The sequence below is a fragment of the Ctenopharyngodon idella genome, chromosome 8 (genome assembly GCF_019924925.1).
Source record: "Ctenopharyngodon idella isolate HZGC_01 chromosome 8, HZGC01, whole genome shotgun sequence".
Lineage (NCBI taxonomy): Eukaryota > Metazoa > Chordata > Actinopteri > Cypriniformes > Xenocyprididae > Ctenopharyngodon > Ctenopharyngodon idella.
The window spans coordinates 17,475,941-17,582,477 of record NC_067227.1 but is presented as its reverse complement, the minus strand read 5'-3'; the positions used below and the strand labels follow the sequence as shown (position 1 = coordinate 17,582,477).

At 36.8% G+C, this 106,537-nt stretch overlaps 6 protein-coding genes and 1 long non-coding RNA gene across 20 annotated transcripts; 1 reads left to right on the top strand and 6 right to left on the bottom strand.

The window, feature by feature from the left end:
- Nucleotides 1–2,234: 2,234 nt before the first annotated feature.
- Nucleotides 2,235–26,342, bottom strand: dalrd3 (DALR anticodon binding domain containing 3). 4 transcript variants are annotated; one of them, XR_007931360.1, is made up of 14 exons: nucleotides 23,657–26,342; nucleotides 21,951–22,255; nucleotides 21,553–21,863; nucleotides 19,644–19,702; nucleotides 19,467–19,568; nucleotides 18,260–18,324; nucleotides 18,081–18,139; nucleotides 17,879–17,961; nucleotides 17,680–17,806; nucleotides 17,134–17,192; nucleotides 16,816–16,932; nucleotides 15,380–16,478; nucleotides 14,945–15,013; nucleotides 2,235–5,740 (listed from the first exon to the last, which is right to left on the bottom strand). XR_007931360.1 is itself a non-coding variant. In XM_051903788.1 (13 exons), exons 1-13 carry the CDS (start codon nucleotides 23,855–23,857, stop codon nucleotides 5,735–5,737), a joined length of 1,563 nt encoding a protein of 520 aa, XP_051759748.1. In that variant the 5' UTR covers nucleotides 23,858–26,342; the 3' UTR covers nucleotides 2,235–5,734. The 4 variants fall into 4 exon arrangements, 2 of the variants coding, with proteins under 2 accessions (XP_051759748.1, XP_051759747.1); XR_007931361.1 differs by lacking the exon at nucleotides 2,235–5,740 and adding an exon at nucleotides 13,729–13,805; XM_051903788.1 differs by lacking the exon at nucleotides 15,380–16,478.
- Nucleotides 26,343–27,517: 1,175 nt separating this feature from the next.
- Nucleotides 27,518–40,216, bottom strand: impdh2 (IMP (inosine 5'-monophosphate) dehydrogenase 2). 7 transcript variants are annotated; one of them, XM_051903780.1, is made up of 17 exons: nucleotides 39,851–40,212; nucleotides 38,095–38,143; nucleotides 37,863–37,964; nucleotides 37,198–37,272; nucleotides 36,944–37,015; nucleotides 35,721–35,927; nucleotides 35,555–35,642; nucleotides 34,401–34,600; nucleotides 34,217–34,307; nucleotides 34,044–34,139; nucleotides 33,468–33,503; nucleotides 32,339–32,410; nucleotides 29,988–30,131; nucleotides 29,287–29,431; nucleotides 28,830–28,973; nucleotides 28,448–28,531; nucleotides 27,518–27,869 (listed from the first exon to the last, which is right to left on the bottom strand). In XM_051903780.1, exons 1-17 carry the CDS (start codon nucleotides 39,946–39,948, stop codon nucleotides 27,848–27,850), a joined length of 1,725 nt encoding a protein of 574 aa, XP_051759740.1. In that variant the 5' UTR covers nucleotides 39,949–40,212; the 3' UTR covers nucleotides 27,518–27,847. The 7 variants fall into 7 exon arrangements, with proteins under 7 accessions (XP_051759740.1, XP_051759745.1, XP_051759741.1 ...); XM_051903785.1 differs by lacking the exon at nucleotides 28,830–28,973 and having other exon boundaries at nucleotides 39,851–40,216; XM_051903781.1 differs by lacking the exon at nucleotides 33,468–33,503 and having other exon boundaries at nucleotides 39,851–40,211.
- A 1,713-nt stretch (nucleotides 40,217–41,929) lies between these two features.
- Nucleotides 41,930–55,294, bottom strand: arih2 (ariadne homolog 2 (Drosophila)). Its single transcript, XM_051903791.1, has 15 exons — nucleotides 55,128–55,294; nucleotides 51,123–51,547; nucleotides 50,923–50,990; nucleotides 49,998–50,070; nucleotides 49,378–49,519; nucleotides 49,150–49,271; nucleotides 48,246–48,355; nucleotides 48,018–48,135; nucleotides 47,840–47,890; nucleotides 46,327–46,348; nucleotides 46,082–46,233; nucleotides 45,366–45,509; nucleotides 42,892–42,960; nucleotides 42,684–42,791; nucleotides 41,930–42,586 (listed from the first exon to the last, which is right to left on the bottom strand). The coding sequence occupies exons 2-15, from the start codon at nucleotides 51,345–51,347 to the stop codon at nucleotides 42,515–42,517; spliced, it is 1,476 nt and encodes a 491-aa protein (XP_051759751.1). The 5' UTR covers nucleotides 51,348–51,547; nucleotides 55,128–55,294; the 3' UTR covers nucleotides 41,930–42,514.
- Nucleotides 55,295–56,775: 1,481 nt separating this feature from the next.
- xpc (xeroderma pigmentosum, complementation group C) lies at nucleotides 56,776–68,608 on the bottom strand. Of its 4 annotated transcripts, none has more exons than XM_051903755.1 (16): nucleotides 68,499–68,608; nucleotides 68,273–68,389; nucleotides 67,453–67,719; nucleotides 67,204–67,312; nucleotides 66,955–67,039; nucleotides 64,911–65,068; nucleotides 63,940–64,060; nucleotides 62,749–62,841; nucleotides 61,880–62,656; nucleotides 61,187–61,347; nucleotides 59,676–59,757; nucleotides 59,474–59,605; nucleotides 59,202–59,371; nucleotides 57,698–57,788; nucleotides 57,482–57,575; nucleotides 57,266–57,375 (listed from the first exon to the last, which is right to left on the bottom strand). In XM_051903755.1, exons 1-15 carry the CDS (start codon nucleotides 68,503–68,505, stop codon nucleotides 57,573–57,575), a joined length of 2,373 nt encoding a protein of 790 aa, XP_051759715.1. In that variant the 5' UTR covers nucleotides 68,506–68,608; the 3' UTR covers nucleotides 57,266–57,375; nucleotides 57,482–57,572. The 4 variants fall into 4 exon arrangements, with proteins under 4 accessions (XP_051759713.1, XP_051759714.1, XP_051759715.1 ...); XM_051903756.1 differs by having other exon boundaries at nucleotides 57,698–57,785; XM_051903753.1 differs by lacking the exon at nucleotides 57,698–57,788 and having other exon boundaries at nucleotides 56,776–57,375; nucleotides 68,499–68,603.
- A 13,447-nt stretch (nucleotides 68,609–82,055) lies between these two features.
- LOC127517748 (uncharacterized) lies at nucleotides 82,056–85,211 on the bottom strand. The gene is made up of 3 exons (XR_007931368.1): nucleotides 85,092–85,211; nucleotides 84,879–84,933; nucleotides 82,056–83,139 (listed from the first exon to the last, which is right to left on the bottom strand). It is a non-coding gene; the product is annotated as an uncharacterized LOC127517748 (long non-coding RNA).
- A 6,503-nt stretch (nucleotides 85,212–91,714) lies between these two features.
- si:dkey-72l14.3 (Glyco_hydro_56 domain-containing protein) lies at nucleotides 91,715–99,376 on the top strand. Its single transcript, XM_051903790.1, has 5 exons — nucleotides 91,715–92,549; nucleotides 94,192–94,777; nucleotides 94,870–95,265; nucleotides 96,426–96,515; nucleotides 96,987–99,376. Exons 2-5 carry the CDS (start codon nucleotides 94,265–94,267, stop codon nucleotides 97,515–97,517), a joined length of 1,530 nt encoding a protein of 509 aa, XP_051759750.1. The 5' UTR covers nucleotides 91,715–92,549; nucleotides 94,192–94,264; the 3' UTR covers nucleotides 97,518–99,376.
- On the bottom strand, nucleotides 99,167–104,931 carry borcs6 (BLOC-1 related complex subunit 6). Of its 2 annotated transcripts, none has more exons than XM_051903792.1 (6): nucleotides 104,774–104,931; nucleotides 103,160–103,659; nucleotides 102,228–102,708; nucleotides 101,981–102,144; nucleotides 100,840–100,923; nucleotides 99,167–100,746 (listed from the first exon to the last, which is right to left on the bottom strand). In XM_051903792.1, exons 1-6 carry the CDS (start codon nucleotides 104,862–104,864, stop codon nucleotides 100,621–100,623), a joined length of 1,446 nt encoding a protein of 481 aa, XP_051759752.1. In that variant the 5' UTR covers nucleotides 104,865–104,931; the 3' UTR covers nucleotides 99,167–100,620. The 2 variants fall into 2 exon arrangements, with proteins under 2 accessions (XP_051759752.1, XP_051759753.1); XM_051903793.1 differs by having other exon boundaries at nucleotides 101,981–102,141.
- Between the last annotated feature and the right edge of the window lie 1,606 nt (nucleotides 104,932–106,537).

Sequence of the window (106,537 nt, the reverse complement as noted above, 5' to 3'; positions counted from 1 at the left end):
ACACGAGCGCAGCATCTCTCATTCACATCCAACATGGCTCACAGCGAACCCGGTGCTACCCTCACTCCTCCCCCTCTCGCTTCTTTCTTTCTCTCCTCCTCTCTCTCTCTCTTGCTCTCTCTCTCGTTCTCTCATACGGGAATGGTTCGTTCCAGTGTGCGCAAGGCTGTTTCCTCACTCAGATGACGCCATGTCCACCGCTGGAGAGGTACTACAAACATGACAACCTATCAATAACAAAATGAAAACAATATCATTAATTAGTAGCGTTAACACGTGAAAATGGAACAGAATGTATATTCCATAAATCCATACATTTAATTTAAATTATATAGGCTAATGTTCCAACATTTGTATTCTAAAATATAGGCTACTGATATCTTCCATAACAACACCTGTAACAGAAATCCACATGTCTCAAAGTGGATAAAAGACTTTTTCCTGATCAATGGCTAAAGACAAAAATAGATAAAACACCATATAATGCAAAAAAGAACTAAAAAACATAAAATGTAATATGAATATAATACAATTTTACCATATACCAATATATAAAAGTTTTTTCATTTTTAAGTCTTTTACAGTAAAATTACATACCGTGCAGCTAAATCTGTTAGGCTTATCTGTTTTTGTTTTTTCTTTGCCGCGTATTTTATTGTGTTCTAAATGTATATGATGAACTAGCCTACATAACAAAATGTTTAATCAAATGTCAAGCATATTCTTTGTATTTAGTATATTAACGTCAGTGGGGGGTTTGGAGCGGATGGTGGTTTTGTGTTTGTAACAGTCAGTTGGTGTCCACCTGTGACGTCATGTCTTATTCACTCTTCGATTTCCCGAGGCGTATTTTTTCAGTGTATTGCATTAATATCACATTTTCTTTCTTTTTTTCCTGACAGCTCTACCTCCTACTCAGTAGACACGGTCTCATTTTAAATGTATTGTTTGACATGGAGACATTTTTTATATATTTTTATTTTCTTTCCTGTTTTTAAAATCACACTGCATGTGGGTGAATTCGGAGGCGCGTGTCACAGCCCTGCATGGCGGATGTGAAATCCACGCTTAGTCAGAAATAGACTTGCGCGTTACAAAAACCAATCTGTGTCTCGCAGTCTGGCTGCCACTGACACGGTTGGAACGAATCCACGAACGTTGAAAAATTCATACGGCTCAATTATACTGTGCGCGCGCGCACGCCCTCTCTCTCCCTCGATAAGCTGCCCTCGCTCGTTCCCCACTGTTCTCATGCTGTAGTCTGAGCTGAGCAGAGATGACTGTGGTAAAGGACTTGTGCTTTATGTGTGCAGTTATCAGTGATGTCTAAGCAGAAATAAATGATTTGCGAATTTTCCTCGTTGACTGTGGAGGATGAGATTCATGTCTAGTCTTTCTGCGGGTGCGCCTGTGTGTATGTCTAGACGCTTGATGGTATTATATCACACAGTCACGGCAGCCCTAAATCACATTAAGTGAGGAGGAGAGGGATTCCCATAACTGAGAGCTTCCTCTGTGAAACCTGACTGATAGACTGATGGGTAACACGCCTGCAATTCAGCGGATTGCCAAACACCCTCTGGGATGTGTGCAATCATATTTAGTGTTACTCATCATTCCCCCATAATTCAAATTCTTGCACGTCATGAAAATACATACATCGTTTAAGCTCATTTCTCAATGTCCACACTGGTGGATGATGATGAAGACTTTTTATTCACTAATTTTATAATGATTTATGTTAGAGAGCATTCATGGTGCTAGTAAGGTCATGGGTTTGATTTCCAGGAAATGCATGAAAGTCACTTGAAACGAACGGACTGTAAGTCACTTTTAAGCATCTGCCAAATGCATAAATGTAAATGGATCAAATGTGAGTGCAACAAAGATACTAAAACTACTCCAGGAAAACATTTAAAAACAATCTCTAAACCAGTCATATGTTGGATCAAATGTGAAGTCAATGTTCATAAAATTACCCCAAGGTAAACATTAAAAAATTACAAATTAGTGTATTACACCTGATCTCATGTATATGTTGGATCTAATGATGCAAAAATCCATTATATTACCCAGGCTAAAAATCTTCAAAACCAGTGATCTGATTTATATCTTGGACCAAATGTGAACACAAAACAAAAAACAATGAAATTACTCCAGGTAAAACAAGTAACATCAGTAACAAATTAATGTAGGCTACTAAACCTATGAATATCTTGGATCAAATGTGAATGCAATGTGAAGACTGAAAAAAAAAAAAAACTAATTTAAAATGCTTTTTAAAAAAAAAAAAAAAAAAAAAAAAAAAAATCCTTGAACCATTCAAAGAAGAGTGTACAACACCTGATCTTTTCAGAACCAGACAGCACTCCTGTCCTGGGCTCAGTTGGTGTCCTGCTGACTGCTGAGATCCATAGCTTATGTCTCACAGGCATTAGTTTCTGAAGCTGGAATTCAAAGTGAGTAAAAAAGAAAAAGACAGTCTCGTGTATTTCTGTGGGTCCAAAACCACAAGAAGCATGTTCAATTTTAAAGGGCTTCAATATCAAGCACAATCTTGTTATATTCATGCCTGCATAAACTTTGCACTAAACATAGCGTTGCACAAAATTATTAATAAGACTCCTAGCTGCATGAGACTAAAACAGACACTCTATTCTATACGGCTTTTGTGTGTGCGGGTTATGAGATAAGAAGAGAGAAGAGAGAGTGAGAGCTCTAATAGGCTGATTTGTAATCCCCAAAAATCCAGCCTGCGGATTACAGGGGTGCACACTTCACAGAGCACACCTGGGGTCCTTTAACACACATGCACACACATACACCAACACACATTCAGGTAAGCTGTCAGCTGCAAGGCCGTACCTATTCCATGAGTTACCATGGGAACGGCAAGAGTAGGGGGTACGTTCCATCAAGAAGAGGGGTTTGTGTTTGTGTCTCACCAGCACTGTTGATCTGTAATTGTTCGCATCCGGCAGAACCCCCCACACACACAACCCTGTCCTCTCTGCTCACCCCGCAAACCCCTCCCCTGTGGCCAGAGCAGCAGGTGGCCTCGGTCCAGTGAGCATCTGTCACGGCTGGGCCTGAACGGGCAGGCGGCTATAATACATATTCACAAGAGAGAGAGAGACTGGCAGATAATAGCAGACATACTGTGATGGCCATTTTTTATTCGCTAGCCTATATACAGTTATATAAGCATGGCTGCATGTAGGCAAAATGCAGAAAGTGAGGTTTAAATAATGCACTTTGTATTTACAAATCTCAAGCATTGTTTTTCTGACACCTACACACACACCCTAATCTGTCTCTCAAAATACAACCGCCTCTTCAAGACACACAGAGCCCTTGAGATACGGCTGAAGGCATATGGTGTCAATTGGGTGGAGTGTGCTGAGCATTGCGAGACTGTTACCACACCAAATCTGTGCCTGGTGAGCGCGAATTAATTAAAATGATGCGCACGTGAGCTGAACCTGAATATTCAATGTGGCTCCACTCACACCCAGAATTCATTAAGGCCAAGTAAACTCAGCACACGCCCCCACCACAGGACCCGTCCCCGGCTCGTGCATAAGCGCTTCGCGCCGCTGTTGCCCGGGAGCATATAGTGATGTCATTAGCAATTTTAGAGGATTATGGGATTACGAACACTGTATGTTCGTTATCTGCCGCATGGTTATTGGATTTCGACATGGAGCTCTCGTAATTTAACTTCTGAATGACTCTTAAAGCAGACCGTGTGCTCTCTCCCTCGTTCGTTTAGGTGAAAAGTTGGAATTAGTCCATCCGTGCCCACACGCGCAGTCGCGCACCCTTCAAAACGTGTTATCATCGCATTACTGACGCATCACTCCCATTTCATAAACAAACACAGCAGTCTGCTGTTCGCAGTCTATTTCGACATAATGGTGAAAGAAATATAAGTGCAGAGGGCTGAAAAATGAACACACAAACACAGCTGGATGATAAAAACTAGTTATCATAGTATTGATAACAACTGAATTACCGCATAATGATAAAGTAAAACATTTTCTTATATTTTTAAAAATGCAAGAGAGGGTCATAAAAGGAACTGGATGAATTTATATTTATCAAATAATCTAAAGAATTTCTGACTCAAATGTTTTAATTATTTTATTTCAAAATAAAACACGAAATAAAATAAATAATTTTAACTATTATAAACCTAAAACAGAAAAAAAAAGAAAACAAAATTGTATGCACATTTTAAATATATAGCCGGAGAATGTAAGCTGTTAAACACTTTTCCTTGACTGGATGATCATTGATATTTACTGACTTACTGAGCTTTCAAATCAAATCAAATTTTAATGGGTTAAGGTGTCTGTGGCAGAGCGGTTGTGATTCTTTCAGGTTCTTGTTAATACTCTGACATAATTTTGCTATATAATTCTTTATACAATACTTCTAAGTCAAAACAGCAGAGAAAAGGTCAAATATTTCTTGATATAAACATACAAAGGATCAGAGAGTGGTCCAAAAATCTCATTTTAAAAGACCTAGTAAACAAATGATGCCAAGTGAGAATGTGTGAGAGATTTGTGCTGCTGAGTGCTGAAGTGAGAGATTGTGTGTGTGTGTGTGTGTGTGTTTGAGCTAATGCTGCTGAAAGGGGGAAGGTTGTTTATAGGCCAGCTGTGAGTTGTCTCTTAGTCAGCCAGTGACCCAAATCATCAAATAAAAAAAATAAAGGGAATGAGAGAGAAAAAAAAAAAAAAGATGGAATGAGAGAGGGAAAGAGAAAAAGGCCAGGGAACGGGGAATGAGAAAGCAAGTTACATTGTGAAAGTAAGAGGAAAATCGAGAGAGAGAGAGAGAGAGAGAGAGAGAGAGAGAGAGGTGACATTTAAAAAAAGCCAGAAAAAAAAATAGTTATTATAATGCAGCTATAAATATTTTCTTGCTTATCACCTTCCTCCAACATTCAAAGTCACAACTGTCACAGCACCGACACAGCAGATTCTGTGTAGATAGATACCGATATATATGAAATAGCATTTCCTATGCTAAACTAACACAGAGAACCAAAATGGAAAAATCCATTTGATTAAAAGACATAAAGCATAAAAGTGAAGCATAAATCTGTGTCTAAATCAAAGAAAAATGCCAAAACATATTAATATTCATACATAAATATATAATTCAAAATTTAAATATTCATACCAATAACACCAGTAAGATTTAAAAACATTAATAAGAGTATACATATATTAAAACATCTGAAAACAGAAAAAGAGCCTCATTTATGACGAAAAGGAGAGCATATTTAATGAAAAGGAATTGACTATGTGCCTTTAATAGGACCCTAAAGATTATGCCATATTATATTAATGAGAACAAATCTTACTGGATCCTATTACATCTAAAGAGGGGGAGCACATTAATTTGCTCCAGCATGGGATATAATTGCCTTTATAGAGCAGCTAGTTTTAAACACACTTCAGTCATGGGCATCTGTCAGCGACTGAGTCTTCCCCGATATGAATCAGAACTAATCCTGTTTGAGTGTGAACAGAATGTTTGGACTGAATTCAGATCGACTGGAAGGCGCTCTAGTTGTGCTCAGAGTGAAAGTGAACTGGGATTAAAGTGGATTAGCAACAGATGAGAGGGGTATCTAGCTGTCTTACTCAGGATTTAGACCTGCTTAAACTCCAATCCAGCTAGTTTCTCACCCAGCTGCTGGATCTGAAGCCTGACAGACTCAGACCTAGATAAGACACAGAGAGAGAGAGAGAGAGAGAGAGAGAGAGAGAGAGAGAGAGAAAGAAAGAAAGAAAATTGTATAGCATTATTGATATATTACAATGAAGCTAAAAATATATACATATATTAAAATAAAATAGTTTCACAACACTAAGGTTTTACTGTATTTTTGATCAAATAAATGCCTTGATGAGCATAAGAGGCTTCTTTCAAAAACATTAAAAAAAAAATTTACAGACCCAAAACTTTTAAACATTAGTGTAAAATAAAATAAAATGTAATACATTTTCTTTAAATTTTCCATAAATGAACCATAAATTCCCAAGTCCAAAAACAAATGACCATCAACAAGCATATCTCGGTAGTCAGAAGAACACCTGTTGCTCATTATTTTTCACATAGCTGGCAAACTCTTTTACATTTTCTGAGTCTTGTAGGGACAGAACTCACATTTTAAGACTTATCTTCAGAAGACCATGGAGATCTTCCTCTCTGAAGGAAGATCTATGAACTTGACATATCTAACTAAGCGACAGGAAATGGTTAGTAGGTAATTCTGAAATCTTTTTATCAGCAGAGAAGCAGAAAAAGTTAGAGACAGAAGAAGGAGAAGGAGAGAGAGGAAGCTGTTGCACAAGGTTTCTTATCTGTTAACGCACACATACACACGCCTGGATGGGTGTGAAATACACTACTGACTGTGCTGGCATCTGTATTTCCTCAGCAGAACTTGCTCTCAATCCAAAAGTAATTTTAAGCAACTCTGTTCGTAATACTATGCCAAAGTAACACATTCAAAGTATGACACAGATTCATAAAGTAGACAATTTTTCTATAAACAACCTACTACTTTTATATAAAAAAAAATAAAAATAAAAAAAAGAAATTTTTTGGTGGTTAAAGAAAGACCACATGAGGTTGTTCTGACACAGTTTTAAATGACAGATTTGTGCAGTCTCAAAGATCTCAACACATCAAGAATGATTTCAGCTCTAGTCTAAATTTGTCAAACTATCAAAAGTTTCAGCTGAGAGATCTACATCAAATACGTTGCCGCGATCTCAAAGCTTCAGTGTTTGATAGAGGGAACCCAAAGGCTTTGAGAAAGATTCTTTTTCAGCATGTTGTCGGAAAACACACACACACACACACACACACACACACACACACACACACACACACACACACACACACACACACAGAAGGCTTCACTTGGAACCACTAGAAGCTTGACACACTCCAGTTTTGTTTTAATTAGATGATGCAGTGAGGCACACTGTTCTGGCACTGCAGTCTTGGCTGATATTTGATGGGATTAAAGAAGGGATATATAAAAATGAAGTGTGAAATTGGTGATGTAATTTGTCACCATTAGATTGAACTGTGGGCCAAGGCAATAAGTGTCAGAAACCATATACTAAGAATAATAATAAAAGTATTTTGAAAATTTAATAGCCATAACACATTGTAACCTATAGTGCATTATAAATGATCCACATGACACAGGTTACTGTTAACGATTGTATTTAAGCACACAGCAGAACAGAATAGCACAGCATATTATATATATATATATATATATATATATATATATATATATATATATATACACACACACACACACACACACACAGGTGCTGGTCATATAATTAGAATATCATCAAAAAGTTGATTTATTTCACTAATTCCATTCAAAAAGTGAAACTTGTATATTATATTCATTCATTACACACAGACTGATATATTTCAAATGTTTATTTCTTTTAATTTTGATGATTATAACTGACAACTAAGGAAAATCCCAAATTCAGTATCTCAGAAAATTAGAATATTGTGAAAAGGTTCAATATTGAAGACACCTGGTGCCACACTCTAATCAGCTAATTAACTCAAAACACCTGCAAAGGCCTTTAAATGGTCTCTCAGTCTAGTTCTGTAGGCTACACAATCATGGGGAAGACTGCTGACTTGACAGTTGTCCAAAAGATGACCATTGACACCTTGCACAAGGAGGGCAAGACACAAAAGGTCATTGCAAAAGTGGCTGGCTGTTCACAGAGCTCTGTGTCGAAGCACATTAATAGAGAAGCAAAGGGAAGGAAAAGATGTGGTAGAAAAAAAGTGTACAAGCAATAGGGATAACCGCACCCTGGAGAGGATTGTGAAACAAAACTCATTCAAAAATGTGGGGGAGATTCACAAAGAGTGGACTGCAGCTGGAGTCAGTGCTTCAAGAACCACTACGCACAGACGTATGCAAGACATGGGTTTCAGCTGTCACATTCCTTGTGTCAAGCCCCTCTTGAACAACAAACTGCGTCAGAAGCGTCTCGCCTGGGCTAAAGACAAAAAGGACTGGACTGCTGCTGAGTGGTCCAAAGGTATGTTCTCTGATGAAAGTAAATTTTGCATTTCCTTTGGAAATCAGGGTCCCAGAGTCTGGAGGAAGAGAGGTGAGGCACACAATCCACGTTGCTTGAGGTCCAGTGTAAAGTTTCCACAGTCAGTGATGGTTTGGGGTGCCATGTCATCTGCTGGTGTTGGTCCACTGTGTTTTCTGAGGTCCAAGGTCAATGCAGCCGTATACCAGGAAGTTTTAGAGCACTTAATGCTTCCTGCTGCTGACCAACTTTATGGAGATGCAGATTTCATTTTCCAACAGGACTTGGCACCTGCACACAGTGCCAAAGCTACCAGTACCTGGTTTAAGGACCATGGTATCCCTGTTCTTAATTGGCCAGCAAACTCGCCTGACCTTAATCCCATAGAAAATCTATGGGGTATTGTGAAGAGGAAGATGCGATATGCCAGACCCAACAATGCAGAAGAGCTGAAGGCCACTATCAGAGCAACCTGGGCTCTTATAATACCTGAGCAGTGCCACGCCGCATTGCTGCAGTAATTCAAGCAAAAGGAGCCCCAACTAAGTATTGAGTGCTGTACATGCTCATACTTTCATGTTCATACTTTTCAGTTGGCCAAGATTTCTAAAAATCCTTTCTTTGTATTGGTCTTAAGTAATATTCTAATTTTCTGAGATAGTGAATTTGGGATTTTCCTTAGTTGTCAGTTATAATCATCAAAATTAAAAGAAATAAACATTTGAAATATATCAGTCTGTGTGTAATGAATGAATATAATATACAAGTTTCACTTTTTGAACTTTTTGAAGATATTCTAATTATATGACCAGCACCTGTATATGCTGTGCTATTCTGTTCTATATATATATATATATATATATATAATTAGCCTTGAGTACCTTATTGCTTTTATAAAACGGTTACCACACAATACAAATATTAAAGCCAAAAATATGTATCAATGCAACTTTCATGAAGTAAACTTTCACCAAAAGTCTTCTTTCCACCGGAAAAAATAGTCCCTGACTATGAACAGCAACAGAAGTTACATTATTACGCCATTAGATGGCGCCAAAAACTGTCTTTATGAGTGTGTCAGTCTGTAGTGTAGACTTTTACACTGAAAAGACTGCATTGTTGTGAACATGGAGCAAGACGCAACTGACAAATGCTTTGACTAGCGACTGTCAGTCACGGGAAAACCCCTTAACTGTTAAAAGGACAAGATAATACATCGGACATTTAAACAGATTTTTTCATTATGAATATAGGACTGACCTGAAGAAAAATGCTAAATCTGAATGCAGGTAATAAACTCATTCAATCAATCTCTTTCTCACAATACTCTTCTACGTAATACAGTAAGCTTCAATAAACAATACAAATTGAAAACATACAGTTACGTTGCTAAGAGTGCTTGCTAAGGGTGTTGTGTAGTGATATTGACCAATCAGAATCAAGGACAGGAACTAACTGTTTTATATATATATTTTGATTTGATGCTCAAGATACATTTCTTAATATTTTCAATGTTGAAAACAGTTTTGCTTTTTTTGTGGAAATTGTGATGCTTTTTTCAGGATAATTTGATGAAAAGAAAGTTAAAAAAACAGCATTTATTTGAAATGGAATTTCTTTTATTACTTACTCCAAACATTGAATGGTAGTGCATACTGGACTGTATTACAATGGAATTATTTAGCGCAGGTCATTGCGTCACTTGCTGCATCATATACTAGATAAGAGGGTCATTGTCTGAAGACGTGTGGGTCTTCGATTTGAATTTACATCAGCAAGGTTCAGAGTATAATTAGTAGAATTCAATGTAAGCCGTTTTGAACACGCTTCAGTCAACAGCTGAAGGGCATGAGTCAACTCGACCCTGATATGAATCAGACCTAATCCTGTTCGAGTGTGAACAGAATGTTTGAACTGAATTCAGATTTCCTGGAAGCCTGTTAGTTGTGCTTAGATTGAAAGAGAACAGGGCTTAAAATGGATTAGCATCTCCTAATAAAGTTACTGGCCATCTGGCAAGATCCTCTATTTTAGATACTCACAAAAGCCAATTTGTACTTCTGTTTGGTGCTTGTTGAGTGTTAATTTTGGACCCTGCATTTGCTCTAAGTAAAAAACAAAACCCAGTCTAGCTAAAACTGCAAATAAGGGGCCACTGTTACAAAGGACATTTTCTCTGCTAGCGACACTTACAGATATAGTAACAATCCATCTCCATGTGTCATTTCCCAGCACTCCACAAACCACACCCACTTCACACTGTTATTTCCTGTCTAGGGCTCCACGCCAGTCAACAAGAACAACATACATCAATATCACTCTCCTCTATCATCTCCACCCCTCCTCCACCCACCTTTTTCTCCCTCTCTCTCCTCCTATCCTTGACAACTACAAAAATCATTCAATTCCCATGGGCACTTCTGACCTCATTCATTCATCTCGCTCTCACACACACACCTCTTGAAAAAAACAGCAGTTTTGCTTGTAGCGATTACACAGCGTACTCTCCTTCATCCTTTGAACTCCTTTCACGCACTAGTCTCCTTTTCTTCTCTCTCTGCCCTTTTTCATCTCTCCTCCCTCTTTTGTCTTCAAGGAAGAGATGCCCAGCAGTGATGACTGACAGCCTAACAAGCCCTTAGCCACATAAGAGTGAGAGACAGCGAGCAAGATATAGCAGAAAGATTTAGCTTAGAATCGAGATTGCTCTCTTGTGGTTGAACTATGTTATTACACCTTCCTAACCCTGTAATGCACACATACATATGCATTGTCAGTATGCAGACATCTGTGGTTACTACAGATGGCCAGCATGGCTGGCAGTATTTTAGAGTTTGAACCAACAAATGTCATATACTCACAGCACTGAAGACTAGAGCCATTTTCTGGCAATGTGGCTGTTATTAATGTTCAGTCCTCAAGCTACATATTTAACACACTCCATTACAAAGATGAGCTACTGTCACCCCGCTCAAAGTTATTATTGGATGTTTAGTAATGAGTCATAATTCTGGCTTCACCTCAGATTTCATTAATATTTAAATCACACAATGCACTGATGTTCAGTATTAGTCAGTATCAGAAATCAACCAAATATTAACCCGGGGGGAGAAAAAAGATGTTTAAATTTTAAATGTTTAAATATTTTTTTCATACGCTACCATTCAAAGGTATGTGGTTGGTAATTTTTTTTTTGTCTTATTTATTTGATCAAAAATATAGTAAAAACAATAATATTGTGAAATAGTATTACACTTTAAAGGATTAGTTCACCCAAAAATGAAAATAATGTAATTTATTACTCACCCTCGTGCCGTTCCACACCCGTAAGACCTTCGTTAATCTTTGGAACACAAATTAAGATATTTTTGTTGAAATCCGATGGCTCAGTGAGGCCTGCATAGCCAGCAATGACGTTTCCTCTCTCAAGATCCATTAATGTACTAAAAACATATTTAAATCAGTTCATGTGAGTACAGTGGTTCAATATTAATATTATAAAGCGACGAGAATATTTTTGGTGCGCCAAAAAAACGACTTGGCCGATTTCAAAACACTGCTTCATAAGGCTTCGGAGCGTTATGAATCAGCGTGTCGAATCATGATTCGGATCGCGTGTCAAACCGCCAAACTGCTGAAATCATGTGACTTTGGCACTCCGAACCGTTGATTCGACATGCTGATTCATAACGCACCAAAAATATTCTTGTCGCTTTATAATATTAATATTGAAAATGTTTTTAGTACATTAATGGATCTTGAGAGAGGAAAAATATCTTAATTGGTGTTCCAAAGATGAATGAAGGTCTTACAGGTGTGGAACGGCATGAGAGTGAGTAATAAATGACATTATTTTCATTTTTGGGTGAATTAACCCTTTAAAATAACTTTTCGATTTTAATATATTTTAATAATCTAATTTATTCCTGTGATGGCAAAGCTGAATCTGAACTCATTCTAATATGCTGATTTGGTGCTTTAAAAAAAAAAAAAAAAAAAAAAAAAACTATTTCTTATTATTATTATCAATGATGAAAACAGTTATGCTGCTTAATATTTTTGTGGAAACCATGATAGATACTTTTTTCAGAATTTGGTGAAAAGTTTAAAACATCAAAGAGTAATGTTTTGTAACATTATAAAAAAGTCTTTACTGTCACTTTTGATCAATTTAATGCATCCCTGCTGAATAAAAGTATTAATATCTTTTGAACAGTAATTGGTTTAATTAAAATATGCATATGTATAATAATATTTTTACATAAATGTAAAATTGATTTAAAATAAATTCCATAGGGCAAATATTATCTGCTAACATAAAGTTAATTTCTTACACTGGTATAAACATGACTATGAAATGGCAATACTTTACAATAAGGTCCTATACATTAATACTAGTTCATGCAATTGTGTGAAATACCAATGAACAATACTTTTACAGCATTTACTAATCTAGGTAAATGTTCATTACTACATACACCCAAAAAAACAAAAATAAATGATAAATAAATAAACAACAAATGATAATCCAGATTAATAAATGATGTCAAAAAACATTGTTCATTGTTAGTCACCTAATTAAACCAATTAAACCTCATTGTAAAGTCATACCATTAAAATAATTACAAGACTTGTGTACAGGTATAGTCAAACATTTGCACACTTGAAAGACAATCAGTTCAGAAGTTGAGGCAGACACTCATTTAATTATTAAGTCTTTGTTAATAGACTTACATTGAGTGAGATCACCACTAACAAAAACTTTGAAGTGTGAGAAAGTTACACAGTCACTCTAAATGTGTTTAGTACTCTCAGGGTTTTGAATACTGTGTGACGTATGGCACAGATCTTTGAAAACTCCAGACACAGTGAGAGTACAGACGCATCTGAACTCTGTATGGCACACAAGGATTCTCAGTAGTACATCTGTACACTTACAGTGGCACAAACAGTGAGGGACACTTTATATTTGGTACAGACAAGACTATATTTAAATTAAAGGAAGTAGTAGCCCAGATCATGACATTTCAAGAATACCAAAATGACTGCATGAAAGAGCCAACCCTGTTGACATGATTCCTAATCAGAAACAGTGGCAACAGATACTTTATTGTGTGTGTCAGACTGTGAGAACATCTGTGCTACACTGTCAACATGTGTTCAAAGTTGATCAAATAGAGCTTACACTCATTAAAGACTATTACATAGAATACATTGTCATGCAGGAGTCTATGAATATGGTACAGGAGAATTTATATTCACTCTGAATGAAAGCATCTTCCTTGTTGACATTTGTAGGGGCGATTTTTCAAACTGGGTAAAATAATTTTTCCATAAAAGGATGAAGAGTAACAGATTTTGTGGGGTCTATCCTGCCTTGTGTTTAGGGCATTTAAAACAGTCTTTTTGGAGGGCAGGAGGAATATTAAACTATTTGGACAAGATGGCCAGGCAATTATGGGTATGATGAAGGTATCTAAAGTGTAATAACCAAGAAAAATGGAAGAGTGCTGGCTGTTAAGGGAGAGAGTTTATGACTATTCGAGTATAATGTCTGCAGTGGAGATGCTATAGTTGGGGGATTGGGGGCAAGTTAAGGGAGTCCAGAGCGCTGTGGTAAAGTTCTCTTAATGCTCTCAGCAACAATAAACGACAAAACATCTGATTAAAAAGATGAGGCAGAGGCTCCTAAAGAGAAAGAGATAGAGGAGTGGAAAGTTAATGGCCCTGAACTTTATGTCAACTTGTTTATTCACATTAATCACTGTAAATGATGATACACACAAAAATATGCAAAATACACACTAAAGGCCAGTTCACACCAAGAACTAAAACTATAAAGACAACTTTATTAGCATCCACACCAAGGCCGTAACCATGTCTTAAACAATGGGGGGGAGGGGTATTTAAGGGAATAACGAAAAAGAAAAACGGTAAAAAAGTTCCAGGTCTGCTATAGTTTTTAAGGTAATCAATTTAAACTATTTGCAAATAATATTTAAAAAAAAAAAAAAAAAGTATATTCATTCTTATTTGCATGTCTAATATGTCAAAAACGCAAAACGTCTATTGTCTTGTCACATTCAGTTATGAATTACATTAATCATATTAACCACATAATAGCATGTTTTCAATCCAAAATGGCAAAATTTCATAAAAATATTGAGTAGTTTGCATCACTGAATATTTCAATCATAAAACCATCGTCAAATATTAAATGTTTAGCTACTTACTCGCCACATACTCTTTCACTGCTAAAACGAAAGTGTTGCATTGGAATTCGCACTCGTCTTCTGAACAGTAAGCCCTGCCCTCTTTGATTTGATTGGCCAGCTCACTCATTCTGACAGTGATGAGCGCTGTTAGACCGCTGAGGCAGACCAGCCTAAAAAGTAACTTTTAAAACTTTTTTTTGTCATCCTAATAACAAACAGAGTGGTGCATAATGGAGTACAGCAGAGCAGCATCAGTAATATCAAATATTAGGTGGGACAATATGGCCATTTCTAATTATTTGTGGGACTTGACCCCCTCAATGTCTATGGTGGTTACGGCCCTGGTTGTTTTTTTATCATTTATTAGCTGGATAAAATAATTCTGAAAGTGATTTCAACAATATCGTTCTGTGTCGTTATCGCTATAGGAACAATAGGACTCTGCTATTCTTTTACATTTAGAATGATTTTTAAATTATAACTTTATTGTTAGTTATTGTCCTTGGTGTGAAAAGGACTTAAAAAGTGTGTAACAGAATCTGAATTATCCTTATATAAACAGATACTGATTGAAATTGATAAACTGATTCACAAACAACCAGAATGTCTTACCCCAAGGACATGAACTCTGTTGTAGTAGGAACTAAAATCTTTACTGAGAGACACCAAGAATCTGCACACCTGACAGACAAACAAAACCATTATAAAAGGCTGTATTAATGAAGACAAGACAGCAGATAGAATAAGAAATACAGTGGGTACGGAAAGTATTCAGACCCCCTTAAATTTTTCACTCTTTTTATATTGCAGCCATTTGCTAAAATCATTTAAGTTCATTTTTTTTCCTCATTAATGTACACACAGCATCCCATATTGACAGAAAAACACAGAATTGTTGACATTTTTGCAGATTTATTAAAAAAGAAAAAATGAAATATCACATGGTCCTAAGTATTCAGACCCTTTGCTCAGTATTTAGTAGAAGCACCCTTTTGATCTAATACAGCCATGAGTCTTTTTGGAAAAGATGCAACAAGTTTTTCACACCTGGATTTGGGGATCCTCTGCCATTCCTCCTTGCAGATCCTCTCCAGTTCTGTCAGGTTGGATGGTAAACGTTGGTGGACAGCCATTTTTAGGTCTCTCCAGAGATGCTCAATTGGGTTTAAGTCAGGGCTCTGGCTGGGCCATTCAAGAACAGTCACGGAGTTGTTGTGAAGCCACTCCTTCGTTATTTTAGCTGTGTGCTTAGGGTCATTGTCTTGTTGGAAGGTAAACCTTCGGCCCAGTCTGAGGTCCTGAGCACTCTGGAGAAGGTTTTCGTCCAGGATATCCCTGTACTTGGCCGCATTCATCTTTCCCTCGATTGCAACCAGTCGTCCTGTCCCTGCAGCTGAAAAACACCCCCACAGCATGATGCTGCCACCACCATGCTTCACTGTTGGGACTGTATTGGACAGGTGATGAGCAGTGCCTGGTTTTTTCCACACATACCGCTTAGAATTAAGGCCAAAAAGTTCTATCTTGGTCTCATCAGACCAGAGAATCTTATTTCTCACCATCTTGGAGTCCTTCAGGTGTTTTTTAGCAAACTCCAGGCGGGCTTTCATGTGTCTTGCACTGAGGAGAGGCTTCCGTCGGGCCATTCTGCCATAAAGCCCTGACTGGTGGAGGGCTGCAGTGATGGTTGACTTTCTACAACTTTCTCCCATCTCCCAACTGCATCTCTGGAGCTCAGCCACAGTGATCTTTGGGTTCTTCTTTACCTCTCTCACCAAGGCTCTTCTTTCCCGATAGCTCAGTTCGGCCGGACGGCCAGCTCTAGGAAGGGTTCTGGTCATCCCAAACGTCTTCCATTTAAGGATTATGGAGGCCACTGTGCTCTTAGGAACCTTAAGTGCAGCAGAAATTTTTTTGTAACCTTGGCCAGATCTGTGCCTTGCCACAATTCTGTCTCTGAGCTCTTCAGGCAGTTCCTTTGACCTCATGATTCTCATTTGCTCTGACATGCACTGTGAGCTGTAAGGTCTTATATAGACAGGTGTGTGGCTTTCCTAATCAAGTCCAATCAGTATAATCAAACACAGCTGGACTCAAATGAAGGTGTAGAACCATCTCAAGGACGATCAGAAGAAATGGACAGCACCTGAGTTAAATATATGAGTGTCACAGCAAAGGGTCTGAATACTTAGGACCATGTGATATTTCAGTTTTTCTTTTTTAATAAATCTGCAAAAATGTCAACAATTCTGTGTTTTTCTGTCAATATGGGGTGCTGTGTGTACATTAATGAGGAAAATAAATGAACTTAAATGATTTTAGCAAATGGCTGCAATATAACAAAGAGTGAAAAATTTAAGGGGGTCTGAATACTTTCCGTACCCACTGTATGACTGGTTGAGATTAGATTAAATTATTACTAACAAATTACATAAATTTACATTACAAATCGATCCGAGCAATGAAACAATTATAAAAAGTACCTGTTCTGTTCTTAAATTAACTCTTGCTCCACCCCCTTCATGCTCCAGGATCTGTCCTGACTGGTCAAGCAGCTCAGAGAATGGAATGAGGTAATTGAAGAGAAGAAGCCACTCCCCCTAATGATGAAATGACAACATTACCATCAAATAAACAACGTTCTATGCCACCAGATCATAGAAACACAAAAACAGAGCTTGTTCGAATCCATTTGGCATATGCCTTTATACAGAGCAACTTGAATACATAAAAAGAATGCAAAAAAAATAGGACAATGTTTGAGTGTGCTTGTACAGAATGTTAGTTACATATTGCTTTACCTCCTCTTTCAGGGCAGTAAAGTCCAGCTCTGTGCCTCCAGGGATTTCTGGATAAAGACCTACATATTTCAAAAGAGACATGGATATTATTTCACAATATTATCCATCACATTACTACTTAATGTGCAATTAATCAAAAGGCCCAATGGAGAAAGATGGGAATGGATTCTCTACTTCAGCCAATCGCAAAGTTTACACTGCCTCAAACATCACAACCAATCAGAATACTGCATCTCTGTTCCATAGACTATATTGGCTATTGTTGTTAAATTCTGTATATTTTCTCTACATTTTTTCTATTGTTATAGAGCACATGTATTGTCTTTCACAGATTTTCTCTTACCTTAGTTTTAAAATAGTAACTAGCAATGAAAAACAGCATCTGCCTAATAAAGTTTGGACTTTAAACATGTATACAACAGGAAATTGTTAAGACTTGGGTGTAGCCATACTGCATATGCTCTCAACAACCTCTCTAAGTTCACTATCTTGACATTATTACTTGATCGTAAATCATGTCAAAACACTACAGTGTGTGTGTGTTACCTTGCTCCACCCCTTTCTCATAGCTGCTGAAGAGTGTATGAAGACGAGCGCAGTTATACATGACAAAGACTCCACCCCTGGGGCCTTTTGTGGACACACCACTGTCCCGCTGCACATCTAAGGTCACCTGAAAGAGAGCTGTCAATCATCTCTAATGCAGGACAATATATTCCACACATGTACATGCAAACACACTCACCGGACTCGTGTGCACCGTAGACAGCAGTTCAAACCTCACGGTGGCCGAGGTCATGACTCTAATGATGTCATCCCATGTCTGTCCTAAAATAGTTTAAGGAAAAAGTAAATCGATAGCACACAGAGATACTATTTAAATCTGGAATGAATATGCATAACAAATGTTGATAATACATGCAGTAAAGTAGCACAGATAAACACACCTTCAACTTGGTCTCCATACTTCATTTCTGAGGCCTCTTTCATCTGAGCTTTTCTTAACCTACAGCAGTACACAAACAAGCATGTAACACTGTAATCATCAGACTTACAGACAGTATTCTTTTTAATATAGAATTAAAAAGAGCTCTGATAGAGTTAATGTTCTAAAGCTTTGACTTACTGAAGATACTGAGCTGCATTCATCTGAACGCCAGGAGTTTTAACAGGACCACAAATCACTAATCTCTAATAGAGAGTGAGAGAGCAATCATTCATTAAATCATTTTCCAGCAGAGATTGTCTAAAATGTAGTCACATCCAGCTGTGCACCGTTTGAGCTAGAAATTGTGCATTCATCCATTTGGGAGCATTACAATGAATGGATCTTGTTGTAAAGACTTATGGGTTTTATTATTCTTTTAGCTTTGATACCATCAATATGCTAGTGTACATCTATAAACCGACGAAATTCACTTTAAACAATTATACACACTTAAAATTTACAGTCTTTCTCTTCAAGGAAATGGAGCATAAATATTGATCAGACTGTTATATTCAATTGCTCTCTAAATGTGCATGATCCTCGCCCAAGTCCAAATGCTACCAAATAAGTAGTAGAAAATCAATGTTCTTAGCTGTGATGTAACAAATACAGAGCACTGCACATGACAAATAGAGAAAATGTGGAGAAAATTTACATGTATATATATATATATATATATATGTGTATATGTATATGTATGTGTGTATATATATATATATATATATATATATATATATATATATATATATATATATATATATATACACATACATATACACATATATATATATATATATATTATATATATATATATATATATATATATATATATATATATACACACATATACATATATGTTTTAGTGGCCACAAACTAAGAATTAGTTCCCATGAATTAAGAATTCTTTCCCACCTTTTTTTGATTTTAGTAATTAATTCCTTCCCTCGTTTTGATTTAAATAAAACAAGAGAACAAATTATTACAACATAGTAAATGAGGGAACAAATTCTTAATTCTTAAAAACGAGGGAACGGTTTAGTAAATTGTGGCCATGATTTACTAAAACGAGGGAACAAATTAATAAAATGAGGGAATGAATTCTTAATTCGTGGCCACTACATATTTTTTCCCACGTCATGTGCGGGGCTCCGGCCTAAAACCTATTGGCTGTTTAAAAAAAAAAAATACAAAAAATGAATGAATGAAAAGAAGTCTTTAGATATGTCCCACCCAATCTTCCTGTTACAGGACAGAATATACAGAACAGAAAACAAGTGTTTAGCATGTTAAACATGCTGATACAGCTGATGGGCAAATGTGTTTGTGTGTGCAGAGGGTGTGAAACCTGCACTGCCGTTGCACCCGCTGCTCTCCACAGCATGGCTGTTTGCTGCTGACGAAACTCATCCTGACAGGAAGTGACATGCAGGGCCGTTGCCGTACAGACCTGAAATAGAGAAATCCATTACAAGTGTCCATCTAAAACATGCTAACCTCCAGACAGAGGGTCCTTTTAACTCACAGGGAAATCTGCGGTTGCGCTGTCCAGCTGGGCCAGATGACACAAAGCTTCTTTCTGCACTGAAAAGAGAGAAATTACTGACTTATGTATAATACAGAGGAAAACTGAGGCTATTCAGCAGTTTATTCACTTAAACACTAGGAATGGTCCAGTTCATCTCATCTTGATGCCTCTGGTGCAATTAGTTTGAAGATATAACTAAAAATTGTAAAACGTTAAAAAGAAAAACATAAATTTCTCTCTTTCACATTTCACTCATCACAACGCTAGTATGTGAGAAAACAAATTAAAAATCTAATAACTAGAAATTATTTAGCAATTTCTATATATTTTAAGTGTTGACATTTTGCATGTCATTTACTGTCATCAAATTAAGGGATTCACTTACAGTTGTGCTCAAAATTATTCATAACCTTTGTAAATATGACCAAAGAAGGCTGTGAAAATAAATCTGCATTGTTAATCCAAAAATCCAACCGTTCATTGGTCCTGTGTGCACCAAACCCATCTTGAGTGTTTGCTGCTAAAAAGCTAATTTTTTGTTGTTGTTTCATCTGACCATAGAACGTTTAAAAAGTAACTGACACTACTGGAACTTCAAACAGGATGGGTTCTATGGTTAGATGAAAAAAACTTTTTAGCAGCAAACACTCAAGATGAGTTTGGAGCACACAGGGATAAAAAGTACCCCATGTGTACAATGAAATATTCTGCTGGATCTCTAAAGTTGTGGGCCTATTGTTCTGCTGGAGGTCCTGGACATCTTGTTCAGATACATGGCATCATGGATTCTATTAAATACCAGCAGATTAAAAAAATCAAAACCTGACCGCTTCTGCTAGAAATCCAATAATGGGCCATGGTTGGATCTTCCATCAGGACAATGATCCAAAACAAACATCAAAACCAACACAAAAATGTGTCACTGAGCACAAAATGAAGCTCCAGTTCCCTGACCTGAACCCTACAGAAAATGAGTGGAGTGAACTGAATGGTCTCTGATCTCTTGTCAGGTGTTCTCCAAACTCATCAGACATTATAGAAGAAGACTCAGAGCTGTTATCTTAGCAAAAGGACGTTGCAAAAAGTATTGAATAAAAGGGTATGATTGCAGATTTATTTTCACAGCCTTCTTTGATCATATTTACAAAGGGTATAATAATTGTGAGCACAACTGTATATTAAAATCATTACTACTGATAAGATTAATTTCATGTTATCGCCGATAAATGACTGGTATTCTATACCATTTCGTCTATTAAATTAAAAATAAAGTAAAAGCTAAAATCTTCATATCATTTTAAATTTAAATTAAATTTTAAATGTGAATTTAGGCATCACAACATATACTTTTCAATTAAAAAAAAAATTATACTGATTTTGAGATTTACTAAAGATTACATTTCCCAGTGTTATTAAATTAACTTTAAGTGAGTGTTAAGATGATTGCAATGATAATCTAAACGTAAAATTGGAGGAAACAATCATGCATAATTAAACATCCAATGTCGACTAATGGTGATAAATTTAAAAAAAGAAAAAATCTTAAATATCCAATGACAACCAACCAATATTGCTTAAGGCTTGTAAAATAAAAATAAAAAGACAAATATCTCTTAAAAAAAAAAAAAAAAAATTAGCAACTGGAACTGTACTGGCCAATAACAGGGTTAAAATAACTAAAAAAATGTTTTTATTAAAAAATAAATAAAATTTTGGATAATATATATATATATATATATTATATATATAAAAATGCAATTATAATCAAATACCGAATATCCTACTCATGCATCCCTAATAATGACATTTACTGACCAAACAGACTCAGATCTTGTATCTAAACCAAATGAGAAATTTAACCCGTTATATCTCTAATAAACACACACACTCAGGTACTACAGCTCACCTGTGCAAGTGCCAAGGCTGGGATCATAACCCTGAAGGTTCTCGTCCTGTACCACTTGTTTAAGGTTTATCCTAACTTCCTCTTTTATCCCTCTTTTCTCTCCCTCTATTTCCTCTCCTCTGCTTCTCCGCTTTCCCCTCTCCATTTCTCTGTCTCTGTAGGTTGAGTTCTCTAAAGCTTTTTTCATCTTCTCCTCCCTGTCCTCATTGGTCCAGCTGACAGGGACTGTAGGCCAATCAATGCCTAGTGTTTTCAGGAAGTTGACAATGTCACTCTCCTGCGGCAAGGCTGGACAAAAGGACACAGTGTACCTAAATATTGGATTAAAAAATGAGTTGATTATTCTCCCCTTTTGGTCACAAAATGTATGGCAAGATCATAAAAATCAAAGCACAGACCCTTGTCTTCTGAGCTGTGCCCCGAGGTGGTCAGCAATGAGAACGGTTCGTAGCTGCCCCAGAGCTAGTGTATCGGGAGACGGCACGGCTTGTTTGGTGTGGAGGGCAGGGCAGTTGATGAGGACACAGCCCTGTCTCTGAGCAGCAGGTCTCAGATATGGCTGTATTCCACATAAAACACGTCTGAATGCTGTGCAGCGATCCACACACACACGCAGCCCTTCTGCGGTCACCTCAGTTGCTCCTATCGGCAAAACACCGCTGCCACGAAGAGAGTGAATACCACTGACAACATCAGAGGGGACCTGGACAAGTAAATCAAAACTTTTGTTGAAAATGTTATAAAGTGATTTGAAAAATGCACAAAAACCAACATGAATGCAAAGATTACAACATCACCATTAAATCTAAATGGACAATTCTTGTTTTTTTTTTTGGAATGGTTTATTATAAATGATTTATCTGTGCACATCATTAATTTTTTTTAAATAATATCTGTAATCTCGTAATCTTTAGTCAAAAACATTAACATCATCTCTTCTCTGGTAACATGCACCGGTGTGTGAGGGCGGGACAATAACCCCTCCCTTCCAGCAACCGGTCACTCAGATGAGATCACAGCAATTAGAAAATGACAATAATCCAATGATCCAATCAATTCCCGATGGACAAAATCAAGTCCCTACAATTTGTCTAGTTTGAGAAGCTGTTTCACTCGGATATACATCACAATTGGGGAGAAAAGGCGATCACAATTTCTGTTTTTAATGCCAAAATTAAGAACTTAAAGGGTTAGTTCACCCAAAAATGAAAATTCTGTCATTAATTACTCACCCTCATGTCGTTCCAAACCTGTAAGACTTTCGTTCATCTTCGAAACACAAATTAAGATCTTTTTGATGAAATCTGAGAGCTTTCTGTCCCTCCATAGTCAGCCTACACAATTGAAACTTTGACACTTCAAAAAGTTCATAAAGAGATCGGAAAACTAATTCATATGAATTGAGTGGTTTAGTCCAAATTTTCTGAAGAGACTTGACCATTTTTAATGATGAACAGATTTAATTTAGGCTTTTACTCACATATAAACTTGTGCGTCATTCAAGCTTCTGTTTATGTTCGCTGATCAATGTTTATATGTGAATACAAGCCTAAATTAAATCTGTTCATCATATAAAGCAATCAAGTCTCTAGATCCAACCCCACCCCCTGGATCTTGTGTTCTGCAGTGAGGACCATCTCGAAGTTTCTGAAATTTTGACCGCCTCAAAGTCATTGAATGATTCGCACTACATAAACAAAATAAGGTTTCTTGACACCTTATGAACCAGGAAGTCATTATGACTTTGTGGCCCTAATGAGTGTTGTTTTCAATATTGGCAAATTCTGACCCAGATCTCACAGGCAGTGAGGAGTTAATCATTTCTGCCGCAGGGTTCAAATGTTTGGTCGATGCGACCAATGTCAACAGTCTAGCTGGCGCGCTGCGTGTCTGTGCAGAGCTCGGGCTTATATTCTGACAATTCTGTGTCAGTGACTCTATCTGATGCATAACCACTCCAAGCAAAAGCTTTAAATATCCAACACGTCGCCTCAAGCCATGCGTAAAATCCCCATGCGGAGAAGCGCATCTGTCACTGTTGCAGGCCAGAAGAGCTCATAACATAGAAAATAAAAATTCACATAAACACACATTTCAGACTGACCTCTCCACCCGCGTACAAAGTTGTCAGAACCGTATTAGGTGACAAGAAGTCGCGATTTCTCAGGTTTTTGGCGCTGCTCTCCTTGAACCAGAGCTTCTCTCGCTCGCGGCTGATTTCGGCTTCATTTTCAGCGTCTCCCCGCAACGCACCGCTCAGCGCTTTGACGGTGGACACGATGCTAAAAGGCACTGCTTCCTCCATGATTAGGCTCAATATGTTGACATTGTCATTAGTACCTGAACTCGAGGACTGTTACTGAGATTGACTGTAGCAGCACTGCGGTGCTCTGCTCAGATTGATCACCAATAAAAACAGATGTGTATATATAGGGACCGGAACGTTAGGAAATGTCACTGGTCAGAGGGGGACATATTTTCATGCAACAGTACTTTCCGGTGGCGACCTTTTGAAAGGCGCCATTTTGGGTGTGGCAAAATCAGATCTGTCAGTGACAGAAAAGAAAGTAAAAGTGCTCTTCTGATAAAATGCGTTTTGTTCATAAGATGCCGTTTTATTCTGACTAATGTAAACTACACTTTTTGATATTCCAGGGGTTACTGTGCTTCTTATCACTGATATTTTACATATTAAAGTATACTTATACTACCCAAAAATACAAATGATATCATCTTTTTCACTCTCTGCTTTTAAACTCATATGACTTCATATATGGCACTACACAACATTTGATAGCTTTCAGTGAAGAAAAGGCCATTTATGTCATTAAAGTATTCACTACAAATCTTGCTTTATGCTGATATATGGTCACCATTTACACTCATTTTATAGAAAACAGTAGCTTGAACATTCTATAAATTTCCCCTTTTCTGACTTAAAAAACCTGACGGTGAGTCAATGATAACAGAATATTCTAGTTTTTGGGGCAGTGAAGTATTGCTTTAAGACTTTTTCTCTAACAATATAAGCAAACCTTTTACTCTATTTAATGTTTAAAATGGCTGCATCCAGAATATTGTTTCTAGGATAAACCGTTTTAGCATAACACATTTTAACAATAGACTACTGTTGGAATACTTCAATATTTCCTTATGTAAGAGTAATAAAACCATATTTGTAAAGGGTTTATAGGAATCTTTAGAAAAATATATCAAAATAAGATCTGATCACACTTCATACCAAGGCATATTTGAATGCTGGTTGTTTGGATGTTTATTTGAGTATACTTCCGCTTTTGTTTGATGCAGGTAACAGTTGCCTGTTGGGTTGGGTTGAACTTGAGCCAAATTACATGTGACTTGTTGCTTTACTAAACAGCAACACTGGCTCAAATATTTCACTTTGTATCCTCTGGCCAGATTAAAATCTACAAACCAAATCATCCTAAACCTGCTCCAGATCAGTCAGCTTTTGAAAATACAAAGCTGGCATTCATCTTTATAACACCATGTAAATCTAGAAAATTATTTAGGCCTAAAAGTGAAAAAGTCATCAAGAGGTGTTATAACAAATGTTCGTAATTTATTGAAGAATTACAGAGACAAAATTAAAATGTCTGAAAAAGATTCTGTGATTTACTGAACACTGAAGATTGGTAAATTCTGAAGATTTTTGATTGTCAGGAATTGATGTCAATCTTGGCTGACACGAAGTTCCCGGTGGCGAAACATATTGCTGGCGATCCGGGAGAAAACGTGTCATTCCAGAGCAACATCAGAACTCAAATACTCACATGGTTTGCACAGACACATACACATTCATTTCTGAATAAGCATTAACATTAATCAGCTATTAACTTAATATTAAACATAGTTATATTCAAAGACATTTCAAGAGGAATACAACAGTAAAATATCATAAAACACAATTTTCAAATTTAAGCTCCTGCAAGAAAGGAGGGGCACAGAATCCATAGCCAGCTGTCAATCAACCGAACAGCTGCATTATGGGTTCCGTTACCATCCAAACTGCTGTGGCCATTTTCACTGACACACTATGAATAAACACATCCTACAATACTTTGCCATTCAACATTATTCCATATGGAAATTTCAACCTAATTACATTTAGTCTGCATTAAGTAATTGAAAATGAAACATTCAAACAGCTTTTACCACAAACAAGTTTTGTGTTTCCGCATAAGAATTAAACTTGTTTATTTATCTTGCTTCATCAGTAGACTTGTGTCTTGAAAAACCTGTTCCCTATCAGAGAAGAGTGGGCAGAGAGAGGGAGGGAGAGAGAAGGAGAAGGGGGGGTTATGCAAGTTAAATGAAGACAAGATGAAAAGAGAGATTAAACAGGATATAAAATTAACTAAAGTAAGTCACATGAAGTCAAATATAAGGAGGAACTAGCCTGAAACATGAAGCTTCATTTTAGAAATAACAACCTTGATGGCACATTATACATATGTTGTAGTCTAGTTGAAGTGATCTCTTCTCTTACTGTCTTTCCTTCTGTTATGTGAAGATTTCCTCATACTTCCCAAACAGTGAAATGATTGAGGGGTAAAAATGAAACAAATGAATGAGACAGTTTGTATTAATGTAGTTTACATGCTTATTTTTCCATTTCAGTGCAATCAACTTGCATAAGAGAAGATAAGTTAGCAAATGAAAGAAACAAGTGGTGGAAAGGTGAAGAGAAATGAAAGAAAACCACTTGTCACTGTGATGAACAAGAGGAAGACACATTGAGTATAAAAGATAAAAACAGGCAGATATGAAAGAGATGAATAATTCTATGTTACCTGCTCCTGTCATTCCTCCTCTTTCTTGCGCTCACTCCCTCTCTCTGCTTCCTGGCTTGTGCGAGTTTGTCAAAGAGTGTTTGCGTATTTATGCCTCCTGACTTCCTCCTCAGAAATCTGAGGAACATTTTCACTTTCACTTCTTCACTAGGCTGCCCACAACCTCCCCCCTCCAAACATCTCAATGTCTTTCCCTTCTCTTTTTTATAATTCTTCTCATAATTCCTGTCATCTCTGTTTTAACTGATATTTTTCTGTTAATCTTTAAAAAACTGTGTGTGTGTATATATATATATATAAATATATATATATATATATATATAAATATATATATATATATATATATATATGTATATGTGTGTATATATTATATACACACACACGTCTAAATATATAATATAAATATATACTAAATATGAATATATATATATTTAAATCTAAAAGAGAATTATATATATGTGCATTTTTCTAATATTTTTCAACAAAAAAAGTTTGTTTTCTCAGAAAACAAGAAAGACAATACTGCTGCACACATTAATATACATCTGTCAGTCATTTTTTCTGTGTATAAAAGCGTTACGAGATCTGGGCTCAGCTGGGTTGAGCTTACTAACGGGTCAATATCATATTTCATTTATGAGGAGCCACCTGGTGCTCTCACCCCAACCTGTCCAGGTGCGGGTCCATTAGTGAGCATGTGTGAACGCTTGTTTGGAAAGTCCGGTAGTTTTGGAGGTGAAGGCTGGTTCCCTTGAGACATGCTTGCAAAATGAGGAATAGTGTACCAATGTCAATGTCTAGCAGCCGCTTACCCACACGCCCACAGATTCAGGATTTGAAAATCAATTTATGATGGAAAAAAAAACACACACATACAAGTCAAAACTACGTTATAATTTACATGACCCAGGCAGATTTTTACGAAGGTACTCACATGCACACACCTAACTTTAACTGTCAGTTCTCTTTTTATAACAAACTTGACAGAAATCCCATTAAAATACAACACTTCCTGTTTCACACAGACTTAACTGCACTCAGTCATCCTGTTTTCTTCTCAGGACTTAAAATTTTGACTGTTTATTGCTTATAATGATGCATATGTGGGTATGTTTGTATTTTATGAAACAAGACAAGAGTCAAGACAAATATCTGTGGCAAAAAATGTATTTTTTTTTTTAAACAAAACTTGTCAAATGATTACAATCAAAAACAATTGTTGACATGTAAGGCATCTGATACATACAACAGACGGCGTGAGCTCCCCATAACCACACATTCACGCACACAGGCATATGCTCGCAGACATTCACACAAGAGTTCTCTCCTTACTAAGAGGAAAGGCGGCTGGGAAGACGAGAAAGAGGAAGCTGAGGTTCTCGGTGTGTTTGGGTGCCTGAATGTGCAAAGGCACGTGTGGAAGTCCATTTATGGGGGTTTATGTGCATTTGGCTGTGCATGTACTGGCATCTGTAGTGTCTTTAAAACAGGCGCTTCTCATAGCTGAAAGAACAAAACAAAATGTCAATTCATTTATTTATTTTTTATTAAAAAATTTAAAATGTACACTATATCGTTCAAAAGTTTGGGGTTGGGAGAGATTTTTTCCAATGTTTTTGAAAGAAGTCTTTTATTCTCTCCAAAAACGCATTTATTTGATCAAAAATATAAGACAATATTGTGAAATGTTACTGCAATTAAAAAATAACTTTTCTATTTTATTATATTTTAAAAAAATAATTTATTCCTGTGATGGCAAAGCTGAATTTTCAGCATCAATACTCCAGTCTTCAGTGTCACATGATCCTTCAGAAATCATTCTAATATGCTGATTTGCTGCTTAAGAAACATTTATTATTTTTATTCATGTTGAAAACAGTTTTTAATATTTGCTTAATATTTGTGTGTATACCTTGATACACTTTCATTTAGGATTCTTTGATGAATAAAAAGTTCAAAAGAGCAGCAAATATTTGAAATATAATTTTTTTATAGATGTCTTTACTATCACTTTTTTAAATTAAAATGTTTGAACGGTAGTGTACAATATCTTCAGACTAAGTGTATGAATGTTCAATTACCTGTGTAGGCTGTGCACTCCACCCTCCATTTGAGCTGACATTGTCCTCTTTTCAAACCTTAGTTCACCAGAATACATCATTGCCCTGAGACAGATGTAGAAAGAAAGAGAGAAAAGAGGCAAAGAGACAATGAAAAATTATGTGTAACTGAACTCAAACATGTGTCTGTTTGAGCACTGCATTATAGTGTTTAAAGTGCAGTGTATAATTTCTGTGCCACTAGTTCCATCAAACAGAATTGCAAAAGTAAGAAATGATTGATTGGAAACAATCACACTTTTTACATTTTTGTTTGGCATCACTAGTGGCACAGAAACGATACACTGCGCCTATAAGTGCATATAATTGCAGGTATGTGAGTAATTAGTGCATTTGCATGTACCTCAGCTGCGTGAGGCTCTTTGCACCGATGTCTTGGCAGGAATGCTGTATGCCAACGAGGAGATATGGAACAAACTTATGGATGGTGCCTTTATCCTGAACTGCCCCTGAAACTCCCTGAGCTACTTTAATCTTATCACTCTCACTGAAAGAGAGACAGAAATAAAAAAGACAGAGGGGTTGAGAGAGTTAACTTGGTTTATTTACATTCTTCTTCTGCAGAATAGTTGTTTTACTTGGCTTTTATAAGTGTTAAATATTCTGTTTTATCAAAACATCAATATCATCATGCATTAGTCTATATAAGCAGTTATATAAGCAGTGAAACTGTAGTTAGCATGCAGCGAAGCGGTTTCAAAAAACATGGGGTAAACTGTAATTAGTGGGTAAACAGTAGCAGGAACTAAGCACAGTAAATGCACAGTATTGTGTTTGGGAAACATATTTATATGTGCTACCTGAAGTATCTGCTCTGTGAGCCCAGGTTCTTGTCCATGGCATCCAGTGAGCCCATCCCTCTGTACTTCTTCAGACGGATCCCATCAGAGAAGAAATATTCACCAGGAGCTTCAGAGGTGGCAGCGAGCAATGACCCCATCATTACTGAGAGACAGAAACCAAATGCAGAAGAGAATTTAGTTTCAATTATGATATTAGTCTTAAGACTTAATAAGATATAATTATCATTCTATAAACAACAATTATAAATAATAATAAAGGTAATGATTATTATTATTAGGTGTTCTTATTGTTGACAAAAACTAAAACTATTTTTAAAAATCCTGTAGCTGAAATAAAATAAAATGGAAGTATTAGATGAAAAACTTTAAAAACTAGAAAATTTGAAATCTTGCCTTACCTAACTGAAATAAGTTAAACTGAAAATTACTAAAACAAATAAAAATAAATCCAAATAGAAATATTAAAAAAAAAAAAAAAAAGAATAAAAATGACAAGTTTAAATAATTACCTAAACTGAAAATAAAAAATTAAAGCCAATTCAAAATATTAAAATACTAGTAATTGTATATAATTAAAAATAAAATAACACCATTATTGTCATTAATATAATTATATTCTTCTTATATTTTAATGAATAAATGGTCTAATTATCTACTGCAGTGATTGCAAGTGAATCTATATCTAACCCATATCTCACCTGTAGATGCTCCTAATGCAAGTGCTTTAGCAATGTGACCGACTGTCTGAATCCCTCCATCAGCAATGACGGGCACACCAAACCGCCGAGCATATTCCGATACCTTATACACGGCTGTTGCCTGTGGCCTCCCGCATGCTAGCACTGTGAGGACAACGAGAAACAGAGACCTGGTTATAAATGACCCTTACTTGCAAATTACCATCAACTTCCTGTAAACTTGCATATTCTACAAATACTAAGTGTGCAGATGAGGACAATCATATGCATTAACAATGAATAAATACTCTTCACTAATACATCCATACTCTCTCTCACACACGCACAGTGATACAGACAGACTGTCACTATCAGTGTATTCTGTACTCGTGCAGTCATGTGACTTCAGTCAGTGTCAATCAACCACTCACTAAACGTTACAAAGACAGTATTACATGTAAATTTACAATTAGGCCAAAGCAAAACGAATGAAAAAATAATTATGAATCATAGCACTTCTTTGAACTTCACTGAGTTCAAAGACAAAAGGTTAACGTAATATGAAATATGTGGATTTATAAAAGTGGAATTTTAGATGTGAGATTTTCAATCACTTATGAGTTGACAAGACAGGAGAAAAAAGGGGTGCCCATTAAACAAGAACATCAGAGACTGAATGGAAAGGACAAACCAAAGGAAAATGATTTGATTCATTCTCTAAAATCCACTAAATGTTTTGCTCCACTACCATCTGTATGTGTGATGTTACGCAAAAGCACAAAAAAAAAAAAAAAAAAAAAAAAAAAAAAAAAAATCGATAAAACAGCAATGAGAGTGTTACATGCACACACACCTGTCAAACCCACATTTTATCACTGTTGACAGAGTGAGGTCCAAAAGTCTGAGACCACTAGTGCAAATGCTACTATTTTGATTAATGCAACTTTACTCATTAAACATTATATTAATTAGCATAACAATGAGCGAAGAGTTGCATGCGAGATGCATGGAGATCCATGCTCTCCTCCTCCCATCATCAGCAACATCTAGAACTGACGCCGAACGTTGTGAGTGCGTGTTAGAAATCAGGAATGGTGAGAGAACATTGTGCTTGGTATGTTTTTCATCTTCAAACCAAACTTAGGTTATCAGCCAACAAGTTTAAATCTCGTCTGGCTAGTGCGCTTTTCATAATATTTACCCTTTAGTTCAGTAGGTCGGAGAGTAGGCAGTCTTTAGTGGCTGTTCGAACACATGCGACCACATGAGCGTTTACACTACAAAAGCAATCAGGTCAAATGTGTTTCGACTACCTCTGGAAGTGGTTGAAAGTGGACAAGCTCAAAACGTTTTAGACCCCGTTTACACCTGTATTTAGCGTCATCTACTTGTGATCGGATTGACAAAATGTATCTTCATACCAGGTGTAAACAGGGCCCTAGACCTGATGCCCTGTTGCCATGGGAGTTTATGACAGTTTTGCGGTTTTATTTTAAAAACAGTCTGAGAGGAGTCAAGAAATGAAGGGAGGGAGCAGCACTGAGAAATGAGTCATTTACCCATAACCCCCTTTCTATCGTCTCTAAAGTCACACCATCTACACTGCATAATGTAAAATGAAAAAAAGTGTGTCTGAAAATAGCACAAACAATACTGTAAAACAAAGATCTTCTGCATTGATACTGATGACTGTGAAACCCTTAGCTTTGTTAACAAGTGCACTTTATACGCTCCGGTGCTCTTTCAGCAGCTCAAAAAAAGTATTCGGACACTTAAGCCACTAGCATTTTTATTGTACAGTTAAATGTCGAAGCAAGTGACATATAAAAACAAACAATGCTATGGCTTTTCTCAGAACTAATTTCACTTTTTGTGCCAAATTGGCAATGACTTAATAAGCGGGTCCAAAAGGGATTTTTAGCAGATGTATGAAGTCAGTTCCCATCAAATTAATCACATTAACTATGAAGATGATACACTGATGTTTGAAGAAAATGACAAAATGTTCATTATTGTCATTTTTTTAACAGCATATATGTATTTTTTGTGAAATATTTTATTATACGTTGACACTCGTACATGTTTAAGTGTGACTTCCATGTCCAAATACTTTTTCGGGCTACTGCACAAGCTAGTTCATGTATGTTAGTGAGGTATTCTGGGTAACAGACTTAGATCAGAGGAAGTGCCAAACGCCATTACTGACAGGTTAGTCAGACAATGACAAGCATCCAAAACCCCAAAAACCAGCAACTACTTCTAATAATGCAGAGCATTTAACCAATCAATGCAGCAGGCTGTGGGAGGGGGCAGGCAGAGTGAGATAGTGAGCCAATGGGATCTCTGTATGGGGATCAGGGGGAGGGACTTACTGGAGTATCCCGTAACAGTAGTTGGGGTTTTGGGGCTGTGGAGCTTTAAACCAGGAGGAATACTGAGAGGAGCTAGAAAGACACAATTATAGAAAGGGAGATAGATAGAGACTGAGAAAGAGAGCACACTGTAGCTCTGTTTTAAAACCTAGGGAGCGCTTCAATGCCTACATAGGCAGCTTCCTTCTAAGGAATCATTCTAACTAATTGTTATGGACCTCATAAGGGATTGATTTGGAATGCACTACAAAGGCAGCAAACTCTTCATGCCACACAGCTAGCGCTTCACAGGAGACTTGACTAGCAATTGATTTCAACAGAGTTTGATATTAGCATTGTGCTAAGATAACAACATGATACAATAAAATATAAAAAATGTAGTATAAAAAAAGTTACACTTACAAATGATGGGTAATACATTCAAATTACTGTGAACCTGTTTTAAAGTATTAAACAGTAATGAATAAAATAAGTTTATTTATAATCAACTTGTCTCTTGCTTTGTCAGCCATCTTGGATTTATCGGCAATGCATTATGGAGTTGCAATATCCACAAAGGACACATGCAATGCTGCCTTACCATTTTGCTAAAATAAAGTACACCACTGTTCAAAAGTTTGGGGTTGGTAAGATTTTTAAAATATTTTAATTGAAGTTACCTATGCTCACCAAGGCTATATTTATTTGATTTAAATAAAATATTGTGAAATTAAATATTATAATTTTCTATTTTAAAATGTATTTATTCAAAGCTTAATTTTCAGCAGTCATTACTGTGTCCTTCAGGAATAAATTTGATATGCTCATTTGGTGCTCAAGAAACATTTCCTATTTGTATTCATGTTGAAAACAGTTGTGCTGCTTAATATATATATATATAATTTTTTTTTTTTTTTTTTTTTTGTGGAAACAATGATCATTTTTTTCAGGATTGTTTGATAAACAGAATGTTCAAAAAACAGCCTTTATTTGAAAAAGAAATCTTTTGTAATACTGACTTTACAGTCACTTTTGATAATGCATCCTTGCTGAATAAAAGTATTAATTTCTTTCAAAAAGAAAAAACCTTATTGACTCTAAAATTTTGAACAGTAGTGTACTCAGAAGGCAGTATAATTATACACCCTACCTTCTAGAACAGTCTTTGCTAGATTTTGGAACAGAGCTGATAAAAAAAAGGGACAGATGCAAGTAACAGACAAACGGTCAGAACGAAGAAAGCAAATATGCCATAGAGACAGTGGAAAAACTTTTTGATTGAAGATTGAAAGAAAATCAAGGAAGAGCCTTCACTATCATACCTCCAGCATTCAGAATGACAGAGAAAGACACTTGTCACAAACAAACAGTAAATGGACAGACATACATTTACATAGACACACATATTTTTTCTTAGACAAAAAAAAAAAAAAAAAAATGGAATAATACTTACACTTAATATTTTTCTCCACAGATTCTAAAGCCCCATAAAAAAGGAAAAGAGGGCAAATGGGGGCAGCGCAGATTGTCTGCCAATAAATCTGCACAATCTCACAGACCAAGCCAACTGCAGGGATATTTGGGAAATGGACTGCTCTAACAATGTTAAAAGAGGACCAGAGGAGGCACTGGACATTAGGTGCTCCCTCTGGAGAAACTGAATATGGAAACACAGCCTGTGATTGGCTGAGGGGCAGGCAGTCAGGCGTGGGATTGGTGGACTGACCTTCTTGTGTGATGCAGATGGAGCCGCTGCCCATTCCCACTCTCAGAGCATCCGCTCCAGCGTCAATCAAGTTCTTCGCCTGAGCTGCAGTCACCACTACAACAGAGAGACAACTCAGTATGTTAACTGTGTGTTTGTAGATGTTATGTTGAAAAAGCGTGTTTAAAACTAACCGTTGCCTCCGATGACTTGTAGGCTGGGATATTTCTCTTTTATGTACTTAATCATATTAATCTGAAAGATGGAATTTCCTTGGGAAGAATCCTAAAGTGAGGAGAGCGACAAAATGTAACCAAATAGGACAAAAATAAATCATCTTTATTCACTCAAGAGTTTTAAGCCCAAAACAGGCCTCACCAGGACGACCACATCTACGCCAGCCTGAACTAGCAGGTCGAGTCTGTATTTGTCGTCATTGTGTGTTCCGATAGCAGCACCACAAAGCAGCTGTTTACGAGAATCCTTTGAGGCCAGCGGGAAATCTCTGTTCTTCTTCAGGTCTGTCCGAGCGATAATGGCCACCAAACAGCCTTCTTCATTTACTATAGGAAGCTTGCCTAAAGAAAAACACTGATTGTGAGAATTTCACATAGGAAAATTATCTTGCAGCATTCCGACTTCATTTCAAAACTTGCAGTTGAGTATTTTCATGGCTAAATTCATTTTAAAAATTGGGTAAATAAACAAATTAATAAACCTTTAAAATGAGATAATCGTTGGAGAAACAGGATAAAAAATTACAGAGAGGTAAAATTTATTATTTTTAAAAGATATTTTAAGTGCACTTGAGAATAAAAATACTAGAAGCTTTCCTGTTGACACTTTACTAAATTAATCCTTTTTCTGATTTAAAAAAACAACTTTTATTTTCATTAAATTCATATATTCAGTAAAATGACAGTAAGGACATTTATAATGTTATAAAAGATTTTTATTTTAAATAAATGCTGTTTTTGGATTTTCTTCCACAAAAGAATCCTGAAAAATTTATCTTGGTTTCAACATATTAATCAGCACAACTATTCTCAAAATTGATAATATGTTTCTTGATAAAAAAAAAAAAAAAAATGTTTCTTGAGCACCATATCAGCATATTAAAATGATATCTGAAGGATCATGTGACACCGACTAATTACGTTGAAAATTCAGCTTTTGCCACAGGAATAAACTAAAACTTTAAAAATTACATAAAATATTAAACAGTTATTCTAACTTGTAATCATTTTTCACAACATTATCTCTTGAAATGTGATCCATTTTTACATTTTTTTATCAAATAAATGCCGACATGCAAATGCAGGTTGATAAAAGTGACTTATTTAAAAAACAAAACAAAAAAATTAAACGTACCATTCCTAACCTAACTGCAAAAACAATGCAAAATTACTGTCTTGCATTTATTTTGTGGCACGTCACTACTGAGAAGTGGTGCGTGAAACACTGCTATATAGGTTAATGAATAGGTAAAGAAAGGGTAAGGAGCTCTCATAAACGCTTAAACTCTACCCCACCTTTCTTGCTCCTCTGGAGAATTTCATTGGCCTCTTTTAGTGTCACTCCTGCTGGAGCTACAACCAGATCCTCCCGCTTAGTCATCACCTAAGTTACAGAATGATAAGGTGAGTTGAGTTCAGTAAAACTGCTTAGCCCTTGTCCTCTGTGTTAAGTCCCACCCACCTCACTGAGGGGCAGATCATGTTCCGACTCTTTGAGGAAGTCGATATCTCGTGATGAAATGATGCCGACCAGACGTCCGCCCATCTGTCCATTGTCAGTGATTGGAATCCCACAGAATCCGTGCCGAGCCTTAGCCTGAAAGACGTCTCTTACCCGCTCATTAGGACTCATCACCACTGGGTCTGTAATGAAACCCTGTTCGTACCTCTAAGCGGGAACGAATCAAAAGTAGAGGGAAAGGAAGGGAGAAAAGTCGAGTGGACGAGTAAAAAAAAAGGATGTTCTATCCATTTCTACTTGAGTCATAATACAGAGTGAGGTGTGGATTTCTTATTCAGAAGGACATTGTTGCAACTACAGGGCAGGGGTCAGAACAAAAACATATATTACAAATGATTATAGAGAAGAGAAAAATGGTACACAAACATAAAAAGACAAGAGCCAAAGACAGAGAAAGATGTAAAAGGGCTGCCCTCGACTAAAGACTTTTTTGGTCGACTAGTAGTCGTTCATTTTAAGCGATTAGTAGACTAATCGCACGTTTATTAATAAACCATTACATAGCCTAATCAGCGATCCATCGCACGCATAAAGCTCACCACAGCACACCGGGAGAAGTAATGATTATGAATGCGTCGCGGAAAAACAGCAAGGTGATTGCTTTAACATTTTAATAATTCATTGATAAAATAGTGTTTTCTGTATTTCAGCTGGAGCGATGAAGTTGATGATGCTGACTCATCATCTCTGCAGTAGTGGAAGCGCCTATGCACATTACATAACCTGAGAATATTTGTTTTACATTTGAATTGGTTCATTTAAAAGTAGACATTTATTCTCTATAGATATATTTTTCATGTCTGAGGCAAGTTTACATGGAGATTTGGTTCTTTTCTTACCCTCAAGTTCACAGAGAGACGGCAGAAAGCGCTCCTTGTTTGCTTTCATTATTTTACAAAAGCACAGCGTTTTGTTGTTATTGTTAGTGCACACAAATACAAGTAGACTCTTCACAGATTCAAAAGATGTATTACTCTTATCTGTATGACCAAAAATGACGGAGTATTTTAAGTGCAAGTGATCGCACCGGCGCCTCCATGTTAGCTGTTATGCAGTAAGCGTGCTACTATTCAGCTTTCACACTCCACACAAACATTTGAATAGCCCACATTTTTCTTGGTTAATGTTAAAGCGAGTGGCCATGTAAAGTGGCTACTACTTACATGTTCGAGATGATAAGCCATATTTGAGGTCGATGAATGATAGGTGAGTGTTTGGATGTCCTGCCCGATGTACTGTAATTACCACATAGATCAGCTGTTAACGATCTGTCTGTCATAGACTGCGTGACTTCGCCACTTCCTGTGGATTTTTTCCCCCTGCGACTAAGCGACTAATAAAATTTTGGTCGACTAAGCCTCTCCTCGTCGACTAACGGTTAGTCAACTATTAGGGGGCAGCCCTAAAAGAGACTCACCTTGACCTTGCGGACTTCATTAGCCTGGAACTCTGGAGTGCAGTTATGATGAATGAAGCCAATCCCACCAGTCAGCTGTAACAACACAACATTACATTAGGCTTTAGAGCATAATGCTCCATGCATAAAAGAGCAATCTTTGTAAAGGTTTGAAGACCATTTTGATGAATTCTTTATGGAGGAATGATATATATCAAAGGGGCTAATTTTTATTAATTTTTTTTTAATTGTCAACAGCATGTTTATTTATGCCCAGCAAAAACCATAATTTGCTATTGCCAATCAGTGGAATGTGGTTTTGGGGAGACGGGACATGAGATTCCCATTCTAGAAAACATTTTATCGATCAATATTTTGCTCCCCTATGCTGGATGAGAAAGACTGTAAAATGTTAATGGCTGCTAAAATGTTTTTGTCATCTTTTAGGACTATATTTGGTTTAAAATCTAACAGATACAGATTTACAAGACAAAACTCCTGTCATAATTCATGGGGCTTTTATTAATTTTATGGATGTCAAAATATGAGGCAGCATGTTTGGAAATGAAATGTTCAGGTTCTTTTGTAATGGTATGTGCATACATATTGACAATTATTGCGCTTATTCAAATGTTTTTGACAGTAAGACCACTTTCTGTGGTGAATTCTGACAATCATCCTCTTACCGCCATAGCGATGGCCATGCCAGACTCTGTGACGGTGTCCATAGGCGAAGAGACCAGTGGGGTTTTCATTGTGATCTGTTTGGTCAGCGCTGATGTCAGGTCCTACAAAGAGAGCCAATCAAATAAACCACTTCATTCATCCAGGCGAAGAAATATATATATATATATAAAAACACACACACACACACACACATATATACATACTGTCAGCAAAGGAGATTGTTTTACTTACCACCTGGTCAGCTGTGAAGTCAATGTACCCTGGCAGAATCAGGAAGTCACTGAAAAGAGAACAGAGAAAAGGGACATAAAGGTGTGAAAATGTGAGTGATGCCATTGTGATTAATTAATTTGAAGCTTTGTGATTTTGAACATATAATGCATCACTATTTATTGACAGATATAACCGGAAAAAAAGTATTGTGAGAATTAACAGGTGTCTCTATGACAGCCCTGCATCTGACTCCAGTTCTAGCCAATCAGAAAACTTTGACCAAACCATTTGACCAATGACAGAGAGGATTGTTTGGGAAACCTATTTGGAAACAATGTATTTATTATTCAAGAAACATCAACATTATATATTTGAAACAGTTTACTCTTGCAATTATGCAGAAATCGCTGTTTGGAGTTTAATAATGATCCAGGATTTGCTTACTCAAGAAGAACCACTCTAACCAATTAGGTCCTATTTACCAACATTCAACTCTTTCAACACTCTTATCTCATATACACAACAAGCTGATTATGTTCCAAGAGAGTCTCTTTATCCATGTCTCACATCATGTTGTTTACTGGGGTGTCAAGCAACGCCCCATTTTTTATGATAAAACAAGTGTACGTCAATGATGCAACCTTATGTCCAATGTAAACAAAGTCCCTTGGCGTACAATTCTTATGTTAGATGGTAAACAGAAAGGCATTTCTGGGAAAAAACAAAAAACAAAAAACAAAAAAAAACACTTTCCACTGAATGTGTGACACTGCAACTGCACCATCCAGGCTCGCACCTGCCACGGATAGGCTTTCACTCAGAGACGTTAAATGCTTTACATGGCACCAGAGAATTTGTAGAGAAAACAACCACAACATACTTCAAAGTTCAACCTATTTATAGCACATTTGGAAGACCTGACATGGGAGACAGCGATTAGTTTTGGTACAGGAAAAGCTGATTGGGTTGTCAGTGGTTTAAGAATACAAATATAGTGACTCTACTTGTACTTGGCATAATGGAATGGCTGCAGATGATCTCAATGCTGAATCATCCACAGTTCATCAGTAATTTCAAGATGTCTTTCCGAGCGGACTTAAAGGGATAGTTCACCCAAAAATGAAAATTCTGTCATCATTTACTCACTCTCAAGTTGTTCCAAACCTGTATGAATTTCTTTGTTCTGTTGAACACAAAGGAAGATATTTTGAAGAATGTGGGAAACTGAACAGTTCTGGGGCACCATTGACTTCCATAGTATTTTTTTCCTACTATGGAAGTCAATGGTGCCCCAAAGCAGTGTGGTTACAAACTTTCTTAAAAATATCTTCCTTTGTGTTCAACAGAACAAAGAAATTTATAAAGGTTTGGAACAACTCGAGGGTGAGTAAATGATGACATAATTTTCATTTTTGAGTGAACTATCCCTTTAACCTTTTGTGAATCGACATGGCAAAGTTGGCACCACACTGACATGTGCTTTCCACAGTGATCCGTTTATGCAGTTCTGACCCACGTGAAATCAAATTGCATGATAGATGAATGACAGTGTGCTGTCACATATAACATGTTGGATGCTAAACAAAATAAACACGGACCGACAACGACACCTACATGCCGTTTATGCCGTTAGCTCTTAAAGGAAGCTGCTGTGAGAGCACATCTGCAGCGCTGACTGACTGACTGACTGACTGACGGGCAAGCCTGTTTAATAAATAGCAAGCACATGGAGAACGCACAAGTGAGTATGAGGCACGACTTGAGGGGTATTTACTTGTAAGTAAGGCCGTCTCCGCAGTTGAAGAGCTGCTGTCCAGTTAGACCGTCGTCAGGCACATAGCCCGTCTGTCCGCTGATTAAATAGTCCGCCATAGTGCATGAAAAGCGTCAAAGTCCAAATTCTCGCTAGAGTTTGTCAAGACAGTGAGCCGGTGAGTTCTGCTCTTCTCTGAGCTTCAACCCGACACAGTCTTCAAAGCGCCTAATGTCATTAAATGTCGCAAAAAGCTCAGGTTTTTGTAAAGAGACAGGTCTGAATCAAATAAAACCCAATGTGCTCCTGTTTTTGGGACTGACTCTGCTCCGTGGTGCCCACAAGCATCACACGTGTCTGTGTGGAGGACGTCCTCGTCTTCCGCAGATATAAATAAGGTTTCTTCGAACGTCACTTCCGGGCTGTAGCGGTGGCGTTTAGTCATTAACTGTTTGAGACTGAGGAGGATCGTCTGTTCACTGGGGTGCATTGAAAGGGTGGGCTCTCGTTATCTGGGTGCATATGTGCACAGCACGAGGGGGACTTCTTCGATTTAATTTTATCTCGCTGACTCTGTTGCTGACTTTATTTGGCTCGTGTGAACTGACCTGAATATGTATGCAGGCTCGGGAGCGCGCGAGGACATCTAATGCCCCTCTAGTCTAGTGCACGCAAAGAACATTTGAAGGTTATTTTTGCTGTGAAACATTTTTTTTTAACACATTGTTATATTCACTCATTGGGTCCGCAATAAAGTCAGTTTGACATTTAAGTATGAACAGCCAATCTTCACTGCTTGTCAGTAAAATTAAACACATTTTTTATAAATTGCTGACCTTGTCCTTTTATTCTTCTTGTATTTTAACACTCATATTTTTGTATCGTAATGGATTTTTCTCCAGCAGAAATTTTGAATTTGCATCTAATCCTTGTTGTGTGTGTTTGGCTTTTGATAAATTTTTTTATAAAATAATGTACCCAGAGATTAGAGAAATCATGAAGTGGTTCATAAAACACTGTATACTGTGTTTATTCACTTCTATAAATATAAAATGTTGTATTTCATGGTTTGCCTATAGTAATTATCATGTAAGAACAGTGCAAGTATTCAGTTTGTGCCACCTCCAATCGTGTGTAAAAATAGCATATAATAACAAATAAAAGACTAAAAATACAAGTGGTGCTCATTGCATAGCCAAATGACATCCAGCTCCACCTCTCTAGATGTTATGGGTTGAGTTTGACATAATCCAGCTCCACCTCTGTGGATCTAAAGGATGGAGGGAGAGTTATAGGTAGGGCTAGAGTGTGGTTGGACCTTCTAGCTTCACCCATTATGCCCAAATTTCATCCAGAGAGGGGGAGCTGGACTTCACGCTCTTCCCATAGCTCTGCAGTGAGCTACCTCTCCTAAAATATGACATTCTGGTGTCAGGCAACTCTGGTTGAAAATGTCTGTGTGGTACATGCATGCTATTTCAAATGGCATACATATACCTTTGAAAAGTTTGGGATCACTGTTTTTTTGTTTGTTTGTTTGTTTTTGAAGAAATTAATACTTTAATTCAGCAAGGATTCATTAAATTGATCAGAAATGCATTTAATGTTACAAAAGATTTATATTTCAAATAAATGTTTAACTCTATATAAAAAAAAATCCTTTAAAAAAAAAAAAGATATTAGATATCAGATATTCTGCACAACCATTTCAACTGTGATAAGATTTAATAAAATAATATTATTAATAATAAAATAATTAAATGATTTAATAAAAAAAAAATCTTGGGTATCAAATAAGCATATTAGAATGATTTCTAAAGGATCATGTGACACTGAAGACTGGAGTAATGATGCTGAAAATTCAGCTTTGCCATTACATGAATAAACTACTTTAAAATATATTAAAATAAATTATTTTAATATATATATTAAAATAGAAAACAGTTATTTTAAAATGTCATACTATCACAGTAATACCATTTTTACTGTATTTGTAATCAAATGTGCCCTTGGTGGAATTTTTTTGTTCCTTCAAAAACTGTAGTGTGGTGCAAATACATCTTTAAAGTGTGTGTACACAAGAAAACACAAGAGTCACTGTCTGGTTTAAAAACTTTCTCTCAGTAACTATTTCTGTATTAATGTACAACCGTTGAAAATTACAGCATCATTTGTTTTTCATCTTTTTTTACATTTTCAGTTTTTTTTAAATGATCTAACTATCAACAGCCATTTCCAGAGAAGAAAAAAAAAAACATGAGAAGAAAGCAAGAAAGAGAAGAAAGGAAGGCAGAAGTTATGGCAGGAGCAAGGGAAGTTGTTTCGGTGGAGTGTTTTGAGTGTGTGTGGGTGCGCGCGTGTGTGTAATGTCAGCTGACATGGGGATGTGAGAATGCAATGTTTGTGTACGTGAATGCTAGGATACAATCGTGCTATTCTCAAACCCTGCAGCCGAGTAAAGATTAGAAAGCAAAAAAACGGGCACTGATGAAGGAAAGAATGAACAAAAAGGGGAAAAAAATACAGCTTTGAAAAGAGATGCTATAAACGAGAAAAACAGATGGACAAAATGTTTTGTGACGCAGTGTAGAGTTTTGACAAAAAAGTGGAGGGGTATCTTTGGAGAGAAGGGGGCAAGACAGTCGAGAGGAGAGCGAACTTGACGTGGACTCGATGGACGGATGTTCAGGTGTCGTGGAAATCCTTCAGCAGCGTCCGTCTCTTCTGCTCAGCAATGTGCATCTGATTCTCCAGATCCTGCAGGGAGAGAGAGAGAAAAAGAATGAACTTATGCTTTTTTCAATTCCAGTGTTCCTTTTTTACAACTTCCGCTAGTCTTTGTTCCATCTCTCACCCCTCTATCGTTAGCGCTCGGCTCTCCTCTCTCATAAGTGTCTGCTCTCTCCACTTTCCATGACAGGTTCTCGATCTCCGCCTCCAGCTGCGCCTGCTGATACTCAAACTACATGAAATAAAAATGAGATTTCCCATTATCAAAGACAGATCTTAAAGAGATCTTTGATCTTCAGTGAGAGATTCACACATTTAACGCAGTTGCTTACCAGTTTTTTGAGGGGTCCAGACTCCATGTAGTAGGCATAAGGATAAGTGTACTGCAGTGTATAACGACACTATTGAGAGAGCAAAGACAGTGTGAGTGTGTGGAAACACAGACCTTTATGCATGAACACTTGTTTGGAGTCTGCAGACCAAGGCAAGATTAATCAAAATAAACCCAAAATCACAATATGACTTGAAGGTTAAGATTTAATTAAATAAATATATGTGGCAAGTGTTTCAGAGGGAAGAGTGGCACTGTGTTCTTTTACATGAGAGCCAGCTCATGAGCCGTGTTTTCAGTTTGGTTCACAGTAAGTTTGGGTCACTTATAACGTGTATTTGGGAATGCAACATGTGCTAACCAAACTTGAAATGAGAAATGCTTATAAACCATCCATTTTCAAAAACAAAACAAAAAACTTTATGGTCTAAAGAAGCTTTATGGTCTCCCTGCGGTTGTCTGCCAAAATAAAATGGTTTAACTTTTGAAAATGAAGAAATTAAGACAGCCAATAAGTATTAGTCCAAGAATTAGAGCAGTAATTGTACAGTTGAGTACAGTTTTATTAAACACTCACAGCACGGCAAACCTGAAGCTTTATTTTTTTCAAACTGCACTTTAAAGGGTTAGTTCACCCAAAAATTTAAATTCTGTCATTTATTACTCACCCTCATGTCGTTCCAAACCCGTAAGACCTTCGTTCATCTTTGGAACACAAATTAAGATATTTCTGATGAAATCCGTGGGCTTTCTGGCCTCCGATAGACTGCAACGTTATTACCACTTTCAAGGCCCAAAAAGGTAGTAAAGACATTGTTAAAATAGTCCATGTGAAATCCGTTATATTTTTTCCCAAATTCTGTTTTATTTTTTCCCAAATTCCGTTTTTTTCCATTATTTATTTATTTTTTTGACTCAATTTTAATGGTTAAATAAAATTTTATTAATCAAAAAGCATGTCTAATTAATTGAAATAATGAAACTTATCCAATTTACCAACAATTTATTAAAAGTAAAAAAAAAAAAAAAAAAAAAAAAGATGTTTTATTCTTTCCCCTCAAATTCTGTTTTCTGTTTTAACTTTTCTGGATTCCATTTTAATGGTTTAATTAAATTTCAATAATCAAAAAGCATGTCTAATTAATTGAATTCTTAAAAACAACAATTTATTAATAAAAAAAAAAAAAAACATTTTTATGAAGCATGTTTTGTTTTTTTCAGAAATTCTGTTCCGTATTTTAATTTTTCCGGCAATCAAACGAACACATACCATTTAATTTATCTTTTAATCATGAAATTAAACTTTTTTGTCAAACAATGTGCTACACAACAGAGCTTTACTGTTAAAATTAAAACATGGAAGAAAAACAGAGATTATTCCTTAAAAGATTGTTTTAATAATCTATTATTAAATTAATTTATCTGAATTCTACTGTACAACACTAATTTGTTTCTGTCAAGTTAAATCGAACTTTTATTTTGACGGGTTACCGAGAGCTTTGAGTTTCTGTGTTTATGATAATACTTTTCAGACTTTCAGAGGAGCTCTGGAGATGAATTTCATGCATTCATTTCCTCATATAGTGAGGCGACAGAGAATGAAAACACAGCGAGCGTCACACGTGCTTCAGTGTGTGCGCGTGTGCATGTGTGTGTGTGTGCGAGGTAAATGAAAACGCGCTTCCGTCATTAATTTCAGAGGCACACAGACATGCAGGATTCATATTTAAATAGTCTATTTGCAGTTTAATATTCACAGACATTAGTCTATATCGCGATTTGATTTAAGTGTACTGACCTGCTTTTTATTCATTCATTAAAATTTTGACAAATTCCGTGACATTCCGCGTTATATACTAAATTCCATTTTTATGACTGGATTCCACGATTCCGTCCACGTTTTCTGCATTGCGGAAATCATAGGGCCCTATCCATGTGACTACAGTGGTTCAACCTTAAGGTTATGAAGCGACGAGAATACTTTTTGTGAGCAGCGAGCAGCATGCTGTGATGCTGATGCAGGAGCCGGCCAACAAAGAGCCGGCGTTCTGACGTAGAACCCGGAAGCGCTCCACTGTTTACACTACGTGAACAGTGCAGGAGACTGACATGGAACCTTTTTGGGCCTTGAAAGTGGTAATAACGTTGCAGTCTATTGGAGGCCAGAAAGCTCTTGGATTTCATCAAAAATTTCTTAATTTGTGTTCCGAAGATGAACGAAGGTCTTACGTGTTTGGGACAATGTGAGGGTGAGTAATAAATGACAATTTTCATTTTTTGGTGAACTAACCCTTTAAAGTGCAGTTTAAAAAAATAAATAAATAAATAAAGCTTCAGGTTTGCTGTGCTTGTTTGTAAGGCTGCGAGTGTTTAATAAACCCTTTAAGTCTCAACTGCAATTTTACTTAGCAATGAGTTTTTTCCCCCCCAAAGCATGCAGCTCTAGTGTGGAATACAGCTGGATTCAGTCTGTACCTTGGCCAGTAGCTTGGCAGCATTCTGAAGGTACTGCCAGTCGATCCAGGTACCCAGATTATTCATGACTCGCTCCTGAATCTTCTCCTGGATCCGCTGGTATGTCTGTGCCTCCAGCTGCAAGCTCTTATTGTGGTTCTCCCACTGAACACACACAGATAATGTCAGGATTAATTGCTTTCATATCAACATTTAAAGCAATTAACTGTAAATACAGTCAAGATGAAAAATTGTCTTCTGCAACTCAATGAGATAACAGCTCAGTTCCAAAATCTAGTGAGCTATCTTGTTTCCCCACACAGGCAGCATCCTATATAGAACACTATATAGGCAGCAACTATATGTGCACTACACAAACGGACTTGACTCACTATTTTCAACAGAGTTAGCATGTTGCTAAGCTAATAGCATGCTACTCTTAGCATAACAAAATAGATAGCACACATATATTGGGTAAACTGTCCATTTCAAATTAGATTTAGCATTATAACATTTTATTGATACCTTTCTGTAATGAGTGAACTATAATGTTGCTGCCTACTTTTTAGAACAACTTTTTGTGTCAGGATCTCTACTAAAGAGCTCGCTAGGTTTTGGAACAAAGATAATGTTTAGCAGTACACACCATGTCTGTCTACACTATACGAGTGTGGTCTTTGGTCTTTATCCTTTTTTCAAGAGATTCATTTAATATTGATTTATCATTTTTGTCTTACCCTCTCAAAGTAGAACAGGTATTTTTTGAGGGCCTCTCTGGCCTGGGCCTGCTGGCTCTGATTCACTATGTCTGGGTTCTCTTTGTAGCGACTGCACTCATAGTACTCACTGCCATGAGTCTTCCAATCACCCAGACACATCCAGCAGAAATCTACACACAGCCATAACAACACAATTACAATCAAGACCACTTTACCACTCAAAGGGATTTCAAGAAACTAAAAATCACTGGGAATAAACATACCATGTTTACACTTTGAGCATTGCTGCAAAGAGAAAGAGAGAGAAAGAGACATGTTCAGTAAAAACATGACTCATTTTTATTACCATCCTCAGTCTAAACCAGTAGCATGCACTATGCACTTTTTATTTGCATAAACATTAACAACAATGGCTGTATTTTAAATTTAAAAAAAAAAATGTTGGTTGGGTGACTTACAAAATAACATGTTTATCTACTATCTTTACATGTTCAAATTAAGTTTTATAAAATGATAAACCACACATTTCAGCCTTTAAACCATTTTTAAGAAAAGGAATGAGTCAAAATGATAAATTATTTTATACAGTTTATATTGATTATATGATTATAGGCATTTAATCTGGTCCATGAATAATTCAAAATACCTTATCTGAATAGTTTTTTTTTTTTTTTTTCCAGAATACACACTAGCTTATTTTCCATCAACAAGTTAAAACTGCATATAAATTAGGTCATATTTTCACATTGGTCTAAACAAAAAGGGCAGATAGGCTGATTCAAAATGTAAATCCATTCTCTGCCAGTAGGTGGCGCTACTGGAACAGCATAAATAGAGCTGTTTCCCTGTTAAATGTAAATTTCCACTGTAAATGGAGGCAAGATGAAAAATAAATGCCATCGAAACTTTTTCTGAAGACAGCCGATTTCCTTTAGAGATACATTCACATAATTTTTTGCACTCGGTTGTCGTAAAACCTCTCACTGCCTTCCGCCATGTTTTCACACAAAACAAAACCCATGCTGCGCCTGCGTGAGACTGTTGCTAACTTTGCTTAAAGTCACCAGGAAATCAAAATGGACAATTCTTATTTTTTATGGAATATTGCAGTATTTATTATAAATGATTTATCTATCTGTCCACATCTTCTTTTTTTTTTTAATTCATGTGCCCTCATAATCTTTAAATCAAAACAACTTCCCCTCCCTCTTGCAGCAACATCTCTTCTCTGTTGACGCGTTTACTGGCACGAGGGAGGGACAACCTGTCCCTCACATGACATCACAGCAATAGCAAACCACAACCATCCAACGATCCAATCAATTCCCAATGGACAAAATCAAGTACCGCCCTACATTTTTTCTTGTTTGAGAAGCTGTTTCACTGGAATAAACGTAACATTAGGGAAGAAAATACTATTGCAACTTCTATTTCATGCCGACATTAATGCTGGGCAGTATTTACAGTGAGTTTTTCCAAATCAAAGTAATCAAGTATGGTTTTAATGATAATGAAAATATATAACAGTAATACCAACCATCAGAAATTTTATTGTGGTTAAAATTCTAATATTTCGCAATTTTACTGTATTTTTGATCAAATAAATGCAGCCTTGGTGAGCATAAGAGACTTCTTTCAAAAACATAAAAAAATCTAATGAAGTTGAGAAACTAATAAAGTAACACTCTCACTTTTACTCTCACACATGTTGTGTGTTTTATTTAAGTGCACTATAAAGTGTGCAGGTAATGGAAAATAATGCATACAACTACTCACCATGTGGTTGCAGCCTCCATTCTTCTCAATGCAGATATTGCACTTAGGGCACTGTGGACAAAATCCAAACATAAGGGTAAAAGGATATTAATTATATCGTTACTATCAAACTTAACTAACACTCAACAGTATATACTTGATGTGACCATCCTAAATGTATCGGTGTGTGCTTCCTTACGTCTTTAGTGTGTGCACTGATGTAGTTGGCTGTCTCAGAGTCATCTGCACATTTTGTCAGCCATTTGCGGATGGTAGCACAGTCTGTGGGGGCGTGATACATCTGTCTGCACTTAAAACTGAAGACAGACGGACACAGTCAATCCAAACACACATGCAATCACGTGCACTCTTTCACATGTATCATGCTAGGAATTGAGGAGTGTGTGCACGTGTAATGGTGTAATACCAGAAGACTTCTTGGCAGCGGCTGCATTGGACTCTACGAGCTCGAGGTTCCTGCACCTGTATGACTATCGGACAGTCGGCACCAGGACACAACTGCAGCTGGAAATGACTCTGCAGGCACACACAAACATGAGCAGGTTAAGAGTGATCACTGACCTTTTCTAGAATGTGATAAAACTGGAGATGTCATCAAAATTCTGTATTATGGCTAATAACCGATGAATGGACAATATTACAAAAAAAAAAAAATAAAACTCTAAAATCATTCATTTTAAATAACGGTGTTTTACGTGAATTTAGGCATCATAATATTATAATTTAATACACACTACCTTTAAAAAGTTTGGTATCTGTAATATTTTGTGTTTTTGAAAGACGTCTCTTATGCTCATCAAGGCTGCATTTATCAAAAAATGAATTAAAAACAGTAATATTACAATTTAAAATATTATTACTATTTAAAATAACTGTTTTTTTATTTTCAGCATCATTACTCCAGTATTCAGTATTTGCTGCTCAAAATACATATATTATTATTATAAATGTTAAAAACAATGTTAATATTTTATATTCTTGACTGCGTTTCTTCGATGAAAAATTCAAAAGACCAGCATTTATTTGAAATAGAACAATGTAAAAGTTTTAGTTATACTTTATGAATTTATAAATGCTGAATAAAAGTATTAATTTCTTTCCAAAAAAAACCCCCTACTGATTCTAACCATTTGAATGATAGTATAAAAAAAAATTGTATACTATAATATATAATAATATAATGTTTTTAAAAATGACTGTTAGATGTAGGCAAAGTAATCGAGATACAATAATAGGAGAAATGAGCAAGAAAAATTGGCAGATAACAGACATGGCACAGACACATTCAGTGCATCCCTAAACTGACACACCTCCACATAGTCCCTGAAGAGGTAGCGTCTGTATTTGTCCTTCAGTTCCTCGCTGGGCAGCAGAGGAAGAACAAAATCCTCTGGCATGCGAAGAGAGCATTCCTGCGCCATGCAGGAGATCTCTATAGACAAACACAATCCATAGAGGAGATCAGATAACCAGATCGCTCTAATCAGCAATATATACTCCATACTGTCCTCAATGTGTGTGTGCGCGTGTATACTCACCTACTCCCACACCATCTTTGACAAGTACAGTGCAATGCTGCTCCCAGCATGCCTTGCAGAAGGAGTGCTGACAGGGTAGAGAGAGGAGAGAGTCCCTCCGGACTAGCTGCAGACACACCCCACACTGCAGTGACGTCCCGGCCTGAAAACACACAGACATGTCAAGAGAAAGAAGTGCTTTTAAGATACAGTAATGATTGAAAACAGTTTTTTCTATTTTTTCATAGTTGTCTTGGTTTCTTGTCTTTCAAATCTCTGTGTCTCATATAATAAAATAAATTCAACTTGAATCAATATATCATGTCCATTTACTGATTTGGCAAGCCGTGTAAGAAGCGAGATTAAGTGCAGTCAGCTGGCCATTATCACAAAATAAACCCCTTTACTGACTGCACATATACCACACTCAATTCCATTTGCAATTTGACAAAGAACAAGTTTCAGGTCGCACATTTTTAATAACCTCGACATTGCATTTTAAAAGTTAAGAGTGTCTTGTTTAATGGGTTTTGAAAGAAACCCCCAAAACAATATTTAATCAAATGTTAACAATGTAAAAAAAAAAAGAGCTTTAAATGTCAGTTGTCATGACTAAACAAACACACATTATGAGAACTCACAGTGAGAGATCTGCAGGTGCTTGTGGGCTGGGTGTGGGCTTCACAGAGCAACTGCGAAGAGTTGGACTTATACCTTAAACACAAGAAAAATATTAAGAGACACTTTTTTTAACATCGAAATTTTAGGATAAAAATGATTTGAATATAGTGATTATTTTACCAGTATTTAGCTGCATTTTCACTATTTTAATGACCTTATAGTCTTTTTGCTGTTTACCTGTTCACCTAGTCATGCGGTGACAAATTACAATAACATTCAAAAGTTTGGGGATGGTAAGATTTTTTTAATGCTTTTGAAAGAAGTTTCTTATGCTCACCAAGGCTGCATTTATTTAATCAAAAATCAAAAACCATAAAAACAGAAATATAGTGTAATATAATAAAATTTAAAATGTTTGTTTTCTATTATAATAATTTCAAAAGGCAATTTATTCCTGTGATCCTAAAGCTGAATTTTCAGCATCATTACTCCAGTCTTCAGTGACACATGATCTTAAGAAATCATTTTAATATGCTGATTTGGTGCTCAAGAAACACTTCTTATTATTGTTACAGTTGAAAACAGTCGTGCTGCTTCATATTTTTGAGGAAACAATGATATATTTTTACAGAATCCTTTGATAAAAAAAAGCAAAATAAAATAGAAATCATTTGTAACATATACATGCCTTTACTGTCACTTTTCAATTTCAATGTGTCCTTGATAAAAGTATTAATTTCTTCCAAAAAAAAAAAAAAAAAAAAAAACTCTTACTGCCCTTACTTAGTCTGTCAGATGTCATAAAACAGCATGGGTAATTACACAAGGATTAGAAAAACATTTGTTTAAATAATTTTAGATGGAGTATAGAATATCACACCACTGTCACTATTTACATTTTCATGTCAACTACCCAAGTGTGCATGCTTTGCTGTATTTAATTACCTTTCGAGTATTTGAGACACTTGCCAGTGAAAATGTACAAGGACCAGTTTGGCTACAGCTGGTGACACCTAAAGGAAGAGAAAACAACACTGTACTGACAGACTAAACTTAATGAACAGTCTTTATTTATAGTATGGACACATATATACAGCTAAATATTGTTAGTCACAACACTAAACCTATTAAACATTGTCACTCACCTTCAGGGCACTGGCTACATTGTTGACTTCCTCAGATAGTACCTTCTGACTCTCTCTGTACGTCAAGCAATTGAACTGGTACTTTTCCGGGTCAAATGGCTCTTCTACCGCCACGTCATCGTCAAGATCTTCATAATAATCAGGGATGTCACCCTCTACAACATCTTCGTCATCATCGAATTCCTCGTTACTGTCTGAGGCTTGGCTACTCATATCCACAGACATAGCCCTCTGGGCCTGACCTTTCCCTGACTGACAGCTGCTCTCCACTAATCAGCAGCTTCTGAGCTGCTCCTCTACGCCCCCGACTGGACCACGAATCCCAGGGGCTTTTAGCAGCACCGAAAAAAGCAGAAGAAATCACACTCCCCGTCACTCATGAGGAACCGGAGCGAGGGATGAGCTCAAACAGAGAAAAGAAAATACTGAAAGAGAGAACAAAAACATTATTTGGTACCTATAATTTATATTAATTCTCTCAATCTTAAGTGTCTAAAAGCTTACTGATTTGAGTTTAAAATATTTCATTAAGTGAGAAGAAAGAGCATCCAGGGAATACTGAACTCTATCTCCGATCCGAATCCTGGTATTTTTGGTATTTGTTTTGTGATAATGACCATCTGACTGTACATTATTGGTGGGATAATAATATAATAATGGATAATTATAGTATTATACAACTACTTAAATACTTGGACATGAAATACTGATTAGAGTTATTTTAATAGCTTGTTTACTTGTCAAATATTTATCAGAATATTTTAATTATTGAATCCAGCAATCGACCAATCAGAATCAAGTATTCTACAGAGCTGCGTAAGAGTGGTGAAACTACGATGCATTTTTGTTGGCCAAAACTCGAAAGCAAATTAGCATTTTAGCACTTCCGGTTCCACCATCCCAAAGTTTTTTTAATGGGTTTTTGGTTAAATGGCTGAAATAAGGTTGATTTTTTTAAGCTGTTACATGTCTTGAAATTGACGGTTGCTAACAAGTGGCTAAATCGGACCACAGCGGTTGTCTGGGACATTAAAGGTCATCACACTGAACAGAAAAGCCCAGTCCGTTTTTACGGCCTAGTTATGCTTATAACTGTGCTCTTACATACTATTCTAATGCAAACTTTTAGAGAAAATGTTTTTAGGTAAAGACTGAAAGAGTTGTCGGAGGCTTAATGGTGGTGACGTTGAAAACGTGCGACCATGGTGTAGTTCGCTTATAGCCTACCTTCAGCTTTTTGCTTCTGGCGACTGCATTTAGGCTTCAAAATTCATAAAATCTGTGAAAATTATCTTGATAGACAAAACGTGTAAGTAACAGAAACTTTTGTTGATCACAGATTTTTTTTTTTTGTGATAATGCAAAAGCCTATGGGAATTTTTTTTTTTTTTAAGGGGAACCAGCGTGATGCTAACTGCGACTGTCCTACAAAGTGATGTCATAGTTCCACCACTCTATAGAGTGCAGCAGTGGCTGCCCACTTTTTCAGCAGCCTTGGATCAAGAAGCGTTTCGCATTCATTTTTCCCATAGGGATTTTTAAAATGTCTTCGTTAAAGAGTTATAAGCTATGAACCAAACCAACCAGCTACGAAGTGAATATTACAAACTTTTTTTGAAACAATAAATTGGACAAAAAGACAAAAGTACGAGACTGAAGGCTTTAATGAAGAAAAGAACTACAATCCCATGATTGTCATTTGCAATGCTTCAATCATATTAAAAACGATATATATATTTTGCATACACATATTTAAAGGGTTAGTTCACCCAAAAATGAAACTTCTGTCATTTATCACTCACCCTCATGTTGTTCTACACCCGTAAGACCTTCGTTCATCTTCGGAACACAAATTAAGATATTTTTCATAAAATCCAATGGCTCAGTGAGGCCTTCATTGCCAGCAAGACAATTAACACTTTCAGATGCCCAGAAAGCTTCTAAAGTTATATTTAAAACAGTGTGACTACAGTGGTTCAACCTTAATGTTATGAACTGACGCGAATACTTTTTGTGCGCCAAACAAAATAACGACTTTATTCAACAATATCTAGTGATGGGCGATTTCAAAACAGTGTTTCATGAAGCTTTCTGCTTTATGAATCTTTTGTTTTGAATCAGTGGTTCGGAGCGTGTATCAAACTGCCAAAGTCACGCCCCCCCCAGTGGTGAACCATTGAAATTTCGAAACACTTATGACGTAACGTTTGATACATGCTCCGAACCACTGATTCGAAACAAAAGATTCATAAAGCTTCGACACTTCATGAAGCAGTGTTTTGAAATCACTCAACACTTGATATTGTTGAATAAAGTCGTTATTTTGTTTTTTTTGGCACACAAAAAGTATTCTCGTCGCTTCATAACATTGAGGTTGAACCACTGTACTCACATGAACTGTTTTAAATGTGTCTTTAGTAGCTTTCTGGGCATTGAAAGTGTAAATTATCTTGCTGGACAATGCAGGCCTCACTGAGACATCAGATTTTATGAAAAATATCTTAATTTCCGCTGTTCCGAAGATGAACGAAGGTCTTACGGGTGTGGAACGTAATAATAGCAGAATTTTCATATTTGGGTGAACTAACCCTTTAAGTAGTTTGAAAGCAGAAACAGACTCTACATCATTTGCAATGCTTTATGAGAGTAGGTTGGTGCTAAAGTGTCCTTTTGGTGCTTGTCGCAAATCACTGATTGCTGGATATTTCTCTGCAGAATCCTGGGCAATGTAGTTTTTCACCAGGAATTCAACAGTTAAACAATTATTAAAAAAATAAGTTGATATAATGCATACTAACAGCTTTAACAAAAGCATGTACTATCGATTAATAGGTTATCATTTAAAATGATTTCCCCTCTTGAGAAAATGATGGTATTTTACCATTCTTTTTTTAATTCAAGTCTGTTGCACACTATGGGTGGGTAGTGGTGTCCAAACATTGGATTGGTAGTTTATTTTCAAGAGCACAGACCGAATTTAAATGGTGAAAGTGGCCTTGCTAGTGTACTCAACTTCAATGACACTCGCTAAGCTTGAACCACAGGTCAAGGAGCTGCTCCACTAATTACAAATCAGCACACCTTGGAAACTATCTGAAGGTTGTATATGTTTGTCTCAGTATTAAAACTCGCCAAGCATCTCTTTGAGCGTAAGACAATCATAAACTCACATGCAGAGCGGCTTAGTGCTTCGTTTTAACGGATTACACGGTGTACTGACAGTCCAACCGGACAGCAGGAGCAGGGGAGGCCGCGTGCCCGCGCGTCTGATGATCACAGAGATCAGAGCTCTGCGTGTGTGCGCGCGCCTGCTGATGTGATGACAGTCACCGATTCCAACTGAATAAACAATCTCTGCACATTCAACTCAACGTGAGCACGGGGTCGGTGAGCGGCTGCAGCCGTCCGGTCCGGTACCGGATTGGTTGGAACCCCACAGTCATGGGACGACCTGGCCCGGTCCCACACGCGCGGGGACTGTCTATCCTTCACATTCCATCCGGGGCTATAAATAGCGAGCGACTCTGGGTGGCACGCATAATATCACACTCGGCTGAGTTAGGGATCATGGTTTAAGTGCGTAGGTGTCGGGTGGGGGATGAGCAAAGACTGCAAACTCACGGTACGGACAGTGCGGGTTCTGCTTTGTTTACTCCATATGAATCGGGCCGCACCAGCTGTTGCTACTCTAGATCAGCAATGCACATATATACAGCAGCGCGATCGATGCGCAGAGTCCCTTTCTCCCGCAGTATCCTTCTAAATATTTATTTTCTCAATACACATATCCCGCAGTTTAAAGTGCATATAGTCCAATTAAACTTATTTAAGCGAATGCACAGATCGTTTAATGTCGTTTTAAAGGCTTTATTCGCAATCATCCGCCAGCGCGCACTCCAGCTCGGGGATTCGTATGTAAACAAGGCCATTTTGGTTCGCTCGATAAAGCCGCTGCTCTGAACGTTTACAGCCCCCCGTCGTACCCAACATACTGACTTTACTCACCTGCCGGACCGCGTCGGGTCACCACTCGACGCTGGCTGAAGAGAGATTTTGGGACAGAGAGCCGATCCGTTCGCTTAGATGAGTCTCAGCAGAGCTGAAGATCGGAAGTACGGGGGGATTCTAGAGCGTCGTCACTTCCGCGTCCGAGTGAGAGTGAGGCTGTTTTCCACAGTGAACAGACTTCTGTTAACTGAGGAGGGGCCAACGAGATACACGAGCTCAAGTACTAAAAACTGACATACATACTTGCAGTCAAACACACACGCGTGCGCTAATGCAAATGTAGGTCAACAAAACAAGAAACCTGATTTACAAAGTGCAACGTGCTTGTAAGTACAAAGGCAAACAGAAAAGCGCCCTCATTAAAAGCACATACTTTAAGACCTAGCTGCTTTGTTAACATTAAAGATACAATAAGAAAAAAATAGTTTTAAGACTTTTAATACGTGTTCTAGTGTACGTATGTAGTTCACAAAATTAACTTATATGCACATATGTATTTAAAGCCAAGGAGTCTGTCCCAGTACCCACTTGCAATCTTTGTACACATTTTCAGTATTTTCCACTTTAAAATAAAAATGTAAATGTCTTTTTAGCAGTAAACAGCAGTTGCAAACATTTACAAAATACATACTCACCTGTCCACCGAGAAAAAAAAGGGGGCAACACTTTACATTTACTACTAAATAATATGTATCTAATGAATTTAACTTACATTGAAGTTCCTGAACATGATGAATGATGGGATTCTCTTGGCCTCCGAAAGGTACACTTTGTGGTATTAGAGATAGCTGGGGATGTTTCATGGCTGTGATGTACTGTGACTAATGCCATATTGCTGTTTTATTACAAAAAAGGGGCACACACTTGACATGTCCAGCTCAATGTCTGAATTCAGAATAGCACACTACCATATCACTTGATTTCAGTATCTTTATATGGCAGAAATAGTATGAGTATTATGGTAATATGCTATTTGAATTTAGTCAAACTTCCTGTTTCACAAGAAAATGCATCAACACGTAAACAAAAAGTCCTGCAATTTCAAGACGTTCTTAAGAATGTGTTAACATGCATATTTAATAGTATCCACTAAATTAGTTTGATCAAGACAGTTTAAAAATGGTAAATGATGTGCTGCTAAAACATTATTTGCGTCCCAAATGACGCACTATACACTATGTACTTATGCACTATGTACTCATCCATGTAGTGCGTGAATTGTATAAGGTTATTTTGTCATTTAACAATGGAGTCTGATACCCTCTCCCCCTCCGCTACGTAACTAAAAATGCGACAGTTGAGTGCATGAAGTGTCCAACATTCCACACTAATTTAGTGCATCATCCAGGTATTTAAAGTGTACTTTTTCTTTTTGGAATTTTCAGTGAACACACTACTTGCACTATTTATACTTAAAAACGTCATAGAATAGTGCATAAGTACGCGAATTGGGACGCACCTATCAATTATATAATTAACCGTATAACCAGTTGGAAAGAGACTTCCAAATGAAAATTGTTTTCCCAATTATCAGCTAAACATACTATTCTGTGCACAACCAGTTCAGCAGGTGGCACTTACAAAGAGTGAAAGACTCTACACAATGCCCAGACCTGTTCCGAACTCATTCACAGACACAAAAAGCTGCAACAAACAATTTGTTTATTTGCATGTTTTTTTTTTTCAACAGCATGTTCTATAAAAATATGTATTTTGATAGAAAAAGAAATGTAGACACAGAAAAGATGACTAAACATAAACAAATGCTTGACATCTTCAAAATCCCCCTGCGTATGCACCTTACTGCGATTATAAAAAGGTCAAGGATAGTAAATTACAGTGGCTCACAGTTAGAGATAATATATGCTTTTAAATGCAGAAAAAAAAAAACATTTAAAAGAAAGACAAGAAAGGTAATAAAGAGCCGCTTTAGTCACACTTTTTCAAAAGGGAAGAGGTGTTTCTGCTCTCCACGTTTTTCTCGTTTACTTACACGCCTTACAATCTTTTCCTCTTGTTCCTCTTGCCTGTTCTGTGGCCATGAACTAGCCAAAGAGGGTGGGGCTGACTGAGCCCCAACCTCTTCTTCATCTGAGGACAGTCCTTCAGCCCCGCCTTCTTTCCCTTGCTTAAGCCCCGTCCCTGATGCGAGCCCCTGTTGCCCATAGCGACGCTTTAGCCTCTCTTTTATCAACAGGCCTTTGACCAGCAGGGTCCAGTTAGCAACTGCACGCTTCTCACGTTTCTGTTAAAAGATTCAAACAGTGATGTCAGCATAATATTTACAAAACACAACTGTTGTGAAAGACCAAGATCTATGATACAAAAAAAAAAAAAAAAAATCAACATACCTCTTGTTCTTTCTTCTGTTGAATATCTTGCTCATTTTCCCAGGCTGCTTTCAGGATTTCTTGGTGTTCTTCACAGACAATATAGCCATCGTTACTGAAACACATTGATTCAATCAAATCAGATTGTACAAAAAACACATGCATACATTTATATGTATTATATGTATCATACAGACAGACACAAAATTTATCCATATTATATTTTTATTCTTTTACCATGTATGAAATGAATGGAACAAGAACTGCCCATTTCTTACAGGTGTGTCCTAACCAGATGTGAAACATTTCCACATTGAATGCGAAACTGCTGTGAAACATAACACAATCACAGCTAATCAGCACTGCATTACAATTCGCCTACTGTGTGTCCCAAAACATAGTATATTGAAATGAGTATCTCAAAGGTAACCAGATAATCTAAATGCAGATCCATGCACACTCTAATATTGCCCATATTCATTGCAAACACAGTACATGTGTGAGACTGACGGTTAAAGGTGCAATATGTAATATTTTCTGTACACTAGAGGCCTATTCAAAACAAAAGGCGTAGCTTGATGACGGCAAGTTTGAGCACGGAATCTTGGGACATGTGGTTTTCACCTCAATGGCCAGTGGAAAAGAACTGGGATATGAATCAGGAAGAAATCATGTTTATGGATGTGATCATTAACGTTACTGTAGAATGAAGCAGAGCAGGACCGAGTGTTGTGGGAGTTGAACGGGACCGCTGGAGCGATTGCGCAACACACGCCTCGCGAGCAGCGGAACTTTTATTATGCCACAGTCGCCGGCGCTGCTTCCGCTTTTCCGGTCATGAGTATAAGGTAACGCAGCTCTTTTTATTATATTTGATACATTTGAGTGTGTTGAAAATGTTATAACGTTACTCTGTGCGTTCGCTCGGCGGCTGCTGCTGTGAGACACTTGTTGCACACTGCAGTAAGCTAGATCGATTTTAGAATATCATATTAAATGCTGGATGTCTTGTGTTGATAAATGGCATGGAATTAATTTTAAAACGCATTGTATGATGGAGAAAATACTGCATTACTGTTACTAAAAATAAAATCTGATTATGCTATGTTAGCTACTTGACAAATAGTGTTTTTCTCGGAGGCATGGTAAAGCATGGTACTCACAAAAAAAAAATTAGATTTAAACAATAAGACTAAACATGTTAAGCTATATAACAATAATTAGTTTTCTGTCTATAAATATATCAAAACAGTTGTTCCCTTGCCTATTAAAACATGTAAATATTAAAGCGTCTTCTTTGGTGTTTCCATGGTTTCTACAAAATAAAACCGGAAACTGAGGATTAACGCGGGTATGACGCAATTGACAGGTGACTCCTCACACGTCCCGGAGCATTGGTTAAAATTGCAATTTTCTCACGATTTACAAATAGTTGCAAACATATGGGATATTGTAAGTACTCAAGTGAACAAAATATATAACACTGGCCTAGTGGTTTTGGATATTTTACTGCAAAACTCTTACATATTGCACCTTTAAGTAGAGAGGATTAGATAATAGGGTTTGAGTGATTAATAATCAATATTCAACATAAACAGAAACGAGTGACAAAAAGTTCAAGTGTTCTGTCACTCAGTTGTGGCTGGATAGGACAAAACATTTACATAGAAGAGACAGCTTTTATCATATTTCGCCTGGTTGGGACATGTTGTTACAAACACATAAATACATACAAACTTACACTGCATGTGCAAATCCACAATGGTAATCAAAACCAGTCACTGCTGCAGCACAGTCTATGTTCAGTTTTCGAGCAACTCTGTGCAGATTTGGCAAATGCAGGTGAACACATCCTACTGGTAACATGCACGATTTAAACATGTACACATTCCCGAACTCATTACGTGGTACCTGAAACACACAAATTCAGATTAGAACTCCAGCAAAGAACAGATCAGTATATCTTAAGCAATTATGTTCTTAAACTTTACAAAAAAAATTATCCAAACTCACTTTGCCATCAACGGCGATCGGAGGCTGGTACTCTTCAGTTTGCCAGACTCCAAAAAGAGCCAGATCTTTGACACCTTTCTGCTCGGACATCATCCTGGCCTTACGAGAACGGTTGGAAAAACCAACCACCATCTGACATAAAGCACTTAATATTAAATTAGCTTTAAAAACAAGAACATGTTAAATCATGATCAGAACAGACCTTGTATGGCTCTTCTCCTAGTCGAACTGTTCTTGCTTCCTTCAGCCAGGTATCTCTAGAATGGAGCGTCTGCACACAGTCTCTGAAAATAAATAAACACCATTAACAATTTCTATTTGTTGTAGTGTCTCAGATGTGGGGAAACAGGAAATATGGCAACAAAAAATAGAAAAGAATGTATGTATAGACTTAGATCACCTTTGCTCTCATCTGATGTTCACTTAAAGTGTTATTGTTAACTAAAACAAACTATATAAAATAGTTTTTGGTCATTAAAATAAATCTAAAATAAAATAAAAAAAACTTATAAATTAAAGCTATATAAAAATAAAAAAATAAAAATGACAAAATACTAAAACTTAAATGAAAATAAACTGAAAATATAAAATGTAGGAAAAAAATTAAGAATTCAATTCAATATGAATAAATCTATAATTTATACATTATAATTTTATACATTCATTATAGCGTTGTGATGCCTAAATTCACTTGTAGCATTTAAAATGTTTGATTTTATATTTTAGTGTTTTATTTAATTTATTTAGATAAAATAGTATAGAGTTTAATCAAAGTCCCTTTCAAGGAAAGTCATTTCACTCGATATTTTGGGCATCCAAGATCAAGGCTGTATCCGGAATTGCATTATTCTATACTATATAGTATATAATATGCAAAAAAGAAAATTGTCTAAATTCACAGTACTCATAAAAGTGTAGGCAACAAATAACTGGATGACCTACTACTTCCAGCAAGCTTCTGAAGTGTGCATATGGCAGTGAAGGGACACAACTGATGCTGGTAGGTCACATGATGATGACAACATGGCGAAAGTAGTAGCACATCTGGATTACATTCATGCTACACACATTCATACTATACAGAACATACTTTTTTAGCAGTTGTGAAGTAATTACTTATTCAAAATAAGTACCTATTTAAGAGAGTATGCGATTTCGGACACAGCCCAGTCTACCTGAATTGGGAAATCCTGAAAACTCAAAAACTGCTTGCCAAACTTACATTTAACTAACATTTCAAATCAGCAACAAAATCCGACATGAACTGTAGATGTTGTTTCTTATGCTCAAATAGTGTTAAAAGAGCTTATTTTTCAGGCTAGACCAGCCAATGCGCATGTCCTAAGCGCGCGCCTCAGAACACTGACTGTTTCTATAGCACCCAGAGCTTCTGTTGGCAGCTGCAGTGATGCAATGACTTTACCAATTGGCAATTGGCTCATTTATTTAGAAGGCATGACTTATTAAGTAATACGAGGGCACCATCTTTGTATATCTATCTAAAGTCTTTGGTTTGATATCAGCCATTTACTGGTTATTGGTCATAACATAATAATTAGTGGTTTATCTGCATAAATATATTTAATAATTCAAACATTATGCTTTTTTCTAAAGCAGATTTACAAAAGGAATATTCATCCATCTTTCATGTTGTACATTATTATGTTGTTATACCTACATTCACTTGTAGCATACAAAATATATGGGGTTTACCGTGAATAAACTGGTTCTCCTCTGCAGTACCCCAGGACGGCGGCTGTAGGGGGGTAGAGGGCCTCGTATTTAAGCAGGTGCCTCTTTAGCGCGTACAGTGGATGGTTCTTATATTCTGCGATGGATGTCGGCAATGGCTTGTCCAGTAACTTTGCCTGCATCTGGTAATAAGGAGCACAGGTGAGTAGGAATGTTAGTGTGTACACTACCGTTCAAAAGTTTGGGGGTGGTAAGATTTTGAAGAATCTCTTATGCTCACCAAGGCTGCATTCATTTGATCAAAAATACAGTAAAACAGTAATATTATTACAATTTAAAAATAACAGTTTTCTATTTTAAAATCTAATTTATTACTCCAGTCTTCAGTGTCACATGATCCTTCAGAAATTATTCTAATATGCCGATTTGGTGCTCGCGAAACATTTCTTATTATTATCAATGTTAAAAACAGTTTTTTTTGTTTTGTTTTTTTGGAAACTGATACACTTTTTTCAGAATTTTTTGATTAGAAATTTCAAAAGAACAGAATTTATTTAAAATAGAAATCTTTTGTAACATTATAATTGTCTATACTTTCAATTTTGCTCAATTTAATGCATTCTTACTTAATTAAAAAAACAAAACAAAAAAAACAACAACAACTTACTGACCGCAAACTTTTGATCACAAATGTAAGTGAGAGTGCAAACGTACCTCCTGATCCTCCTTCTGTCCTCGTTCAGTATCTGGAGACTTGTAGATCTCCATAGTCTCTTCCCACCATTCAGAGTCGACGCGCCGGCGCCGTGATGACGTCAGCCACGTGGGGTCATACCTGCTGCTAAGATCTTTCAGGTACCCCTCGTCATCCACGCCCACCACGTAAGTGATCGGTTGAGTCGCCTGATCGGAGCAGAGCTGCAGTTGGCCAACTCCTTGATCCACATCAACACACACCCACCTCCCGGTACTTTCCAAATAAACCTCCAACCACTCATCCGCCCCTTTCCCCTCTTTTCTTTTACGTCTTTGTTTCTTCACCACTTTCTCTTCCTCCTCATCATCATCATCTTCTTCTTCTTCATCACTTCTCTCCTCCTGTTTGACCACGCTCGACCTCTGAGAAGCCCCACCTTTGCCTTTAAACTTTGCCTTTCTGCATACTTTCATGGGCCCGTCGGAGTCTTCACTGTCATCCTCATTGGGTGGCTGAAACTCCTCATCACTCTGCTCCTCCTCCTCGCTGCTGACTTCTTTGTATGACACTTTTGAAGCTACACTTCTTCTTCTGCTGTTTTTGGGTTTCAGGCCCCCTGCTGCCTCTTTCTCTGCTGCTTCCTCTTTCTTTTTCTTTCTCTTTCCTCCTCTTTCCTCTTTTGCTGCAGCAGTCGCTGATGACGGGCGTTTGGATCCAGGGGATATCTTAGGCTTTGGGGACGGTTTCTCTGATTGATCTTTCTCTGGAGAGCTCTTGGTAGGTGTGGTCTTGCTCTAAAAGCAAGAAAAAATGCTCAGTCCATCAAAAAACAAAGAAGGAATTTTAACAAGCAAAAGAAACAAAATAAGAATCCAAAAAAAGTTACTTTGGTAGCAGGTGGTGGCTTCAGAGGAAGAGGTTGCAAGGACAGCACCAACCGACAGTAGAGTCGCAATGACCGCAGGACCAATAAGAAGAGCTACAGAAAGTGACATCACAGATCAGAACCAAACTCAGTTAAACACCAAAGCACTACCATTCAAAGTTTGGGGTCAACCTTTCTGAAAGAAATGAAAATTTTTATTCAGCAAAAATATGAAGCAGCACAAATGTTTTCGACATTGATTATAGTAAGAAATGTTTCTTGACCACCAAATCAGCATATTAGAATGATTTCTGAAGGATCATGTGACACTGAAGACTGGCTATTAAATTATATCTTACAACAAATTAAAATAGAAAACAGTTTATTTTAAATCGCAATAATATTTAAAGGATTAGTTCACTTTCATATTAAAATTTCCTAATAATTTACTCACCCTCATGTCATCCAAGATGTCCATGTCCTTCTTTCTTCAGTCGAAAAGAAATTAAGGTTTTTGATGAAAACATTCCAGGATTATTCTCCTTATAGTGGACTTCAACTGGCCCCAAACGGTTGAAGGTCAAAATGACAGTTTCAGTGCAGCTTCAAAGGGCTTTAAATGATACCAGACGAGGAATAAGGGTCTTATCTAGCAAAACGATCTGTCAGTTTCTAAAAAAAAAAAAAAAAAGTATATGCTTTATAAACACAAATAATCGCCACACAAGTGCTTCCGCCAGACCGCCTTCCATATTCTTCAAAAAGCTTACACTGTATGTCCTACACCTTCCCTATTCAAATTACAGAACGAACGCGGCGCCTGGTATCATTTAAAGCCCTTTGAAGCTGCTCTGAAACCTTCAACCGTTTGTGGTCAATTGAAGTCCGCTAAAAGGCGAATAATCCTGGAATGTTTTAATCAAAAACCTTAATTTCTTTTCGACTGAAGAAAGAAAGACACGGACATCTTGGATGACATGGGGGTAAGTAAATTATAAGGAAATTTTAATATGAAAGTGAACTAATCCTTTAACAATATTATTGTTAATCAAATAAATGCAGCCTTGGTAAGCATAACTTTTTGCTTTTTTCAAAAACATAAAAAAATTACCAACCCCAAACTTTTGAACAGTAATGTACCTTTTATCTTACATACATGTTTTTTGCTTAATTCATCTGCTATGAGGTCAAGGTAAGTAAGATCTCTCTCACATAGGTCATCTCCTCATGGTCCCTTGCTGATAAACAGCCAATTCGTTTTTCTAGCACCGTCCTTAACTCCACTCCCTTCTCCTCAGGTAAGGTGGGGTTTAATGTGAACGTCACTTGAAACCTGGGAGGGGGTCACACAACAAAAATGATTAATTTACACACACAACACAGTCAGAGATTATTGATACAATATTTGCATATAGCACAGGAATAGTTGATAAAATTTGCATCTTTTGCAGAGGCACATTTTCGTGGCTTAATGTAAACTGTGTATATAAAATCAGATAGCAATCTGATTATTTAAGGGCCTGTTTACACCTGGTCACTTCATAGATTTTTTAAGATAGGATGGCTGTCCAATTTGTTTCCATTTACACTTGGCCACATAAATGTGTCTCCACAAAATGAATATAAGTCCTATCTTCGATTCCTGCACAAAATGCAAATTTAACAGAGTTCACGTCAACAAAAGCAACAGATATGAGCTGCATTTTATTTATCATCTGCTAATTTCAAGATCAGAGATCACAGCAGGAAAGAGAGCAGCATCAGCAATGGTAAGATAATTTAGTCTCACTACTTTTATTTACATTTACACCTGGTCTTTTTATGATCGGATAGTAGTTCTGTCAAATTGATTAATCGTGATTAATCACATCTAACATAAAAGTTTGTGTTTACACTCGTATAGTTCAAACCTGTATGACTTTTTCTTCTTTGGAACACAAAATAAGATTTTTTTTTAAAAATGATGGTAACCAAACAACATTTGAGCCTACTGACTTCCATTGAATGGACAAATACTGAGACATTTCTCAAAATATCTTCTTTTATGTTCAACAAAAGAAAGAAAGTCATACAAGTTTGGAATGACATGAGGGTAAGTAAATGATGATATTTTCATTTTTGGGTGTAATATGCCTTTAAATGACCAAGTGTAATACTCCCTCAAGAAGGCAAATCAGGCTTACCATTTGAGAAGCCCCTCCAGGAAGCCAGTGTTTATGCGTTTTATAGCAACTGTGGTAAAGTGGGCAGGCAGTATTGACAAGGCAACAGCCAACAGGTCAGGCTCACAGGCGAGTCTGTTTCGAAACAAACCGCCAGCCAATAAGCAAAGCAAATGAACCTGTTTGACAGAGTAAATAAGAAATCATACACCAGTACAATACAAGTAATTAAAAAAAGCCAAAAAACGAATAAAGTGAGTTCATATTATACATTACTACTACATATTATTGCTATAAACTTATATTATGTTTAGGGCTGTCGATTTAACGTGTTATTTTAATTAATTAGTTATGGAAAAATAACGTGTTAAAATAATTTAACGCATCTATAGCACCTGCCCTGCCCCAGACCTATGTAGTTCATCTTACATTTCATACAGTTGATTGGTGATGAACTGATGCAGGCCAAAAACTCACTGTGTGATGTAGCCTAATGCAGTTAGAATGGCCTAAAATTCAAGATATCAGGGCAAAAATTGAATTTTTGTCTCTTATATAGGCCTATATGATATGATATAGTATTAGTTAAGCAATACCAATGTCACACGAGTAACGAGCGCAATATCACACCAGTGCAGTTTTTAATCACGAATAGCACAAGTGCAAATGTGATATTTATTGAACTGTTGTGTAAAATCAATAAGTTAATGTTGTGATATATTTTACACGCAATATTGTCTGTTTTTGCTCAATTTTTCCAAAGAAAATATTACCTATAAAGCCAGAGCAAACTTTTGTGCATCTCACAGTGGTGTTTCGTTTCTGAATGAGTCCACTTTTGAGGGAATCAATCGGGTAAACCAATGATTCAATTGCCCATTCATAAAGAGAGGCATTAGGTGTGTTCGACTTGAAGCGGCTCTGCACAGACCGTTTGGTGTATGACATCAAAGTACCGTGAGAGCGATTAGAGAGCAAACGGCTCCGTATGCTTTCAAATCGCTCTTGCGGTACTTTGATGTCATACACCGATCGGTCTGTGCAGCGGCGCCTCAAGTCGAACACACCTATTTACTTCGTTCCTGAATCAATCAGCCATTTGAACAAATCGAATGAATGACTCAATGACTAACTTATTTAGACATTTACTGCACCTACTGGAAGTTTTAGTTTCTTATTTAGAGTATCATTTCATATTTCGGGAAGAGTTTGCCCATTAAATTCTGTTTATTTACGTTTACTCACCCTTGTGTCGTTTCAAACCTGTATAACTTTCTTTTGCAAAACATAAAAGATATTTTGTAGAATGCTGGTTTGGTCTGTAAATATATCTAAATACCAATTCAGATGCAGCTTCTGTGTAATAAATTATATGTTGAAACAAATAAAATATTTATTTTTAAAACTATTTTTTGTAATGTCTATTTGATGATTTTCTCATTTAACACAATAATGACTTTAAATCATCTTTTGGTGGTAATTTCTGAGCCAGATTTGATATGCGATTCATTTTATGATTAATTAGATTTTAAAAAATGTAATCGCTTGACAGCCCTAATTATATTATATTTATTATATTATATTATGCAAAAAAGTGGGATCAGTAAGATTTTTTTCTGAAAGAAATTAATACTTTTATTCAGCAAGGATCCAAAATAAAGACATTTATAATGTTACAAAAGATTTTTTTTCAAATAAATACTGCTCTTTCGAACTTTCTATTTATCAAAGAATCACGGTTTCCACAAAATATTAAGCATCATGTGACACTGAAGACTGGAGGAAAGGCTACTAAAAATTCAGCTTTGCCATCACAGGAATATATTACATTTAAATATTAAAATAGAAAAAAATTGCTTTAATTTTCTCTCCATTTGTAATAACATTTAACAATATTACTATTGTAGTGATTTTTTTTTTTTTTAATATTTGAAATAAATGATGACCTTGATGAGCATAAGACTTCTTTCAAAAATGTTAAAGAAAAAATCTTTTCAATCCTAAACTTTTGAATGGTAACATGTATTTAGTTAAAAGACTAAAACAGAAAAACACACACACATACCTTGTGGGTATCCACCACCAGTTCCTTGTTAAATCGTTTCATCATTCGACGCAGATAAGTTTCAAACTCTTCTTTCCTTTTCTCCCTGGAAACAGTTGTCATAGTGTTTAGGATTTTCCTTTTAATCTTTCTGACCATCACAGCTCCTTTTATGAATGTCACTGCAACTATCTTGTAGACATTTACCACACAAAAGAATTTCATCACTTAGCAATCTGCCAATTATTAAACTCTCTCTCACACACTCACTTCCTCTGCCTCTTGCGAGCCATGTCTGGAGTCTCGATCTCAATCTCCACAGGTTTTGACACAACTGCTAATTCTGCCGAGTCCACGGGACCCAGCGGTTCTGCCATCTCTGAGAAAGCACACAGTTCAAAACATCAGTGTGTACGAGTGCTGAAAAACACACCAACTTAGAACACTCACTGATATTGAAATACATAAATATATACAATCTAAACAAATATCAGTGATTCACAAAATGAGACTATGTACCTTCCACTTCCTCCCATTCCTCCTCATCTTCACTCTCCTCCTCTTCTTCTTCTTCTTCTTTGACTTGTTTTGATGGTGATGAGTGCTCTGTGAACATGGAGCTCATCTCCTCACTGTGGTCACTCACGTCCTCTGGCTCTTCTGTTTTAACTTTACTGTCTCGGAAATACTTGCTTGTCCTCTCGTCAGAGGCATCTTTGACCTTTTTGGACACACGAGACGTCACCCTGGAGTTTTTGCGGTTCTTTTTGTCCAGCATACCATTTTCTGAAACAGACAAACAGGATATGGATGCAGAACAAAGATGTATTAGAGAGCATCATTCATTTATTACATCATCATTCAGGATGTTGAATGTATTTGATTGACAGGTTGACATTTCAATCTCTATTTTAACACTGTGTGTTTGTCTAAAATGTTCTTGTTTTTTGTTTTACTCTTACATTCTGCTTTCTAAATACTGGACAGAAATCTTGGACAGAGTATTAAGACCGACCAAAAAGCACTCCCAAATATGTATGCTGGACACGCCCACACTCATATATTGGTGACACATTAAATCAAATGACAAGAAGAAGGGCTTAATTTGAAATGCATCTGTTAAAAACAAGTAACGCAAGAGAACTCGAGCGAGAGTGGCTGTACACCTGCATACTGCAGCTGTCTGCATCAGCCGTGCACTAAATTCAAACTATTACAGTTCATTCATTTAACTGTCTAACTGCAATACTGCCTTTTAACTACTCGGCGAATAGTTTTGATCCCAAGTTTGAGACAAAGTACATTTTTATGGAGCGCAGATATATCTCTATACAGATACCTTTGTTTTTTTGTGTTTTGGATGCCGGTTTGTTCTTTGCAATCTGCTTCGGTTTCTTTGTGTCCGTTTTCTGCTGTGTCTCTTTTCTCTTTGCCATTTGCTGTTGCTGTTCGCGGACTGTCTCAGGACAAATGAAACACGCATTCAGAGAAACAGAGATAGATTACACGTCAAATTGTGTAATGTAACCTGAAGACCACTGTTACCTAACACAATCACCTCCCACCTTTCATAACACCGAAAGCATGCACTTTGCTTGCAGGAGATCCGAAAATACGTCACATCCGCCTCTACTAACGTTGTATAATTGTAATGTGGTGATCTAAACGCTAGGAGGGGATGTTGCACAAACTTCTTTTTTCGTTATCAAGGTGTTAAAGGGATAGTTCACCCCAAAATAAAAAATGTTGGCATCATTTACTAAGCCTCAAGTTGTTCCAAACCTGTATGAATTTCTTTCTTCTGCTGAACACAAAGGAAGATATTTTTAAGAATGTCTGTAACCAAACAGTTGATAGACCCCATTGACTTCCATAGTATTTTTTTTCCATACTATGGAAGTCAATGGGGCCTATCAACTCTTTGGTTACAGACATTCTTCAAAATATCTGTGTGTGTGTTCAGCAGAAGAAAGAATTTCATACAGGTTCGAAACAACTTGAGGGATTCTAATTTTTCATTTTTGGGTGAACTATCCCTTTAATCATCATAGCATTAATATCTTCTAGCTTGATGACAATGATTTATATGGTTCTGTCCATAGTCTAGAAAACCGCTGTGTTTAGCACTAGGATAGTGTTTTTTAAAAACCACAATCCCGTTTTATTGATCAATAAATAAACACACATAGACAATTGTACAGTTATTATTTTATTATTTGAATGTTTTCCATTAAGCTTAGGAAGATTTGATCTGTGATGAACACTAATCAGTGTGCGGTTTCAATCACAGAATTCATACAGATGATCATATTTATGATGTGGTGTGATAATAGCTTGCCATAGAACAGGACTACTGTTAATAATATACAATTCTGTTTATTTATATTCAAAATTGCTGCTGTTTGTATTATATAGGACATTAACCTCATTCAGTCAAGTTCATTAACATTTGGGCTTGACTTTGTGTGTGTGTACGTCTATGTGTATGTACCTGATGGTGCTGATGCAAATGAACAGCTGTTTTAGCATCACTTGGCAGCAGATGTCCAGCCAGTGTGTGTGTGTGTGTGTGTGTGTGTGTGAGAGAGAGAGAGACTTCAGAGAACCGTCTGTGGACTTGATTGGCAGAGCAGAATCAGATATTCTCGCTGCAGCCAGCCAGACTCAATGGGCATCTGTGCCCGGGCCGATGCCAGGACAGGTGTATGTGTGTCACATGATTGGCATAGAAAGAGTGGTACTTGGCACCAATACTCTATGACGACACAGTCCCCCAGCCCTGCATGGCTTCCATCCCTATATGAGTCCTGAGCATTCTCAGATAGGAATAAAAAGCCATACGGGGCAAAGAGGAACGAAAGAGATCTCTTTCAGACATTTACACACAATAATTCCATCTAATATCTATGCCAATACACAGAAAACGTGATTCTTGGTTTTATGTTGAAGCGCGACATCCAGTGGACGTGTCCGGTATTACAAGTTTGCCGTGCTCTTAAATCGCACTGCAATAGTCGTCACCACTACCGTTGTGACCATTACAGGACAATCTTTCCGATACAGCATTGACAAAAATAACGTCATATCCCTAAACTTTAAAAAATAGCGCTAGATTTTACCCGCTGGAGCTAAAATGTCCACGCCAAAGTGTGAGGAAAAAACGCATTTTTTTGTGAATGAAATAATTCACATTTCCCTTATTGTAGCCAAACCGATGCCTTTTAAGGTCGATGGTATCAATAGACACATTTAGTAGGTATAACACGGATCTCCGGCACATGCACCTGTTGTCCAGTCATTGCGATGTCTGAGAGTAAAAACGTGAAAACGCTGGCGAGTATTTTCTCTCCATCCGTGCACGCGCAACAGGAGGAGCACAAACCGACGAGACTCTCTGCATAGAAAAAAACTTGTAAAATAACAGGTTAAGCAAAACTATAAATCTTTGTGAAGGTCGAGCTATGTTCTCCAGCATCTGACGCGCAGTTCGGTGCGTAAAAACTAGCAGCGCAAATCGTCACCATGTCATACATGACATTAGGATGACCAACGCATGATGATGAAATGACTGGAAACGTCCGTGTGACATTCTTGCAACATTACTGTTCACTACATACTGATAGGCTAATATGGCAAGCCAGATTAACATTTATTCATGATAAAAAAATGTTTTTTTTTTGTTTTGTTTTTATCTCACTTGTTACAGTTGATTTTTACCTAGGCTAATTAGCCTAAATATTATTAATAAAACTAATTGACTTTAAATGTAATACTAATAAAACATTACTAGTAGGACTGAAATGCTACTAGTAACTGGGATATATACTATTGGTAATAGTATTTTAGGTTTTTTGTAAAACTGGACTAGATAGGGATAGTAGTAGGCTAACTAAAAATACTACTAGAACATAATGAATATGTAAAACTATAAAACTGGAATAGGTACCATCATCAATTGAATTACACACTAGTTGGAAAAGAATAGTTGATATATGAACAACAGATCCTCATTGGTTTCAAATACCTTCAAAAATTTTGTAATTTCTTAAAAATGACAATGGAATAGTATTTGGCACTATTTGGATTGTGACTAATACCAAAGGAATAATTACTAGAGACTAATTGAATATCAGAATGTGGCTAGTAGCCTATCTAATGAAAAGTGAAATTAGTCATATTTAATAGAAAACAGTACTGCCTATTATAGATAACTAGTAGGCTAAATTTAAAAAAAAAAATGTATCAACGATATAAAAATAAATAGGCTACTAGTTATTTTTACGGCATAAATGTTAAAATTGCGTGCCATACTATACCTCCTTTTCTGTTTTAACAGTTCGACGTAGCCTCATTTTACATGAGTTTTGCCCTGTAAGAGATAAGTGAGTCAGACAGAGATAGACAGAAAAGCCCTTGATCGATAATATCAGTGACCGGATGAGAGGAGCCATGGCGCAGCAGTCTGACAGGAGAGAGAGATGATGAACGGCGAAAGTCTGTCCGGCTGCTCCAGACTCCGGAGGAGAGAAGTCTGCGATATAGCAGCGGTTGAGGTGAAAAGTTAGCGGAACGGCATTCCTCATTCCAAAGCATGGATCGGAACATGTCATCCCGACCCAAATGCCCGTGTTTCCAGCTCCAGTGCCTCATTCGGATGATCATGAATAGGTATCGGTATTAGCGACTGTGAGCCAGCAGGTGGATGTCGCCTCGCCCAATCAGAGTCCCGGTTTCACGGGGCACAGCAGCGTCAGTCAGTCAGTCAGCCAGCCGGTCGGAGTTTGAGCAGCGTTGTGCAGCTGTGCGCTCCTCCATTCACTCTCGCGCAGACAGAGGCGAGGGGGCCGCCGCGAGGAGGGGTGGGGAAGCGGACAGGCCCCCTCCCCTGTACCCCGGACGACCAATGGCAGTGGAGCAGCTAGAACAGAAAGGACATCATACCTGAGCACGAGACCAACCTCCGTGCGCGCGGGGGATTTTCCCCCCTCATCTGTTAGAGAAGCGCGAGTGTTAATAAAGGGCTGCGGTCGCTGAATAGGGCCTTTTTTAACCCTCTTTTCAAATACCGCCAGAAAGCAGTTTCTTTCTGCCTCTAATAGTACAGGAGAGACATTGGAGTGGGAGAGCAATAAAATATGTGTGTGGCTACTCTACCTTCATCTTGCTCCTTCATTCTAATGAACAACTCACCAGGACATCCTGCACTTGCTCTGTCTCTCTCCCTCTCCCTCTTTACTCTCTCTCCAATCTGTGTGTATGTGGTTCCCCTTTTTATACTTTGTCGGGCGTCCGTTCCTGATGGTTGTCCTAACAACACACTGTAGACTCAGACCCTTGAGACAAAAGACAGCTCCAAGTGTCTACGGAGAGAAGAAGAAGAAGAAAAAACCTTCCACAGCCATTTAGAGGGTTCACTGCCCCCCTTCTCTTCTCCAGCACATTCCACAGCGTTTCCTCGCGCCCTCTCTCCCCTTGCCCCTCCACTGCTGTCTCCCCCGAGCCAAACGGGGCATATCACGGTGGAACGGAGAGGGAGAAAGATGGGGTCGAAGGCGTTTTTTGGAGGCAAAGGGTTTTTCTTCTTCAGGCGATAGCCTAGCCATTCGAGGCAAATGTCAAATGATGTCACTCTTCTTCCATCGGCTGCATGTTGTTTTTGTTGTTTTGCATTGTGCCCGTAGAAGAAAAATAATTATGTTGGCACTGAGGCAGGAAGAGGTTGCCTTGTACTTCCACTGCCAATTGGGATAAACCTGATGGTTTTTTTGTTTGTTTGTTTTTTCAAGTGAGTGGTCTTGTGGTCTTAGAGGGCACACAAAATCTGCGCTTGAGTGACAGACTGTTTAAAAAAAAAAAGAATTGTTGAGAAAAGTAAACAAAGGTAACATGCATATTAGGAATCATAACAAACTAACTTTTAAATTTAACTGAATTTATTTAAATGTATTATGCTCAATTAACACCACATATTTTAGTAATAATTATTAGATATGTTTTGAATTAAGTAAACTCCTATTAAGAAGAAAACATCTTGTAATGAACAAACAAAAACAAAAAAAGAGAAAATTCTGTCATTCTCACAGTTTCTTTCTTCTGCAGAACACAAAGGAAGATATAAGATATGCTAACACTTTACAATAAGGTTTCATTTATTAACATTAGGTGAACATTAGAATGAACAATAGTTCTACAGCATTTATTAATCTTATACATTATTAAAATCAAAAGCTGTATTTGTTAACATTAGTTAATGCACTTTGAACTAACATAAAGAAACAATGAACAGGTATGTATTTGTATTGACTAATGTTAACAAAGAATAATGAATACTGTTACAAATGTATTGTTAGGTAATGTTAGTTAATACATTAACTAATGTTAATAATTGAGACCTTATTGTAAAGTGTACTGAAGATAAAAGAAGAATGTTGGTAACCAAACAGTTTTGGTGTCCACTGACTTCCACTGTATGGACAGAAAAAAGACATTTCTCAAAAGTCTAAATATCTTTTATGCAGAAGAACGAAAAGTCATACAGGTTTGGAACAACATGAGTGTGGGTAAATGAGTTTTCTTTTTGGGGTGAACTATCCCTTTAATTAAAATGACGAGTTCCTACCATCACCACACATGAAAAACACTAAATGGCAACAAAAATAACAACAATAGCATGAGGCCTGGAAACTGCGAAAAATAATTCCCAATGCATGCTAGGAGCTCACAAACCCTAAACAAATCAAAAATATTCTCCAATAGGAAACTTTGTTTAGACAACTCTGTTAGGCTATAGTTGGATCAACACTGGGGGAATATTATTGGTCAAACATGTGTTTTATACAGATTCAAAGTCATTCATTAATATTAGCAATTCAAAAAGCCCTGTAATATGGATAAATGTGACTCCTTTTTATAATAATCCCAAAAGAACTCAGCAAACACAACAAATGTTAACACTTTAGGATAATTCGATGAAGTTAGAACTTACAGCAGGTGTAAAAAAAACATTAAAAAAACACCTGGACTAGGAATAAGTGTACAATTTGTGCTAGTATATAATTTTTGATGAACATTCAGTTTGGTAAAGAAGCCTCGAGTATAAAAAAAAAAAACAGGTAATTGTGAATTTTAAAGTATGAAATTTGAAATTGTAAGGTAAAATTGTGAGATATAAAATCACAATTATAAGATACTATCTTTCATTTATTTATTTTTTTAAATAAAAGCAGGTTATCTCTGTGATATCTATGTGAAATATCACACCCAAGACACACTCGTAATAAAGACTTGGATAAAAGAGCCGAGACGCAATTGTGTATCTCTTTATGGATAATAGTGAGAATAGTTTAAGATGTTTCATGCTTGAAAGACCCTGAATTCATTCTGCCAAAGAATGCAGGTGTTTGAATCATTTGTGAGTGTTCAAACAAACCTGAAGAAATGCAAGTGGAAGCAATTGCGTGGAAGGACAAGGCTCAGTAATAGCCGTATTTACAGAGTGCTGACCAGTAATTTGGTATCTGTCGGTTTACCAGGCAGAGGAGTGTGGCTTCTCTTGTGGAAAACACTACCTGAGTTTCACAGCGGAAAGTTGGGCACACCTGCATGTGCGATTAGACGGAGGGATTGTGCGAACAGCAGCGTCGGCCGTTGGAACAAAAAGAGGGACAGGAAAATCATGAGAGTCATCTGGTCTGCAGCGAGGCTCCCCGTCAGAATTCCACGCTCAGCTCTCTGGACGCCGCACCAGCACAACGACACAATGAACTGCATAATCAACTGGGATTTACCTAACAAAGAACAGCCCGCCACACATGGGCACACATGCACGCACACACCAGGGAACAGACACGCATGGCACCTGAAACACACTCGCTCAAACACAAACACACAAACACATGCACAGCTGAAATAAGCATCTACTCACAGTTTTAGAACCACTGAATCAGCAGCTAGACCAGTGCCAGTAGTAAATGAGAACACAACCGCACACGACTACACAACATACTCACACTTACACGCTTTAATTAGTGACTGTGATGTGATTTATTTACGTAATTTTAAGTGTAGAGCTCTGTGTATACTTGTGATATGGATGGCTGGGTAAATTGTGTATGGTAGTATGCGTGTGTGTGCAATGTGATGTGAATGGTTTGTGTGTATGTGTGAGCATGAGGTGCGAGTCTGATAGGGGGTCCAACAGCTCTTTGATCATGACAGCCTGCGGAAGAGAGCTTCTGACAGAGCTCGGCAACCCCTCCCACATACACACACATATATATACACACACACACACGCACACATCTAAACACTATTTTCAGTGCTTTCAATTTTAAATCAGCCTTTTTATGTTTTAGTGATCACTCCCACACTCATAAAGTTTCTACATGGATGAAAGTAACCATCAGTGTGCGTTTATTTAGTGAGAGGAGCATTACTGTTAGTAATGTCTGCTGTGGATTTCTGTCAGAGGTTTTCTTTCAGGGTTGAGTTCATAAGACCATCCCCTTATTCACTCAAGGGTGAAATCTCTGTTTCTTATCTTTTTATCCAGACATGTAAGACTACTGGGAAAGTAGTCTTCTCTGCTCGGACCCTGTAGAAGCAGTAAATATTTCTATTCCTGTTCAAGGTTGTGGTGAGCTCAGTAGGGTTAGAATTCGATCCAATAGCAAAAGTACGGAGCCCTGAGCTTGACGTGCAGAAGGAAGAACAAGATATCCAAGTCACAATTTGGCCAACAATCATGTACTGTTGCAGAAAAGAAAATCAAGATACATCATTTTGTATGTGTGGGACATGATATGTGAAAAAAAAAAAAAAAAAAAGATTTACAGAACTTAATTAATTTGTGGCGTTATCAATTCATTCCATCATGGCCATGTTGTACTAATTTGTTCCCTCAGCCTCAATTTAACAAAATTAAAATAAGGGAATGAATTAGTAAAACGTGCCCACGATTTAACGAAAACAAGGAAAAAATTATTAAAACATGGCCATGAAATACTTTAGTTGGAAAGAATTGTTTTCATTTGTGGCCACATTATAATTTTACATTGATAAAACTGTATTATATTTTTTTTTACTTCCGCATGTCATGTATGAGGCTCCGTACAATATGATTCTCGGTACATCTTGATTTTTCAGCAACAGTACAGGGTTGTTAAATCATACCAACCATAATTGTAAGTTGGTGATTATACGAGTTGGTGATTTCATAATAATTCGTACAAAACATACACTGTAAACCCTAACGCTCAAAATAATTAATTGGTTTGAGTAGGACAAACTTAAATTAAACAGATTATTTCAGTCAAATGAACTTTTACGAATATTTAGCACTTTCTTTTTCTTTCAAGTTCACAGAACTGATATATTTTAAGTAAACTGAACTGTTTCATTGTTTTGAGTTTTATGAAGTTATTAATGTTTTGTTATGCTAATTTAGAAGAGTTTCTGTTAATGTGGGTTTTTGGAGAGTTACCATAATGATGACAAGCGGTACATGTGGCTTGGTTTGAGAGCAAGTATGTTAAATGCTTTATATTTCTGCACTCATTCAGAAAGTGCTATACCATGCTACTGTTAACATTAACATCAAGTTAGCATTTTCTGAATTAGCTTGTTATTGCTAGCTAAGTTTACACTAATAAAATGTTCACATTGAAGTTACATGGAAATTTTAAGTTAAATGTATGAATTACTGTACTTAAACATTTCAAGTTAAGAACAATTAAAATGTATGAGTACAAAATAAAAATCTGCCAGTTCTGCTTACTAAAACTTTGAATTTCTTAGCTTAAAAATTGAGTCAACAGATTGCCTCAATTTTTTTTTTGTTTTGCCAACTTATTCAGGTTTACAGTGTATGATTTAACTAAAAATCTATTCCCTAAACTTACCCCTCTTGGGGGCGTAAACATACGAATGAGATTGTATGAAATCATACAACTTCGAATAACTGAGACACAGAGATCCTGACAATCAAGAACTCCACCATCAATATGAAGCTCTTAAAGTACAATCAAACACTAAGTGCAAAAAAGGAAGAGCATACAGAATAATTATTTCATGCAATGGAGGAATCAATAAATACCAGTAGCTTTTGAAACAATAAGAATAGACCAAGAATTAGCCATTCAAAACAAGAACATAAACACAATTTTGGTCAAACTTTAGATTAGGGTCCAATTCTTACTATTAACTAACTATTAACTACGACTTTTGCCTGAAAACTCCTAATTACTGCTTATAAATAGTTAGTAAGGTAGTTGTTAAGTTTAAGTATTGGGAAGGATTAAGGGATGTAGAATAAGGTCATGCAGAATAAGGTATTAATATGTGTTTTATCAGTACTAATAAACAGGCAATATCCAAGTAATATGCATGCTAATAAGCAAGTTAATAGTGAGAATTGGACCCTAAACTAAAGTGTTTTCTCTCAACAACGAGGAGTCAGACAAGGTTGCTCATTGAGCCCCACTCTATTTAACATTTATATAAACAAATTAGCCAAAGCATTAAATAATTTGACTGCCCCAGGCCCAATTCTGACTGAATCAGAAATTAAATGTCTCCTCTTTGCAGATGACTTAGTCATTCTGTCAAAAACAAAAGAGGGACTACAACAGCAACTGGACGTGATAGAGACATTCAGTCAAACGTGGGCTCTTAAAATTAACCTACAGCAAAAAAAATAATAATAATAGTAATAATGATTTTTCAAAATAGATCCAGTTGTAGGGAAAATAAATACACTTTCAGAGCAGGGAACCAAGTCTCCCAACACATCCACGAATACACATATCTGGGACTGAACTGAACTGAAAACAAAGGCAATGAAAGTCTTCTACATGAATAAAAATACAATTCAATATGAAATTCCAATTCAAACCTGGCCCATTGCACTATATGGCAGTGAGATATGGACCCCTAAAACCCCAAGTGTTTTCTAAATGGGAAAAAGAGGAAATCGAAACTGCATAACCAAATTTGTATAAGCATCCTAAAAGTAAACAGAGCAACACCAAACAACTCGTGCAGAGCTGAATTAGGACAATACCCCTTATTAATCAGTATCCAAAAAAGAGCTCTGAAATTCTATAAGCACCTAAAATGCAGTGATCCGAGCTCATACCAAGCTCAAACCCTGCAGTGACAGGAGCAGAACACGCACAGGAGCGCTCTGTCACAGCTGTTGCAGAAACTACATCCAAACGAGCACAGCACAATCTGGCCCAACCAAATTATACAATTACGAAACAAAATTACATTGCCTATTGGAAAGATGCCACTAAATTACAACAGAAGATGGAACTCTATTTACACCTGAAAAGACATTACAAACCAGCAGAATACCTGAGCTGTGTGAAAGAGCATAAAGTGAGAAAGACACTAACCAAATACAGACTGAGTAATCACTGTCTAGATGTAGAGAGAGGACGGCACAGACAGACATTAGAACTTTGACTGTGTTCATGTGCTCTCAGAGAGAGGTGGAAACAGAAGGACACTTCCTGCTGCACTGTGATCAATATCAGAGCATTTGACCTGACTACTTCACAAAATTTCAACAAATAGCACCAGATTTTATGGCACTACCAAAATCCAGAAAACTTATTTTGAGAGAAAGTCAGATATATTCTTACATTCTATATTCTTATATTCTGTATTCAGATATATTCTTAACATATCTGAATGTACAGTCAAACCAAAAATTATTCAGACGTTTTTGATATTTTTGGTATATTTTTTTACTAGTGGATGCATGACACTATAGTTAATTTATGTAAGTGAAGATAGCAAAATAAAGTAAACTGTTACATATTATACCCAAAAATTCTTCATACAGTGGACTACCAGTAAAATTGATAAAAAATTTGGAACCAAAAATTATTCAGACACTTTGATCTGACCGTGTGTTGTTGTTTTTTTTTTACATTGTCACACTCTTTTTCTTGTTGTTAATAAAAAAAATGTATATTATAACCTTTAATCTCTCTTTATTTTAACAATTATTTACTTACAACTTAATCAAAAATATGTGAGATTATTTATTTACTATGCTAGATATGAACTATATGCATGTGTTTTTTAAATTACTTATATATAATATGTTAATGCATTGGCAACATTGTGCTACACAGCCTAATAAAGCTCATTTGAAATTGAAAAAAAAAAAAAAAATGTAATTTGAAAATGAGAGAAAACGTTTCTGTTTAAAGTTGGCATGAAATGCAAATTCACCTGATTTTGTAAATGTGTCTTATTGATCTTTTCATAAATCAGTCATTGTTAATTTTTTGGCCTTGTAATTTTTAATCAAAATGTCATAACTCAATGTTCGAGTGAAATGACAAATTTATCTCATTTAGTCTGAACTAAATAAACCCCAGCTCTCCACAATCGACAACCGTTTCACTCGGATGTACATCACAATACAGAAGAACAGAACTTCTGTTACATTGTTAAAGTTTGTTAATGCGCGTCTTATTTTCTACACAATGCACTGCAAATTATCCCCACCGTTTGAGCTCTAAAAATGGTCAGGATATGTCTCTGTGGAGACTCTTCGTTCTGGACTTACATTAGAAGTCCTCAACGGTCCCCTGCAGGATAATTTCCTTCTTTCTCTCACTCTGTCTCACTCTTCAATTAAAGGAAGCTTCATTGCCAATTCACCTACTGAAAAAAGTGTTGCCGAAGCTTACAACGGCAGCAGCAATCTGTTAAAGTGTCCATAGAAACCGTTAATAACATTAACAGGGGCATAAAGCAACAATAAGTACACAGTGGTAGTTAAGCTGCTGGAAAAATAACAGTTGAACGGTGAGAGGTAATCAATACCTTTCGAGGCCTTAGGCTACTGTCAACTATGTACATCTCTCTCCCACTCTCTATGTCCAGGTTATCGGGTAGTGTTGTGTGTGTGCATGTGGGTGTGTTAGCCAGTGCATGCGTGTGTTTTTGCGTGAGACAGGCAGCTCTTCCCGCTGAGTGGTTGTCATGGTTACAGCAGGGAGATGGAATGCGGTAAATATCTCTATTTCCCAATCAACCACACTCAAACACACACACACATACTGTTGGTCTTTTGGGAGAAAGGTCAGAACATGCCAGGAGACAGTAAAAGACAGAGAGGAGTAGGCAGTAAGTGTGGCAGTGGTCTACGTTAAATGTTTTGGGTTTTTTTTTCTTTTTGTTCATTCGATACTGAACTTTGAGGAACTTAAATGAAGCTTGAAATTTTAATAACACAAAACTGTAGTTTGGCTGAGGGCTGAGGAGAACATAATAAACCTCAACACCTAACCTTCAGCCAGTTCTGATGCTCGCTGGAAAAACTACTGGAACAAGTCTGTTGGTGCCTAAGGCGCTTATTAAAAAAAAAATCAAATTATGATGCCAAACTAAAAACAACACAAAATAGTGCACTGAGAAAAGCAGGGAAAAGCAAACCTGCTCTAAAACATAATTTCCAACTATTTTTCCAATCTATAAAACCAGCGTTAATCTTGCAAGTTGTAGGTGAAGTATTCAAGGTCAGCTACGGGTGTCCAGGCACTATAGAGAGTTATTGATTGGACGAAACGCATCTGTTAAGTAGGGGAGACCGGGGGCAATTGTAACATCTCAAATTACACCAATCAGAAACGAGACAGAACCATGAAACTCATTGTGCATGTGCTCTGTGGAGATCCCTCTCTGCATGCCAGAGGACAAGCTTCTAAATCATACTTGGTAAAGTTTTTCTACAAAGACTCATTTTTGAGGTATAAAAGTAATTTTTTTCATCTACAGTATTTCCCTCATACTGTCTTAACCATTAATGTCTATGAATTTATATCTGTCTTGTTTTGATGACCATGCTGTTGTCTATCATTTGATATCTTTGTCAAATATTACACTTTGTTGTTTCAAGCTAGCAGGGTAGCTTGTCACGGGGTGGTACAGTCGGGGGCAATTGTAACACTGCATTACAATTGCCCCCGACACCATCAAAATAGTTAGTACTTAGTAAGGACATCAAAATATATTATTTTTTCCAATAATTTAAAAAAAGTGTTTTTGCCTCTCGATCTGGGGATCCATTTTACTGAGTAGGCCCTCTCTGTTCACAGCATGCCGAGGTTCAGACCAAGGAAAACAGCAAGGGGAGTTAATTAATTGTTCTGGATAGTATGGATGTAATAGATATTGAATAGTTTTAACTATATCCATATTCTCTGGAGTTTATTGTGGTCATTGGTATTTATATGAAGGTATTACATGTGTTGTTACAATTGCCCCCATATGCTGTTACAATCGCCTCCGCATGTGGGGGCAGATGCAACATTTGACTTCTGATGTTTCAATCAATATTGTGATTCTAACATTGCTTGTAAAACATTTGGTGACTGTTAACAAGTAGAACACAGATACAAGTTACTGACATAAAAATTGTATCCAAATATTTCAAAAGGTTTTTGAGTAATGACGACATGACCAAAATTTGTTACAATTGCCCCCAGTCTCCCCAACTTTCTAACCATTGTGGTGATGTTAGCAGGTTGTGTACAATTAAGCAGATGTGTTTGCCTGTGTGTGCATGTTATTAGTTGCTAATAGCTGCTCAGGGGCTGAAATCCACTGCTAGTAGTATCAGCAGAGAAGTTTATGATTAGGTTTATGAAATTCTGCAACCCAATTAAAGACACTCAATCAATATTAGAGACTTTGCTAATTCTATTCGGTGTAATGAGCAGAAGACAATTCCTATGCTGATCATATGAGTTGCTTATTGAATTTTCTATGCTGTAGTCTTCCTACATGAAAAATTGCCTTCAAGAACATCTGTGATGATGCAACCGTGCATGATACACGCATGCTTAAAAGTTTGGGGTCAGTACGATTTTTTATTTTTTGAAAGAACATGCATTTGTTTGATCAAAAGTGACAGTAAAGATCTTAAAAATGTTACAAAAGATTTCCATTTCAAACAAATGCTGTTCTTTGGAACTTTCTATTCATTAAAGAATCCTGAAAAAGAAAATGTATCACTGTTTACACAAAAATATTAAGCAGCACAACTGTTTTCAACATTGATAATAATAATAAATATTTTGTGAGCAGCAAATCAGCATATTAGAATTATTTCTGAAAGATCATGTGACACTGAAGACTGGAGTAATAACGCTGAAAATTCAACTTTGCCAGGAATGAATTACATTTGAAAACATTAAAATAGAAACAGTTATATTATATTGTAATATTTCACAATATTATCTGTATTCATGATCAAACAAATGTAACTGTGTAATTTATATACAGCTCTGAGAGTTTTTGAAAAGTTGGTAAAAAGAAGTTACTACCTGAAATTGTGCCACCAAAATCTTGTAAATTTTAATTAAACGTGACAAGTAGAAAGCACAAGAAAGAGAGAAATATACGAAAGGAGGATGGAAAAAAAGTGAGGGGACGGATGACCAGTGGGAAAAAACAGCGGAACAAAAACCAAAAAAGTGAAAACAAATGAAAAGGAAAGAAAAAGAGAAAAAGCGGGACTGGTCACCTGGAGATCCCTGGCCTGGGCTGAGCCATGGGGAGGTGGTAGCAGTCGTCATGGAGAGGGGCTCTGGTTGCCATAGTAACAGCTGGGCCGGGGGTCAGCGGCTAAGGGAATGTGTTTGCACACAGAAGTGCATGCTGGGAGGAGAATCCTGCTGGGTGTGTGTTTAAGTGAGTGAGTTTGAAAGAGAGAGAGAGCGTTCTTAGTGGTCCCTTCAGAGCTGAAAAACCCCCGTGTTGCCATAACAAAGAGGAGAAATTAGTTTGGGGTTGTGAGGTAATTGTTGAGGCATTTTGTGAAGTTCTTTTGAGGTGCAAGATGAAATAATTTGTTCGATGAAATGGGAGCCGCGGTTTTTGAGGTATCGCATAAATTCTCTTTTTATCACAGCTCAAAATCTTCGGTTTAAATCCAAAACCTGCTACATATGGCAAACATACACTTACATGACCCCAGTAAACACAAGGACATCCTCAAATTGATCTTCCTGAATGAGACCAGAATCTCCACACACTCCCACTCCGCAGACGCAGATGTAGAGAACATATAGAGACCCTTAAATCGAAAGGCCATTTCTGTACCCACACAAACCTAAACTGAGGTTCATGAGTCACAGAGGACAGCACACATGGATGAATTCACGGATGAAGGTTTCTTGATATCTGTGGATGGAAGAATACTGGTTCAGATGAACACATTTAGTACATTTAGAATTCAACAGAGTGGAATACAGTGTGCTGTTCTGTTCCGACCCTTAGAACCTGGAACATTCCTTTAATGGCTTTAATGGCTTTTGTGGCATAATGTTGATAACTACAAAAAATAATTTTAATTTGTCCCTCGTTTTCTTGAGGATTGAGGTTATTGTGAGGATTTAAAGGCAAATTCACTACAGTTTAAACGTTTGGAGTCAGTAAGGATGCATTAAAGTGATCAAAAGTGAGAGTAAAGACATTAACAATGTTATAAAAGATTTATATTTCAAATAAAGGCTGTTTGTTTGAACTTTCTATTCATCAAATAATCCTGAAAAATATGTATGTATATATATATATATATATATATATATATATTATGGTTTCCACAAAAATTAAGCTGGACAACATTGATAATAATAAGAAATGTTTCTTAAGCAACAAATCAGCACATTAACAGTATTGGGGGTAATGCATTACAAGTAACTTGAGTTACGTAATCAGATTACTTTTTCAAGTAACTAGTAAAGTAATGCATTACTTTTTCAAATAAGTAACACAAGTTACTTTTTTTTTTTACATTTATTGACTGACAGTTCTCCTGTCCCCATGTTGAGAGAAATAAAGTGCAGAAGTGTTGTGTGGGCTGTGATGATGGTTAAACATGATGGTTATTGTAGTTCTAGATTAAATGTGAACACGCATTTACTAATCTCACTTGCATGAAAACATTCAGTATTCCACAAAATGAATAAAAACAGTGAAATGCAATCTAAGAATTTTACACAAACCTGTAATAAATTAATATATTAAATTACACAAATATACTTTATGTATTTAATCTCACTTTATTAACCAGTGTCTTTGCTGCTGACCTTAAATGATCTAATTCAACCATTCTAATAAGCAAAATTACTTTAGATTATATTTATAAGAGTGTTGAACTTCCTTCTCCAGTATCCTATTCTTCTTTAATCCAGAATGGCAGCACAGCTGAAAGGTTTGTTCGAGCTGTGCCCTTCACTGTACAGGCGTAAATATGCATTTCCTTCAGCCTGAGGCTTATTCATTTCACTTTTGGTGTGAAAGGGCCTGAACATTTGCAAACTTTTTTTGTTGTTATTAAAAAATAAACAAGCAAGCCCAGCCCAGGTGAGAAAAAGTAACGCAAAAGTAATGTAAAACATAACTAGTAAAAAGTAACATAATTAGTTACTTTATTAGGGAGTAATGCAATATTGTAATGCATTACTTTTAAAAGTAACTTTCCCCAACACTGCACATTAGAATGATTTCTGAAGGATCATGTGACACTGAAAATTCAGCTTTGCTATCACAGGAATAAAAATACATTTTAAAATATATTAAAATAGAAAAAAGTTATTTTAAATTTTAATAGTATTTAACAATTTGACTGTTTTTACTGTATTTTTTTATTAAATAAACGCAGCCTTGATGTGCATAAGAGACTCCTTCAAATTCAGTTTTCAAGTATTATTTAACCTACTAAAACTATTTCAACTATTTTAATTATTTGTACAGTCAGTTTAGGGTTTTTTAATGGTGTTATCATGGCAACGAAGTTGTAAAATCGGGTATTACTTTACACAGAAAGGGTTAGTAAGCATTTTTTTTCCACAATAAATAATCATGTTAACAGACATATTGTTTATGTCTTGTGACTATACTACTGAAAAAGTGAGTACCTTAAAGTTTACAGATTGGCCCCATTCCCTTCCATTGGAAGTGCCACACTCTAACCTAGAAAAGAAGGGGCAAGTTGAAATTAATTTTGTGGTACATTTGCTCACTCACAAACACTTTCCAAACTCCACCCACATTTGTCACATTCAAAGCCACCAAGTTCACAGAATCAAACACATAGAGACACACACAAGGACACACAAACTCTGTCTCACACTCTTGAGGGATGTTGCTCCCGGAGTCGAACTGTCTGCAGGAGATGCAGTGAGATGGAAAACTTTAATCGCATTAAAAGAAAAACCTTCTCCTTTCATTTGGAAATTCCTCAGATTCCCCCTTTCTCTCCCACCCTCACCCCTTCTCCCTCTACTTTCCCAGTTCTCTCTCTTTCCGACCTTCCCCCTCCTCCACCTCCTCCTCCAGCATTTACAGCCACTTCTCTTGCTCCTGAATATACCCCCCCCCCCACATCTGCTCCACCAGTGGAGGAATTACAATCTGCTCCAGTCTCTCTCCCTGTTTCGCTCCATCTCCCTCACCCCTCACTGTCTCTCTCTCTCTCTCGTTCTTTCTCTCTTTCTTTTCGTCTTGCTGCTGTGATTCTGTTCCTCCTCTTTCAGAAAGCAGACAGATCAAAGGCACAGCCCCTCCTCTCTCCTCAAGAAGGTTTTGTCCCCATCTCTCTGTCACCCGCTCTTTGTGGACCTCTTTCCGGTTTCATGCCACGTTCAAACTCTCCTTTTGTCATCTGGCTCCAAAACACATTTACACACACGGACACACAAATACACACGGTCACACACAACGGGGATAAACCACCTGAGGAGTGAGAGGGATTTCAGTTTGGTTCAAAGTCTTAGTGACTGGGGGATTTTTGGACCTTAGGGGTCCTGAGGAAAGTTCACTGTTTAGGCACTTACACTCACACAAAAACAACTTTGCAAACTTTCATGATTGAGCTGGGGTTGAAAAGTTTTTTTTTTAAGTTTTGGAAATGTTTCGATAGTATCAGTGATAATCAGAAATCACATGATTATAGTAATATCATTAAACTCACAAAAATATACAACAAACTAGATGACTATCAAGCGATGCCATCAGAGAGCCTGTCAACTCAAATAATCACAAGAGGGCAGTGCTGCACAATGTTAAAGGGATAGTTTAAAAAAATCTTTCATCATTTACTCACCCTCACGTTGTTCCAAACCTGTATGACTTTCTTTCTTCCGTGGAACACAAAAAGAGAAGTTATGAACAATGTAGTAGTTTCTCTTTTCCATGCAATTACAAGAAACAGGAACTTTCGGCCCTAAAACTGACATTAAAGGGACAAAGGATCATGAAAGTGATTCATACAGTTTGTGTGTTTCATTCCAATTAATGAGTAGCTTTAAAATTTATTCCAGGACGATGCTTGCTCCATGAACTTGTAAACACATTTTATTTTTTGCAAACTGAGTCAAATCTAATCAAGATGAATTATTATAATTATATAGTCATGATTTTGCAGTATTACAAGTATATACAATATTATAAGACATTATTATTATGATTCAAAATTATTTTCTGTGGATACTGACAGCATGTCGTCCATAGAGCTTAACTTGTAATGAACCTGGAACATTCCTTTAAAAGGGATTTGTGGTTGAGGTTTAAATTAAGGCTGAGGTTTGTTTTGAGGCTGAGTTAAGTCAAGTCAAGTTTATTTTTATTTGTCATTTGCACAGCTTATGCAGGGTTCACTGGGCACTGAATGCTTGTGACAAGGCTCAGACTGCAGTACAGCAGCAGTACAGACAATTGCAAACTACACTGACAGTATGAAACAGGACACACAAGAGCTAATTCAAATAAAGTACAAATAAAGCGTCATTCAAAAGTTTGGGATGGTAAGATTTTTTAAATGTTTTTGAAAGAAGTATCTCATGCTCACCAATTTATTTGATCGAAAATACAGTTATATCAGTAATAGTTTAAAATACAATTTAATTTTACAATTTAAAAGAAGTGTTTTCTATTTTAATATATTGCAAAATGTTTTTTATGTTCATTTTGTAACATGATCCTTCAGAAATCATTCTAATACGCTGATTTCCTGCTCAAGAAAAATTTAATCAAAAAATTAATTATCATCAATGTTAAAAACAGTTGTGCTGCTTAATATTTTTGTGGAAACCGGGATACATTGCAGGATTCTTTGATAAATAGAAAGTTAGAAAAAACAGCTTTTATTTGAAATAGAAGTCTTTTGTAACATTAGAAATGTCTTTAATGTCAATTAAAGTTTTATTTTTAATTTTTTTTAAAAAGTGTGTATATATATATATATACACACATATAGCATATGTACAATATAGAATAGCACTGTGACTACATTAAAGTGACAGATAGTGCTAAAAATACTATAGTTAACAGCATGATAAGCAAGCAACAATCAGTAACGTGATAGCTCAGGCTGAGACGAGGTTGAATTTGAGGTTCAAACTAAAGTTATGAAGGCGGTTTTATATTGAGGTTAAGATTAAGGGGGAGCGCTGGATTTGTGGCTGCGGTTAGTTAGGAATAAAGCACGGTTTAAGGGTAAGGCTGTTTAGGCTTTGTTGGTTTGAAGTTGAAGTTGGGATTGAGTCAAGTTAGGAATGTTTTGTCCATTTGCTTTAGCTTATGAAGTAAGTCAAGCAATAAAAATGTAAAATAACATTAAAATAACATTCCAAAGTCCATAAGTAAAATTTATTACACTGTCAACTAATACTTTTAAAGTAAAACATGAACTACAGGCCTTTCAAAAAATAGTGAAGACACTTCAAATGTCCTTACAGGTAAGTTTGACAGGTTTTATGAATTTTTATTATTATATATACATTATATTTATATATAAAAAAAAAAAAAAAATCGGTACTCTCTCTCTCGCTCACACACACACACACACACACACACACACACACACACACACACACACACATCTGGTCCATCTGCTAATTAAGATGATTGACCTGGTGATCCAGGTGACATTTCAATCAAATAGAGAAGAACTTAAACCTGTTTCAAAAAAGAAAAATGTTTCGAAAGTGCTGAATTTATCACCTAGATACCAGTCACAAAAATAATTTTTTTAACTACCTTTTTTTGACTCAACTGCTTTCAAAGAAGCACTATTGCTCACATTCAGGACACATTTCTAGTATAGATAACTGCATTTTATCAAATAAAATATTTAAAGCCACACCGCTCACACATTTTCCTGGTATGACACAAATATCCACATGAAAAACATTTCACAGAAAACAAAACGCTTCAACCACACCATCATAATACTAGCTAATACTAAGAAATGTGTTATGTATGCTGTTTTGAAGATGATCAGCCAATTTTCTGTCTACACAGAAGTCATTATATACATGCTCACATTTAAATTAGATTAATGTAAAATACATGTTAAAAAATGTTTACATCGTTTTAATTCTAATTGCCTAGCGAGAAAACAGCAAAAACACACGAGCAGCGAATCGTGATTGTAACTGGAGTAAAGAGGTGTTTACTCTGACTCAGTGGGGTGACCGAGGTCAAGTCCAAGCCTCCACACCTGTTTCCATCTGCATTAACAGAGACAGAGAGAAATAACAAGTGATATATTATCCTAGAGCGTGACTTCTTGAGTACAATTTCATTGTCATAACTTGAGGGTCTGTGTTTGTTTGTTTTTTTCTGATTATCTGTCTTCACTAAATCACTTTTCATATCATCAGTGTTTAATTTAACTGGCATCAAGCACGATGACATAAAGGTCAATCTTACCAAAACCAACACGACACATAATCACTGTTAAACCTGCTTCCGTGTACAAACCATCAACAGCACACACACACGCACACACACACGCACACACACAGGCACATCCTTAACCCCCATCCGCTGCCTGGGCCGGACTCATCTGAGCCGTTGCCATGGTGACGGGACCTGGAGAGCAGGCATCACCTTAGATACCTCAAACAGATAATCTCAACTAAACATATGCACACGCAAACACATGACCAGGTAACAAATCCGCACACACATAACATGAACATACAACTGATAACAAAATAGCATACAGTACAGATAACAAACAAAAGTGAATCTGATATTAGTGGACAGTTTAGATGATTAAACAGAGAATAAACAAAACCTTGCCTAAATGAGTGAATCAAAAAAAAAAAAAAAAAAAAGAGTGAGTCATACAAGATCATATTTTACCACAAAATTAAATGTAAAAAATATTTCGCATATAGAAAATGAAAATAAAATCTGTTTTCTAACCATTGTTTTAAATATTATTTTAATACAATAATATAAATCATCCTGTCTGGAAACAACAACATTTCTGTCAATCAGAATAAATACAATGCAATAAATACTATTTATACAAATGTATTTATAATTCTAACTATAACTATAACATAAAATATAGCTGCAAGCAGCAATTATCGGGGCCAAGCACAAAGAGCACGAGAAGCCATGCCAACATGGCTGTGAGCGTCAGACCAGCTGCAACGTCTTGTTTTTTTAGTTTTTTTGCATTTTTTATTGAACATCAAGAACAAAACAAACAAAATATACACCTACAATGGCATTAACAAAAAAAGTTAAATGAGTATCAAGCAAGGCACATATCAGTTAAATAAATATTAATAAAAGAAAATTACACATATTTAATAAAAAAAAAAAAAAAATTAAAAATTAAGATGGGGTCTCTTCATTTCTCTTCTAAGAGATCAAGGTCTCTTATTATTCCAGCAAATTTCTGGGCCTTTTTCATTTTCATACATTCCAATGATGGAAAATAATTACAAATAAAGTCTCTTTTGAATACAGCTGCAACGTCTTGTTGCAGCTGGTCTGACGCAAACAGCCATGTTGGCAAGTAATGACATTTTAAGATTATTTTAGGCAAATTTTGGTGTGGTCAGAGTAAGGTGACAACGAAACATGCAAAGTTTGGTGTCAATAGGGCAAAGCAGAGCAGAGATACAGCTTCAGAGTCATTTTGGCATCATGCCTCAAATTTGTTGCTGCGCTTTATGAAAACGGTTTTGGCCATTGACATGAAATCCATAACTTTTTGCCAGCATGGTCTGAAGGTGATCTGACTCAAATTTGTTGAAAATCGGACTAACAGTCTAGGAGTACTTTGAAAAAGTAGGTTTTTACAGAAAATCAAAATGGCGAACAGCAAACTTGGCCAACAATGGCAACATGGTTATCTATGTTCTCGAAATGACCCAAGGAATCTATTAAGGTTAAATTAGTCAAAAGCTATCAGCATTTTTTTAAAATTTCATTATAACATTTGACCACAAGGAGGCGCTTTCTCGAAACCGTTTGAGTACCTTCAGAGCATGGTGCCGATGACACATACACGAGTTTCGTAATGGTACATCAATGCATTCATAAAATAAAGCATTTTATATCATAATACTGTATTGTAGTTAATGGCAATTTCATGTTTTGTTCAATTATAGCGCCACCAAGAGGCACAGTTTTTTTAAGTGCTAAATCACCACATTGTACAAACCATAAGGCAAACCTAGCATGTTTGGTATCGTTGGACTCAGCAAGGATTCAGGAGTCTAAGGAGATGACTCCTTTGAAAATAAGTCAACCACATCCAAAGTTATAAGCATATAAATATTTTTTTCTCCACTAGGTGGCGCTGGTCCGAAAATTCTCAGGTTTCTTCAGGGCATCGTGCCGATGACCCATACTGAGTTGCGTAACGAGAACACATTTATGATTTTTGGACAAACCTATCAGAAGTTATAAGCAAAAATAGCCATTTTTTGTATCTTCGGACCAGTAGAAAAATAAAAATGGCTGGAAAATTTTCATGACGGAAAATGAAGTCAAAGGGTGCAATCGAATCGTCTTGAGGACCCATGGAACCAGAGAAAAAGTAGAATTTTGTTTTTTAGACCTTACGGATCAAAAGGTATTAGCATAAACACGAGTGCAACTTTGGACAGCTGGTGGCGCTAGAGGGATTGAGAAAGAGACTTCAAATTGGCTATGACAGTTCAGACTGGCCTCTATAAGTGTGCCAAACTTTTTAACATACGGTTCTATGGGCTGCCATAGACTTCCAGAGCGGAAGAATAATAATAAGAACACTAACGATTACAATAGGTGCCTACACACCTTCGGTGCTTGGCCCCTAATTATAATTCAAATTTAAATTGATTGAATTGAATTGAATATACTTTATTGTCCCATTGCTGGGAAATTCATCTTGGACAACCATGACGTAGCCAGTACAACATTAAATTCACATAAACAATACAAACATAATAAATTACTAATAACCACAAGCCAAATAAAATAATACATAAATGTAAGTATATATACTATAATTCAAAAGTTAGGTCAGTTTTTGAAAGAAGTCTCTTATGCTCATCAAGGCTGCATCTATTTGATAAGACTGTAATATTGTGAAATATTATTATAATTTAAAATAACTGTTTGCTATTTGAATATATATTATAATGTAATTTATTCCTGTGATGGCTACACTGAATTTTCAACATCATTACTCCAGTCTTCAGTGTCACATGATCCTTCAGAAATCATTCTAATATGCTGATTTGGTGCTCAAGAAACATTTCTTATTATTATCAATGTTGAAAGCATAACAACAAGAAAAAATAGAAATATTTTGCAACACTGAAAATGTCTGTATTGGCAGTTTTGAAAAATTTAATGCATCCTTGCTAAATAAAAGTATTTTTTTAACTTAAAATCTTACTGTCACCAAATGTTTGATGGTAGTGTATATATTTATCCTTTTTTCTGTTCTGTACAATTTCAAACCTATCAAGATAGAACTATCTTTCTTTACCTCTTCAAAATGCTCAGTGTTTAGACACCAAAAATGTCACATTTATGAATTTACATTTCAGTCTAGACACGAGAAAGACCAAACCCTCAACCTAGAATGAGAGCAGGCACAAAAACCAAATCCTTCTCTTGTCATAGAGACTTCAGGATTATGCCAGATTTGGATGATATAATTGTGAACAATCTTCCCAGTGATCCTCTTCAGGAATTAGGATTAAACTGACAGAGAAATGAGAAAGAAAGGAGCAGAAGAAAGGCAGAAACCAGAGATTAAAAAAAAGAAGAGATATGAAAGTCTGATATGAGGGTCATTCATGAAAGTTTCATGACATGTATGATGGAGAATGAAAAGAAAGCAGCAGTCAGTGCATTTTATAGTGCGCATTTACTTTTTTTGAGTGTATGTCTGTTTGACTCTGGGTGTGTTTGCTGTTTAGGAGGGAGTGCTGGATTAAGGGATTACGGTGAGTCTGATCATGTGATTGTCATGGTCTGTGGTGACCCTGCTTACTAACAGATTACCCTGGTGAAGGTGAGGTAGCCTGCTTTTCTCTCTATTTCCTCCTCCTGTCACTTCATCCATCCTTTTGTCAGGACAGCCTGTCTTCTCATCCCTCATGGTCAGGCTGAAGTTTCTCCCTTCTGTGGCTTCCTGTTCTGAGCCACCTGAACACTCAAACCTGCACAGAAACACTCATTTCTTATTATTACCCATCCAGGGGAGTCCTCTTCATCTTGACCTTTGCTTCTGGATTCTTTGACCTGGAGCTCCAGGCACACACAACTGATCTATCAATGCAGAGGTGAGTAACACAATTCAGCACTCCAATCCCATCTCCTCAAGAACCTAATGAGGAAAACCAAACTTAGTATCGGTTTTAAAAAACAAAGAAACCAAATTATCCATTTAAAAAAAAAATTCTCAAAATGTTAGATAAATTAGATGGAAATTGGCATTATAAACGCAGAGACAATTCCTCTGCGCTTCCTCGAAAGCAAGAACTGGCTTAAATCTATCACAGCCAACAGCAAAACTTTGCCAAGTTTAACTGGATGAGAAAGTACACAACTTCTAAATGCGTGTGAACGAAGATTTCAGGTCCTTCAGTTTCAATTTCAGGCAGCCTATTCAGAGAAAGACACTCATTTGACTCAGAAAGATGTCTTTGCATTCAGTTCATTACACATATATAACTGGCTCTCCTCTGTGTGTGTCACGGCTATTATCTGGCATGGTTGTGTGGTCAAAATCACTTCAGAGTGAGCACTCCAGCGTAAAACGGGTACATGTTACATTTAGCATGAAGAGCCACAAATTCCTCTCCCCCAAAATACATAATATACATAGTTATAACAGTTAGTTTCTTCTTTTAAATTATAATAACTTAATGTAGAATTAGTACAGCTTATTGTAGTAGAAATTACTGTAACCTTGGTAGGCTATTTTGTAGTATAAACGGTGTTTAGAACAGAAATCTTTATTATTATTTTTAAGTGAATCATTACCATGCTGAAAAAGATGGTTTGCAGGTTTTTCCAGCCTGGCTAAGCTGGTGCTCAGTTGGCTCTCTCAGTCTGACCAGCTCAAAAACGCCTCTCAACCGAGCCTATCCCGGTTAGGAAACTAGTCAAGCCATTTTAGGCAAGTATAAAATGGTTTTGCAGCAGGGTACTGTATTTTCAAGGAATACACGAACAGAACAGTTCGCTAAAAATTAATCTACTATGAATAAAATAATAACTACCAAGTACTGAAGTAAAAATAATTATGTTTGCCCAGTATTCGATGAAGAGATGGATAAATATGTTGCGTCAGTTTTATGAGACGCAGATGATGCTTGGCGCTCTGGCGCCCTCTGTTGGAAAGTTTTTGAAGTGCAGACTCTTATTGGTACAATTTAAAGAGTGATTAGCGCTGAATGTGGGCAGCACTAATTAATCCTGTTAGCGATTAATTATCCCAAATCGTCCCCCTTTGTTTTCTCTGACGTAGCGTCGCAGCTTTATCTTTTTAGTTGGTAAATAGAGACTGGTGGTCACACTTTTCCTCTAGCTAATTTTTCTGAGATTATTTTTCTCATATTTTATTATTACTATTATTATTATTACTACCGTCTATATCTGCACAAAAAGCAGTTGCACATTTCCCCAGAAATAATAATAATAATAATAATAATAAAATAATTAATTAATTATACATACATAAGGCCTATCATACACACACGTTTAATTGGCGTAGACCTTCTGTGACAACATCCGCCACGAGCAACATGTCCCTTATGTCATGAGAACGCAGACAAAATAAAAAGTGTTCAGCAGAATTAATTGTTTTCATTATGGACACAAACACATTAGAACAGAAGTCCTCACAAAAGAAATCTCGAAATAAAGCAATAAACACCTCACCAAAACCATTTCTCCAACCTTCTATGTCTTTCTGCCCAGATATCATCCCTCTCCAAGGAAGCTTTTGTGTGAGTTTTTGGGTCAGGGACCCTGAAACTTCTTACTCAGCTCCATGGCTGAAAGAAAACACACATTCAACCTCCTCTCCCTTTCTCATCTATTCCTCCACCTCTGTCTCTTCACTCCTGCATGTGTCTGTGGTCCTGCCCGGGCTCCTCTCCTCGCCGGCCAGCCTTTCCTTGTGCTGTGGGGGGTTCCAGATAAAGACTGTTTGGGTCGGCCAGACCCAGCGGCATTTGGGATGGAGTGGGAAGGCCGTGTTGCGATATTTTATGAGGACACACTAGGTCTTTACCCGTATTTCACTACGCAGGATTGTCCTGTCAACGGTGGCCTACCACAACACACCAGCCTTGACCTTCACCTCCAGAAGGTGGAGGGCGACCTGACAGCCTCATTACCCCAGACAGGAGCACCTGGGTTGGGGGTGCTGCGCTGGCAGGAGTGGGCACCTCAGTGGAACAGGAACAAGGGAAATAAAGCAAAGTATCTTGTGGAGTCGAGGGCACTTCTCCGGGGTTTTTTTCCAGACTGGAGCACAGAGGAAGTGGAGAAATGGTCTCAGGTGATGACAATCATAACATATTATGATATTACAAAGACTATCATTCTGAATTCTGTTGTATTAATCGCTTATATGATGTCATTTCCTGTCAGGTGGACTTTGAAGCAGCAGCACAGTCTATAATGATGGAAACCTTGCGGGAGGTGAAGAGACTCCGCCCACAAAGATTATGGGGCATGGCCTCGTATCCTAACTGTTACAACTTTGACTCCACCCAGATAGCATTAGCCAATTATACGGGACGGTGCCCTGCGGCAGAAATGGCCCTTAATGATGAGTTGATGTGGCTGTGGAAACGTAGCGGTGCCCTTTATCCAGTCCTCTCTCTGGAGAAGCTGCCAGAGGGAACTAAAGGGGCGTGGCTTTACGCAACCAATCAGATCAGAGAGGCTTTACGAGTGGCAGCTCTTGCAGGGACTACCTTCGATCTACCTGTGTTTCCGCTGATCAAGATTGTGTACAGATCTTCTAACTCCTTTCTCTCAGAGGTAATAAATAGGAGGTTGCCATCTGTTAATTGAGCCAGTATGTATATAGTTAATATATATGTATGAATACGTGTGTGTAAATATATCACAGTTCTTATAATTGTGCTTAAATATGTCACAGTTGCAATATGTATTATATTATTAATATTTTGTGAGATAGTAAAAACTGAAAAATAAACTTGCAACTGTGATATATTTAAGAAAAAAGAATTGTGATATATTTAAATCAAAATAGTCAAAATTCACAAATAAGATATATTTATGTGAAAGTAACAAGTGTAAACAAAATATAACGTCACAACTACAGGATATAAAGTCACAAGTGAGACATAAATTAGCAAATATAATATATAAAATCAGCTCTGAGATTTCAAGTTGTAATTGTGAGATATAAAGTTGCATTTGCCGTTCTCATATTTTTACTCTGAGGCAGAAACAGCTTCCATAGGGAGGAGACGTAAAAATTGGTGGGAGAAATTATAACAATCAACAGTCCCACATTATAGTTAAGAGTCAATTGCATTTTTCAAACAAAGGTGACCTAAAAATTTGACCTAAAGAAGCACATTTGATACTATATGATACTCTAGTTGTCTGATAGTATTCCTGATTTGAAATATGTTATTTAAACATACAACTGTCAAACACTTTTGGAGATTTCAGTCTTTTCCCATTCAAGTAGATACATGTTGTAATTGTATCACTGTAAATAGCTGCCCAGGTTTTACCAAGATGGCTGTCAAGTAGACTGACTAACCTTAAAGGGATAGTTCACCCCAAAATGAAAATTCTGTCATCATTTACTCACCATCAAGTTGTTCCAAACCTGTATGAATTTCTTTCTTCTGCTGAACACAAAGGAAGATATTTTAAAGAATGTTGATAACCAAACAGTTGATTGACCCCATTGACTTCCATAGTATGGGGAAATAAATACTATGGAAGTCAATGGGGTCCATCAACTGTTTGGTTACAGACATTCTTAAAAATATCTTCTTTTGTGTTCAGCAGAAGAAAGAAATTCATACAAGTTGGGAACAACTTGATGGTGAGTAAATGATGACAGAATTTTCATTTTGGGGTGAACTATCCCATTAAAAAAGGATTTTGTTGTTACTCAGTACAACCTCGTAATTATGTCTGTATTGTACATGTATCAGACTGACCTGGTGAATACAATTGGAGAAAGTGCTGCTATGGGAGCATCTGGAGTCATTATATGGGAAAAATCCTTAGCAGTTAAAACACAGGTAATCATTTAATCAGTTGTCCATTTATAGTACCGTTCAAAAGTTTGGGTACTGTTTTTTTTAACACTGATAGTAATAAGAAATGTTTCTTGAGCACCAAATCAGCATATTAGAATGATTTCCGAAGTATCATGTGACACTGAAGACTGGAGTAATGATGCTGAAAATTCAACTTTGATATCACAGAAATAAATTACATTTTCAAACAGACTGAAACAGAAAACAGCTATTTTAAATTGTAACAATATTTCACAATATTACTGTTTTACTGTTTTTGATCAAATAAATGCAGCCTTGGAGAGTATTAGACTTTTTTCAAAAACATTAAAAAAATCTTTCCGACCCCAAACTTTTGAATCGTATAGCGTATATCCCAACACCTTTTTGTTTGCCCATCTTAATGATTAGCCATAACAGATTGCTGTATGATTGATGATATTTATTTTACATCTGCATAAATGCTTCCTACAGAAATCCTGCTCCGAGTTTGGCTTGTACGTTCGTCAGGTTCTCGGCCCTTATGCTGTCAATGTGACCACCGCAGCGCGTCTGTGTGGAGTCTCACTGTGTCAGGGCCGTGGACGCTGTGTGCGTAAGAAACCTGAGGACCCCACATACCTGCATCTTCCCTCGGCCAACTTTATGCTTCTCCCAAACGGGGCAGAAGGTGTCCGGGCCACGGGAGAGCTTCCCACTGCTTATGTGGACCTCTGGAAGAAGAACTTCCGGTGCCAGATGTTCGAAGCCTTGGAGGGTACGGCAGCCGATCAAGAATCAGGCGCGGTGATGGAAAATAGAAGAAAAATAACATCGCCAACAGTAAAGACAGTGATTGGGAGCCAGAGTCAGAGTACAGTGCTTCCAGTGGTTCCAGTGACAGTAGTGCCTACCAAGCAGATGGCGGACAGTGGAAGTTCTGCACTTAAAACTCCCGTAATCCTTCTCTCTTTGCTGGTTCTCTTCAGCCTCATTATGTTTGACGTTGTGGGAGCTGGAGTGTGACGGGACTTTTTTGAACCCCAGTTCGCCTTGACTTTAATTGCACATTGCAAAAAAAAAAAAAAAAAAAAAAAAAAAAAAGATGGGTTTAAATCTGAATATGACTGAATGAACAGATCTGTTCTGAATCACCACTTGAAAATGAACAATAACTAAGATAGTTTTTTTTTTTTTTTTTTTTTTACAAAATGACCCTGAATGGTTTTTGAATTAGCTACCTTCTATAGAGTACTGTAACTAATAGGCTCAGTCAAAACAGACTAGCTAAGTGCCGAATAAATTTTTATACAGATAAAATATGAAATTATTTTGTTTCTGCTTTTGAACCAAAAGATTTGAGACCTTATGCCTTCTTTATACCTTCTGTTTCCATCATGAATAGCATTTACTTTATATAATACACTACCATTCAAAGGTTGGGGTAATATTTTTTTGAAAAAAAAAAAAAGATACTTATTTTCAGAAAAGATGCATTTAATTGATCGAAAATGACAGTAAAGACTTGTACATTGTTAAAAATATATTTTCTATTACAAATAAATTGTTCTTTTGAACTTTCTATTAATCAGAGAATCCTATAAAAATGTATGTTTCCACAAAAATATTAACTATTTTCAACATTGATAGTAATAAAAAATATTTCTTAAACTCTAAATTAGCATATTAGAATGATTTTTAAAGGATCATGTGACAATAAAGACTGGAGTAATGATGCTGAAAATTCAGCTTTGCCATCACAGGAATAAATGACATTTTAAATATATATTATAGAAATCAGATCAATTGTAATACCATTTTACTGTATTTTCTATCAAATAAATGCACCCTTGGTGAGCATAAAAGTCTTTCAAAAACATAAAAAAATCTTGCTGGCCGCAAATTCTTGAATGGTAATGTAGTTATTAAACACTTGTAGCACCACAAGCTCAGACGTGGGCAAAAATGTGAATTTATTTGTTCATCACATGCTACAACGTCAAACCTGTGTATCAGGACAGCGATATCACAATCATGAGATGTCCGGAATGTAGCCGGGTCAGGGTGTAACTAGCCTCTATCTGCCTGAACTGAAATCTAATCAAATGTTTAGTCTCCATTTTGACATTGTAAAAACAGAAACCAGTCAAGTTTACACTTAATCTGAGCAGCCTGTACAAAACAACACTGTTCTCCATCATGAAAATGTAAAGCCTTTTCAAACATTTACTGACAGATATGAATGACTACTAAGCAAATCTGGTGGTTTATTAAATAAAAAAATATTAACTAGAGGAGGATGAAAAGAAAAACTATAATGTCCAATTCAATAATAAACATGTGTATATCTAGGCGTTTACGTATCTGTGCATTCATCTGTGATTATTAGGGTTTATAAGGGATTATACGCAAAACCTTTTTATCCACCAGTGTAAAATAATCCTGCTAAGGCCATATGAGGACACAAACAATCTCTCTCCCTCTGTCTCACACACACACACACACACACACGCTGCGCACCATCCCTGATAATTTAGCCCTGAGTCATAGTGCAGATCCGGATCCAGCTGTAACTTGAACTCTGCAAATAGGAGTAAACTCGTATAAGAACAAATGTATGTCAAAAAGCAAACTATTTCAACCCTAAAAATGTAGAGAGAAGAGGCACAAAAAAATTAAGTAGATCATTCTAGCAAATTTATTTTGGTTTATATAATAATTTAAAATACACATTAATGACAGATTGTTGGACAAATCAGGGTTATAGTTAGCAAGACACCAATAAAAGAAAGAGAGAGAGACGGTTCAAACAGGGCCAGACAGAGAAAGGTCATCAACTTTCATCCATCCTGTTGTTGTTTTTTTTTTGTTTTTTTCACACCCACCTCCGATCTCTCCTCACCTTTCTCTGATTTGGGGGGTTGATTTTTAGTGGTAAACACTTGCAGACAACAAAACAATTAATGGGCCATCTGTCATGACTCTAAATATGGAAATCAAGAGTCCAAAATTCATAGGTGAGCCTTTACGGTGCTTGTGTTAGGTATAATTCATCCAAAAAATTAAAAATTATGGCATCATTTAATAATTCTCATGTCATTCCAAACCTGTATGTCTTTCTTATAAGAAGATATTTTGAAGAACATCCTGGCTACTCTTTTCCATGCAATTAATGAATGGAAACTCAAGCTTTCAAGCTCCAAAAAAAGACAAAAGCAACAAAAAAAGAAAAAAAGCACCATAAAAGTAGTCCATACGATGTGTGCACAACTTTTCCGAAGTTGTACATTAGCTTGCTGTGAGAAACAGACCAAAATTTAAGTCATTATTCACGATTTATGGTGCTTTTGCATCTGTTTTGAAGCTTGAGCTCTCCAATCACCATTTACTGTATGGAAAAGAGCAACCAGCACAGTCTTCAAAATTTCTCCTTTTGTGTTCCATGGAAGAAACAAAGTCATACAGGTTTGAAACAGCATGAGGGTGAGTAAATGATATCAGAAATGAACTATCCCTTCAACAATGGTTGCTGTGAAAAGAGGAACTCATCTGGGATGCATAGCATCCATCCTGCAGAAACACAGACGTCCAGGAGGAACAAATATACACAGAGCATGGCTTCCATACTGGCAAATATTGGTGTTACACTTATACTCTATGTCTTAAATTTGAGACCATTACAAATAGGCGCATTTAACACCAATGACGCAATCTGTGAAAACACCCACTGATACATGCATTCACTCGCTTCATAAACAGGGGCAATAGTAACACCAATCAGCTGCCCAAAAGCCACCAATGACACAGGGTCCACAGATCCCTCATGTGGAGGATGTTGGACGGCATAAATCACAGGGGAGGAGTCAATGCTGTTTTGCCGGCGATCTTTCTAGCGGGAAGGAACCACAACAAAAGGAGGTGCTTACGGATGTGGTCTCCGAGGGGAAGGGCAAGAACCAAGCTGTCTCTAAGGGGACGAGCACTTGCAGAGCCTTGCTAGGAAACATTATAATTAGCAAAATGTTTCATTGCACAGTTTGTAGCAGAAAGACTGCAGAGGGCGGAGCCACCGCTTGTCTCCAAGGGGTGGAGTCCCCACTCGGTTAGGGGGTGTGGTTTGTTGCCATAGTTACTTGCAGATGGTCTCCAGGGCATCAAGGGTTCGTTTGATGTCTCTGATCTGAGCAGCTAGAGTATGTATAGGTTGCATGGAGCGATCCAGCTCCTCACACCGCGCCATGAGCGTGTACATTCCCTGGAAACACATACACAAGCACACACAGATCAAAATACTAAATAAAATAAAATTGAAAACTCCCCTGACTAAATTGCTATAAGTCACTCTCACCTTTATACTCATGTCCACTGACTCTCCCAAACTGTCCACAGAATCTCTATATGTCTGGATATAACCCACACTTAATGCAGTCATCTGGAGAGATAAAAGATTTTCATTCATATTCATATTAATATGTGCACTTCATGGGTCTGTATAAATGCATTAGTTGGTTGGAATGAGGGTCGCCTACAAAATGGACACTGAAAAAGCTTGAAAGTTTGAGAATTTTCTGTTTTTCCTGCAATAGTAGCATATATGCTACCATTCAAAACTTTCAGGTCAGCTACAATTTTTTTTTATTCAGAACAGATACATTAAATTGAACAAAAGTGACAGCACAGCACAACTGCTTTCAACATTGATAAAAATAAGAAATGTTCTTGAGCACCAAATCAGCATATTAGAATGATTTCTGAAGGATCATGTGACACTGAAGACTGGAGTAATGATGCTGAAAATTCAGCTTTGACATCACATGAATAAATTAAAATTTAAAATATATTCAAATAGCAAACTTTAAATTGTAATAATATTTCACAATATTACTGTTTTACTGTATTTTTAATCAAATAATTGCAGCCTTGGTGAGCATAAGAAATTTCTTTCAAAAACATTTTAAGAATCTTACCAGCCCCAAACCCACCAAAAACAGTAGTGTAAATATTTGTATTTTTTACTTATTTAATGACACCAATGAACACTTTTGTTATCAAGCTAGTTAGTTTAGAACTAATCCTTATTACAGATGATAACACAATAGTTTCATTGCCAATTATTGTTTAAAAACTAATGACAAAACACTTTTCCACACTCCGCCCCCTGACATAATAGTTATTAGCAAGTATTAAGGGCTAGTGCAGAACCATTTTTTTCTGACCCAGAACTGGCTTTTCTGTGGTAGAAATCTTTAGAGCACTTTGCAAATGGGCCAGGAGCCAGCACTGAAATTACATCAGTGGAAAAAGGGCAAGTGTGAATTTGAGGGGAACTGACTTCATATAGTACTGCTAATAAAAATCACCTTGAGAGCAGCTGGCTAAAAACTGGGTTAAAGGAATAGCATTATTTATTTGCAGATTGCACTTGTTTTGTTATTTTGTTGCTTAAGTCCTTTCTTGGGTGTCTGTATTTAATACAGGGTAATACTCACATTCTGTATAGTTCCACTAAGGCTTCGCAGCATCAATTCTACACTCTGAGCCACATCCTGTGTGTGTTTATGCAGGTCTACCAACACTGATGGGTCAATGGGCGGAATATCAGCCGGACGACGCAAAGCGGTACGACCACGTACCACAGGCCCAGAACAGTCTGCTGCAATGGTCATAATTACTGATTAATGACAACAAAGGCATTGTAAAAGATCAAAACTATTTTTGACACCCTCAGATACTCACAATCAGTGTCCAGACTTGGCCGCGAGCTCATTTTAATCTTCTGTTCAAGATTTTTGGCGATGAAGTGTGTGAGATCTCCATCATGGCTTACAGTGCCCTCCAATTCTAGCGCGCTGGATATGGTGGCTCTGCGTCCTTCCGCCTGGCCAGCTCTAGCTCCGCCTCCTCGTGCCCCGCCCCCACACGCCCCACTGATCTCATCCAGGCTTTTACTGTCCTGCATACCACGCACGACTCGATCTCGCTCTGGGACAGAGCGCACACGTACCTCCGCCATCACGTGAGCTGGGCATGGAGAATCGTCCAGGTCTGGCAGCAGAGGGGGTGTGGCCTGGTCGGGGTGAGGGGCTGGAACAAGGGGAGGGGCCTCATCAGGAGAAATGGAAGTATTTGGTTGGACTTCATCCGACGAATCAGGATTGGACCATTCATCAGGTTCAGAGTGAGTAGGAGGGTGTTCGGTTGAGAGCGCTCCAACTGGCTGTGAATGTGCAGATTAATTTATTAACAAGATCAAGACAAACAGCAACAGATATTTGAGAAAATTGGACAAAGTTTAATTTTGTAATTATTAATTGATTAAATTCATTAGTTTAATGGAATTATTATTTATTATTAATTTCATTATATTTTAAAATTGTATTATTAATTAGTATTATTAGGTTAGTATTTATTACTTAATTATTATTTAAATAATATATTTTATTAGTATTATTAGGTTAGCATTTATTATATTTATATTAGTATTAAATTGAATTTAGTAGCAAGGTACATATTGGATTTAACTCCTTAATTTATAGAAATTATTTATGAATATTAATTTAATTATTATATTTATTATTATTATTATTAATATTAAGTTAGTATTTATTATATTATACATCAGAATTTAGCTGAATGAGCATGAAAGAACATTCGATTTAACCCTTTACCTGTACAGAAATGAGAGTCTCTTTCCTTTGCTTGATCTCTCTCTTGTTGACATTGTTCACCTCTCCATCACTTGTCTTTCTCTCCTCCTCCTCCCTTCTCCATTCTTCCAGTTCTTTTTTAGAGCAGTCGTGTGTTAGTTCAGTCTCACAGGAGAGCGTGTCCTCGTCTGTCTCATCTTCAGTTGGAATATGTGTGCACTGGGAGTGTTGAACCAGTGACTCTGTAGGCGGGGATTCTGAGTGATCTGTGTGTGACTGGAGTGTGTGTGTGTCTCTACATGTGTCCATGTGGTGAGGTGTGTGTTTGAGAGTCTCTGACAGGGCAGGGGTGTCCATGTGAGGCTCAAAATCATCCCCATCAATGAACTTTATCTCCTGATGGGTGAAGCCATGAAGTCCTGACCAATCAGAGGCCTTAGGAGAATCAGAGGTTTCCACCCCGTTGCTTGCTTCCTGCGCATCCTGACCGATCACAGGAGAGCGGCTCATACCTCCACCCACTACAACAAAACAATTCATCTTAATCATCATCATCATCATCAGTGATGTAAAGCTGAAGCTAAGTGTGATGCAAGCCATAAATTTGTACAAATTACAGTTTATTGGCTCATAATTTTTATTACATGTCTGAGTTTCTATACTATTCTATGGAAAATTCACCATACAAAGACAACATAGCATATTTGATGATCCATCTATATATCTATATCTATCTATATCATTTGTTTTATATCTTGTTTTCATTTTAATTTGAATGCCTTAGTAATTTTGTTGTGCGTTTTCATCATTTTTATTAGTTTTTAAAATTAGTTTTATTATTTTTAAATGTAGTTTTAGTTATTTTAGTGCATTAATTTAAACTAAATAAAAATGAGAAATGTTGCCAACTAGTTGAAATAAAGTAAATTTTATAATATAATATGTTTTTTTTATACATTTTTTATTTCAGTTAACATTCATTTTGTGTAAAGTAGCAAACATTTTGTTGCTGTTTTAGTTTCAATTAACTATAATAACCTTGACGTAAAATAAGTTACTTCGTTTATTCTTCTTTTATTAAGTATGTGAGATTAAACTCAAAACCTCACGTATTATCACGAATGATCTTGCAGGTTTCACGTCACATGTGTGACCACAGATGTTTCCGGCGTCTGTTTTGACAGCTGTCAGTTTATTCGTTGTTCATCAATTTATTTACTATACATTTACTCAGTTTCATAATCACTAAAAACCTAAAAAGACTTTATATAGTGATGACGTGTGCCTCTGAAAGAGGAACTGAAATCATATGACCAAAAACACTGATTTGGGGGTCTTATAATTCATGACTTACAAACGACGACATTTTCTCAAACATTTAGCAACACAGCTAGACAAACCAGACATAGATTAGCAAAAAAGATAAGAAAACGGTTTAGGGAAGAGACAACGGTCACCTGACGTTAGCTTTACGATAAGCTATAGCAGTAGTGCAGGCCTCTGAATTCATAGTTATTCCGCGAGATATCAGCGAAAACCCGCAGTTTTATGACAACTACTGATTGAGTTTGGGTTTATCTGTCATGTTTTAAGAGGATGTAATGCACTGGATGATTGATGAAGTTAAATATTTACCTGCAGCTTTTCGCCCAGGACGATGGTTTCCAGCTGAGTCCGCACTAAATATTTGTCGTATAGAAACAACGTTGACGTTATAGTTCCGCATTACAGACAGAGAGAAATCTCATGACATAGAAGACATCTATTACATTGCATAGAAACGTATTTTGTGTGTTTATATACTCACAGCTCAATATAGTTTATCATAAGACTGCGTTGTACAATTAATAAATAACAAATCTGTTAATCTATTCATTTATTTGCAGAAAGAGAGATGTCTAGACAGTCCGTCCAGGGTCCAGACAGACATGTGGTACGCACATTTCACCACAAGGGGAGGTAGACTCCGCCGAATCCGATTGATTCAGGTACTGGCGTGGAGTTCTCTCCCACGTCCTGTGCAGTGGGCTGCATGTGTATTTTTACCCTGCTGTCATTTTATTGGTTTGAAATAGAGGAATTGTCAACCACATCAGCTAGACTTAGGCCAGCTTTGACCCTGTCACAAAACCCTGACCAAGACCAAAACCTCTGAGATCCTGTTATTATCCAAAAAAACTACCCTTGTAATAAAGCCCTCTGAAGTAGAGCCAAAGTATGCTGAGTCACAGTCTTGACCCTCACATACTCTCTCTCCCTCAGTCAACATGAAACAACATTCTCATTTTACATCTGTAATCAACAACAACAAAAAAGTGTAGGTGGGATGTTATTATCCATTGGAAATTAATTAGATTGCGATAGTGGCTGTTCCATAGCAGAAGAGAGCAATTATGAAGAACGTCTAACACATCTAACACTTCCTAAAAAAACACAACTTCTATAAAAACACTACATTCTTCCTCAAGCACTGTCAGTACACACTTTTGAGGAGGTTTTTTGACCAGGATGTGGAGTCTGAAGGTCAAGTTCACCTTCAGAAGTCTCCATGGTAAGTATGTTGTTGTTTGCAATTGCTGTCATCTTTATTACATTAATGTTAACGTTAACATTAAATTAGCCTACAGAATTAACTATTGGCAAGATTGCTAAAACATGCCTAAAATTATTTGGTTGTTGGTTAATATTTACCAATAGCCAGTGTGGCCTAGGTGACATCAGCTGAAAAGGAAATTTGTTTCAGAGGTGGAGAAAGTGATTATATTTTCATGATTTTTTTTTTTTTTTTTTTCAGCTTTAGTAGGCTATAACGAATGCTGGGGAATTGTGCTAAATTAGACCATAGTGTATAAAGACAGTAAATTTCTTTATTTCTTATCAATATTCAACAACATCAAAGCAGTCATCTTTTTTTTCTAACAGAAATTAATTTAATTTCTCTTTCACTCTCACCCCCTTGCTCCGGTATTTGCTTCGCCAATCTCATTTACTGTCATATAGGCTCTCCTAAGTCTATTTGGTATTCAGTTCTGAGTGTTTTAAGGGACAGCCGTATCCAAGGCAACGTGCCTAGTCAATTTCCCAGTGTCCTGTCATTTAAGGAGGATGCAATATACAGATGTGCTCATGGAATTCAAATGCTTGTCACACCGCAAGCAGAACCTGGAGACAATTCCAGCACATGTTTGTGAATGTGAGAGTGTTTCTGTTTTTATTGTTTGAACCAAAAACAAAAAATTGTTTGAATGTGATGATGATATGTCAATGATAGTTTTCTGCTTACAGCAGGACTCGATTCAAAGGTCCCCAAATTATGTGTCAACTATTTTATATTACTAATGCAGTTATGTTTTTCTGGTATTGCATTAAGCAGTATAGAGTGGTGCAGGGATGATGTCA

Coding starts and splice junctions, on each gene's coding strand:
- arih2 (XM_051903791.1), bottom strand. CDS start 51,347: ATGTCTGTGGATATGAGTAGCCAAGCCTCAGACAGTAACGAGGAATTC. Junction 49,520..49,997: donor GCACCTGCAGATCTCTCACT/GTGAGTTCTCAT, acceptor GTGTGTTTTCAG/GCCGGGACGTCACTGCAGTG. Junction 42,587..42,683: donor CGAGCGCTAACGATAGAGGG/GTGAGAGATGGA, acceptor CTCTCCCTGCAG/GATCTGGAGAATCAGATGCA.
- borcs6 (XM_051903792.1), bottom strand. CDS start 104,864: ATGCGGAACTATAACGTCAACGTTGTTTCTATACGACAAATATTTAGT. Junction 102,145..102,227: donor GCCAAGTCTGGACACTGATT/GTGAGTATCTGA, acceptor TGACCATTGCAG/CAGACTGTTCTGGGCCTGTG. Junction 100,924..101,980: donor TTAGTGGAACTATACAGAAT/GTGAGTATTACC, acceptor TTATCTCTCCAG/ATGACTGCATTAAGTGTGGG.
- xpc (XM_051903753.1), bottom strand. Junction 67,313..67,452: donor GGAATGGGAGGAAGTGGAAG/GTACATAGTCTC, acceptor GTGCTTTCTCAG/AGATGGCAGAACCGCTGGGT. Junction 62,842..63,939: donor ACCATGAGGAGATGACCTAT/GTGAGAGAGATC, acceptor CACTTTCTGTAG/CTCTTCTTATTGGTCCTGCG.
- si:dkey-72l14.3 (XM_051903790.1), top strand. CDS start 94,265: ATGGCTGAAAGAAAACACACATTCAACCTCCTCTCCCTTTCTCATCTA. Junction 94,778..94,869: donor AAGTGGAGAAATGGTCTCAG/GTGATGACAATC, acceptor ATTTCCTGTCAG/GTGGACTTTGAAGCAGCAGC. Junction 95,266..96,425: donor CTAACTCCTTTCTCTCAGAG/GTAATAAATAGG, acceptor TACATGTATCAG/ACTGACCTGGTGAATACAAT.
- dalrd3 (XM_051903787.1), bottom strand. CDS start 23,857: ATGGAGGAAGCAGTGCCTTTTAGCATCGTGTCCACCGTCAAAGCGCTG. Junction 21,864..21,950: donor GCACAGCTCAGAAGACAAGG/GTCTGTGCTTTG, acceptor TCCAATATTTAG/GTACACTGTGTCCTTTTGTC. Junction 17,962..18,080: donor GTATGGAGACCAAGTTGAAG/GTGTGTTTATCT, acceptor AAACTATTTTAG/GACAGACATGGGATGACATC.
- impdh2 (XM_051903780.1), bottom strand. CDS start 39,948: ATGGCGGACTATTTAATCAGCGGACAGACGGGCTATGTGCCTGACGAC. Junction 34,601..35,554: donor TCTCCAGAGGAGCAAGAAAG/GTGGGGTAGAGT, acceptor GTTTTTCTTTAG/GCAAGCTTCCTATAGTAAAT. Junction 29,432..29,987: donor TGCATTAGGAGCATCTACAG/GTGAGATATGGG, acceptor TCTGTCTCTCAG/TAATGATGGGGTCATTGCTC.